The sequence below is a fragment of the Geotrypetes seraphini genome, chromosome 11, assembly GCF_902459505.1.
Source record: "Geotrypetes seraphini chromosome 11, aGeoSer1.1, whole genome shotgun sequence".
NCBI lineage: Eukaryota > Metazoa > Chordata > Amphibia > Gymnophiona > Dermophiidae > Geotrypetes > Geotrypetes seraphini.
The window spans coordinates 63,270,067-63,414,245 of NC_047094.1; the positions used below are offsets into that span (position 1 = coordinate 63,270,067).

The 144,179-nt window shown below is 43.8% G+C and overlaps 2 protein-coding genes across 2 annotated transcripts; both read right to left on the reverse strand.

The window, feature by feature from the left end:
• Window positions 1-24,659: 24,659 nt before the first annotated feature.
• Window positions 24,660-34,300, reverse strand: LOC117368836 (leucine-rich repeat-containing protein 23-like). The gene is given in 4 exon segments (XM_033962581.1): window positions 24,660-24,807; window positions 32,857-32,905; window positions 32,908-33,466; window positions 34,031-34,300. Coding segments are annotated over 4 exon segments (1,026 nt in total).
• A 659-nt stretch (window positions 34,301-34,959) lies between these two features.
• On the reverse strand, window positions 34,960-91,261 carry LOC117369440 (sialic acid-binding Ig-like lectin 13). Its single transcript, XM_033964031.1, has 4 exons — window positions 91,126-91,261; window positions 77,608-78,000; window positions 70,211-70,513; window positions 34,960-35,078 (listed from the first exon to the last, which is right to left on the reverse strand). Exons 2-4 carry the CDS (start codon window positions 77,918-77,920, stop codon window positions 35,035-35,037), a joined length of 660 nt encoding a protein of 219 aa, XP_033819922.1. The 5' UTR covers window positions 77,921-78,000; window positions 91,126-91,261; the 3' UTR covers window positions 34,960-35,034.
• Window positions 91,262-144,179: the final 52,918 nt, after the last annotated feature.

The following is a 144,179-nucleotide window of genomic DNA, read 5'->3' on the forward strand; positions in this document are numbered from 1 at the left end:
CAACAAAACCAGGAGCCAGAAATCTCCACCGATTCGTTCCTTCTCGAGGTGCAATCCGTTGTCTTTGACGAGAAACCGTTCCTGATCAACCATCAGGCTAATGCCGGCTATTACGGGTCTCGTAGGAGGCAAGGTTTGAAATCCTCCGAGGGAGACGATCGTGCCAAACAGGCTCAAGTCTGTAGATCAAGTCCCTGTTCTGCTGCGCCAAATGAAGGTGCCTTTTTGGATAAGGCCCTCCGTCAGTAGTGCAGAGACTTGAGCCAGAGACTGAAGAGATGTAAAAAGGCTTTTATTAAACAAGCATATATGCTGGACTTCTGGGCAGAACTGGCTGCATAAACAGAAGACCCTGAGAGTTTCGGACACAAAGGTTATATAGGGTCCTGGCCAGTCCAAACCGGTATAACCAGCTCTGGCCAAAAGGTAAGAGCAGAGAGAAAAACAAAACCATAAATCCATCCTATAGTCTATACATCAAAGCTAGCTAACAGCAGCATCCTGTTGCCCCCTGGCCGTGACTGGTACAAGACAGATACAAAGAACAGGCCTGCATACAGTACTGTGATATCTCAGAGCAATAATATGGAGTCTCAGGTTGCTGTTTTTAGTTTTACTACCCACTGATCTAAGATGGAGTTTCTTCATATACACCGTGACCCAGCTATAGTAGCTGGCTAGGGATCCTTCAGGAACAACTTACTTTTTTCTTTATCTCTGCTGCTGGCAATTCCTGAAAGGAGTGTGTTTTTCATGTTTTTTGAATGTGACTTTAAAAGACTTTTTTTTTTTCTGCTTGCTGAGAACTGGACCAGGAGCATTCTAATCACCTATTTGTTTGCTCAGCATTGATTAGCCCAAGAAGGGGAAACTCAAGGGCTGCTGGAAGCCAGGACTGAGATAAGCTCACCTCTGCTGGTAAAGGAGTGAGATCAGTAAAGCTTAAGTGCAGGAAAGTGAAGTTGTACAGGAGAGCACAAGTACTAACAATCCAGAAAGACTGTTTAAAGGGGGGGGGGGGGGAATTCTGTTCTGTGCCTGCTGAGGCACTCATATGTTGTGCAGCATTCTGACACTGTTTGCTTTGCTTGTTTTTTTTCTTGTTGCACAAACTGCTTTTGTTGTAACCAAGCTGAACATTTTGGTTTTTGTTTCTCATGAATAAACTTATTGAAAAATCACTTGTTGTACAGTGTTATTGAAAGGTCACTTTGGGCAGCCACAAAACTTAGAGACTTGAAGAAAGCACAGATGTTTTATTAGCATACGTATGCGACTCCTGAGCTCCAAGCTGCCTTCAGAAATGCCGAAACCAGGAAGTTACAGATACAGTGGTATCTTGGATTATGAGCATAATCCGTTCCAGGAGCATGCTCGTAATCCAAAATGCTCGTTTATCAAAGCGAGTTTCCCCATAGGAAATAATGGAAACTCGCTTTGATAGGTTCCCACCCTCCCCCCCCCCACCCCTGAGGCCAGCAGCGCTGCTCCCCCCCCCCCACGAGAACCAGCATTGCACCCCCCGAAGCCCCCCCCCCCGCGAACCGGCACCCTCCCCTCCACAATCTGGTACCCCCCACAGCTATCGGACACCCCCCCCCGCCGCCATTGGGCATCCCCCTGCCGCGACCTGAGGTCCCCCAACCCACCCAAGTCCTCTTCTTACTTCAGTGTAGCCTCCACACCGGCACCGGCATCATCATGTCCTGCCGGTGCCCGAAGATCTGCTTCCTGTGCTGGGCCTTGAGCATGTGCGCATGCTCAAGGCCTGAGAGTTCACGTTCTCTCAACGTGAACTCTCAGGTTGAGGGACCTCAGGTCGTGGCGGGGGGGTGCCTAATGGTGGCAGGGGGGTGCCGGATTGCGGGGGGGGGAGGGTGCCGGTTCGCGGGGGGGGGCGCTCGCAAATCGAGGCGTGCTCGGTTTCCGAGGCGCCGATTTTGCTAATGTTTTGCTCGTCTTGCAAAACACTCGCAAACTGGTGCACTCGTAAACCGAGGTACCACTGTATATTTATTAATTTTTCTGGCTATACAACTGAATTCTAGAAAAAACTTTTCACGTGTTACTTTTCTTAACAATCATTGGTCCTAAACTCACACTAGCAGGTCACTTATGTAAGCTCTGCAGTCTTTCTCTTACATGTCCAGGAAGTCGGAATACAATATTGTTTATGCTGAGATAGCTATAAGAAGCTAAAACGTCCTGCTACAACACCTAGTGCAGGCAGGCTAGAACATCAGATAAGTTGGGTCTGCAGCTAAACATAATTCAGTATTTTATTAAGGAGAAAACTTAGTTCAAGACTTAGGAAAACCAGTCCCAGACTCCTTCAGTCCCCCCTTTCAGGCTAGTCGAATGAAGGAGGAAGGAGACGAGCCTGATAAGTTCAAGAAGGAGGAAGGTCAGGATCAGTTGTAGGGACTGGTAGATACTGGGGAAGTGCAAGGGCCATAGCAGCAGTGGATCGATTGACAGTAGAATCAACATTTCGGTGGAGCAGCTTTATGGCTATGGGAACCACACAGGGCAGGCAGCAAAGGAGCAGAGAAGACAGGGTGGCAACCAGCAAGATGGTCTTCATTGCTGAACCAGAGGGCAACCAGGAGCTGAAGGTGCCAGAGAGCCAGTCTGCAGTGAGGCCATGCCAGCTCTGGACAGGAACATAAGCCAGTTTGGTAATACGATCCACAACTTCCTCAATCACTTTACCATAGTCATCAAGTTCAAGGCAGCAATTGGAGAGGTTGAATTTGCCACAGACGCCACTTTCTGCTGCTTGCAAGTAGTCTAGAGCTAGGCAGTTCTGATAGATAGCAGTGTACATTTTAGCATTGGCCTTGTCAATAGTAGCCAGTGCATGAGCTGTTTCTTTGGTAATGAGTTCAAGAACAGCCTGCAAGCGAATAATGCGGTTAAACATATAGATAGGGGTCCGATAACCATAGCAGCCATCTTTGGCCTAAGTAGCAGGTCCATAAGCAGCGATGATCCGTTCTGCAGGTCAGGCATCACCCCATTCACCTATTTTAAGGGAATTAGTGGAAGTAGACCGTTTTTGGCAACCCCTGGTGTTGAATACAGGGGCTCCCAGGTGTTCACCATTGGCCAGCGGTAATAGGAAGAAGCTGGGACGGATAATGCCAAGTACACATGTACCAGTCCAGTTAGCAGGCAACCAGGAGTAGGCAAACAGACCACAGAGCCAATATCGACCATCAGGAGCTGGCCATCATTCATAGGAAGTTCCATTAAGCAGTGTCTGAAGGGCGCTGAAGACAGTGGGAAGCCACAATGGAGATTTGCAAGGCTCATCGTGAAGGTCGTGGACCTGACGTGAAAGTGAGGTTCTGTGGTCAGGTTTAACATGTCCAGCTGCTTTGCCTCCCATGGCCACTGTTCTCCCATACCAGTCCCTCCTTATACAAAACAATTGCTAACGTTAAGAGTCTGGCCTATAGTTTCAGCAAACTTTATAAACAGATTTCTAGTGATTACAGGAATATCAGTATCTACTTTCATATTTCCATAAAACTGGGGAAACATTACAGAGTGATGGACAGGAGCACGTGGGTGGGATACAATACAAACTTATATAACAGTACCTGGGTCTAGTCCTTTACCATCCATGTAGAATCCTATTCGGTTTTTAGCATAATGGACCAGGGAATTGGCATTCCAGGTGTGAGGGTCAGTGATAGTGAAAACCATGGGATTACAGTGGCTTGCAGTACACATGGGACCGGGGTTAGGGCCTACTGCAAGAGTGGCAGACGGGGTATTGACTGGGTATTTATGAGGGTTCTTGTGAGGTGGCCCACGAGACACATTCCCATAAAGGACAGGCTCCACCATTAGTGAAGGTTTCTTCATAGGGGCATTTCTTAAAAGGCATTAGGTTATACAGACATATATACTTAGCACATTTGGTATAATAATGCTGTCAATCTAGGGAGCCACACAAAACTGTATTAGGGGTAGTACCATGACCCTGGGCAACATCAAATAACATGCATGCATCAAAATACAAAGACACCGGGCGAGTGGGGTCTACAATAAGAGTCTGGTTGATAAGTGGACCCTCAACATTATCAATGCGGATTTCTGCCCACTTTTCAACTTCATCACCAGTAGGTTGGAAACAGATAATACCCTCTGATGTTTGACACTTTCTGTACTTAACCATCATGCAAACAAACATCAGGCAAAGGGAATATCAGATATATAAGACAAAATGCGCCTGCAATGCTAACAAAGGAAGCTCATTTTTCTTTCAGGCACAACTTAGAAAACTTCAAACAGGCACTAGCTGGAGACAGCGATAAACCACAGGCTATCAGTTACACTCAAATACGCATAAGGAGTTATATTCAGAACACCTGCTAAGTACAGTGGTAAATATTCAGAACTTTTGAGGTCTTAGAAAGCTTCAGCTGGAGATCCGTGCTGTAGTGGAACCATGTTTCGTGTCCGGACACCTTGACAACTGTAAGAGAAGAAATTAGGACAGTAAAAGGACCTATCCACTTAGGTTTCAGGGGGTCTGACTTCCAAATTTTAGCCATACCGTATTTCCAGGGACATACCCATGGTCTTGGCTATCGGTAGTGGGGCCCTTTCCAGGACCCATTTGTGGAGCTCTTGAAGGGCTTTAGCTAAGGATTGGACCTGACTCTGGAGGATATCCGATCCCAGAGTAGCAAAGGAACCAGGATCTGGATTCACAATGGGTGGTGGCCAGCCAAACATGAGCTGAAATGAGGACTGTTTAGTGGATTTTGACAGGGTACACCTGATCTGAAAAAGAACAGCAGGCAACAGGACAGGCCAGGGCAGATTAGTTTCTTCAATTCGTTTGGTGAGAAGGGTCCTAAGGGTTCTGTTCATTCTTTCGACCTGACCAGAACTTTCAGGATGGTAAGCAGCATGTAACTTCCATTCAATTTGAAAGGCCTGAGCAGTTTGTTAGGCGTAATTATGTCGTTCAGGAGGTGTTTGGTTACTTCCCTGGCGCATTCAGTGCTAGTAGGGAAGGCTTCGACCCATCTAGTCAGGGTGTCTGTGAAGACTAGGAGGTGACTGAGGGAACGAGAAGTGGGCATATGGGTAAAATCTACAGACAGGACCTACATCAGATATGTTCCAATGGGTTGGTATCCAGGAGGTGGTAGTTGTCTGGTTGGGGATTTATTCTAGAACAGACAACACACTGTCGGACTGTATTCCGGACTAGCTGATCAAGGTGATTGATATAGAAATGTCTCTTGAGGGTCATTTTCATAGTGGGTTCTCCAGAGTTCACCAGATCATGGCATCTTTTGACAATCATGAGGGCCAGTTGTTGAGGAATGAATATGAAGGTACCCGCTGTGCTTGCATTTGAAGTATCAGTGTGTGGGTCTGGATTGGCACTTGAACTGACGCATATTTGTATCCACCCCCCTTTCAGGACAGAATGGCCCGAAAGAGTGCGGGCCCAAGTCTGTTCCTGAGAAGTGTAATGGGGTGTAAGGGTGTCCAGAAAAGGAATGATGGTGTACAGAGGAGCCGAAGGAGGGGGGGGGGCAGAGGCTGGCAGCTTGGGCTGTGCGGTTGGCAAGGGCTTTGCCGCGGGAGAAGAGATCAGTCGACAGTGCATAACCGCGAACGGGATGGCAATTTGATGGCCTCGAGGAGGTCAAGAATGAGGGGAGCATGATGGATCAGGCAGCCGGAGACTGTAATGAAACCTCAATGTTTCCAGATGGCCCTAGGGGCATACAAGGTAAGGAAAGCATATTTGGAGTCAGTGTAGATGTTGCACAACTAAAGAGGCAGAATATCGCAGGGCAGAAGTGAGGGCATACAGCTCAGCTGCTTGGGCGGAAGTGCCAGAGGGCAGGGGTCCCATGAATAAAGGGGAACTGAGACTACTGCGTAGCCAACAATAAGGACATCAGAAGGGGTGGCAGACGAACTGCCATCCGTAAAAAGAGTGAGATCAGGGTCCCGGAGTGGGATGTCAGTGAGATCGGGATGGGAAGAATACACTAAGTCAACAGTGTCAAGGCAGTTGTGCACGACCGGCTGGGAGGACACAGGGAGGAGAGTGGAGGGGTCAAGGAGTGAAGAGACAACATGAGAGACCTGAGGGTTTTCACAAAGAAGGGCTTGGTATTTAAAGATGCGCTCATTTGTATGCCACAGGGAGCCTTTATGTTCTAGAAGAGAAGTCACACAGTATGGGACAAAGAGGTCAATATGTTGGCCAAAAGTGAGTTTGTTAGCGTGCTGTAAGACATCTGAGATGGCGGCAATGGCCCGAAGGCAGGGATGCCACCCGGCAGCAACAGGATCCAGTTGTCGAGAGAGATAGGCAATGGGCCTACGCCAGGTCCGGCTGCGATACCGGACCCTTCATGAACATAGAGCTGGAAAGGTTTGGAGGGGTCAGGAAGGCCAAGGGCAGGAGCCTGAGTCAGAAGTTTTGCAGGTAGCAGATAGCCCGATCCTGGAGTTGGGTCCAGACAAAAGGGGCTGAATCCGCGCCCCTAGTAGAATCATACAGAGGGCGGACAATGGTAGAAAAATCAGGGATCCAGATGTGACAGTATCCTGTAATATCAAGGAAGGTGCGCAGGGCTTTGCGGTTATCAGGGACAGGGAGACTACAGATGGCCAGGACCTGGGTGTGAGGAAGGGACCTGGTACTCTGGGAAATATGAAACCCAATGTAGGTGATACGAGGAAGGCATACTTGGAATCAGTGTAAATTTGGCCACAGGAAAATGTAAAAGGCAGACCCACTATCTAAGACTCAAGTAAACTGTCTACTAGCACATAAGAATTATTCTCAATCCCTCTTCTGTATAAGGTTCCTACCCCAAAGAACTGACTTGTAAAATTAAGCTAAAATTCAGCTCCGGGTCCACCCACTAAGTAAGGTAGTCTGACACAGTCCCTTCACTATCATCTGACTGGCAAAATATTTGCTTCCATATAAGGCTTGCTTCTATCTTCATATGGGCTTGTCACAAAAGTATTCCTAAAAATTACATTCTTATACGTAAAAGTTACATTTGGTGGTTTTTTGTTTTTTACTAAACTTACATGATTTATAAAAAGAAATACAAAAACAAATACTGTATTGGAATGTACTCAAAAAGATAAGGCATATTGAAATCCTTTGGTACAGACATCTGCGTCTCTGCTGAAAAATTCATAGCCCTCTTAGAAAAACAGGAGAGACCTACTCCCCCTCCCTTCAGAATTTCACAGGGGAGAGAGAGTTGCTTAAAAATCAAAGAGGTCAAATTACAAATGTGGTACTTTTCAGAGTGTCCTTAGGTTTAAAATATATAAAATATGTTTTAACTAGCTGTATTCACAAATGTGAAACCCTATATCTTCCACAAACCAGACTGAGAGGTCTGGTATTAATTAGAACTATGAAATCAAGGCAGAAAACTGCAGTATGTTTACTCTAAGGAGAAGAAACATACAGACAGACAGAAAACAAGATCACCACTTATATAAAGCACTAACAAAATTGGCTATTACCCTGAACCAGGTCAGCAAACCCTGATTTACCATGTATTTCAATTTACAGAAAAGATGGGCACTTAACCGCCACCTTTGTTAGGTCAAGTGTAATTAAAAGTTGATTAATCACCTAACCAGACATTCAGGGCATAACACAATTCTAAAAATACTTTATAAAATAAACACGGAGAACAAAAATTCATACTGAACAGACAGAATTCATAAAGAACCCAGAATAGACATACAAAGGATGGGGATTTTGAATGTCATGCACAAAAGCTCACACATACTTTCTCTAAAATACTTTCAACATATGCGTACATTCTTGATTCCACTGCCTGCTCTGAGCAGCTAGAAACACATAACGGTCATTAACGAGCCTAGCAGACAAAAATCCAACAGATATTTATTACCCCTCCTCCATCTTCCTTTACAAATACAGCACAATAGAAATATAGCCGGTTCAACCTACACCTTTTTCCCTCTTTTTCAGGATGCATCTGAAGTACATCTTGATTCAGGGCTCATGCTGAGCCTGTAAATACAAACAGCTTATTTCTATTGTCTAAGTTCCAGATCTACAGATTAGTTCAGTTTCAGTTTCACAAACAAACAGACACAGGTCCTAAATCCCTCCCCGCTATTTTAATGATAGATCAAGTCATTAACTAAGGCAAGGGAAAAGAAACAGGAGAGGAATGATTAGTTCCTTACCAGTATGATGGCCAATCCTGTACGTTAAGCCAGGATTCGAGGAATCAGTTGAGCCAGTCCAAGATGCGAGCTCTACCATTCTCAAGAGGAGATTAGCCGGCTGGCAGACAGGTCGATTCTCAGACTGGACACAAGTGACCAATTGAATAGCCGGCAGTCAAAAGACCATCAAGTCCCTGTTGGGATGCACCAAATGAAAGGTCACTTTGGGCAGCCACAAAACTTAGAGACTTGAAGAAAGCACAGATGTTTTATTAGCATACATATGTGACTCCTGAGCTCCAAGCTGGCTTCAGAAATGCTGAAACCAGGAAGTTACAGATATATTTATTCATTTTTCTGGCTATACAACTGAATTCTAGAAAAAACTTTTCACATGTTACTTTTCTTAACAATCATTGGTCCTAAGCTCACACTAGCAGGTCACTAGCAGGTCACTTATCTAAGCTCTGCAGTCTTTCTCTTACATGTCCAGGAGGTCGGAATACAATATTGTTTATGCTGAGATAGCCATAAGAAGCTAAAACGCCCTGCTACAACACCTAGTGCAGGCAGGCTAGAACATCAGATAAGTTGGGTCTGCAGCTAAACATAATTCAGCATTTTATTAAGGAGAAAACTTAGTTCAAGACTTAGGAAAACCAGTCCCAGACTCCTTCATTATCTCTCTGGTCTCCCCAAAATCCACAGGCTCACAGTGACCCACAGGAGCCAAATTTCTGTCACAGGTAGCTCAGAGCCCAATGCTCTGAAGGTGCGTATGACCAAAGGGGTGTCAGAAGTGAGATATTATTTCTGCCTCCTAGAGAGAAGAAGAAAACACTGACCAGAAAGATTGAGGGTTTTTTTTAATAGCAGTATCATATACTATATTTTTGTTTGGACTTTCACATTCTGTATAAAAGTGGACTGTGAGCTGTTCGCTGGTGTGACGGCGTGGGACAGTTGTGACCGGAACCTTATAGAATACCTGGTGAGGACATTCAGGAATTTGCAGAGTGGGACCCGGAGATAGTACCGGAGCAAGCCCAGCAGTGTTCCAGGAAGCCCAGCCAATTATCGTTCCCAAAGGCTCAGACTCATCAGGCTGTCGGGTAAGAATACCCTGGGGACAGCTGTTGAAGGATATTGGGACTGTAGTGTGCTCAGGAGGTGGAATGTAGGGCTTACTTCAGGGGTGCGTAAAGGGAAAAAGGAAACAGCACTTGTTTTTTTTCCCCCTCTCTGTTTCTTCACAGGCCATCATGGATGTCCAGCAGCTACTGTCACTACTAGCCTTGGAGTGGCAAAAACAGTCAGAGGATCTGAAAGCCATTCTACAGAGCAATCAGGAACTCAGGTGAGTGAGCCTGGTGGAGACTGGTCATCATCATGAGGAGCTGGTGCAGGCAGTGGGTGACCAAACAAGGGCGTTAGCACAGTACCTTCAAGGAGTGACTACTAGTGTCCCGAGTACAGAGTTACCAGCAGCAATAGGAGCTCTGGTAGGACTAAATCCTCTTTTTGGTATGCAATTGTGCAAGATGGGGCCTACAGATGCCCCGAATGATTTCCTGCAGCAGGTTGGCTGGAACATCAATGGGCAACGAGGCTGATACCGTGCCTTGCTGAAGAAACGTTGGCAGCCTATCAGACCCTCAGCCCTGAGTTAGCCAGCAACTATAAGGTTATCAAAAATCATATACTTGATTACTTAGGCTATAGTAGGGAGTACTACCACCAGGAGTTCAGGAAAGCAAAGATGCAGGACAGGGAAAGACCTAAGGTACTCCTGCATAGGCTAAGGAACTTCTGCTGGAGCAGTTCTTAGAGTCTGTACCTAAGGGTCTGAAAGCCTGGATCCGGAGACAAGGGAGTCGCTCCCTAGCACAGGTCATTGAATTTGCTGAGGCCTACATAGATTCCAACACCCATACGGACCCTGAGAGGGGAGAACACTGGGGTACACCCTTACACAGGGGATACAGAACACAGGCTGTAGGCCATAACAACACCCAGGCTAGTACCCCTAAACTGGAGAAGAAAAGGCATGACCCGGTAGACCTGGGCAGGAGGATCATAGCCTGTGTCAAGTGTGGGAGGTTGGATCACCTTTCAAGTTAGTGTAAGAGCAAGATGAGTTTACTAGCGGATCTGAGATAAGCTCACCTCTGCTGGTAAAGGAGTGAGACCAGTAAAGCTTAAGTGCTATAAAGTGAAGTTGTACAGGAGAGCTCAAGTATTAACAATCCTGAAAGACTGTTTAAAGGTTTTTGTTTCTTTTCTGTGCCTGCTGAGGCACTCATATTTTGTGGAGCATTCCGACACTGAATCTTATTTTGCTTGTTGCACAACTGCTTTTGTTGTAACCAAGCTGAACATTTTGGTTTTTGTTTCTCATGAATACACTTTTGAAAAGTCTCTAGTTGTACAGTGTTATCTCTCTGGTCTCCTCAAAAATCCCTGTGTGGCTCACAGTGGCCCATAGGAGCCAAATTTCTGTCACAGGTAGCTCAGAGCCCATTGCTCTGAAGGAGCCTATGACAGTAAAGATAGACAATTTTCTTAAAAAGAAAAAATTAGGATGTATTTTTCAAGAATAGACTTTGAACGTGTCCAACTTTGGGTGACTAGAGACTTAGGCCCAAAATGGACTTAGATGTATATATATATATATTTTTATTATGCCCCTCCACATGCTTTACATTCAGGTACTTAATCATTTTTTTCCTTTCTGTCCTGGTGGGCTCAAACTATCTAATGTACCTGGGGCAATGGGGGATTAGGTGACTTGCCCAGAATCACAAGGAGCAGTGTGGCATTTGAATCCACAGCCTCAGGGTGCTGAGGTTGTAGCTCTAACCACTGCACCACACACTCCCCTATGTTTTCAGAAGGGATTTAAATTTTAAAAAGACTGTCCAGCTCAAATAAAGGATGGAAGGTTATTCCAAAGAAAAGGAGAAATAAAGAAGTATGCTGATGCTGTTGTAGATACATAATGAATAAATTTTGGAGATGGAAGTCTATTAGAAACAAGCGACTGCAATAAATGAGGAGTGTATAGTATCATAACAAATGCTAAATAAGCAGATTGATAAAGATGAAATGCCTTAAATGTTAGACATAGGATTTTAAGTTGACATCTAAATTGGACAGGTAGGTGTCGACTTCCTGTGACTTAGCAGAAGCGAATGGATGGTTAGCGTGTGAGCTGGAGCTAGCTCCATTGTTAGTGAGGTGTAATTAGCCTTCTACCCCTTTTAAATTCTACTAATTGCTGAGAACTACTGAGGCGAGAAAAGTACCTTGGCTGAATGGACTCTTTTCTTTTTGCCTTGAGCTGCTGAGTTTGAAGCTGTGGCGTTTTCCTGTAGCCTTTTGGCTGGCCCCCACCCGCAGAGGAGGAGAGATCTGAGGAGCGAGGAGTGTGGAGTTCGGTGTGCTTATAGGGAACTGATTATCTCTGACTCCAAGCTAAAATTTAGGTTTGGAGGAGATTTATTGGGCGGAGCTGAAGAGCTGAACCTGGTGTATTAGCTGGGAGAACACTCTTGGATTGAGCTTCGGATCAGGAGCCTGCATTTGCTGATTGTGCAAGAGGAGACGCTGGGGCATTCCCGTTCAGCATTGTGATTGATTCTGCCCTGATTGACTGTGCTTTCCGGGGAGAACGCCGACAGGACTGTGTTGGTGGTAAGGTGCTGAAGGACTGAACTTTCTGCTAGATGAGAACTGAACTCAGAAATGAGAATAGCCTGTGATAAAGGAGTCATTATCCCAGGGAATTAGTGTATGTGCCTGGAGCAGTTGATTATTATCATTAGTCAAGATTTAGTTATCACTTCTTTGTCAGTAGCGTACCAAGGGGGGGCGGAGGGGGGGCAGTCCGCCCTGGGTGAAAGCCCTGAGGGGGTGCTCCTGGCCTTGGCGTTCAGTCCCTCCCCAAAGGACCGCTCGCCCCCCTGGCCTCCCCGCACCACCTACGAAACAGCCTGCAGCGAGATCGCGATGCCAGCAATCCCTGCGCTGCTTCCTCCGCCGCGGTCCCGCCCCTCCTCTGACATCAGAGGAGGGGCGGGACTGTGGCGGAGGAAGCAGCGCCGAAGCAGCGCAGGGATCGCTGGCATCGCGATCCCGCTGCGGGCTGCTTCGTAGGTGGTGCGGGGAGGCCAGGGGGCAAGCGGTCCTTTGGGGTGGGTCAGGGCATCAGGCCTTCAGGGTGGGGCGGGCAGGCAGGCCTTCAAGGAGGGGGGGGTGACAGGCAGGCCAGCCTTCAAGGGGAGGACAGGCAGGCCTTCAAGGGGGGGCACAGGCAGGCAGGCCTTCAAGGGGGGGACAGGCCTTCAAAGGAGGGACAGGCAGGCAGGCCTTCAAAGGGGGACAGGCCTTCAAGGGGGGGACAGGCCTTCAAGGGGGGGAATAGGCCTTCAAGAGGATCAGGCAGGCAGGCCTTCAAGGGGGGGGACAGGCAGGCAGGCCTTCAAGGGGGGGGCAGGCCTTTGGGGGGATGCAGGCCTTCGGGGGGGGTGCAGGCCTTCAGGGGTGGGATGCAGACCTTTAAGGGGAGGACAGGCCTTCAGAGAGGGGGGCCTGGTGTAGAAATACATGGAGGGAATGGGGGGGGTTCAAAGAGACATGCATATGCCGGACTTTGGGTGGGAAGAAATAATGGGTCTGAAAATAGAGAAAAGGGAGAGAGATGATGGACCATGGTTTTTAGGGAGGGAAGGAACAGAAAGGGAGAGAAGTTGGACACAAGGGATGGTGTGGAGGGGGGATAGAGATACTGGATAGGAGGGTAGTTGGGAAAAGAAAGGGAGAGATGGTGGACCCTGGGGTGGTGGGGAAGGAGGGAGAGATGCTGGATGAAAGGGTAGTTAAGAAAAGATGGATCTGTGGAGGGAGACGAAAAAAGGAAAGATGCCAGACTTCCTGGGGAGGGAAGGGAAATGGGGAGGACAGAGATGGCAGATGGATGGTTAGCATGCAGAAAGAAGGAAGAAGGAGACCCTGGCAAGCAAGTTATCAGAAGACAACCAGAGCCTTGGACCAACAAGGTTTGAAAAATAACCAGACAACAAAAGGTAGAAAAACTAATTTTATTTTCTGTTTTGTGATTACAATATGTCAGATTTAAAATGTGTATCCTGCCAGAGCTGGTGTTAGACCGCAAACGTGAGCTAGGATTTAACAGAGAGAGGAAAAGTCCTTTTTGTTTCTTTATTTTATTTACACCACAGCGCCAGTGTGGTTAGGAGAAGCCAAAGGGGGGTGAAAAAGCTATAAAATAAACCCACCAGGATGTTTGGAAAAAAAAACAAACACCCAATTGGGCAGGAAAGTTGAATCGAAACACCAATTCAATAGGCTAAATCGAATCAAAATTTTTTTTTTTTTTTTCTTCAATCGGGCAGCACTAGTTTGCGCTACTGTCTTAGACTTTAGGACCTGGGATTGGGGAGAGATGGCATCCTCAGTACTTTATAATGCAAGTGAAACGAGGATTTGGTCAGACTTTTGAAGGGTCTGCAGAAGAAAAATATTGTATAAGCCGGGGACATGAGACAGCAGGAGAAGGAAACTTTTCTTCCTTCTATTTTTGTGAATGGCAAGGCTGAGGATGTCAGAGAGTTCAATTAAAATATGTGTTTTATAAGAAAATATAATAATGTGTTTTATAAAGTTTATAAGCATTGCTGACCTACCCGGTGAGGTGTTCCTAATGGTGGTGGTGGTGGCAGCATGTCAATGTGTTGAGAGGAAGAGGTGGTCTGAGAAATTCTGCTGAGCAAACTCCGGGCCCATTTCCACCCTCCAGTTAGTCCACTCCACTCAACTGGTTCACACACTGAGTGGGTCTTTGGGTGTTGTGCCTGGGTAGTTGTTTTGGGATCTCTTCCAGTGGTTTGTCAGTATCTCCTTGTATTCCAAGGAAGGAAACTTTGTTAACCTAGCATTGACCTTCAGAATATGTTTGTTACAGCGCTGCTTGTGTGGCATTAGGCTATGTAGTGATCGAAAGAAAAAAAACAGACCTTTGCACATTTTTGCACTATATGGTGGGTGTATGAGGAGATTCACATTTCCTGCACAGCTAAGTCCTTGTGAAGTTACCTTGTTCTTTCTGTATTTGACATCTAGCAAGGTCTCTGTTTAGAAGGAAAGATCTAAGCTTAAAAATGAAGTGGCCAGAAGTTATGGTAAAAGCAGATAGCGTTGCTGATTTTAAGAAAGGTTTGGACAAATTCCTGGAGGAAAAGTCCATAGTCTGTTATTAAGACATGGGGGAAGTGTCTGCTTGCCCTGGATCGGTAGCATGGAATGTTGCTACTCTTTGGGTTTTGACCAGGTACTAGTGACCTGGATTGGTTACCATGAGAATGGGCTACTGGACATGATGGACCATTGGTCTGACTCAGTTAGGCTATTCTTATGTTATGTTCTCATCTGTAGGGGCCTTTGTTTTCACTTCTTATTTTAATGTATTTTTTTTTCTGGGAACTTATCAGTGTTTTTTAGAATGGGAACAAAAATGGAAGAGGAATTAATGTGTGTGGAATGAGGCGGTAACTAATTTCTTCAGCTAAATAATTCAATCCACCTCAACCAGACATAGGAGAACTCACGCACCATTCACACACCCTCCAACCAAAATCGTCAAAAGAAAAAAAACTGTTCGACAACCTCATAGCACTCGACCCCCAACTCTACAACTCTACAAACTCTACAACTCTACAACCGCCGGACTCCTCCCCCCAATCAGCCTGCTTGTTCTCTTTACCTCAGCCGCCGCAAAGCGGCGGCCCGCCGGACTCCTCCCCCCAATCAGGTCAGCGCATGTCCTATTTAACAAGACCCTTTGCGGCGCACGCCTTGACTTTGCTCACTACTACCCACTTCACCTCCTGCCTGCACGAAGAACAACTTTAATTTTAATTGTATTTGGTTTACCTGTTTTATCTTTTTTAAGCTTTTACTTATTGTTTTGTTTTGTAGCCTGCTTGTTCTCTTTACCTCAGCCGCCGCGAAGCGGCGGCCCGCCGGACTCCTCCCCCCAATCAGGTCAGCGCATGTCCTATTTAACAAGACCCTTTGCGGCGCACGCCGCAAAGGCGCGCGCCGAAGGAGCGCACAAAAGGAGCAGGACCTGCTCCTTTGTTCGCTCCTTCGGTCGCCTCCCGAGGGCGCCGCCAAAAATTATCTTTCGAGTATCCCTTTCAGAAGGCCAACTTTCACTCTCACTCATATCACTCACATCGCTTTGATTTTTCTTTTCTTTTGTTTTTTATCTTCATTCGTTCTAAATTATCCCAGTTATACTAAAAAATTCTTAGATATGGATCCACAACAAATTCAAGTTCAACTAAATAATAGACCCATTCTCTATAAACCCCTCAGATCAATCCCTTCCTCACTCCTACCTATCTCTACTTTCTCTCCTCGCTCTACTGACTTAACACCACAATCTATTCAATCGGCCCAATCATTCGACCATACCAAGTCTCTTAACTTAAAATTAGGCTTAATTAATACAAGATCACTTAAAACTAAACATCACCTCATCAAAGATACCATTCTTCAACAAAATTTTCACATTCTTTGTATAACCGAAACATGGTTATCTGACGGAGATGAAGCCTATCTTTCCTTTTGCTGTCCCCCTAACTACGATTTTATTTGGAACCATCGCCATAAACGAAAAGGCGGTGGACTAGCCATTATCTTTCAAAAAAATCTAATTAAACTTCAGGACCAATCAATTATCAACTCCACTATCGAATACCTCCATTTCAAAATAAATACAGTAAATAAAACTGACTTTCTTCTGCTATATATTCCCCCTCCAATGGATTACTCTAAATTATCATTGCTTCATAATCTACTCTTTGAATTTTGCTCAGCAGCTAACTGTCCAATTATACTGGGTGACTTTAATATTCATTTCGATAATCACAATAACCCACAAACCTTGGATACCATCAATTTATTCAAAGATTTAGACCTACAAACACTGATACACGAACCTACCCATCAAGCCAAACATACATTAGATATGATTTTAATCCCGGCTTCTCATTCTTTACCCCATTCTACTCCCAATATTCTTTCTATTCCCTGGTCTGATCACTGTTTAATCTCTTTAAACCTCTATCTCCCTCATCAAAAGATATTAAACCATTTCTCCCAAGCCAAAACAATCTCATACAGAGATTTCTCTCAATTAGAAAGTTCAGATATCTCACCTATATTTAGCCCTTCTATTATTATTCCTTCATTTGAATCTATCGACGACCAACTCCATTACTGGAACTCTCATCTAGAATCCATACTAAACACTAAAACACCTTTAATTACAAAAACAGTAGTCAACAGCACAAAAAAAAACCCGTGGTACTCTAAAAAGCTCTCTTTAATAAAAACTCAACTTCGTGCTGCAGAAAGAAAATGGCGCTCTGCTAAAACACCCATTAATTTACAAAAATTTAAGGACATTTCTCTTTATTATAAAAGTGAAATTTCACAAGCAAAAAAATTTTACTATAACAACAAAATCCAAAAGACCAAAAATTCTTCTGTTCTCTTTAATATTCTAAAATCAGTTAACCCGGAAAAAAAAAATACAACCACATCAATGCAAAAATCGATACTAACATCACAAGAACTTGCAGACTATTTCTGCCAAAAGATATCAAAAATAAGACAAACTTTCTCGACCAACATATCCACCTCTTCTGTTTGTGAAAACTTAACCACAGATAACCTCATACCAACAGCCAAATGCTTAAATTTTAGAACTCCAACTATAAACGACATTGAAAGACATCTTAAATCAATTAACTTAAAAAGCACTCCTACTGAACTTATTCCGCCGTTCTATTTAAAGAAATATTTTTCTTATTTTGGTCCATTTATTCTATCACTTATACAAAAAAGCCTTTCTTCTTCTACTGTTCCCACCACTTGGAAATCCTCTATTATTACACCAATCCTAAAAAACTTCAAATCCAGTCCAGATGACTCATCTAACTATCGCCCCATTTCAAACTTACCATTCCTAATGAAATTGACAGAAAAATTGGTTTTTGAACAGCTTTCGGAATTCATCGAATCCACTAATGCATTACACCCCAACCAAACAGGTTTCCGAAAATATCACAACACAGAATACTCTATGATTGGTCTAGTTACAAACATTCATTACTTTCTTGACCATCATAAATCCGTAGCACTTTTTTCTTTAGATCTATCCGCAGCCTTCGATACCATAGATCATGAAATTCTCCTTAATCGTCTGCAATCACTAGGGATTGATGGCCAAGTCTTACTGTGGTTAACATCCTTTCTTTCAAACCGAATCTCGAGAGTTAAATTTAATGAGTCCTATTCTGAAAACTTTTCTTTATCTTCCGGAGTTCCACAAGGATCAATATTATCCCCTCTACTATTTAACATTTTCTTATCCCCACTTATCACCATGTCACAGTCACTAGGATTCACAACATTTTCATACGCTGATGATATTCAACTATTGCACCCTCTCAATCCAGAAAACACCGAAGAAATAAAAACTATCACTGATAAATTAGAAAAAATAAAAACCTGGTTAAATAATAACAAACTGGCTTTAAATACCCAAAAAAACAAAAACCATGCTTTTCAACTGGAAAGGAGACATATTTCAAAAAACACCATTCATTCTTGATAACATTCCACTAGAATCAGTATCCAAGTTGAAAATCCTCGGCGTAATAATTGATGTTGATCTATCTTTTCATGACCATATCAGCGCAATAGTTAAATCCTGTTTCTACAGATTACGTCTCTTACGCTCAATTTCTACTTTTCTGGAAGCTAAATCACTTAATATTTTAATTCACTCTCTTATTATTTCCAAACTGGACTATTGCAATGCTCTCTTTATTAACATAACTCAAAAAGAAAATAGACGTCTCCAAATCATCCAAAATACAGCAGTAAAATTAATATTCAATGCGAAGAAATTCGATCATGTCACCCCCTTACTCATTAAATCTCACTGGCTCCCTATAACCCACCGAATTACCTTTAAAATATTATTTTTGGTTTACAAAACATTATGCTTCAACGAACCCCAATTTATTGCAAAATTGATTATCCCATACAAATCTGCTCGTTCCTTAAGATCTTCTTCTTTAAATTTGCTTTCAGTCCCTTCATTAAGAATCATAGGCACCAGACGCAATGATATATTCTCTGTAAAAGCGCCCACACTGTGGAACTCCCTTCCAAATTTTATCAAAATCGAAAAAGACCTTGTTGCGTTTAAGAAAATTTTAAAAACATATTTATTTCAGGACGCATTTGATCTATAAAACATAGTCTTTTTAAGTTTTCCATTCTCTTCTATTCCATCTTAACCCATGTCTACCTAATGTGCTCTACCCTTGAATGTTTAAACCTTTATAAATAACAAAATTGTAACTTCTTCCCTTTCTTCCCACCCCTTCATGTTCGTCAATCTTTGTCGTTTTTTTTTTAAGTGATTTTTATAAACTAAATGTATGTCTGTCTATTAATTGATTATTAGAAACTAAATGTATTACCACACCCTGATGGTTTTTAATTGTACATCGCTTAGGTACTGTGATAAGCGATTCATCAAATAAAGGTAAACTTGAACTTGAAACTTGAAACTTATTGACCTTGACCACAAACTACAAAACCTTCAAGAAAGAAATAAAAACCCTTCTATTCAAAAAACACATAAAACCGAACTAACACAATCAGAACTGTCCCAAGCATCACCTGCAACTACTCCATATGTACTTCTGAACCAGCCCTCCCCAACGATCGCGGCAGGAGGGTGCCCAACCCCTCCTGCCGGACCCTCCCCCAACAAACCCCGCCATCCCGAAACACCACCCTTAGTCTTACTTTCCAAGTTGGACCGGACAGCTCCTCGCTCGTCTGGCCAGCAGGCCTGCCTCCGTCCAAATGAGGCGGGCCCGCCCCTCCCCTCCCCTGCCTAACCCACAGGATCCTAGGGCCTGATTGGCCCAAGCACCTAAGGCCCCTCCTATAGCGGGAGTGGCTTTAGGTGCCTAGACCAATCAGGCCCTAGGATCCTGTGGGTTGGGCAGGGTAGGGGCGGGCCCGCCTCATTTGGACGGAGGCAGGCCTGCTGGCCAGACGAGCGAGGAGCTGTCCGGTCCAACTTGGAAAGTAAGACTAAGGGTGGTGTTTCGGGATGGCGGGGTTTGTTGGGGGAGGGTCCGGCAGGAGGGGTTGGGTACCCTCCTGCCGGTGATCTTAGGGGAGGCCATTGGGAGGACCGGCAGGAGGGGTTGGGTACCCTTCTGCTGCGATTGTCGGGAGGGCCGTTGGGGGGGGTCTACAGGAGGGGTTGGGTGCCCTCCTGCCGTGATCGCTGGGGGGAGGGGAGACTTGCAGCCGTAGCCGCGGTCACTATGCTAATCACGGCAGGGAGATCTTTGCCGCGATTAGGTACAGCGGCCGCGTCTACTTACCATGTAGGCTAACATTGTAAGCATTTAAAGTACATGTCGTGTTTGTTTTTGCATTGCTAGCCCCAGGGGTGGTGGAAGATTAGTGATTGAAAAACTGTATGAAAAATAACTATTTTAAATTTAGTGATCAAAATGTGTCAGTTTTGAGAATTTATATTAATTAATTTTTTCTCTGCGTGTTTTGTTTTTGTATAGTTATTAACTAATATTTAACTAAGTTTTAAAGTTTTAAAGTTTTAAAGAATGTTTCCTTTATACGTAAATAAAGTAAAGTATATAAAATCGTACCCGTTTGAGGCTTTTATGTATGCAGCGGTGACGGTGATGGGGCGGTGAATGGGGTTGCAGTGGCGGTGACGGGGCGGTGAATGGGGTGGCAGTGGCGGTGACGGGGCGGTGAAGGGAATGGCGGTGACGGGGCGGTGCAGAGGATGGTGAGACGGGGACGGGGCGGTGACGGGGACCAATTTTTTCACCGTGTCATTCTCTAGGGCAGGGCTGAGGTGGGGCTGGGTCGGGATTGGGAGCGGGACTGAATATTAATAGATGTCCCATTTTGATGAAAAAAATAAATGGTCACATTATGCATAACCAACCATTTTCTCCCTCCCATTCCCCCACCCAATGATTATTCAATAAAACACAGAAACATAGACTATCCCAATAACCTTACCCTATTCAGATAAAATATATCATCCCACCCTCTTCCCACCCCAGGGTGGACATACTCAAAAGTCAAATTAGGACAGAAATAGCCCCCTCCCTTTCCTGGATGTGTACAAAAATGAACAAAAATTGACTCATAATCAAAGACCTATTATAGTGAGGTAATATATAATGTCAACGGCCCCCAAACCAGTTTAAATAAATTACTGAGGGGGGGGGGGGCGCTAGTGAGCACCTGAAGGAATGGCAGCTTGAATTTGAGCTCTGGCGAAACACTGCACTAAAATCTATTTTACACAGCTTTCTGCCTGCACATTGGTGGCTCCTATTATCTCTCGACTTTTGGTGAGTTCGGGTCCTTAATTATTTCCCATATTGGGTCATGTCTGCCACTAAGAGTGGCAAATCGACCCCCCTTCACCCTCTAAGCCGCAGGCCTCTAAATCGGAAGATTCCCCGATGTCACTTTTACTCGAGGAAGTGCGCGCAATGAAAGATATGCTTTCGGAAACAAATATCAATATCGAAGATATCAAGCAGGATGTTTCCGTTATGAAAACGGACCTGTTACACTTTAGAACTCGGGTGGAATCTCTTGAAATAAAACAGCGTGCTACTGACGAAAACGTTAAAGATCTCCAGCGCCATCTTAAGCGCGTGACACAGCTCGAGAGAGATCTGGACGAGGCGAATGATCTGGCTCGTAAACGAAACATTCGTATCCTTGGAATACCGGAAGGTCGTGAGGGACAGAATTTAATCAAATTTCTGCAAGATACCATCCCTGCTTTGCTAGAAATTACCTTCTCTCAGCCTTTTGAAATCGAAGCTGCTCACCGTATCAACTCCCAGCGTGTGCCACGTGAGAATTTTCCCAGGCCGATCATCCTAAGTCTCCTCCGCTTCAATCAAACTATTGAAATTATGCAAAAGGCCAAACTGAAAGCGCCGCTGAAATACGAGGGTAAAAGCCTGATGTTTCTCCCTGATTTGAGCAAGACCTCTGCTCGTTTAAGGAAACAGCTTCTTGAGTACCGTCCTCGTCTTAAAGCACTCAACGCCCGCTTTGGGATGTTTTATCCTGCTCACCCTTCAGAATCGCACTAAAGATTTCACCGATCCCAATCAACTCGGAGACTATTTAGAATCCATTTCACCTAGCACCATCGATGCTACTTGACTGTTTTATTACTACCTGTGGATCTGAATTACTATATACTGCCTGATTGTGTATAATGCTACTGGTTTTATCTCTTCTTACCTCTCCTTTTCCCACTCTCACCCTCTTTCTTTTCCTCCACAAATTCAAATGAGCTCAGGGCTGCTTTCCTTTTTGCTCTCCTGTTTTCTGCACTGTCCTGTTATCTTCTAAGCTTTCATTTTGACAACTTCTTCTTTTTCTCTCACCTTGCCTGCTATTCTGCTCATCTTTTTTGTATCATTATGATTGATTGCCTGATTTTCTCTTACTACTGCCCTGCTAAGCCCCTTCTCATCGGCATCACCTTCTTATTCAAGAGCTGTCTCCTGCTTCTTTCTTCTTCCCTTTGATAAGTAGCTTGCATTTTCTTCGTATCATATTTGCTTACCTACTTACTACTCTTTCTATTGCTCTTCTTTGACTCCTTCTTTTTTCTTCTACTCCTTCCTTTTTTCTACGCTAACAAATCTTTTTTCTCTGTGTAAACCCGAGAATGTTGCACTGTTTGCAGTTGTTTGCTGTTGCTCATTCATACCTGTTGTTTTTCATTGTTTACTGACCCAATGTTTTTCTCCTCTTGCAGAGAGGTTGTTTTTCTGCATGAGGAGTGGATGCAATATGGAAGTGTTGTTTGTATATTGAATTTTTGCACAGTATATATTCTTGTCATTTTTTTTATCTCTATGCCTATCAAATGCATATCACTTAATGTGAAAGGTTTACTTAATCCTTTGAAACAGATTAAAATACTGCAATATATAACCCGATTCCACCCAGATGTGGCCCTTCTACAGGAAACGCACCTAGGTGCTGCGGAAGCTTCTAAATTTTCATGTAATTGGTCCCTTCCCCCTATTTTCTGTCCTGCAGTAGATAGGAAGAATGGAGTCATCATTCTAGTTAGAAAACATCCTGACTTCATCGTAACAGACCAGTCCTGCGACTCAGAGGGTAGATGGGTGAGGATCACACTGTCTCATCATCATACATCCATGGCTATATTCAACATATACACCCCTAATAAGGACTGCCCTGAGTTTTTCCACAACTTGGCAAATTCCATCACCGCCCTGGGAAATATCCCATTTATCCTTGGAGGCGACTTTAACCTTGCCCTAGATCCCATAATGGACAGACAATCCTTGGCTCCGCACAGACCTTCTAAAGCCTGGCAGGCTTTGAAAGACGTCATTCAACATCTGAATATTTGCGACCCTTGGAGAATTTTACATCCAGATGCATGCACATTTTCTTTTTTTTCTTCGCCCCACTCTTATTTTTCAAGAATTGATTATTTTTTGACCTCTCCATCCCTCCTTTCCAGTGTCTCTAAAGCGGACATTTATTCTATTCTAGTATCTGACCACGCTATGATCAGCATAGACCTTCAAATAATGAATCCTTCCTCTGCAAAACCGTCCTGGAGGTTTGACACCACCTTGCTTGATGACCCCGACTTCATAACTTGTTTCACTTCGTCCATGCAAGAATTTCTTCAATTCAACACTGTGGAACATACCAACTGGTTTATCTTCTGGGATGCACTCAAAGCGTTCTTGCGTGGGGTCATCATCTCCTTCAAGTCCAAGAAAAATAAAGAGACAGCTAAGTGTCGTGCTGAGCTAGAAAACCGGATTGCATCCTTGGAGTCGCTTTTCTGTGTGGACCCATCTGATGCGGTCCTTTTTGAACAACTTCGTAAGCTTCGACTTCAATATAATTGTCTCCTGGCTTCTATCGCAGGAAAGTCCTTGTTCGTGAAAGAAGCAACGTATTATGCAGAACACGATACTGCTGGACACCTGTTAGCCAACTACTTAAAATCCCAATCAGAGCGGTCCTTCATAACTTCCATAAAATCAAAGGAAGGTGATGTTCTTACTTCTAGATCAGATATACTGCCTCGCTTTCATGACTACTATAGTGAATTATATACCTCACAAGCTCCATCGTCTGCAGATATCAAGTCTTTTCTAGATCAAATGGATTGTCCTACCCTCAACATGGACAATAACGAAATTTTCAGTTCTCCCATCACCGAAGCTGAAATTGCCTCAGCTCTGCAGGGTATGGCCAAGAGGAAAACACCCGGCCCTGATGGCATTCCAGTAGAACTGTATATTTCATTCCAATCTCTCTTTCTACCATTATTCCAGGGACTATTTGAGCACCTAATTCAATCTGGGGAAGCTAAGGGCTCTTTTTTTTCCGAAGCTGTGTTCGTGGTATTACCGAAAGATGGCAAGGACAAACAACTGGTGCAAAGCTACAGACCCCTGTCTATGATAAATGTGGACGCTAAATTATATGCTAAAATACTAGCGGGGCGTTTGTAAATGCTTCTCCCACGACTGATAGCTGCTGAACAGACAGGCTTTATGCAGGGACGTCTTTCTCATGACAACTCAAGACTCTTCTTCAACATCCTTAGGAGAGTGGAGGAACAGGACAGTCACCATCTTGCCATTGGCCTCGATGCTGAAAAAGCGTTCGACAGAGTTGAATGGTCCTTTCTATTTTCTGCACTCCAGCGCTTTGGCTTCACTGACTCCGCAATTAATATGATTGGCGTCCTCTACTCTTCACCCTCCACTCGGATTCAAATCAACAATCAGCTATCGAATCCTTTTCACCCCAGTCGTGGGACTCGTCAAGGCTGTCCCTTGTTCCCCCTGCTATTTAACATAGCCCTAGAACCACTTCTTTTGCACATCAAACTCAATAACAAAATCTGTGGCATATCAACTGGTAATACCCTTGTCAAGTACTCGGCATATGCGGATGACATCTTGCTGTATACCACCCCTGACTCTCTTCCACATGTCCTTACCACGATCACTGAATACTCTAAAGTCTCTGGCTACAAGCTCAACCGTTCTAAGTCCGAAATTATGCCTCTGAGCCATCCAGAGGTTAAACACTCTATGCAATTTCTTGATTTTGCCTGGTCTGACAACACCCTGAAATATTTGGGAATCTACTTTGCGCCCACTATTGAGGAAACACTATTGCTTAATACCGACAAGATAATGTCCATGGTCAAAGATCTCCTGTCTCGATGGTCGCCTTTACGACTTACCTGGTGGGGTCGTCTCAGTACTATCAAGATGATGATTGCACCCAAGATCCTTTACTTCTTGAACATGATTCTGATTTTGTTTCTGGATTCCTTTTACACTGCTGTTGAAAAATTGCTTGTCTCCTTCCTTTGGTGCTCTAAACCACCAAGAATAGCATTAGCTAAATTGAAAGCGAGCAAGGAAAGGGGTGGAGTTAACTTCCCGAATCTTCACTCATATCTTGCCGCTTTTATTATGCAGCAAACTTCCTACTGGTTTATGCCTTCGAACAATACATATTCACCTATCTGGCTCTCTTGGGAACAAACTTGCTTTGTGGGCCGACCACTCCACCTTCTGCCATTCCAGCTCTTGTCCAAATCTGCTAACCCTGTGTTCCATAGTGCTAAATCGGTTGTTGGTCTCATTGAGCACAATTTGTCCCATCCTTGGATTTCCACATTGAGTGCTCCGATTTGGGATAATGTCAACTTCAAGATTCTTAACCAACCCATCCATTGGTTGGTATGGCAAGATGCAGGAATTTGGACTGTTCGGGACCTACGAGATGACGCATCCTGGTTGTCATTCCTCCAACTACAACAACGATATCACCTAGCCAGCTCGCAGCACTTTAAATGGATCCAATTGGTTCACTGCTTGTCGTCTCAGATGCGCACCTCTTCTCTTGCTCCTGATACTCCTGGTATTTTGGCCGTTCTCAGTCAATTTCATGCTGTTAAAGGCTGTGCCTCAAAGTGGTACAAATGGCTACAGGAAAGAATTCATTGCCACCCGCTTGGTACTGAACATACTTGGGAATTTGACTTACAGACTTCTCCTCTAGAAGACGATTGGAAGTGTATATGGACCTCATTGCTGCGCCCCTCTTGTTCCTCCTCATTGAAACAAACAATGTATTTTGTCTTACATAGGGCTGTCTGGACTCAACATAAACTATCTCACTTCAAAGCCTCTGAGTCTGGATCTTGTTGGCCATGTAATAAGGATAAGGGTACTTTTCTCCACCAACTTTTTCACTGCCCTTTGATATCCCCTTTTTGGCAATCAATTTGGAAAACGATATGTGAGACGTTTTCCATTCACACTCCACTCACCCCTGCTATTGTCATACTGGGATCTCATGCTATTAATACTGCACTGTTGGAAAATGACTCGAAACTCTTTAACTTGTTATTGCAGTTGGGTATTAAACTGGTCCTAAAAAATTGGAAAAATGTCTCAGCTGTAACGTATAATATGTAGTGGAACATGGTCTGTGTCACTGCGAAATATAAGAGGGCTGCTGCCTTTAAATCTAGAACATTGCACTCGTTTGAACGTAATTGGCAGCTCCTATTGGACATTTCTCTCCCCTCTCCACTCTGATCCTATCAACTTCTTCATTGTATTGGGTTATTTCGGATTGATTGTTCGTCTATTATGTTATTCTTACTTCATGACTAGATACTGTGCTACTGTATTTGTCTGTGCTGCACATCTATGTTCATTTTTCCTATTGTTCTTTCTTATTGTTCTTTTTGTTTGTACTCATATTTGAAACTTAATAAAACTTATTGAACTTAAAAAAAAAATAAATTACTGTGCCCCAAACTATCGGCATTCATTTTTTCATATCTATAGGTGGAGCACAAATTTGCTCACCAGAAAGGAAAATTTAGGCAGTTGTAGTTCTTCCAATTTCGGGTTACCATCTGCATGGCTATCCCGGTCATGACAAGAAAAAGACGGCATTTATAACGATCCATAGGGGGGTTTAACATGTAACAACGTTCCACATATGACCGCCTCATACGTCGGTGGAATTGATGATTCCAGTATGTTGTTAATCGTACCCCATATTGACCTCCACAAGTTAAGTATCAAAGGACAATAGAACAACAGATGATCCAGTGTCCCTATGTCCAGATGACAATGCCAGCATCTATTAGATTTAGAACTGTCTAACTTGTGTAACCCATCAGGGGTCCAAAAAGATCTATGTAACAGAAAAAAAACATGTTTGTCTCATAGATGCTGACACTGTGTATTTCATCCTCAAAATCCAAATTTGTGGCCATCAAGATGCAGGAATATAATGCTTAATCTCAATGCTCCAAATGTCTCTAAAACCATTTTTTAGTTTTTTATTCAAGAAATCGGATATTAATTTATACCACCAGGCAGCCTGATGCTCTAACGAATCTATCTGGAAGCAAAGGTCCTGCAAGCTGTAATAATTTTTTAGATTTTGCCAATCAGGGAACCCCTTCTGAATGGCTTGCTTCAACTGCAACCACTTATAATTTTGAGACCAATATCAAGGGGTCCTTTTACAAAGCCGCGCTAGCAGTTTTATCGCATGCACCGGATTAGCGCGCGCTATAGCGTAAGCTAGCTGGAAATCTACCGCATGCTCAACGATAGCGGCTAGCGCATGCGGCAATCTAGCGTGTGCTATTCCGCGAATTAAGGCCCTAGCACTGCTTATGTTTGCAAATGTTTGTTGCAATTGTGAAAAATCAAGCATTTTCCCATTTGACGTAACATCATCTAATGTACGAATGCCTACATCCAATGCCTCCAGAAGATCCCAGACCCGCCTATTTGAATCTTGGAGTTTAACCATAGGGATTGATAAGTAATTTCTCTATTGGAACATCTGTTAATTTGTTAATAAATTTCAAAGTTTTCGCAGCGATAGTTTAAAATTTCTCACACTCTGGAATTTTGAGCTGACAGAAGGAAAGAATTTTCTGCTGGATGCAACCCAAATACTTCCTGCTCCTGATGAAGAGAACGAAACGGAGCTCTGTCTTCCCGCTCTTGACGAAGAGAATGAAACGGAGCTCTGTCTTTCATCATTTGGACTATCAAGTACTCCTTGAGCAGTAGTGGTTTGGTTATAATATAAGCATTTTGAATGTTTCAGAAGTGACTTTATGAACTGTTAACCTTTAGATGGATTGTGATTACCTACCTTATTGATTTGAGGAATTCACGAATCCATGAATTTATTTACTGTGTTAGTCAATTTTTTTATGTTTTTTCACTTTTGTGCTTTTTGCCTTTTTTACTTTCATGAATTCTGGTTATGCAGTGTATGTGTGGATTTTATAGTTCTTTGGATGATACCACTATTCTATATATTTACTGTTATTGCATGCTGAATTATATGACTCTATTAACTCATTGATTCATTGAGACACTAGTATTTGCTGGGGGGGGGCTTGATATGAGAGTATATATGAGATTGTATCTCCTATTCGTTTGTTAGGTTGTAGCATTTTAAGTACACAGCATTTATATAGCACTTGCACTTTATTATAGACACAAGGTAGATTCTTGGGAGTCTTTATATAGTTTTTAGTGAATGTTTTATTTTCTCAGGGACGACTGTTTAACTTGACTTTTCTAGCACTTTACTTTTCAGTGTGATTTGCACTTTACAGACCAAATGATGTATGAGGCAGTGCTTATTTAGACTTTGGTCTGATGCTGGTCATCCATGAGTTGCTGCCTGAGCTCAATTTCCCTCGTTTATATTCTAAGAGCTCATACTGAGGCCCATTAAATTTACTTACTTTATAAAGTGATTTATTGTTTTATCTTCTCAAGATTAAACAGTCCCCCTGGGAATTTATTCAGTGAAGCCAATTGTTGATTTATTTTGTTAAATTTAACATGTGAAACGCCAGCCTGGTGTTGTTTGAAGAATGCCTTTGAGCAACGAACCCCATTTGGTGTATACTTATAATATAAGGGAGAGCCTTGGCCAAGCGCAGTGTCAATAACTTAGCCAACAAATTCCCATCTACAATGATCAAAGAAATAGGCCTGTAATTTGCAACCAACATGGGATCTTTATTTGGCTTTGGCAAAACAATAGTTAGAGATTCTGCCATAGTACCTGAGATGCAACCTTTAGTTAGTTGAGCTTGATATAAATTTAAAAGATGAGGCAAAAGGGTAATTTGAAATGATTTATAAAACTCTACAGTGAAACCATCACCATCTGGAGCAGATCCAACTCTAAGGGCTCCTTTTTTGAAGGTGCGCTAGTGTTTTTAGTGCATGTTCAAAACTAGCACGCGCTATAGCGCGCGCTAGCCGAATAACTACCGCCTGCTTAAAAGGAGGCGGTAGTGGTTAGCGTGCATGGCATTTTAGTGCACGCTATTTTGCGTGTTAAGGCCCTAACGCACCTTTGTAAAAGGAGCCCTTAGGGACTTCAACGCTGCTTGTAATTCTTTTAATGATATAGGTGCCTCAAGACTTCCTTTTATATGCTCGAGAATTTTTATTCCCTTGATCAACTTTAAAAACTTTAAACCTTCAAGTTCTTAATTTGAATAAGGCTCAGAAGAATACAAAGCTTTATAAAAGATCATAAATTGTTTTAAAATATTTCCAATTTGAGAATGAGTTTCACCCTTCTCATCTTTAATCACAACAATTTTTACTTTTCTTTTTTTAGCTTTAAGATAATTAGCTAATAATCTTCCCGCCTTATTCGAGTTTCCATAATACAGAGCCTTTTGAGAAAACAAATCTTTCCTGGCCAATTATGAAGAGATCTTATTACAGTGAAACCTTGGTTTACGAGCATAATTTGTTCCAGAAGCATGCTCGTAAATCAAGTTACTCGTATATCAAAGCAAGTTTCCCCATAGGAATGAATGGAAACTCACTTTGATTTGTTCCACCAATCCCCCCTTCCCGAGGCTACTGGCGCTGCTCCATCACCCCCTCCCCCCGCTCTAACCGGCATCGCAACCCCCCCCCCGCGAGAACCGCATCGCACCCCCGTGCTGAAAGCGGCATCCGCTCGCCCTTCCTCTCAAACACGCTCCTTACCCCTTCTGCTGGTTGTGAGAGTGAAAGCAAGCTCCTGCCTCTTGCCTGGGCCGGGCCTTGAGCATCTGTGCCAGCAGGGCACCTGATCACAGTTACACTCCTCCCCCGATCCAGCAGGGGAGAACACTTTAAAAGAAGTGATGCTAACGGCTCACCGAGACCAGTAGCAGTATCAGAAGCCCCTCTCCAGCAGGGCACCTGATCACAGTTACACTCCTCCCCCGATCCAGCAGGGGAGAATACTTTAAAAAAAGCGGTGCTAACGGCTCACCGAGACCAGCAGCAATATTGGGAACCCCTTTCCAGCAGGGCACCTGATCACAGTTACACCCCTCCCCCGATCCAGCAGGGGAGAATACTTTAAAAAAAGTGGTGCTAACGGCTCACCGAGACCAGCAGCAGTATTGGGAGCCCCTCTCCAGTAGGGTACCTGATCACAGTTACACCCCTCCCCCGATCCAGCAGGGGAGAACACTTTGAAAGAAGCGGTGCTAACGGCTCACCGAGACCAGCAGCAATATTGGGAGCCCCTCTCCAGCAGGGCACCTGATCAGTTACACCCCTCCCCTGATCCAGCAGGGGAGAATACTTTAAAAAAAGCGGTGCTAATGGCTCACCGAGACCAGCAGCAGTATCGGGAGCCCCTCTCCAGCAGGGCACCTGGTCACAGTTCCACCGCATGTAGATCTTCATATTAATCAGCTCAGGAGTGGCATGTGAGCACCGCTCCGCCTCTCCCATGACCCAGCAGAGGAAAAAAAAAAAGAAAAGATTGCTTTCAAGCAGCGGGCTGACATCTTTTCGCCAGCCCGCTCAGGAAAGGAGTGCGATCACCGCTCCGCCTCTCCCATGACCTAACAGGGAGAAAAAGATTTAATCTCCTCTCCCTGCTGGTAACGGGGAGGAGGTCAAGCTGGCTCGACCGACCTGCATTCCGGTCCGATGTAGTCCCTCTGTGGCTGTGTGGGCTGTCTCCTGCCTTCATCTGCCCTCAGCACGCCGTTGTTGCAGCTTGAATTCAATGGAGCTGGTCCTATGCTGGTTCGGGAGGGGGCGAAGCTCCCACTCCTCTCCACTAGTGGCTGGACATGAGCACAAGGTGCCGAAAGCCAGAACTCTCCCATCCACCACGAAAAGAAACAGGACCCAATTCTTCAACTCTTAACCGCCACCATAGAACCATTCAGGCATCAGGCAACGGCTCCCTCAGCTGCCAGATCAGAGCAACTGTCAAACTGGAAATCGGTAGGTGAGCTCAAAAGAAGCAAACATCAACGAGACTGGAAGTCCCAAATGAAAACAGCAGAGACAGAACAAAAAACAACATAAAAGAAATTTAAAAGAAAAATCAACAAAGGCAAAATAAAACAAAAATAAAAGCAGGACAAGGGAGACAGCACAGAAGATGACCTAACTGGCCGCCATCTTGTTGGAATATTCATTTCTATCTCTATCTCTACCTCTGTCTTTATATTTTTATCTTTACTTTTCATAAATTGTTTCTTCAGGTACTTTAGTTATATTGTGAGCCTTTGGGACAGTTAGGGAATTTCCAAGTACCTATCTTATTTATTTTTATTTATTGTATCTTTTAATGCATCATTTTTGTAAACCGCTTAGAAACCTCACGGTTATTAGCGATATATAAGAATTAAATTAAATTAAAATTAAAACATGGGAGCAGAAATAAAATTCCTGAGCATCATAATGAAGGATTCGCCATATATATTTCAAACCACAGAATTGTATCAGATTATCTAATCCAAATGACTTTATAATTTTATTGGTTTTTTTGTCCATCATAGGGTCCCACTACAGCGTTAATGTCCCCCGCCACAACTATATTAGAAGTGACCAGTGGTAGTACCAACTTCTGAAGAGTTTTGAAAAAGTCATTTTGATTTGAAATAGGGGCATATATGTTGAAGAGCACCAGTGTATTATTCCCTGAGCTCATATCCACATGAATCCACCTGCCCGCAGGATCTGTGGAAATCTGATTGAATACAGCCAAACACTTCTTATGGACCAGGATAGCTACCCCAGCCTTCTTACCTACCACAGGGGTGAAAATGAATGCTTTACCCACCCCCTTCTAATTTGCTTGATTCTATGGCTAAATGTGTTTCTTGTATATAATAAATATCCGCATTCTGTTGTTTTAAAAAGTTAAGTGTGTTTTTCCTCTTGATTGGATGATTAAGGCCATTGACATTCAATGAGAATATTTTTAAATCCATCGCAAGTGATTATACCATTCAGCCCAATATTTTCTTGATTTTTCTTTAAACACATAAATAGATACAATTTCCCCCACATCCAAGAACCCAAATTAAATCCCTTCCCCCAACCCTTCCAAAACCCTCCCTTAAAATACCTCATAGACTTGGAAGTGTGCATCACGACTAGCAACTACCAACCCCCGTCAGGCACATTTAACTAACACAAATTTTTCTTATTCAGCATTACTTAGAAACATAAATAAAGAATATAAAACAACAAGAATTACAGAACAATTATTACTTCAAAATATAATTCATTAACTTTTCCTCCTATCTTATATATATCAATATATCTTCCTCTCAATCACATATATCATATCGTGTCTATATTTTGCAAACATGAAACCCCCTCTAACTACTGTATATTATAATCTACAACTATTACCCTCTTAGTTCTTTACACAGAAAAATAACATAACACATTCCCCCACCCTCCTTCTCCCTCATTTTTCCCCTATTATTATCCAATTACCCTTATGCCTCCAGAAGTCAACTTATTCACTCCATTCTAAGATAAAGCCAATACCCAAACTTTATATCAGTCAACCCCCCTTTCCTCATCTAAACTATATTCAGCTTTCAATTGTATAATTTTACAACATTAATCTCCTTCCCTTAATTAGGAAAATGCCAGTTCCCCTTTGAACAGCCAACGGGTAGGAATAATACAGCAGAGATTTGGCACCAAAACATTTTTACATCCCAGTTTCCAACATTAGCAGTCTGGGCATTGGCCGTTTGAGGAGGAGAGCCTGCAATTAGGCTTCTCTGAGATAGTCATCGGCCTCTGTACAGGGGATATCTTTGGAGGAGTGTGTGGCACAGTGGTTGGATCTACAGCCTCAGCACCCTGGGGTTGTGGGTTCAAATCCAGCGCTGCTCCTTGTGACCCAGGGCAAGTCACTTAATCCTCCATAGCCCCAGGTACATTAGATAGATTGTGAGCCCACCGGGACAGAGAGGGAAAATACTTGAGTACCTGATTGTAAAAAACCGCTTAGATAATCTTGATAGGCGGTATATAAAATCCTAATAAACTTGAAACTTGAAACTTTGCTAGAGCCCACAGTCCTCTCAAACAGCCCAGCTTCTGCAGCTCCCTCATTCTGCCTATCTGGATCCTCTGATGTTCAGATATTGTAAGGATTTTATACTCCCTGAGAAGCCATCCAGGGTTTCCAGTTGGTTGTCTCGTACATGAAGGGTCTGTAGCTGGACCAGTCCTTCCAAGCTTTCCAGGTGTCTGATCGCATTTTGAGCCAGGTAGAGGTTGCACAGGTTGGGCTGAAGGACTCCTGCTGTGCTGTCTAGCCTGTTGCCTCGGAGTTCTAGAGTCTGCAGATTTTCCAGCTTCGCACAATTCACTCTAGAGAATGTGGATATTTCATTCCCATTAAGATTAAGCAAATCCAGACTGTGGTGGCAGATGCCTCCAAGCTCCCTGATGTGGGTATGGCTAAAGTTGTCAACCTGCAGATAGGGCATTTCATTCAATTGTATGTGCATAAGCACGTTCTGGGCTGCTTTCAACCACAGCAGATAGGTGAGGGAGTTCAGAGCTGAAATGTCCTGCAAGTGGTTCTGAGAGACGTTGACATAATGCAAATGAATATATGACGAGAAGAGGTTGATGTCCGTCAAGTCATGATCCCTCAGCTTCACTTTGACGTAGGTTAGCTTTAAAGTTAACTTTTATTTTTACATCAATATGTAACATTCAAAGTCAAAACTATGGAAGCATATTTTCAACATATTTTCAGTTAAGTATCACTTGCTTAAATTAACTTGTGTAGTGAAGTGTTTGCATTCAAGTTTAAATAGATTGCTGTGGATCTGCAAAGCTGCTTCAAGCAAAGCTATCAGTCTTTAGCAGCTCAAATTGTAAGTCAGAAATTAATGCAGACATGTCTGCATACTGTACATCAACTCTGTGTAGCTATAGGATAACTTGTTATTGAGGGCACTCTGGACTTCGTCACCAAAGCGATGTCTTATAGTTGAACTTCAGCTTCAGCAGGTACTTCAGATTGACCTGAGCAACATCATATTCATTATAAAGCAGACTGGTATTGCTGATGCACGTATCAACTCCTTTTCCTAAAGGAACTTCCACACCATTGAGGGTAATGCAAGAAGCAGGGTCAAGAGCTGTTCTTCCCATACCTTTCACACTATGTTTCCCCTTAGGCAATTTAGTTATTTCGGAGGCTGATTTCAGTTTATCTATGTTCCAAGGGCCACCTTGCCAAGTAAGCCTATGGGATTTCCAGGGAATGCATGACAATAGTTGGCACTTTTGGAGACCAAGTCTGCAAAATAGATGCCTTTGTCAAACATATAGCCAGTCACAGGAGCTTCAGGTGGAGCAATACACATACCCTGGGACAGAATACCTGCAAAGTTGTTTGTGCGGGAACTGTGCCAGAGCAGCTTACCATTGTGCATTTCCTGAAATGGCTTGTAGCGCTGGCGTAGACCTCCCCAGACAGGGCCACATAGAAGGCCACGCATGATTCCTGACGCAATTCCCGCCTCCATCAACCAGATCCACAGTGAGCCAACCAAGTCTCACTCAGAAACCAGGTATTTTTAGCCAAAATTATTCCAGGGTGATGTCACTATATTCACATTATTGATTCTTTAAAGCTGCTCTGTACAGTTGGATATCACATTACCACACTAAAGTAAGGCATCAGCAATAAACCCATTATATTATCCACTCCCATTTTCCTGACTTCATAGGGTCTTCCAGAAATTGACAGCTTCCACATCTAATCACGTACCGATCCTTATATCCAATAGGGAGTGTTGAAAATTGGCATTAGGGCTAGGAATCTATGATAGAATATTAACATTGCATGCTTTTTTTTTCTTTTATAAAAAATAACCGTCTCCAACTGTGTCCCTCAATTGTAAATTATATAAACATTGAAACGGTTAAAATATAGATAAATCAAAGGGAACAAAAGTTATTTTCTTACTAGACCAACATTAAGCCCCCAAAAAACATGCTCCAAGAATTATGACATCTCTTCTTCTGCACATTTGTCAATGTACTCCTGCAACTTTCCTGGCTCCTCATAGTTGACAGTCTTATTTAAGTGAATTACTCTCATCACCGCTGGGTAGAAGAGCACATACTTTGCTCTTATCTGCCGAAGTTGTGGGTGGAGCATTAGAAATTGTTTTCTTACACTCACAGTCTTCAGGGCAAAATCAGGTAAGAGATCTTTGAATCCTGCCATTTAATATTTTGTTTTTCTTTGGCCATCTACAGTATTTCCATTACCTGGGAAAAACACAGCAATTTAAAAATTATCGGCCTGGGCTCTTTAAAGCCATTATTTTTCCTTAATGAGCTTCTGTGAGCCCTCTCAAATTCTAATGGCTGTGAAAACTTTAATGAGAGGGTTTTCAGTAATAAGTCTTTCAAAAACTTTATAAAATCTGAACTTTCAGTCCCCTCCGGAATATCAATCACTCTTACACTTTTCCATCTCCCCCTGTTGCTCAAATCTTCCAGCTCTTTTGACAAATATAAAACAGCCTTATGATCAGACTGGCACTGTAGCAATTTGGTCTCAAGTCTCTACTCCAGTGTTCTGCAACCTTTTTATACCTATGGACCGGCAGAAATAAAAGAATTATTTTGTAGACTGGCATCGGTCCGTGGACCGGCGATTGAAGAACACTGGGCTAAGTTGTGGGACAGACCCCACCCATCTCTACCCAATCTCCACCCCAGACCCCGCCCCTATAATAGTACTAATTGTAACACTATTTTTTCCATTCATTTTTCACAGATACACAATATAATCTTATTAACAACACATAATGGTTAACCACAAAATTAAACTACACAAAGCACACTGACAGCAGATGTAAATTCTCAAAATTGACATAATTCAATCACTAAATTCAAAAATAAAATCATTCCCCCCTAAACTTTGTTGTCTCCCTCCCTCCATGCTATGCCTTACCTTCTGGCCTGCTCCCGCCTGGCCATTTAATGCCGTCCCCGGTGTTATCTTCAGGCTAGATCCCTCTTCCTCACTGATGCAGTGCACAAAGCTGCGGGCAGTGGCTCCCTCTAACGTTGGAATGTCAGAGAGAAGGTTTCTGGTTCAGGCGCAGGACGCACGTAGGAGCCGTTGCCCGTGGCTTTTGCACTGAATCAGTGAGAAAGAGGGAGCTAGCTCGAAGATAACACAACTATAACCCTGAAAAAATCTGCCAATCAAATCAAAACTAAGTTTACTAGAAAAAACTGGACAGAATTCCGGTTCTCATGGAAAAGATGTTTGGAATATAAGAAAAAATACTCAATTAAAAACTAATGGCAACAAGTCTTATTCATAAATGACAAACAATCAAGAAAGACTTGAGAAATATCATGTAGCTTGCACAACAAGAAAACTTTCACTCAAATATTCTTGTCAAGATTATAGAGCTCTCAGACACCCGTACTGTCTAATCAATAATGATTGTTCCAACAGTCATAACAGGGTGGTAATATCTTTCATTGAGCTCTATGTAAATGTGCAAATCTTAGAATAAAGTGCAATAGTGTGTAAACTTTTCAAATTGAAAGTGCTTGTAATGACTTATCTTTTTAAAGTGCCTGTGCCCTACGGGACCCATTTCACCGTACAATCGGCTTCTTCAGGGGTCAAATGTCAGGCATGTAAACTATAAGACACAAGGACAGAAAACACAATTTAAGATTATAATCTTAAAACGCCAAAGATATAAAAATTAAAAAAGCGAGGTTACTTACTGAGCAGCTCTGTTTTCATTGGCATTAAGCAACAAAATGGCGCTGGCACTACTAGGACGCGATTTTAAACGGCCCTCATTAATTATTCATACAATTTTAAAGAGCCTCACTTGTACTAATAAACTTATATACTAGTTAAAAATATATGTTTGACAAAACACGCTAGAAGAAAGAACTCCATTCTACAGTCGTATTTATACCCCTTGGTTTAACAGTACCCAGTTTAAAGATCCAGCGTGTTTCTCTTTGCAGCAGTCGTCTTTGTCTATCCCCTCCCTGAGCATTAGGAATTTCTTTATCTATGCAAAAACACTTTAGATCTTCAAACTTGTGATTCGTCTCTGCACAATGATCTACTAAAGGAGCATTCAGCCTTTCACGTTTTAGATTGGATTTGTGTTCAGTCATCCTGATTTTAAATGGACGTATTGATTTTCCCACATACCACTTGTTACAGGGGCAAATGATGACATAAATGATGTGGTCTGAAGTACATGTTAAAAAGTGTCTAATCGAATATATTTTATTATCAATAGGATTTTTAAATTCTTTTATGTTCACTGTTATGGAACAGATAGTACACTTTCCACATTTAAAAAACCCCCAAGGAAGTAAGTTATTCTCTATTTTATAATCCAATCTGTTCAGAGCATGGGAACAGTACATCTCTCAGATTCTTGTCTCTAGAAAATGCTATACATAAATCAATGTCTTGAAAGATTGGATGAGTTTTCATAATCTTCCAATTGGTTTTTAAGATGTTAGCCACATCATTACCCTGTTTTGAGTACTTCAATATGCATGTCATCATTTTTTCTGTGTACTCGGTGCTGTTCTGACACTTTTTCTCTAATAACCATTCACGTTGATAATATTTGGCTCTTTTGAAAGCTCATTTCAGTACTTTTTTCGGATACCCCCGATCTTCCAGTTTTCTCATCAGAGATTTCACTCGGTGATTAAAAATCTTCAAATTTGAACAATTACGTTTTAATCTCAAAAATTGTGAGAATGGTAAGTTATTTTTTAAACTAACCGGATGGCAACTGCAATAATCTAAGAAGGTGTTCCTGTCAGTGGGTTTCGTGTACACGTCAAAATCAAAATGATCATTCTCTTGTGTTATAAGCACATCCAAGAAATTAATCTGTAAACAGGAATATTTTATTGTGAATTGTATGTTGTTGTCACAGCTGTTAAGCCAGTGTAAAAAGCTTTCTAAATCTCTGTCAGTACCAATCCATAACATCAATATATCGTCTATACTGTATATCTAAACCAGCTCTTTATGTTGGTACTGAACGGAGAATTGTCAATCCATGTTGTTTCAAAATCAGCCATGTACAAGTTGGCTACCGATGGGGCAAAAACTGCTCCCATGGCCACTCCTTTTTTCTGTTTGTAAAACTTTTTATTATACATGAAAAAATTTTCTTTCATAGCTAGACTGGCTAAACTGTATAAAAACTCAGTAGGGATAGTATGTGGTCTTGTTCTTCTTTCAAAAATCTTTTTCAATAACTGTAAAGCATCGTCTTGTGGAATCGATGTGTATAGAGAACACACATCTAAAGTCACTAGAGTGACTGGGAACACATCTTTAGGGATTTCTTGTAATTTAACTATCAAATCCCTTGAGTCTTGAATGAATGATTTTATTTTTGGGATTTCATATTTTAAGAATTCATCTAAGAATCTTGAAAGAGGTTCAAAGAGCGAACCCCTAGAGGACATTATAGGTCTGCCTGGAGGATCATCTAAGCCCTTATGTATTTTCGGCAATACATAAAAGATTGGAGTAATAGGAAATTGTTTGTTTAAATACTTGTGATCTCGTTTAGTCAAAAAACCTTCTTTCAGGCCTATGTCTGTTAATTTTGAGATTTGTTTTTGTAATCTCTTTGTTGGATTCAGAGTTAATTTTTCATATACTCCTTCTTCATTCAACTGTCTTTCTATTTCACCATTATATTTGCTAGTTTCTAATAGCACAATGGCACCACCTTTATCTGCTTTTTTAATAGTAATAGAACTATCTGCTTTAAGATTTTCTACAGCTAAACGTTCTTCTTTACTTAAATTATCAAAATAATGGGATTGCATTTGTGCCCAATCTTCAATGTCCTTAAGTACACAGTGTTTGAATGCATTCACCAAAGGAAAAAGGAGTGGCCATAGGAGCAGTTTTTGCCCCATCGGTAGCCAACTTGTACATGGCTGATTTTGAAACAACATGGATTGACAATTCTCCATTCAGTACCAACATAAAGAGCTGGTTTAAATATATAGACGATATATTGATGTTATGGATTGGTACTGACAGAGATTTAGAAAGCTTTTTACACTGGCTTAACAGCTGTGACAACAACATACAATTCACAATAAAATATTCCTGTTTACAGATTAATTTCTTGGATGTGCTTATAACACAAGAGAATGATCATTTTGATTTTGACGTGTACACGAAACCCACTGACAGGAACACCTTCTTAGATTATCTCAGTTGCCATCCGGTTAGTTTAAAAAATAACTTACCATTCTCACAATTTTTGAGATTAAAACGTAATTGTTCAAATTTGAAGATTTTTAATCATCGAGTGAAATCTCTGATGAAAAAACTGGAAGATCGGGGGTATCCGAAAAAAGTACTGAAACGAGCTTTCAAAAGAGCCAAATATTATCAACGTGAATGGTTATTAGAGAAAAAGTGTCAGAACAGCACCGAGTACACAGAAAAAATGATGACATGCGTATTGAAGTACTCAAAATAGGGTAATGATGTGGCTAACATCTTAAAAACCAATTGGAAGATTATGAAAACTCTTCCAATCTTTCAAGACATTGATTTACGTATAGCATTTTCTAGAGACAAGAATCTGAGAGATGTACTGTCCCCTGCACTGAACAGATTGGATTATAAAATAGAGAATGACATGTATATCCTGGACATCTGGATGATTCTACTGGACTCTACAGACCTAGATTTTTACTTGTGTATGCTGGAAACTACAGACATATTTTCCCATAGCCAGGCCCAGCCTGTGTACCTTGCTACAGCTGCAGTCTTTGCAATGCCAGCAATGATGTTCTTGTTTTCATTCCCTGCTGGGAGTCTATCTCTTCAAGGCCCTGCTGGACTATTATCACTGCTGTATGACTTCATATGCCAGACACCCTAAAAAGCCATAAACCATTTATAATGAGCAAGGAGCTCTGCTCATGTGGGTGTAACAAGATGAAAGATCTTGGTACCAAACCATGGACTCTCTGTCTCTGAACCAAGCTATGGGAACCAGACAGCTGGATTGTGGAAAGGCCATCTCGTTGCCAACTTTTCATCTTACAAGGACACCAACTCGAATATGCATAGAATTGTAAAACCTCTAATTAGTAGATGCAAGTCTCTGTGCTGAAAGATGAGAGTTCAGCAACAGTTCTCTGTTTCTGAAAGGCCCCCCTTTTACTGGGGGTGTGTGGAGGTGAGAGAGAGGCGTGGACGATAGGGAAGAGTTAGCTGTACATTATTTTTATGTACCAATAGGGAAGTACATAACTAGAATTCGGGGGATGGCCTTTTTTGGAACAAAGGAAGAATTTCTCTGTATAAAAAACACGTGCAGTCTAAGAAAAGCCAGAGAAAGATTCTCTTACTTATGCTACGGGGAACTGCTAGCCCCCTGCTAAGCATATGAGTGCAAATTCTTCTCTCCATTGTATATTCTGAACTGACAATATTTTATATATTTTTTTGTGCTATGCCTTGGCTGCTGTAATATTGTAACTTTTTATACTACCAATAAACTAATATTGTCTGTTTTGGAAGATACAATGCCGTCTTGTAGTTATTCCAATGAGGTCAGCAAAGCAGCCTTTTTATCTCATTGGTGACTGCCCGACGTGATTTGTGCACGCTAGCGTGGGTTTCATGCGCTTGCGTGATTGACAGACTTTGTATTTTCAGGTGTTTCGGTGAACTCCACAGATAAACCCGTTCAGGGAACGGATGGTTTTCCTGGGTGAGGCATCTAGTCACCCAGAGACCATACGGACTTAACACTGTACAAAATGTAAGTACAACTTTTTACTTTAATTTTTGTATATATTAGACGTCAGTTTTATAAATAGGGAAAGATAGAACAGTGTAGGGACGTGCGTGTTTTTTGTTTTCAAGAGATTGTATATTTTGTATATAATAGGGAATTGAGCAGTTTAGTCTGCATCAGGATGTTACCTCTAGAGGTCATGCAAACGGCCAATTCTAAATTAGCTACAAACATCTCCCACTTCCATGAAAAATGGATTAAAGTGACAGCTCCAGACTCTGGGTCAGACTCTGAGTTTTCTGATTCAGCATCTGACGAACATGCAGCACAAACACATGTGTATGCAGACCCTGTCCGAACCATGTTCCAGTCAGCACTCTCTCCTATGGAGATAGTGCTCCAGAATGAGAGATCTCCCAAGTATGTATATGTTTGGGTATCTAATTTGGCAGATTGGACAGAAGGACAGGCCCCGCAAATGATTCCCTACCCCCGAGAGGGGTCATTTGAAACTATCCATATGAATACTGCCTGACTGTGCATCAAGCAAGGCACAGGAGACCCCGGCTGGGATCTCAAATACATGAAAAAAGGCTTAAAGGTGTGGGAAAAATATGAGCACATGTACAATGGAGAAGCAGTTCAATTCCCAGGAACTGCTTTAGGACAAAGCGTGACTACACCCATGCCCATTATACAAGCCCCCCCTTCTCATGAGCACGAAAGAAGGAGGGGGAGTGCAGCGCTCCTACATTCCCTGGAGCTTCACTGATCTTGTGGCAAATAAACAGCAGCTCCCGCCTTTGATGCAGGGAGCTGGCCCATGGATTAAAAAATTTGAGAAGCTAACAGCTCAATGGACCTTAGGGATAGGTGACGTCCAACACCTATTAGTCCAATTGGTAGGCAATACAGCAACTGATATCTTTTCAGATGCTGGCATTCCAGATTATACACCCGATGTCACATACTTTGACGGGGCCCCATTTAATACCAGCCGCCCGATGGTCTGGAAAGCCCTGCGGGACAGATACCCTGACATTAAAGATTTTTCAAAGTTAACCACTAAAAGCTACCCTCTGACAAATGTCATTTATGCTCAGCCTTGTAGTCATGCGATCATGCGAGATCTGGCATACCAGATCTTAAAAAGCACGTTGCCAAAGAAAGTTCAGAGCAAGTTAGACAATGTTGCAGAAATAGAAGGAAAACATTTGAGTGAGATTGTTTCTCATGTCAATCAGTTTGTGAAACAATCAAAAGAAGAGGAAGCCAAAATAGAGAAAGAAGTGGCACAGATGCAAAAGAAGGTTTTTGCTTTACGGATTGAAAAGGAGGAATCAGCGAAGGCAGACAAACAAGTACAACAGATTATCCAGGCTATCCAAGATAACATTAACACAACAGTAGAAAAGGCATTACAACTTGCTCAAATTAAATGGACTAACAACACCCGGCAACCCCCCTTCCGAGGAGGCCGTAGGGGGAGGGGTACCCCGTCTCAAATACCCAGATCTCAGATACAATGCTTTACGTGCCATAGATTTGGCCATTATGCAAATGAATGTAGAAATCAAACCCTGCGAGGGAAAGGCAGGTGCAGGGGAGGCAGAGGCAATCCTCGGCCCCCTGGCAACCCTTACCATCAAGGAGGGCAAATGAATCGGGACCATGCTCCTGCTTTCCCTTATCCTGCTGGAACCCCGCACCAGTGGGAGGGCCCTGAGGATGGGGGTGCATATACCCAATGACGGTCTCAATCTGTTTGCAAAAAGAAAAGATTTCTTTTGGTATGTGTGTGTTCTTTTTCTCAATAGATAGAAGCTTTCCCTTGCTCCTTTGAGTCAGCGGCTGCTGCTGCAGAGATGCTTTGCCGTGAGCTCTTTAGTAGACATGGTGTGCCTGAAGTTCTGTACTCAGACAATGGCACCCATTTCCGTAATGACCTCATGGCTGAGGTCTGTGCCCGGCTGGGCTTTGCACAAAACTTTGTAACTATTTACCATCCGCATAGTAATGGGTACGCAGAGAAGGCCCATGATCTTCTAAAAGTGGCACTGTGTAAGCTTATGCCCTCTGCTTGCTCTAATTGGCTAGCATACCTGCCTGCTGCACTGTATGCTGTCCGGAACAGGACTTTTAAATTGGACATTTGTATATATATTGTGACAGGGAAGTGCCTGTCAGCAGTTTAAACCCGGTTTTAAACCCTGCCTTGCAAAGGGCTGTCCCTATTCCTAAGCCCAGGAAACTGTCTAGTATCCCTGTGCCTATCACTAAGAGCCAACAGGCAGGGCAAGGCAGAGGGGCAAGGACAGAAACCATAACGTCTAGTTTAGGGCACTATAATTCCTTTTATGATCCCTTGGACAAAGCTGTGACAAAACCTCTGAGAAAGAAAACCAGCACAGGCATGGTTAATGAGGGGAGTGTGGCTAGCAAGCAGGACGAACCCAGAGGGAGAGTGAGATTAGGCTTGCAGCATAAAATGAGCCCAGGTGGAAACAATAGGGGGAGGGCTGAGGAGATTAGGAACACTGTGGAGAATACGGGAGAGAAGACTGGAAGGAGGATTGCAGGGAAGAGCCAGGCTGCACTAGGCAGGATAGAGCCTGCCAAGAGGTCTCTGTCCCAGACCTTAGCAAAAGCACAGCTGGTCTTACAACCCTCCCGAGTGACCAGACTTCTAACTCCTCAACAGCAGTGCAGGGAAGTAGCGAGACTTCCAGGACAGGGCTGTTCGTTAGCTGGCCCTGAAGGGAGTTCTTACCCTGGCTCAGAGAATGGTGATTCCCTAATGGAATTAGAAAGGGCGTTATCTGAGAGCAGTGACATGGAATGCAATCTTGCAGCATGGGATCTCCAGGAGAGTCACAGATAACGAGGTATGAATGGGGGAGGGGAATGAAAGTGAATGTTTGGAAGTAGCGTTCTTTCTCCCTTAGTCTAACGGTGAACTAGTATGAATAAATTACTTAGAGCCCGAGAGGAAAGCCTGTGAAGATAGGGAAGGAGGTGAGAACCTGTAATTAACCTCCCCAGAAAGCTTGCACGGAACTTAGAGTCCCGATATAATTTAACTCTGAAGCAGGAACTTTGGGAGGGGACTAACAGCAGTCTGAAACGGTTGGGTGATAAAGTTCCCTAGCCCTACCCTGAGAGCTTGGGGTAGTGGGGGCATTGGGGCTTCAGGTGGGACAGTGCTAAAGCTTCCTAACGATTTTTCAAACAGAAAAAGCAAAATCAGGAGAAAACGTTTTTGGTTTTATTTTTGGCTTTTCTGCCTGGACATCAGGCTGGACTGTATGAAAGTATGTTTTGTTTAAGTCTCCTCGACACAGAGGGACTGCTGAAACCCTAGTGCTGTAAACTGAGGGAAATAAAAGAAAAGCTGAACTTTACCACTAACGCAGCCTCCATTAATTATTTCACTGTTTCCCAGCGGAAGTCCTCCTGGGAGCGCTTGGTCCTTACGCCTGGGGCGGGAGCTGGGTTGTCAGCGCTAGGCTTACCCCCGGCCCCGCCACAGAGCGGAATATGGTGGCAGTGGTGGGATCTAGCGCCACTCACAGGAATATGCTGGAACAGTGAATTTTTTTTTTTTTGGTTTTTCAAATTTTGTTTGAAGGATTGACTTTTGAACTGAGAAATTGCATACTGCTGGCGGGCAGGTTTGTAGTGCTGCTCAAGTACAAAGAGACTGAAACAATTTTGGGAATTGCCTGTGGATTACAGTTTTTTTTAAATTTTGGGACAGTGATTATTAACGTCTCATTTCTTTGGAGTTTTGGTGGAATCTCACGGAGGTAGCTGGAGAGCGAGGCTACGAGGCCGGAGATCCTGGTCGGAGGACGAGGACCGGAGTGAGCCCAGCCGCGTTCGAGTGGAAAGGCGACCGGAGAGCAGTGTATGCGGAAGGGAGATCGAATCCTGGGGAGGAAAAAAAACCCAAAGGCGCAGACTCATCAGTGCCTGAGGTAAGGGTACCTTAGGGTGCTGGTGAGGGATTCTGAGTAAAAAGGTTTCCTGTTGCCGGGAAGGGAGAGGGGAAAGGTGTTTAAGAGCCACACTTGGTTTGTGTTCTCGTTTCCCTTGCCTTCCAGATGGAGTCGGCCAAGCCTACAGCAGCGTGGGAGGTCGAGCGGCGACAGCTGGCAGAGGCGATGAGGGAGTCGGTACGGACCCAGATGGACTTGTGGAAAGCCGATCAGACCGCCCAACACACTCGTCATGCCGAGCTACTACATATGCTCGGGGAGCAAGTGCAGGCTATGCATAAGCTGGCACAGCGGCAAGTGATGGAACCAACCACCAGCGCCCCGGTAGGAGCTTCCTTTGCGGAGCCTATTAGACTGAATAAGCTAGTACCGGAGGACGATATTGAAGACTTTTTGTTAGCTTTTGAAAGGGTGGCTGGGGCATCTCACTGGCCTCAGGACCAGTGGGCAATAAAACTTATTCCCTGCTTAGCGGGACGAGCACTAGAGGCTTATAGAACTTTAAATGCTGAGCAAGCCTCGGACTATAAATGTTTAAAGGAAGTACTGCTAGAATATCTGGGACATACTCCAGAGCAATACCGAATGCAGTTTCGGGCCTTAAAAATGGAACCCGGAGAGCAACCTAAGGCCCTAGCGCAGAGGCTTAAGCGTCTCTGCGAGAGATGGTTAACCCCTTTTCTGCAAAGTCTCCCAGCTGTGATAGCAGAGCTGGTGAGAGAACAATTTATGGAGGCAGTTCCAGGCTCTTTACGAGACTGGTTAGCCAGGCAGGGAGCTCCAACCCTAGGTCAGACTGTGGCCATTGCGGAAGCCTTCTTGGAGGCTCAGATCCCCTCTAGAACCCAGGCGGCTAGACGAACACCCTGGGAGGAAACTTCATGAACACGGGGGTCTAGTCACACCACCCCGAGTAGGTATAATCAGAGCACCTCCAGGGATCGAGCCTTTCGCTGTTTCTCCTGTGGGAAAATGGGTCACCGGAGCACACAGTGTAAAGGGAAGCTGAACCTGGCCAGTAGGAAGGAATGCTCAAGTCCTAGGGAAGGGGGGGAATACTTTCTGCCCGTCAGGATAGGGGGAGTCCCAGCAACTGCTTTATTGGACTCTGGGGCGAATCAGTCAAGCGTCTCCAGGGCCTTATGGAGGGCCATACGTAATAAAAAGGGAGGTCAGGTGGATAAATCTAGAGGCATGTCTAAAATTCAATGCCTGCATGGCACGACCATTCCCTATGAACTCCGAAGAGTATGGTTAGAGTATGGTGGGGAAAGACAGCCCCTAGAGGTAGTAGTCATGCCAACACCTCCCTATGATCTCATATTAGGGAGGGAATGGGCAGGTTTCCAAAAATGCATGAGGGAGCGGGAAGAGATGTCCCGGTCCAGGCATAGGGAGGGGTGGACACTACAGGGGAAAAGGGAGCCCCGGGACGCAGAACTAGGGGAAATCTTTCCTTGGGAGGATGCGCTTATGGAATCCCCCTCCCGAAAAATTAAGAAAACCCGGACAGAAAGGAGGGCTGACAAAGTCACATACTCCCAAGAATTAAGGTCAGGGGGAGATCTAGCTTGGAGGCCCTGGCAACCATGGGAGGTGATGCAGAAGTTCCCGACCCTGAGACAAGAACAAAGAACTGATAGGTCCTTACGATACATATGGGCGCAAGTGAGACAGCCAGGGGGGAGGTACAGACAGTTCCAAATAGAAGGAGGCCTGGTATATTATTTGACCTGGGATAAGGAAACGGGGAGGCAACATAAACATCTGGTAGTGCCCCATTCCTTTAGAAGGAGGATGTTTTGAGTCGCCCATCTTGACCCCAAAACGAGTCACCTTTCGGAGGCCCAAACCCTGAGCCGGGCAAAGGCTCAGTTTTATTGGCCTTCCTTACCACAAGATATTGGGATCTGGTACCAAGAATGTAAACCCTGTCATCCCAGACCCGAGCCCAAAGACCAGGCAGGAGAGGTCCGGGACCAAGACAAGAGAGAAAGAGTGGTAGATTTGGGACTTGCTGAGAGGGAGAGCTGCGAAGTAAAGTTGAAGTTTGTGCGGCTGTCTAATAGAGCGAGATCTCCCTATAAGGCAACGAACCAAGCCGCAGGGTTTGACTTAAGCAGTGCCCAAGAGAGAATAGTACCCAGGGGAGGTCGGGAGGTCATAAGTACGGATTTACAGGTATCTTTACCCTCCGGTTGCTACGGGAGAATAGCACCTCGATCCGGATTAGCCCTTAGGCATGGGCTATGTGTGGGAGCAGGGGTAGTGGATCCCGACTATAGGGGGCCCCTGAAAATACTCCTCTTCAATTTAGGGGAGGAGGATTATAAAGTAAGAGAAGGAGACAGAATAGCCCAATTAATTTGTGAAAAGGTTTCTCTTCCAGAGCTGCAGGAAGAAGAGAGTTTAGAAGAAACAGGGCGAGGAAACCAGGGTTGGGGGTTCCACGGGGGTGGATGAAGCTCAAACCTGGGGAGAACAGAACATGGACATAGTGTCACGTATGGAAGAAGGGATAGAACCCCTGCCCAAGGATAAAAGGACTGATAGTGTTTTGAGGGAGGGGGTATGTGACAGGGAAGTGCCTGTCAGCAGTTTAAACCCGGTTTTAAACCCTGCCTTGCAAAGGGCTGTCCCTATTCCTAAGCCCAGGAAACTGTCTAGTATCCCTGTGCCTATCACTAAGAGCCAACAGGCAGGGCAAGGCAGAGGGACAAGGACAGAAACCATAACGTCTAGTTTAGGGCACTATAATTCCTTTTATGATCCCTTGGGCAAAGCTGTGACAAAACCTCTGAGAAAGAAAACCAGCACAGGCATGGTTAATGAGGGGAGTGTGGCTAGCAAGCAGGACGAACCCAGAGGGAGAGGGAGATTAGGCTTGCAGCATAAAATGAGCCCAGGTGGAAACAATAGGGGGAGGGCTGAAGAGATTAGGAACACTGTGGAGAATACGGGAGAGAAGACTGGAAGGAGGATTGCAGGGAAGAGCCAGGCTGCACTAGGCAGGATAGAGCCTGCCAAGAGGTCTCTGTCCCAGACCTTAGCAAAAGCACAGCTGGTCTTACAACCCTCCCGAGTGACCAGACTTCTAACTCCTCAACAGCAGTGCAGGGAAGTAGCGAGACTTCCAGGACAGGGCTGTTCGTTAGCTGGCCCTGAAGGGAGTTCTTACCCTGGCTCAGAGAATGGTGATTCCCTAATGGAATTAGAAAGGGCGTTATCTGAGAGCAGTGACATGGAATGCAATCTTGCAGCATGGGATCTCCAGGAGAGTCACAGATAACGAGGTATGAATGGGGGAGGGGAATGAAAGTGAATGTTTGGAAGTAGCGTTCTTTCTCCCTTAGTCTAACGGTGAATTAGTATGAATAAATTACTTAGAGCCCGAGAGGAAAGCCTGTGAAGATAGGGAAGGAGGTGAGAACCTGTAATTAACCTCCCCAGAAAGCTTGCACGGAACTTAGAGTCCCGATATAATTTAACTCTGAAGCAGGAACTTTGGGAGGGGACTAACAGCAGTCTGAAACGGTTGGGTGATAAAGTTCCCTAGCCCTACCCTGAGAGCTTGGGGTCATTGGGGGCATTGGGGCTTCAGGTGGGACAGTGCTAAAGCTTCCTAACGATTTTTCAAACAGAAAAAGCAAAATCAGGAGAAAACGTTTTTGGTTTTATTTTTGGCTTTTCTGCCTGGACATCAGGCTGGACTGTATGAAAGTATGTTTTGTTTAAGTCTCCTCGACACAGAGGGACTGCTGAAACCCTAGTGCTGTAAACTGAGGGAAATAAAAGAAAAGCTGAACTTTACCACTAACGCAGCCTCCATTAATTATTTCACTGTTTCCCAGCGGAAGTCCTCCTGGGAGCGCTTGGTCCTTACGCCTGGGGCGGGAGCTGGGTTGCCAGCACTAGGCTTACCCCCGGCCCCGCCACAATATTGTATGTATATATATATATATTAGGGGAATGAATAGGGTTGAGTCAAGATCTGGATTGGTTTTTTTCTTTTCTTTTTGTGCACCCTGCAATTGTGTGTGTCCGAGACGTGCCAGGGGCACGCGTTTCCCTTGTCCTGTGAAGGGCATGGCCAGAGACAGACAAAGCAAAAGATTTCTGTTGATTGCCGGCGGCTCAAGGGGATAGAATGGGGTCAGGGTAAAGCATAACTGAGAGACCTCCCTCGACGGCAATCCTCTGGAACAGCCCTTACAGAAGATCCTACAGTGATAAAGACAGTGTGTTCAGTATTAAGAGAAAAGTTTAGTGTGGAAAAAGAAAAACACAAAACAAAACAATTGGCTATGTAAAATTTTTGCAATTCGTAGGAGAATTGCATGCAGACCTAAGGAAGCTAGAAATGTTTTCCTGTTGCAAAACAAAGGGCTTTGCAAAGAGGTGCTGCCCATGAGACCCCTTAAAGTTTTTAAGTTAGGAAAAAGAATAATTTAAGGTGATGCCTTAAAACAGAGATGGGAGGCGGCATGGAGGCTAAAATTGTAGCTCAGGAGTGTCCTGTACATTAACGATTGTCCCGTACAGTGAAGGTACATTTTGTGGAGGGTGTGGCCAGCCGACTGCAACTGTACCTCCTCTAATCTGTTTTTGTTTGCTGCCTGTATATCTCTATATTTGCTTAGCCAGCATTATGAAGCTACAGCATTAGGTAAGGGTTAGAGCTTAGAAGGCTCACTCCCCCTGCACAGATCATTAGCGGCTTCCTGTACTGAAAAGCAAACGTATCCCTTGGAAACTTGTGGAGCAATAGGAGTTAGAAAAAAAAAATTAAAAAAAATTGTTAAGCTGCCCGTTACCCTTATATTGTACACTGCTTAGAAACCTGATTAAACGGTTTCAAATGTCTTTTACTTAACTTGCAACTTGATTTATGGGTTTTAGAGAGTTTGTCGGCCCATTTGAACTAAGGCCATGGAGATCTTTGTAATCCGACGCTTTCCTGATGTTTTTGTATGTGTGACCGTATGTGAAATGTCATAAATCCATCGGAATCTTCTCTTGCTTCCCGCTTTACGCTAGAGACTGCGAGCAAGAGTGGGGACAAGAGGAAAAATTTTCCTTATGCCCTAGTATTTAATTTATGCTTGAACCGAGGTGCCACGCTTAAATTCTGTTTTTTATGGATTTCCTGTTCCACTGTAAATTTACATTGTAAATCGGTGCCTTTATCTTGCTTTCATTTCGAGGGGAAAACCAAACAAGCTAACCCCTCACAGTGGACAATTGTTCTATTACATTGGAAATAGAATTGCAAACAGTGGTATACATGATTTTAAACAGAATGGGTCTAGAGATAATAAGGACAGGGTTTTCTTTCTTTCTTTCTTTCTTTTCTTTTCTTTTATTTTTTATTGTTGACTGTCCCTCTTTTTCTTCTTACATGAGGGGGGAATACATAGCATACATAGTCCTGCTTTTCATCCTGAGATGTAACATCTCAACCCTGCCAGTTATGGCAGGCTTGCAGAAGATATCATAAAATGCAATTTTTATTTGGGTACTTATGGATTCAATGTTCACTGCGTTTGAATGCTAATAAAACAAAACACTTAGGGAGCCAAGAACTAGTTTTCTGATCTATATAAACTATTTCTGCCTTCCTAGTTTTAGGATATCTTTTGACTTTAGGTGACATTATAATTAATTTACTTTTTCTAGCATCAGTTTCTGATGGCAGACCTTTCTGCGTTGGTTATATGAGATTAGTACCTCGTAATGTGTATTTTTCTTTAGATTATATTTTGATGTGACAGGAACAACAAACACTAGTGTTTGGATTTCAGCTTTGCAATGTATTTTGCCTACAATAAATAAACTATGCTCATTAGTTCTGAATTGGTTCAGGCTTTTACACAGCCATGCTTGGACTGGATTAACTCTCCTACTCTTATGATTTAGCACCATTTAGATAAATACACTGCGACAAAACAAACACCCGAACATTTTCCCATGCCCTATGCCTCTTCTTTCATCTATGTTCCCTTTTCCTTTCCTCCTTGAAGTTCTTCTTTCTCTCCTTGTTTCTTATTTGTTTAATTCTGGGTTTGTAGAGGTTGTTTTTTTTTTTTTGTAATTTTGTAATTCTTTATTGTTTTCTTCACCTTATTTTTATTGTTGTCTGAGGCTTAGTATTTGGAAGTTAATCAACTTTTTGTCATACTTGTCAAATTAATAAAACAAAAGCTCTGGGGACACCTGACAAGACACAGAGAACGAGAAATTGGTGATGTTGAGAAATTACCCAGGGAGATGGAAAAAGCATTTAGGTTGGAAACCTGGGAAAGGGTGATAAAGCAAGACAGCATGATTGTTGCCGTAAGTTGCAGACAGGATAGCGTAAGTTGCAGACAGGATAGCGTAAGTTGATAAACAGGGTACAATGTATGTGGATCAAGACAGAATTAAGAATGTGAGTTTCGCAATGATGAAGGACTGTGATTTTAGCCATATAATTTTGTCAAGCTTGAAGGAACTAGTGTTTGATACTGAGTGCAGTGGATTTGTTACAGGAAGTGAGTAATTTAAAGAGAATTGAGCCTGATAGGTTCTCGCGTAAAAGTGTGTCTGCTGGTAATAACAAAGTAAACCCAAACAAAAGAAAAAACGACCATTTGTCAGACATGTGGGGTTTGTGTTGGGCACATCCCAGCTTTTGTATCCCAGTGTTGGAAGATTTAAAGTACAAGACTAACAATGATAGAGGTTAAGTATCCATATTTTTCTGAAATTTGAAATCTTTGCTACACATGGGCTTGCTAACATTGCTACCGGATGGATTGTGATTCATTCTTGTTACAGTCTCCTTTGCTTTCCCGTATTATGTCTTTATCCTGGTGTTCTTTATGAATTCTTTCTTCCCATGCACGTTTGTATACAGTGTTATTATCAATCAGATTCTAAATACAATTGGACACAGCATTACCTTTAAAATAAACTTGGTAGTTCCAACTCCAGAGGAAGGGGATAGTTATTCTGTTAGGACAGTGCAGACTAAAGTAGCTACATCTAGTCTGCAGCAGTGCCCCCAAGGGTTCCAGGTCTGCCTGCAGGGAACTTGGCTCAGTGACCTCCGGGGTGGTGTCACGTTACAATGTCTCTTCTTTGTCTTCGCAGTCATACCTACAGAGCTGTTCTGGACCTGTTACCATGAGCCTTTTTCTAAACCAGAGAAGGAGGACAATGTTCTGCTTTCAGTAACCTTGAACTGACCTTGCACTTAACATTTAACATGTTTCTTTTTTTTCCCCTTTGAATTGACATTGCCCTACTTCAGCATACCTCTATATTTAACATTGTACTCTGTATCTTATTTTACCTAGTAAGTTTTGCTTATTTTTCCAGATTGAAGCACACCCTAGCAGTTGCGTCCCTGTCTGCCTTCTGACTGCAATAGGCAGGGCACCGAGTCAATATGATCAGATTCTTAAGTTTTCTCTTGCAGAAGTTCCAATAACCATTTAGATGCCTTTAATGATTATGTGCTTATTATGCCATGTGTTATATCACACTTTACTTTGCCACTGTGTGCACATAATTATGATTCGTGCTATGATGGATGTTTGTTTTTGTCTAACTGTGCATTTCTCTGCAGATCTAAGTTCAGCTCTGAATCTTTGACTGATGGAAGAATAGTTCCACACCTGTACCTCTGTGTTTTCTATGTTTGTGCCCTGTAATCTTTGTGTTGTCTATCTGTTTGGGAGACTGTAGGAGCTGTGCCTAGTCCTGAGCACATGGTGGAAGAGTCCTGAGCACATGGCAGAACAGTGAGCGGAGAGTGTGCTAGCAGGAAGAAGCAGAGAGAGGAGCAGAGAAGGCGGTGCTAGCAGGGGAAGAGGCGAGAGCTAACTCCGCCCACCCCTGACGTCACCAGCCAAACTCCCCCCATAAAAGGGGACGAGCCAACAGCAGAGAGTCCACAGTGCAAGGCCAGCCGAAGGGAGACTGTAGGAGCTGTGCCTAGTCCTGAGCACATGGTGGAAGAGTCCTGAGCACATGGCAGAACAGTGAGCGGAGAGTGTGCTAGCAGGAAGAAGCAGAGAGAGGAGCAGAGAAGGCGGTGCTAGCAGGGGAAGAGGCGAGAGCTAACTCCGCCCACCCCTGACGTCACCAGCCAAACTCCCCCATAAAAGGGGACGAGCCAATGGCGCAGCCGTTTGGCGCGCGGCGAAGGCGAGCGGCAAAGGCGCTCGCCTTAGCGAGAGCGCCTTTGCGAAGAGCCTTGAGAAGGGTCTTGTACAAGGCCTAATCTAAACTTTTCATTCTCATATACAACCAAACACACTCACAAACTCTCTAGTATCTCTATCTTCCTCTTTCTCCTTGCATACTCTCTGACATCTCAACCTTTCTCTATACAGAAATAAATCCCTCTAACTTGGAAATGGCAGGGAGGACACGGAGTACCAAAGCTACTATCAAGATCGACACTCCAGCATCCGGAGGGACCCAGGGGATGGTCAAGGTCTGTACACAAAAGGCAGAGGGCGACATGGATCAGAGGGCAGAGGTCTCAGTGCAGACCGAGACCTTCCCCCCTCCCAAAGTGCACTACAGTCTCTACGCAGACAGAGGAGCTAGGAAACTTAGGCGAGGATATCTTGCAGGAACTACTGAGCCTCAGGGAGGAGGTAAAGCGCCTGAGGAGCATCAGGGATGACGAGGCCTTCATCGACGACGCCATCCTGGAACTGTCACACATCACAGAGAGAACCCACGACAGGTCCACCCTCAACACGCCCAAACCTACAGCACTAAACACAACGATTGGAGTAAAGGAGATGATTGGAAATGCTGGCCCCTGGCAACTAGTAACATCCTCTACGGGCAAGCGAAGTAAACCCACCTCATTCTCACTCTCTTCTTCTTCTTCTTTTTCTCTTTCTCTTCAACAGGATAGCCGTTCATCAATACCACAGCTAACTCTCAGAAATAGATTTCAGATCTTACAGGATGGAACCACCGAGGAAATAGCAGAAGGGACTCATGAGGATACCCAGCTCACAACGTCAAATCCAGAGCACACAGACCGGCCCCCTCAGAAGGAACGAAGAGTGGTAGTCATTGGTGACTCCATGCTAAGGGGCACCGAGGGACCAATTTGCAGGCCTAATTTGCAGGAGAGAGAGGTCTGCTGTCTCCCTGGAGCCAGGATCCAGGATATTACCACTAGCCTAGACAAAATTCTAAAACCTAATGATCATTTTCCCATGTTTCTCATCCATGTAGGCGCAAACGACACTGCTAGGAATGCCACAGAGAACATCCCCAGAGATTTTGGAGCGCTGGGAAAGAAGTTGAAGCAGATAGGAGCACAGGTGGTCTTTTCATCAATTCTTCCAGTAAGAAACAAAGGCAGAGCTAGAGAAGAGCGTATTCAACGGACTAACGAATGGCTCCGAGAATGGTGCATAGAAATGAACTTTGGATTCCTGAACCACGGCGAGACGCTCCAGGGACTGCAGGGACCAGACGGACTCCACCTGACCAGAAGAGGTAGATACGTATTTGGACATCGATTGGCCCGCCTACTCCATAGGGCTTTAAACTAGGTAAGTTGGGGGAGGGTACATACTTATATCCTAGAGCAGTAAGAAACCACCCTGAGGAGGCAAGTCGCACTCACACTACCAAGTCTAAGGTAAGTACCAATGATATCCACAATAATTCAGGGAGAAATATCACTGATAATTTAGGAGCCACACTAGTTCGTAAAGGAATCTCTTCACAGATATGAGGGCTATGTATGTTAATGCACACAGCTTGGGCAATAAAATTCTAGCATTAGAGACTGAGATAACAAACGCCGGTCTTGACTTGATAGCGATATCCGAAACCTGGTTCACGGAATCGCATGGGTGGGATATGGTTATACCAGGGTACAACCTACTTCGTTGCGACCGAGAGGGTAAATTGGGAGGAGGAGTAGCGCTATACACTAAGGAAAGCATCAAAACCACCAGAATCACAGATGTTAGATACACCGGGGAATCCCTCTGGGTGAACCTGGCCAGAGGGAATGAAAAATGCCTATACCTTGGGGTGATATATAGACCTCCCAGGCAACAGGAGGACAAAGACGTGGAATTAATTGAGGATATAGAGAACATCACACTGCGCGGGGACACAGTAATGCTAGGAGACTTCAACATGCCAGATGCAGATTGGAACACACTCTCCGCGACTACGGGTAGCAGCAAAAGAATATTAACCTCCATAAAGGGTGCACGTCTCAAGCAATTGGTATTGGAGCCCACCAGGGACCAGGCGTTACTAGACCTAGTTCTCACCAACGGAGATAGCGTCACGGAAGTCTCAGTAGGAGACACACTGGCCTCCAGCGACCATAATATGGTATGGCTCAACCTCAAGAAAGGTTTCCCTAAGACAAACACAGCAACAAGGGTTCTCAACTTTAGAGGCACAGACTTCAACCGCATGGGAGATTTTGTCCATCAGGAGCTACATAAACAAGCAATATCTGACAATGTGGAGGATATGTGGTCGTCTCTGAAGTCCATCCTACACGAAGCAACAGACCGATACATAAAGACAGTAAGTAAACGCAGGAGAAACAAAAGACCCCAATGGTTCAGTAAAGAAATTTCAGACCTAGTTAAACAGAAAAAAGATGCATTTATCACCTACAAACATTTAGGCAGAGATGGGGCGAAAGAGGACTATCTAGACAGATCTAAAGCTGTCAAAACAGCAGTCAGAGAAGCCAAACTCCGAATGGAGGAAGAGCTAGCACGGAAAATTAAGAAAGGGGATAAATCTTTCTTCAGCTATATTAGTGACAGGAAAAGAAACAAAGATGGGATAGTACGCCTGAAGCAATCGGACGGTAACTTTGCGGAATCAGATTCTGAGAAGGCAGAACTACTAAACAAATACTTCTGTTCAGTGTTCACCCGCGAAGCGCCGGGAGCTGGTCCACAGCTGCAGACGGGAGATAACCAGAAAGACCCGTTTCAAGATTTTGAATTTACGCCCAGTAGCGTCTATGACGAACTATCAAGACTCAAGGTAAACAAAGCCATGGGACCGGATAACCTACACCCCAGAATGCTCAGGGAGTTAAGGGAAGTCCTGGCAGAACCATTATCTGTTCTTTTCAATCTTTCCCTAAGCACAGGAAGGGTCCCCTTGGACTGGAAAACCGCCAACGTAATCCCACTCCACAAAAAGGGCTGCAGGACAGAGACAGCAAACTACATACCAGTGAGTCTCACGTCTATAGTGTGTAAACTCATGGAAACACTGATCAAACAGAATCTTGACACAATCCTAGACGAAGAAAAACTGCATGATCCACACCAACACGGGTTCACCCAGGGCAGATCCTGCCAATCTAATCTGATTAGCTTTTTTGACTGGGTTACTAGACAACTGGACGCCGGAGAGTCACTGGACGTGGTATATTTGGACTTCAGTAAAGCATTTGATAGCGTCCCTCATCAAAGATTACTGAACAAGCTGAAATCGATAGGATTAGGAGACACTCTAACTACATGGGTTGGGGATTGGCTGAGCGGTAGACTTCAGAAGGTGGTGGTGAACGGTACCCCATCCGAAGCATCAGACGTGATCAGTGGAGTGCCGCAGGGCTCGGTCCTGGGCCCGATTCTATTTAACTTATTCATAAGAGATATGACGCAAGGACTTAGAGGAAGGGTATCACTGTTCGCCGATGACGCCAAACTTTGCAACATAGTAGGCAAAAGCTTATTACCTGATAATATGACACACGACCTACTGTTGCTGGAACAATGGTCAACTACTTGGCAGCTAGGCTTCAATGCTAAAAAATGCAAGATAATGCATCTGGGTAAGAGAAACCCGCGTAGAACTTATGTACTAAATGGTGAGACCTTGGTTAGGACCACGGCGGAACGCGACCTAGGGGTGATTATTAGTGAGGACATGAAGGTTGCCAATCAAGTGGAGAAGGCTTCCTCCAGGGCAAGACAAATGATGGGGTGTATCCGCAGAGGTTTCGTCAGCAGGAGACCTGAAGTTATGATGCCGTTGTACAGAGCCATGGTGAGGCCTCACTTGGAGTACTGTGTTCAGTTTTGGAGACCACACTACCGAAAGGACGTGCTGAGGATCGAGTCGGTTCAGCGAACGGCCACCAGGATGGTCTTGGGGCTCAAGGATCTCACGTATGAAGAAAGATTTAAAAAATTGCAGCTGTACTCACTTGAGGAAAGAAGAGAACGGGGAGATATGATTGAAACATATAAGTACATCACGGGACACATCGAGTCAGAAGATGATATCTTCTGGCTCATGGGACCCTCGACCACCAGAGGGCATCTGCTGAAAATCAGGGGAGGGAAGTTTCATGGCGACTCCAGGAAGTACTTCTTCACCGAAAGAGTAGTGGATCATTGGAACAGACTCCCACTCCAGGTGATAAAGGCCAGCAGCGTGACGGATTTTAAGAGAAAATGGGATACTCACGTGGGATCTTTAAGGGAGTAAATTCAGGGGAGGGGATACTTGGAATGGGCAGACTTGGTGGGCTATAGCCCTTTTCTGCTGCTTTTTTCTATGTTTCTATGTTTCTATCCATTGGCCATTTTTGGATATTATTCTTTGGCCATTTTTGGAGATTTTTTCTCCCTTCTTGCATTTTTCTATTTAAATTGCCTTTTTACAATACATTTTTATTTTTATTTTTTCTCTTTCATGGCCTGAGCGCTGCTCCGTTAGGGGTTCTCTTATTTAGAGCACGGTTCTATGGACTTATTGGTATTTTTCTGTGCACTCTATTGAGTTTACACCATGTAACATGTCCTCTTCTGCATATTGTGTACTTGAATCTTGTATCTTTCTTGCTGTATTTATGACCAGTAAATGTATTATTTTTGTCCCTTGTTGACGCCCCAGTACAGGCAACCTGTTCTCTCTCTTTCTTTTCTTTGACTCTCTTCACTGGATTTCGGCTGCTGGATGATGATACATGAACTTCTTTCAAGATGGTGTATGTGCAGACCCCTTTCATTCCGAGTGTGCCCCGCACCGGTTTAAAGTGACAGCGTGCCTTGAAATGCTGCATCCTGAACTTTTACTTTCTTGGACACTTTCTCTCCCTGTTTCTGCCCGTTTTGCCGGTTTGCTAGACTTTATCTTTTCTTCAGTATTGACTCAGGACTTATTTTTGTGGAGGACTGCTTGTTTTATTCTGTATACATTATAATTTTTATGCTGTGATGCCTAGGCTAGGTAATGGACCTATCAAGTTTGTCCATTTTTGTTTTTTGTTTTTATTGTTTACTACCATGTCATTCGTTTCTTTTAATGCTTTATTTATATTTTGTTAGCTTGCCTCTTATACTACCACCTGAACAGAAACACATATGTCCTGTATGTATTTCTTGCTTTCATATCTTCCTATGGTCTGGTTCTCATATTTTTGATGACTCTCACTGCTTTTCTTTACTTAGCAATGACTACTGTCTTAACTGCTGTGGAATCCTGCTTTTGCCCACTGTTGTTTTCATTGTTCCCCTATTAGCCTGTTGTTCCTCCATCCTCTGGTTCTGGCATGTACTGCTGTTCAGTTTAGCTAGATAGTTGGGAGGGCTGGCCCTCCTCCACGCCTCTGTTTCTTCCTCTCTATGCTACCTATTTTGTGTGGCGGGCTTCCGACGACGTCCTTCAGCCCGCCATGAGGGGACTGACATGTATATCCTGGACATCTGGATGATTCTACTGGACTCTACAGACCTAGATTTTCACTTGTGTATGCTGGAAACTACAGACATGTTTTCCCATAGCCAGGCCCAGCCTGTGTACCTTGCTACAGCTGCAGTCTTTGCAATGCCAGCAATGATGTTCTTGTTTTCATTCCCTGCTGGGAGTCTATCTCTTCAAGGCCCTGCTGGACTCTTATCACTGCTGTATGACTTCATATGCCAGACACCCTAAAAAGCCATAAACCATTTATAATGAGCAAGGAGCTCTGCTCATGTGGGTGTAACAAGATGAAAGATCTTGGTACCAAACCATGGACTCTCTGTCTCTGAACCAAGCTATGGGAACCAGACAGCTGGATTGTGGAAAGGCCATCTCGTTGCCAACTTTTCATCTTACAAGGACACCAACTCGAATATGCATAGAATTGTAAAACCTCTAATTAGTAGATGCAAGTCTCCGTGCTAAAAGATGAGAGTTCAGCAACAGTTCTCTGTTTCTGAAAGGCCCCCCTTTTACTGGGGGGGGGAGTGGAGGTGAGAGAGAGGCGTGGACGATAGGGAAGAGTTAGCTGTACATTATTTTTATGTACCAATAGGGAAGTACATAACTAGAATTCGGGGGATGGCCTTTTTTGGAACAAAGGAAGAATTTCTCTGTATAAAAAACACGTGCAGTCTAAGAAAAGCCAGAGAAAATTATCTTACTTATGCTACGGGGAAATGCTAGCCCCCTGTTAAGCATATGAGTGCAAATTCTTCTCTCCATTGTATATTCTGAACTGACAATACTTTATATATTTTTTTGTGCTATGCCTTGGCTGCTGTAATATTGTAACTTTTTATACTACCAATAAACTAATATTGTCTGTTTTGGAAGATACAATGCCATCTTGTAGTTATTCCAATGAGGTCAGCAAAGCAGCCTTTTTATCTCAAGAACAACTTACTTCCTTGGGGGTTTTTTAAATGTGGAAAGTGTACTATCTGTTCCATAACAGTGAACATAAAAGAATTTAAAAATCCTATTGATAATAAAATATATTCGATTAGACACTTTTTAACATGTACTTCAGACCACATCATTTATGTCATCATTTGCCCCTGTAACAAGTGGTATGTGGGAAAATCAATACGTCCATTTAAAATCAGGATGACTGAACACAAATCCAATCTAAAACGTGAAAGGCTGAATGCTCCTTTAGTAGATCATTGTGCAGAGACGAATCACAAGTTTGAAGATCTAAAGTGTTTTTGCATAGATAAAGAAATTCCTAATGCTCAGGGAGGGGATAGACAAAGACGACTGCTGCAAAGAGAAACACGCTGGATCTTTAAACTGGGTACTGTTAAACCAAGGGGTTTAAATACGACTGTAGAATGGAGTTCTTTCTTCTAGCGTGTTTTGTCAAACATATATTTTTAACTAGTATATAAGTTTATTAGTACAAGTGAGGCTCTTTAAAATTGTATGAATAATTAATGAGGGCCGTTTAAAAGCGCATCCTAGTAGTGCTAGGCATCCTAGTAGTGCCAGCGCCATTTTGTTGCTTAATGCCGATGAAAACAGAGCTGCTCAGTAAGTAACCTCGCTTTTTTAATTTTTATATCTTTGGCGTTTTAAGATTATAATCTTAAATTGTGTTTTCTGTCCTTGTGTGACCCCTGAAGAAGCCGATTGTACGGTGAAACGGGTCCCGTAGGGCACAGGCATTTTAAAAAGATAAGTCATTACAAGCACTTTCAATTTGAAAAGTTTACACACTATTGCACTTTATTCTAAGATTTGCACATTTACATTGAGCTCAATGAAAGATATTACCACCCTGTTATGACTGTTGGAACAATCATTATTGATTAGACAGTACGGGTGTCTGAGAGCTCTATAATCTTGACAAGAATATTTGAGTGAAAGTTTTCTTGTTGTGCAAGCCGCATGATATTTCTCAAGTCTTTCTTGATTGTTTGGAATATAAGAAAACAATAAACTTATTATTGAATAATGGACATCAGTATGAGCCTAGATGGTGCCACACGAGAGATTATTTGGCTCAGGCAGGTACTCATTAGAGACTAGCACTAGACTTAAAGTCTAAATAAGGACTGCCTCATACATCACATTGTCCATATATATATATATATATATGTAAATTTCAACAAACATTTTCTACAGTGACTCTCCCAAGACTAAAAATTATATAAAGTGCTAAAGTGCTGAAAATAAAGTGCTAAAAAATGTGCAAAAAAAAGGGCTTAAAGAGTTGTAAAGTGCAGGTGCAAACACTTGAGAAACTGTCGAATTAAACCTAATCCATGAGTCATATCTTATTCCCATAAAACCCTATAAACTTGAAAAATCTATATGAAATTTGATCGTGTAATAAAACATCAAAAATAGAAAAGATGAATAAAAATAGTTCTTTGACAATTCATGTAAAAATTCTATACAAATTATCCAAAGGCTGTTTACACATGCAGATCCTCAAACTCGAGATATTTAGCTTCAATTAGAACTATATAGTCTGTAAAAGTCTCCACTCGACAGAGCTCCGTTTCAACACCTTCCTCAGGAGCGGGATTAATACAGATGATTGATAAAGACAAGCCGCTGATGAAGCCGTCGGGCGACAGGCCACTATTTCAGGCCGGGTGGACGGTGCTGATGGCCTGAAATAGTGACCTGATGCCCGAAGGCTTTATCAGCGGCTTGTCGTCTTTATCAATTTGTTCATCTCAAGAAGTCTAAATTTGAGCATTGTGAATCCGGTTTTTGGCCTAAGGGTTTTTCTCCCTTATTTTTATGGAGGTTTTACTACCTTTGGTTAGTTTCCAGGAGCTGGCCAAGGATTAAAATATGTACCCCTTATAGGAGCTTTACTTGTACCTGGGGACATTGATCTATCCTTTGGATTTTGAGCCCGTTTAAGAGCTATTCTTGCTTAGTTAACTGCCTGACAAGGATAGCTGAAGATGTTTTCTGTGATAAGTCTTTCTATAGAAAACCAGGATTTAAAATCAAGTCTGACTAGTGATTTAAATTGATTTGATTTAAATCAAATCCACTCTGCCAAGAATGACCATACACAACTTGAACAAATTGATAAGATCTTATATTTCTATATACTACAGGAAACCAATGTAGTGTCTGCAATGGTTATACATGTTGTAAACTTAATGCCCCCAATCATCCTAGCAACTGCATTCTTTATCATCTGCAATGTTCATATCTTTGATTTCACCAGCCCCAACCATAGAACATTGCAGAAATCCAGTCTACAGATTACTAGACATTGTATCGCTGTCCTAAAATTACAAACAGGCATTGGCCTAACTCTAGACAACATCTGAAGGTGAAAAAAGATATGTTTATCACCTGTAATTCATGCGCTTTCCATTATTAATTTTGAATCCAAATGGATACCTAGCAGCCTCATTTGTGACAGTATGGGTATTCCCCAACTATACAGCCATGCCTGCATCAAACAACCTAGATACCCACTCTCTCCGCAAGTTAAGCAATTCAAATAAGGCCCCCTCCTTTATCCTTCTCACTGTTGCCCAATATCAAAACCATCAACCATCAACAAAAAACTGAGCATGAAGTGATCAGACAACAAAAGGAGAGCCCAAGGAGGCCTCAACGATGAGATAATCAAGGCACAACAAAGGAGTCATGAGGATGAGATGTCAATAATTCAGCCACAGGTATACATTTCAAATTTCACTTTATTGAAAGTAGCACTGCGAGGACTCAATGACTCAAAATGGACAGTGTTTTGGCATCTTTGCCTTTGTCAAGAGTCTCAAAGGCTGGTAGTTCTATCACATAAATAGAGCATTTAATACAAGTCAAATTTAGAAATGATCAGGAAAATATCTGGTGTCCAAAGCGAAGCTGACCCTCATCATTCTGATCAACGGTTTGAAAAAGTTTGACCATGTGAGCCCTACTAGCAAGAGTTACATTGGCTTCCTGTGGAGGCTCGAGTTAAATTTAAATCAGTGTATAGATAATAGAGTTATGCCAAAGTGCCTTCAGGAGGCCCGCATAATAGTCCTACTGAAACCGGGGAGAGATCCTTTGTGCCTGGGGTCTTATAGGCCTATCTCCCTTCTTAACTTCGAAACTAAACTCATAGTGAAAGTGTTAGCCAACAGATTGAAGCGGGTGCTGCCTGATCTGATACACGAATCACAGGTCAGTTTTGTAAATGGTTGCTATATTGTCCGTAATATTTGACAAATTATTTTGGCTATGAAGGTGGTGGCTTCTCTGGTGGTCAGTTTTGACACGGAGGCCTTTGATCATGTTCGCTGGAATTTTCTTTATGTAATAGTTCAAGCCTATGGGTTTCAGGGGTCTTTTGTGGGGGGGCATTCAAACTCTGAGTGCTTGTGCTCATCTTTGGGTAAACTGCCATCTCTCTGATCCCTTTCCTATCTGTAGGGGGACTAGACAAGGTTACCCCCCTCTCACCATTGCTCTCTATACTTATGCTTGACCCTCATATACGAGATATTTATGCTAATCTGGAGATTAAGGGAGTGCGGTTGGGAGACCACGAATTTAACGTAGCCACTTTCGCAGACGATTTGTTAGTGTATCTTTTGGAACCCCAGATTTCCCTGCCAATCCTATTGAAATTCATTCATGAGTATGGAGATTTCTCGGGCTTTATGTTAAACTTAGACAAATCAGAAGCAATGTCTCCCTCAAATGGTTTGTATAGGGAGTTGGGTCCCTCCTTAAATGGGTGCAGGACTCATTTAGATATCTGGGAATTATGCTCCTGAGCTGGATTGCCAAATTATATGCTCTTAATGTCCCTCGTCTTTTGGATATTCCAAGGAAGCAGTTGGAGGCTTGGACATCTCTCCCATTATCATTAGCTGAGCAAATTAGTCTCTGTAAAATGTCTTTTTCTTAAGTGGTTATTCCTTCTTCAGGTGCTTCCTTCTGAGGATGCGTGTGAGGGATATAGCTTTTTTGCACAAATTACTTCTAAAATTCTGTTGGGCAGACAGAAAATCCAAGATGTCTTTGTCTAGATTATTTAGAGGTTGGGAGAGGGTGGGCTGGGGTTGCTGGATTTCCGGACTTACAACGACGCAGCATCTTTGTGACTGGTTGAGGGAGAGTCAGGATTATGACCACTTACTTGATGAAAGGGAGTTTTTGGCACCGTATCATTTTGCCTCTTTATTACAAGCACAATTACATCTTCTTCCCCCTCACCTTAGATCCAGCTGGGAGGTACAGCCTTTGAGAGATGTGTAGAGGATGCTGGTCTGGTTGGTAATCCACAAGTTTCTGACCTTTTGCCTATTCGGGGAAATTTGGAATTTCCCTCAGGGATGAAAAATAAAGTTTTTCCATGTGGGTCTTGGGGATCCCTCTCAGAACATCTGGTAGATCCCGAGGGTGCTTTTTCCTCATATTGAGATCTCACAGAGATCTCACAGAGGGGCCTTTAAGGCTGGGGACATTGTTTTACCTTTCACCAACTTAAACATTTTTTTCTCTCTTTAGATCCAGTTGCACTGACCTTTCATTTAGGAACTAAACAGGGTTTGTTTGTTTTTTAAATAAGGTGGCTTCTGATCATCCTTTGATGCCGGCATTCAGAACGTCTTACTTTCTAGTAGACTGCCAAAGCATTTCTCTTCCCTGAAAGCTAGTTGGGAGCAAGACTTGGGAATCTCCCTCCTTAATTGGAACATAGAGACTAGTCTCTGAGTCATACCTAGTATTGCTTACAATGCCTCCCTCCAAGAATGTAGGTATCGCTTTCTTAATAGGGCGTTCATTACCCCATCACAGCTTCATCACATGGGTTTTCTAGTCAGGCGTGAATGTGCTAAATGTTTATTGGAAAGCGCTACTTATATTCATGTATTTTGGACATGTCCTGCTGTGCACATTTTCTGGAAGAGGGTTTGTGCATATATGTGGCAGGTAATAGGCCCTGCACTCCTACTCTGTTATTATTGGGCTTACCAGGAGCTTCTAGTCTTAGAGGGAGGGGCACCTTACCATTGATCTGGAAACTTAGTCTATTGGGTCACAAAACCATATTGCAGGACTGGTCTACCTCACAACCTCCCTCTTATTGGACCTGGAAAGCACTTTTTCTACATTGATTAATTGGGAAATGCAGGATGCTAGTGTAACCTATAAAAGGAGGAAGCTATTTTTATCTCTATAGGAACCATATTTGCAATTTCTGACACTGAGAGCCTGCAGTCAAATACTGAATAAGCTGGGAGATACATCTCTTGGGGGGCATTGAATATTGTCTTGTTTTCTATGGATCTCTTGAATTTTCAGTTTTTCTGGTCAACTTGTGATCCCCCTTTTGTTATCTTCTGACTCTGCGACAATTCTCCTTTTTTTTTTTTGTCTATGTCCTCACTGTGTCTTGTGACCAACCCAGCACCAGTGCTGGCTTACTCCCAAGAAAAGGCAGCATTAGGAATTTATGGTCCCTTACCAAAAGAGCTGACCAGGTCAGTAGCCATAGTCAGGTGTTAGCTGGCTACTCCCCAGGCAGTGAAGCTGAGCAAGTCAGGGACTGGTTACCTAGCCACACACAAAGGACACCTCAGGAAAGGTTTATTTCTGAGCCAAGAAGGTTTATTGCTTTTGAAGAGAAGCCTGTTATTTTGAGACAGTCCCTTAAAAAGTAGTATGGAGGAAGCCAGGCTCCTCAGCTTAGAGAATCAGTTTCCCTCCTCCGCTCCAGGTGCAGTGGGGTGTGGCTTTTCCAAGCATAAAATGCAGGGCTTTTAACAGCTAGAGGAAGAGCCGGGGGAGGAGCAAGACAAGCAGGTGAAACAGCTTCAGGAGCTGGTGCAAGGGAGCAAAGCAGTGCCTTGCTGAGCCATGGTGGGCCAAGAGGTGGACAGGCTTGAGGAGGGATTGGTTTCACCCCAAACCTCCAGGGAACCACCAGATTGGGAAGCCATGGATACCACTTGGGGGCCAGAGGAGGTCAGTTACCTTCCTGAAGTTATGGAGGTGGGCAGGGCCGCCATCAGAAATTTCTGGGCCCCTTACTGAGCAATCCTATTGGGCCCCCCACGCACCCTTTCCCCCCCCCCCGACCCCCCTTCTTCCATGGGCCGAATACACACATACTTTTCTCTGTCGCCGTACTCTTTGACCAAAAGATTTGTAAGCCTGCAACCACGTCAAGGTAGACTCTTTCAGCAGGGCCCTAACCTAACCTAAACTAAACTAATCTATACCTATCTATTCTAAACTAACATATGTCTAATACTGAACTAATAACAAACTAACAAACATCTGCATAATAAATAACTAATAAATAATAATGCTAGTAGCTATAATTCACTTTTGAATGTAAAATCTCAGTTAAGGATTTCTTTTGACCTTTGTAGACCAGAAGTAGATCACAATTGCACAATATTTTTTGTAACAAGTATTAAATGTGTTTTCATAAATACTGTAAGCTTAATAAATATATCAGAAAAAACTACACATCTGAGCGCATATCTGAACATACACATCTGTATGATCCCATCCTCCTCAGCTTCCCTATAGCTGCATCATGCATGTTAAAAATGTACGATATGTTGATATGTGCACCTTCCTTCCTTCCCATCCATCCTCCTCAGCCTGTCCTTATATATCCACAGCTGCATGTTAATCATGATGTATATGTTATGATGATAAATAAGTGCATATGAGCACATCATTATCATGCAGCTATGGATGAATATAAAAAAGAAACAATATTCTGTACAATTGTCAATTTATAAATCAGCGTCTTCTCCCCACTCTCTCTTCCCCATTTCCCTTCAGCGTCCTCAGCCCACTCTCTCGCCACTTTCCTTCAGCGCATGCACATAAAAACAAGCAAGTAATTTATATCATTTTCATTCTATTCATTCATAGAAATTAAAGTCTAAATAATGCCAGTCACATAACAAAACATGATTTTACAAAAATAATTCCCTGCACAGTCAAGCCTGCAAGGATTACTAGATGTCTTTCAGCAGCTCCCCTCCCTCCCCCTTACCTTTGTGGCCAAGTCAAAATGATCTACCAACAATAAAATTTTAAAAACACAAAGCACGCTGTACGCAGAGAAAATGTTAATTATCATTTATATTCCGCGGGTTTTCAAAGAGGTCAAGGCAGATGACTTTATGCAATGTCACCTCAGTAACAACTATACAAAAATAGACAAATTTTCCTCCTCCCTTTTTACTAAAATGCGATAGCGGTTTTTAGCGCAGGGAGCTGCGCAGAATGCCCCACGCTGCTCTCAACGCTCATAGGCTCCCTGCGCTAAAAAACGCTATTGCGGTTTAGTAAAAGGGGGCCATAGTGCAAAATATAGACAGCATATATAAATTCTCAAAGCAAACACATTTTGATCACTAAATTGAAAATAAAATCATTTTTCCTACCTTTGGTAATTTCATCATTCTCTGGTTGCACTTTATTCTTCTGACTGTGCATCCAATATTTCTTCCCTTCTTTCAGCCTCCTGTATGCTTCCTCTCCTCCAGACCTCATTCCCTCCCCCGAACTTTTTCTTTGTTTCACCCTTTCTCTCTCTCCATTCCCCCTTTCTTTCTGTATGTCTGTTTTTCTCTCTCTCTCACCCTGCCCCCTTCTTTCTTTCTCTCTCCACATCCTCTTTCGTTCTGTATGTCTGTCTTATTCTCTCTCTCCGTGCCCCATTTTTCTTTGTTTCACCCTGCCCCCTTTCTTTGTTTCTGGCTTCCTGTCCCCCCCTTTCTTTCTTTCTCCCTGCCCTCCCCTATGCCACCACCATTGGGAAAATGCTGCCACCGCCACTGGGGAATAGGCTGCCACTGCCGCCATCAGGAACAGGCCGGCGCCGAGTTCGTCCTGCTTCTCTTCCCCGCGGGGCCGAACTACTCTCACCACCCGACGTCAATTCTAACGTCGGAGAGGACGTTCTAGGCCAGCCAGGCAGCGATTGGCTGGCCCAGAACGTCCTCTCCGATGTCAGAATTGACACGAGTGGTGAGAGTTGGTCGGCCCCACAGGGAAAAGCAGGGAGAACTCGGCGCCGGCCTGTTCCCGATGGCGGCGGTGGCACTCAAGTGGCTAAAGAGTCGCAGTTTGCCAGCCTAGGGAGAACACTGGAGGGTGGCCAGTTGTGCACCCCCTTGGGACGTAAACCCGGGGTGGGGCGGGGCGGACCGCCCCCCCACCCTTCCCCACCTTGGTATGCCACTATCTGTACCTCACTCCCTCCCTATGACCAAATATTCTTTCTTCTATTCCCCGTGTACACAACCATCTCTTTCCCTCCCTTCCTCTCTCCCAAGTCCATGCCTTCTGTGTCCAAAAACCCATTCCCTCCCCCACCTCAGCATCTCTTTCCCTCCCTTCTTCTCTTCCAAGTCCATGCCTTCTGTGTCCAAAAATCCATTCCATCCCCCACCTCAGCATCTCTTTCCCTCCCTTCCTCTCTCCCAAGTTCATGCCTTGTGTCCAAAATGCACTCCCTCCCCCCTTTTGTGTTCCGCTTTTGCCTCCCAGCCCATCTTTGCAACTTTCTCAGCAAAACGGAGCTCGAGCCGAGAAGCTTGTCTCCTGCTGTTTCCTGCCTGCTCTGCTGCGCACAAATAGCCGACCGGAAGTATTCTTCGACGTCAGTGCTGATGTCGGAGTTCAGGCTTTGCTTAAGCCCTCCCTCCGACATCAGCGCTGACATCGGGGAACACTTCCGATCGGCTATATGTGAGCGGCAGGGCAGGTAGAAGCAGAAGACGAGCCTCGCGGCTCGAGATGTATTGAACTCCGCGGGTTCCCCGTCCAGCTCTCTCCTGTGCACCTGGGGCGGACCGCCCCCCCCCCCCTAGACTGTGGCCTAGGACCCTGGGGGAGCCCGGGCCCCCTGTCAGCTGCAGGCCCCTGAATGCAGGACTGGTAGTACTGCCCTGATGGCGGCCCTAGAGGTGGGTCCCTGAAAGGATAAACCTTTGAACTGTTTTGGATTGGGGGTTTTTTTTCCTTCCTCTGCTTGTTTTGTTTAAACAGGCTGGGAAGCCGGAGCTTCTATAGGAGGAAGCAGGAAGCTGACTTTGGTGAGTTTTGTTTTTCTTCTTTTCCCCTATCAGTGTTTGAAGTTTTTCTTCCACTGCATTTCTTTTTGGCTGTTAGGGGTTTTTTTCTCTACTGCTCAGTTTGGCAGTAATTATAGCCAGGTGTGGACTATTGGGAGTGTGTTCCTGGGGAGAAGGCTCAAGAGCCCTGAAAGTCAGACCAAGAGGATTGGCATTTATTTTGAGGGTTTTTTTAATAAATGCTAATTTGTGAATTTCTTCTCCTTTGTGCAAGCCAGACTACACTTACCACTCCAACCAGGAAGAAAATGAACAAACTTCCTTTCTTTGAAGTACTTACCAACATAAAGTCATTACAGGACCTGATTAAACCTGCGAGACCACCTGCAGCGCAAGCCATTGCAAACAGCTACAACTCAGTGGTGCAGTTTATAGTGTATCTTCTTTATGTTTGGCATTGCATGTTTCTCTGTAAAGTTTTCTTTTTGAGTTTCATGAAAACTGTGGTGTGGATTGCCTTTGTGATTTACAATTGCCAGCCTGACTATTTTGCTTTAAGCCCAGTGAAAGGGCTAAATAAAGACTTCTTTTTCTTTTCACTACTTGTTTTGTATGGTGGTGTTTTTGGCTACTACAGCCAGCATACCGGTTGGACCTGGGCAAGCTCCCGGGCCAGTGCTCACTCCTAAAGGTTACCCTAGTTCCAGGGAAACACGCCAGGGATCCGCATCTAGTCCCCACCAGCGCCCTCTGCTGTCCTGTCTAGAGGCCTGGTGGGCGATAGTCTCCAGACTTTGGGCTTGGTATTAATGGGAGGATTTTGGGGGTATGGAAGGTGGTGTTGCTGGTTAGGAAACCCTCGTTGCATTATATTTTGGTATAGGCATGTGTTGGTTTGTTGTTGGGTTTTTTTTTTTAACTTTTCATCTAATGCTTTTTGTAACATTCATTTTACTTGGGTAGGGAGTGGGGGTTTATATATTTGTTGTGCGTTGCAAATATAATTTCCCATGCTCTTGTATTGTTCTTTGGTGTTTTTTTTTTTTTTTTTAATAAAACGGATTTTCAATTTAAAACAAAAAAAAAAAACAACACCAAATCTGGCTTGCCAGTCTAATTGGCAGCCAGTATTTTGCAAATAAACAGACCGATGATAACCCATAAAAAGTCTAGCAGCAGATGAGTTCTTTTGAGCTTTGGCTTATTCCAGATAGAAAAGTGAGCCCATATGCAGTAACCAGTGTTCAAACCACCCGCCCCCACCCAAAAAAAAAATACAACCTCCTAATTTGCGTGTATGAACAATTGGCACAAGAAAAAAAAATATTGTTACAATTAGGACTGTAACAAATATTTGTATTCAATTTCGCCCTGATTAGTAATTTGTATTTAGCCGAATAGTGATTTAAATTCAAATATGAATAATCTGGGGCTCTACTGTGCCAAATCCTACTGAAACAAACACTTGGGGCTCCTTTTATCAAGCCGTGCTAGCAGTTTAACACACGTAATAGTGCATGCTAAGCCACGCTAGCCGCTACCGCCTCCCTTGAGCAGTGATGAAACGTCGCGTGCGCTAACCCCGCTAGCACGGCTTGATAAAAGGAGCCCCTGATTTCCAATTTCACATTGCTTTTTTTATTATTTGTTATATTAAAGCTCAATGCTCATTAGTCATATTTGATATTTGTATTCAGCTAAATAATATTTTTCATTATTCATGTTCAGCCAAATCGTAAAATACACTATTTGGTTTAGCTCAGTAAAATGCATGTTCCATAATATTTCCCCCACAGAACCAAGCTACTTACCAATAAAATTTAATCTGATCACAGCAGTCACTTCATTGACCCCATCATCAAGACTCACAAGACATTTCAGCAGTTTGCCATTGTCCCTGTAAGATCCTCGAATGATATAACTGGATGAATAAATGGCTGTCCGACCGTCAAATACAGATGTATTTTGTACGGTAGGTCTTTCAGTTAAACTACCAATCCAACGGATGATGGGGATAGGGTGTCCTTTACACCTCCCTGGTGCTGTGCAGATGTATTTCACTGGACGATTTGCAAATGGTGTACTGTGCATGATGGTGGGCTTTTCAGTGAGAGCTAAACAAGAAAGACAAAAGAAACTGCTACAATCCAGGCCTCCATAAGTTAAAACCCACATCAAACATAAGCCAGTACTAGATGAATGTGGATGGGCCTGAGCTCCTTGAACAGCCAGGCACACCACTGATGTAGCTGATGGGGGATCTCCAAGCCCTACCAGCTGAGGAACTCTGGAATTTGCTTTGGGACACCATTGCAAGACAGTGAAGAAGTTGGCAGTCAGCAGCAGCACTTTTAGCTGCTAATTCCAGCGTTGTGAACCTGCACAAACACAGAGCAGAGTAGTGATATCAAGAAAACTGTGATTTATTGGGTAAGCCAAACTCGATGTGGCCACGTTTCCCCCTCAGGCTGTGTCAGGGGAAACTTGCTAGAAGAGAATAAGCAAGTATTCTTCCTTTCAAGCAAAAAAAAAACCTTTCACATTCACAAATCAAGCAGAATTCCAAAAGCCAGGGTGTACCTCTTCTCTCGCTGTATGGACTAGTAATCCCCCCCCCCCCCCAATGCTGCCTGAGGACGAAACATGGCCACATTGGGCTTGGCTGATCCAGTAAAATTGCAGTATTCTCAATTCTGCTCTGTATTTCTGTCTGTGAGAGTATTCACAGATTATCTCCTCTTCATATTTTCCTGGGTATATGTGAGCACTGTGAACCTGTTCAGGTCTTACAGGAGCTAGAATTGCAAGATCAGCAAGAGACAGTGTTAAGCCACCAGTAAATGTGCTTGTGGTGCCAGCATCAAGTGCTGCTACTTCCTGCTAGCTTCTGTACTGTACTGCACATCTTACTGAATTGAGCTCTGGATTTCTGTGGCTGGCGGGACTTGAGAGATACCAGTCAGCTAAGTTATTTTTTACTTTAATTTTGGGGAGGAACAGGGGGAAGAGGCAAGTGAAAACAAGAGAAGACAGAAGATATGGGGTGCTCAGTGCCTCATGTGCACTCATGTTAACCATTGGCCCTCCAAATAATTAATTTCTGGCTACACCACTGGTGCAAATGCAAAGTATGTGAATGTGAGATTCCTGGCCGGGTTTTCCAGAAACCTTGCACATTCACCCAATCAGCACACATATGCCACTTTAGAAGGTGCAATAAAATGTTTTAGTGAGACATCTTCCTGAGTCTATTCCCTAATAGGCTCAGGAAAGGCAAAGATATGCTTTTAACTTTTATATCTCATGTCTAGTGCATCAGCCTGTACACTTTAGGCAGTTGGCCATATCACATTCATAAGAACATAAGAATTGCCGCTGCTGGGTCAGACCAGTAGTCTATCGTGCCCAGCAGTCCGCTCCTGCGGCGGCCCCTTAGGTCAAAAACCAGTGCCCTAACTGAGACTAGCCTTACCTGCATACATTCTGGTTCAGCAGGAACTTGTCTAACTTCGTCTTAAATGCCTGGAGGATGTTTTCCCCTACAACAGCCTCCAGAAGAGCGTTCCAGTTTTCCACCACTCTCTGGGTGAAGAAGTACTTCCTCACATTTGTACGGAATCTATCCCCTTTTAACTTTAACTTTAACCTCTTGTTTTCCGTACCTTGGAGAGGATGAACAACCTATCTTTATCTACTAAGTCTATTCCCTTAAGTATCTTGAATGTTTCTATCATGCTCCCTCTCAGTCTTTTCTTTTCAAGGGAGAAGTGGCTCAGTTTCTCTAATCTCTCGCTGTATGGCAGCTCCTCCAGCCCTCTAACCATTTTAGTTGCTCTTCTCTGGACCCTTTCGAGTAGTACAGTGTCCTTCTTCATGTATGGCGACCAGTACTGGACGCAGTATTCCAGGTGAGGGCATACCATGGCCCAGTACAGCAGCATGATAACCTTCTCCGATCTGTTCGTGATCCCCTTCTTAATCATTCCTAGCATTCTGTTCACCCTTTTCACTGCTGCCACACATTGCACAGATGGCTTCATCGATTTGTCAACCAGTACTCCCAAGTCTCTTTCCTGGGGGGTCTCTCCAAGTACCGCCACGGACATCCTGTATTTATGTATAAGATTTTTTGTTACCTTACACTTATCCATTTGCCATGTCGCAGCCCATTTCTCGAGTGTGTTTATGTCACGTTGCAGGTTTTCGCAATCCTCCTGCGTCTTCACTACTCTGAATAGCTTCGTATCATCTGCAAATTTAATCACCTCACTCATCGTACCAATTTCCAGGTCATTTATAAATATGTTGAAGAGCATGGGTCCAAGCACTCAACCCTGCGGCACTCCACTTGTGACGCTTTTCCAGTCTGAGTATTGTCCATTTACCCCCACTCTCTGGTTTCCTATCCGCCAGCCAGTTTTTAATCCACGTTGTGTGTATCCTCTTCAGTAAAGACAGATGCAAAAAATATGTTCAGTTTGTCGGCAATGACTTTGTCCTCCTTTAGCACTTCCTTTATTCCATGATCATCCAATGGCCCCACCGCTTCCTTCGCGGGTCGTTTCCCCTTAATATATCGAAAAAACGGCTTGAAGTTTTTTGCCTCCTTGGCTATTTTTTCCTCGTAGTCTCTTTTGGCCCCTCTTACCGCCTTATGGCACCTGCTTTGATGCTGTTTGTGCTTTTTCCAATTTTGTCTATTTCTGACCTTTTCCATTCCTTAAACGAGGTCTTCTTGTCTCTGATTGCTTCCTTCACCGCTACAGTGAGCCAGGCCAGTTCCTTGTTCTTTTTCCTCTTGGATCCCTTGCTGATATGTGGTATATTTAGATTTTGCGCCTCGGTGACTGTGTCCTTAAAAAGGGACCATGCTTGCTCTAGCGTCTTTACAGTGCTTATCCTCTTCTTAATCTTCTTCCCCACTATGAGTCTCATCCCTTCATAATTCCCTTTTCAGAAGTTCAGCTCCGTGGCAGTCATTCTGGATCAATGTTTCGCCCCTGTGTCCAGATCGAAGCGGATCATATTATGATCACTGGTTCCCAGCGTCCCCTCTACTTCTACACCTTGCTCCGGTCCTTGTAGTCCATTTAGAATTAAGTCCAGAATTGCGTTTCCTCTCATATTTTCCTTGACAAGTTGTTCCAGGAAGCAATCGCCTACAGCATCCAGGAACTTGCTCTCCCTGCCACATTCAGAGGTACCTAGGTTCCAGTCTATCCCCAGATAGTTGAAGTCACCCATGATAACTGTGTTGCCTCCCTTGCAGTTGTGTTTAATCTCATCCTTCATTTCTCCATCAATTTCTTCAGGCTGCCCTGGGGGTCGGTAGTAGATGCCGATTTTCATTTCCGTTCCATTCGTTCCCAGAATTTTGACCCATAGAAACTCTAACTTATTCGTCATGTTCTTTTCCATAGACTCAATTCCCTCTTTGATGTATAGGGCAATGCCTCCACCTTTTTGACACACTCTGTCTCTGTGGTATAGCGTGTATCCTGGTAGCACAGTGTCCCAGACGTTTTCCTCATTTCACCTTGTTTCTGTGATGCTGATGATGTCACGGTTGTGTTTTTGTGCCATAGCTTCTAATTCACCCACCTTATTCTTTAGACTCCTTGAGTTCGTGTACATACATTTGAGTTTGCGGCCTGTTACTTTCTTGCAGTTCCTTCCCTCTTGTGTCCCTTTCAATCTGTCAGGATTTCTGTCCTTTCCATGATCCGGTGAGTCTTCCCCGCTGGGTATAAGAACATAAGAATTGCTGCTGCTGGGTAAGACCAGAGGTCCATCGTGCCCAGCAGTCCGCTCACGTGGCAGGTCCCAGGTCAAAGACCAGTGTTCTAAATAAGTCCAGCCTCACCTGAGTACGTTCCGATTTAGCAGGAACTTGTCCAACATTGTCTTGAATCCCTGGAGGGTGTTTTCCCCTTTAACAGACTCTGGAAGAGCATTCCAGTTTTCTACCACTATCTGGGTGAAGAAGATCTTCTTTACGTTTGTACGGAATCTATCCCCTTTCAATTTTAGAGAGTGCCCTCTCGTTCTCCCTACCTTGGAGAGGGTGAATAATCTGTCTTCATCTGCTAAGTCTATTCCCTTCAGTATTTTGAATGTTTCGATCATGTCCCCTCTCAGTCTCCCCTTTTCAAGGGAGAAGAGGCCCAATTTCTCCAATCTCTCACTGTAAGGCAACTCCTCCAGCCTCTTAACCATTTTAATTGCTCTTCTCTGGACCCTTTCGAGTAGTACCGTGTCCTTCTTCATGTATGGCGACCAGTGCTGGACACTGTACTCCAGGTGAGGGTGCACCATGGCCCGGTACAGCGGCATGATAACCTTCTCCAATCTGTTTGTGATCCCCTTCTTAATCATTCCTAGCATTCTGTTCACCCTTTTCGCTGCCGCCGCACATTACACAAATGGCTTCATCGACTTGTCGATCAGAACTCCCAAGTCTCTTTCCTGGGAAATCTCTCCAAGTACCACCCTGGACATCCTGTATTCGTGCATGAGATTTTTGTTAGCGACATGCATTACTTTACACTTATCCACGTTGAACCTCATTTGCCATGTCGATGCACATTTCTCGAGCTTGATTATGTCATGTTGCAGATCTTCACAATCCCCCTGTGTCTTCACTACTCTGAATAACTTTGTTTCGTCTGCAAATTTAATCACCTCACTCATTGTACCAATGTCCAGATCGGTCGACTGTCGGCTTTCCCCTTCTTCCTAGTTTAAAAACTTCTCAATTTCTCTCTTCAAGTTGCCTGCAAGTAGAGTCCGTCCTTCCTGAATAGTTTGCTCTTCCCCTAGAACATCGTCCAATTGCGCACAAAGTGGAATCCTTCTTCCTCACACCAGCGCCACATTCACACGTTGAATGCTTGCAGCTCTGTTTGCCTCTTCTCGTTGGCCCTGGGTACCAGAAGGATCTCCAAGAACGCTACCCTCTGTGTTCTGGTCTTCAGCTTCCTTCCTAGCATTCAGAACTGGTCCTTCAGTACTTCCCTGTTGCTCACGTTGTTTGTCCCCACATGGATCACCACTGCCGCATCTTCCTTTTCCATACTGTTGATGATCCTGTCGATGCGGCTCACTATGTCTTCTACCTTGGCTCCAGGTAGGCAGGTCACCAGTCGATCCTGTCTTCCTCCTCCTATGCAGCTGTCGACTTGTCTGATGATGGAATCCCCCATGACGATCCCTGTCCTCTCTATCTTCTCTTGCCTCTCTAGCCGCAGGTCTGTGTCCCTGGTGTATGACCATCTCTCCAGCCGAAGGTTCGTGTCCTCTGTGCACTTCCATCTTCTATCATCCTGACGTTGGCTTGCACTAGACTCGTCTTCCTGTGGGTTCCCTCCGCTATTTCCAGGTCTCGCTGCTGTGTCACCCATTTCTTCCTTGTGGTTGTCCTCACTCTCTATAGGTGTATCTCAGCAGTTCCACTATTCGTGGTGATTTTCCATGGCCTCTCTGTATGCCTCCTCGATGAACTTCTCTAACTCCCGGATTTCGTCCTCAATGGTTTCCTCTGTCTTGACGTTCTCTGCATCTATGTCTTCCTCCTCCACTGATTGAAGTGCTTCCAGTTCCAGTATTCTGCCCTCCAGCAGTTTGACTTGTTTCTTCAGGCTCTCCAGTTCCCCGCACTGAGTGCATACATAAGACCGCCTCCCAAAGGGGAGGTAGTCATACATATGGCAGACGGTACAGAAAACTGGGTAGCTCAACTTCCTGTTTCTGTCTGCTGCTTCCATTGTTGCCTGCTTGCTGGTCTGCTGTGGCTGTCCTCTGCATCTGCTTTGGCTGTCCTTCTGCAGTTCGTGCAGTGACTTACCCCTTCTTAAGGCCCCTCTGCGTCTGCTGTGGCTGTCCTCTGTGACTGCTGTGGTTGTTCTCTGTGTCTGCTGTGATTGTCCTTCTGCAGTTCGTGCAGTGACTCGCCCCTTCTTAAGGCCCTTCGCAAAGGTGCTCTCGCTAAGGCAAGCGCCTTTAACGCTCTCGCTAAGGCAAACGCCTTTAACGCTTGTCTTCGATGTGCGCCAAATGGCTGAGCGCCGTTGGCTCCTCCTCTTTTAAGGGGGAGCTCCAGATTAGTGCCTGGCTGACGTTGGAGGGGTGGGCGGAGCTATCCCTCGCCGCTGCCCCTCACTCTCGCCTGCCCTGCTTCTCTGTTCTTTTCCCCTCCTACTCCTCTCTCTCAGCTCCCGAATCTGTCCTGTCTCCTGTTTGCCTGCCTCCCGACTTTCTCCTCAGCTTTTGTCAATTTCCCCAGTTCTCTCAGGTTTAAAGCATCATAAGTCTGGTTCCTACTTCACTTGTTAAATAGTCCAAATAGAAGAACATTTAGGAGAAAGAAACCCCTTTTCTCCAACAGTCTCAAATCGCTTCAGCTCAGCTGTCACACCCCAAATAAAGGGCAGTCACCTTTACACAAGCAGGTTCAATTTACAGAGGTCTTGGATTTGAAGCTCACCTCTCTAGTGTTTTCCTGGATGACTTTGTTTAAGCCCTCCCTCCCCTCCGACGTCAGCGCTGACGTCGGGAAGACTTCCGTTCGGCTCTGTGCTGCAAGCAGAGCAGGTAGAGAGAAAAAGAGCTGCGCGACTGAGTACATCCAGCCCCGCAGGAACCCCGCGACCCTCGGAGGCGTCCCAATGGGATCCCCGTGACCCTAGGGGGCGTCCCCACGGGATCCCCGTGACCCTAGGGGGCATCCCCACGGGATCCCCGTGACCCAAAGGGGGAACCCACGGGATGCCCGTGGGATTCCCGTCGTCCACGTTCCCGTGCAGCTCTCTACTCTGCACGACTAGAATGCAGCCATGGCTAGTGAAGGTTTCTCTCCTTTGAGATCCTCTCACTCTGGGACCTCTTTGAATGGTTCTCCTCTGTAGCAGATAAACACCTCCCTTCAGAGTCCCACCCCCTGACTCAGCAGAGTTACCTTGTTAAAGTGGATCAGCACTGAGCTGTAAAACCCAGTGCGGGCTGGGACATGTCTGTTCAGCCTTGGGCTAGCAGACCATGTTGTATGGAGGTGAAATGGTAGCATTAGTGGAAGATAAGTTCACTGTGGAAGATAAGGGGTTAACTGCCATTTGCTCCAATGCATTCCAACTTCAACAATATGAACATCTGTTTCAACTAACCAAAATGCTGTTAATCATTTTAAAAGTGACGAAAGCACAAAACTACTTACGAAGTATCTTCACTAGGAAGTATTGTTCCGTAAAGAGATAAGATATTAATTCTCCATTTAGTTTTCTTCCACGAATCCTCAAGTAAAGCTTAATTCCATCATCGACCTGTCGGGCCCGATCAAGCCTAAACCTGCAGTCACCAGTGTTTACGTCCCCGATCGTCTGGTAGCGACCTTCCATTTCTGTACGTCCTTCTGCAAGATCATTACTGAAATAGGGCGGTTTCTCATAGTTTGGCTTATCTGTAGTATACCAAATTGCAACCATAGTCATTAGATTGGCATCACCAGGGTAAGTTACAGAGCAATTCATATTGTCACAGAGGCCCAACTGTATGGGTAGTATATGGTTTATTATAGAATATTCGTCACACACTGCCTGGTAGAAGAAGCCTGCAGGGACAGAAATATACAGCATTTCAGAGTGAATTTCAATTTAAATACAGGTTAAACCTAACACATTCACAACATGTTACTACTAATTCAAGACTGAACAGAGACAAAGTAAACTAAACTAAACTAAACCTTAAGTTTATATACCGCGTCATCTCCACAGGAGTGGAGCTCGACACGGTTTACATGAATTAAAACAAGAAGGGAACTACAATGGAAAGAGGAAGAGAATTGGTAAACAGAAAGGAAATGGGGGATTTAAAATAATGGAGAGGGAGGGAGTTACATTTTGGAGAAAAGCCAAGTTTTCAGATGTTTTCTGAAGTGTTGGAGGGAGGACGAACTCCGAAGATGGACAGTAAAGCTGTTCCACAGCTCAGTGATCCTGAAGAGGAGGGATGTTCCAAGTTTTCCTGTTTGGGATACGCCTTTTAAAGAGGGGAAGGATAGTTTGAAATTTTGAGAGGATCTGGAGGAGTCAGGACTCGAGGAGAGCCAAGATAGTGGAAAGAGGGGAGGAAGGATGCCGTGGAGAGATTTGAAGGCTAGACAGGCGCATTTGTAGTCAGTAATCAGGTTCTACAGCTGCTACACTTAATTTGAAAAAAAAAAAGTTTATTATCTAATCTGATCCCCTTTTATCAGACAGAGATTCATAATCCTCTGGGGATGATTCCTGGAACAGGACACAAGACATGTTTTCTATCATTAACACAGAAGAATGTGGGAAAAAAACAAACCTATAGCAGACCCCTGATGAGTGCAGTAGCTCTTTCTATTTATTATGGAAACATAGAAACATGATGGCAAATAAAGGCCAAATGGTCCATCCAGTCTGCCCATAAAGCACAGTTACTTACCGTAACAGGTGTTATCCAGGGACAGCAGGCAGCTATTCTCACATGTAGGTGACATCATCCACAGAGCCCGGATGCAAACAGCCTCGCAAGCAGACTTGCTTGGAGAAACGTAGAAGTTTCGAGTCTGCCGCACCGCTCATGCGCGAGTGCCTTCCTGCCCAGCACAGGGCGAGTCACCTCAGTTCAGATAGCTAGTAGAGAAGCCAACCAGGGGAGGTGGGTGGGTTGTGAGAATAGCTGCCTGCTGTCCCTGGATAACAACTGTTACGGTAAGTAACTTTGCTTTATTCCAGGTCAAGCAGGCAGCCTATTCTCACATGTGAGTGACCTCCATGCTAACCAGAATGGGATGGTGGGAGTGTTGGCAACTTAGGAGAATAAATTTTATAATACTCTCTGGCCAAAATGGCTATCCCATCTGGAGAAAACATCCAGACAATAGTGAGAGGTGAAAGTATGAACCGAGGACCAAGTGGCAGCTTTGCAAATGTCCTCAATAGGAGTGGATCTGAGGAAAGCTACTGAAGCCGCCATGGCTCTGACTTTGTGGGCTGTGACTCGACTCTGTAGATGCAGTCCAGCCTGGGCATATCAGAAAGAGATACAAGCAGCCATCCAGTTGGAGATGGTACACTTAGAAATTGGATGTCCCAACTTGTTTGGATCGAAGGAGACAAAAAGTTGAGGAGCAGATCTGTGTGGTTTGGTACGTTCCAAGTAGAAGGCCAAAGCATGTTTACAGTCCAGAGTATGAAGAGCTGATTCTCCAGGATGAGAATGAGGTCTTGGAAAAAACACTGGAAGTAGATTGGTTGAGATGAAATTCTGAAACCACTTTAGGTAAGAATTTAGGATGAGTACGGAGGACCACCTTGGCATGATGGAAAACTGTGAAAGGTGGATCAGCAACTAATGCTTGCAGCTCACTAACTTTTCGAGCAGATGTGAGGGCCAAGTTTCCAAGTTTCCAAGTTTCCAAGTTTATTAGTTTTTAATATCCCGATCATAAAATGAATATCTGACCGGTTTACAATTATATAATAATAAAAAAAAAAGAATTTAATATAGAGTAGAGAGAAATAAAAAAGAGTGTAAAAGAGTAGAAAGAATGAACACGTATGACATTTACAGACAAACTAGAAAGTGAGGGAAGATGGGGAGGTGGGAAAAAGTTACATAATTATAGAAGAAGAAAGGATATAGAGGGAAAAGGGGATGACACATAAGGGGTGGGGGCATAATAAAGAAGAAGGTGGACTGCTCTAAAAAAAAAAAAAAAAAAAAGGATGATTTTAAGATTAGGATTTATCGTATGCATCTTGAAAAAGGAAAGTTTTGAGATTGACCTTAAATTTTGGTAGTTGTAGTTCATCACGAAGATATTGAGGGAGAGAGTTCCATAAGGTGGGTGCTGTTATTGCGAAATTAGTTTTTCTAGTGTAATAGGATTCTTTTAAGGATGGTATATAGAGAAGTTTTTGATCAGTAGATCTTAAAGAACGAGGTGAACTTTGGGGTATTAATAATTTATCAAGAAATGAAGGTAAGTGAGAGTTTTTAATTTTGAAAGAGAGGAGAATAATTTTATAAGTTATACGGTGAGTGATAGGAAGCCAGTGAGCCTCCTTAAGGAGAGGAGTGACATGTTCGAATTTGCCTTTTTTATTTATTAATTTGATTGCTGTATGTTGTATGAGTTGTAAACGTCGAATTTCTTTTTGAGGTAGACCATTAAGAAGAGAATTACAATAGTCTAAATGTGAAATGACTAAGGAGTGGATTAGAATATTAATTGAGTCTGTATTTAAAATAGAACTGAGAGAGCGGATGATACGTAATTTGAAGAAGCAGGTTTTGACAACAGAACTTATGTGGTCATGATAAGAAAGTGTACTGTCAAAAATGACACCTAATAATTTTATATGATTTTTCATAAGTAATGGGATAGATTTAATGTAGATAGTTCCTGGTAGTGATTCTGAAGTTTTAATCGGGAGAAGAAGACCACAGGATTTTTCAATATTGAGTGAAAGTTTGTTGGAAAGGAGCCAATCACTTAGAATATCTAATTTGATATTTAGATCTATAATATCTGAAGGGTTTGATGTATTGATTGGATAGAGCAGCTGTATATCGTCTGCGTAGGCGAAAATTGAAAATCCTATTGATTGGGCTAGAGAAAGAAGAGGGGATAAGAAGATATTAAAAAGTAAAGGAGACAGAATTGAACCTTGGGGTACTCCAAAAGTTTGAGTTACCGAAGAAGAAATTTGATTATTTGAAGAAACTATAAAGTTTCGGTCTTGAAAGTAGGATATAAACCATTGGAGAGCATGACCTGTGATGTTACAATCTGAAAGTCTAGACAAAAGTAGGGAATGATCTATGGTATCGAAGGCTGCAGATAAATCAAGAGAGATTAATATAACGGATTTTAAGTGATCATGAAAGTATTGTATGGTTGTAGTAAGACCAAGTAGTGATAGTTCAGTGGAATGAGAGGTGCGAAAACCGGTTTGATATGGATGCAGGGCATGAGTTTGATCAAAAAATTCTGACAATTGGGAATGAATAATTTTTTCAGTAAGTTTAGTAATTAATGGTAAGTTAGCGATAGGACGGTAGTTGTTAGGAAGGGAGGGATCAGTATTATATTGTTTGAGTTTTGGAAAAACTAAAGATGTTTTCCATGCGATAGGAATAAAGCATTCCGAGAAAGATTTAGAAATCATTTCTCGTAGAAAGGGACCAAAGAAAGAAAAATATTTTTTAAGCAATAGTGGGGGAATGCTTTCCGTAATGTTGTTGGGGGAGTTAATAGTTAGAAGAATAGTGTGAAGATGAGTTAATGAAGGGACTTTGAAATTGGAAAAAGTACTAAAAGATAGAGAAGTAAGATTATCATTAGTTGGGGATAAAAACGTAGGTAATGAAGGTCCTAGATTTGTTCTAATAGTTTTGACTTTGGAATCAAAAAAATTGGAGAGTTGATCGGCTGATGGTAAGGTTGATTCGGGAGGGGAGAGTTTTTTTTTTGAATATTTTGATAGAGACTGAGCTATGCGAAAGAGTGTGGATGTATTTCGGGTTGAAGAAATAAGTTTGGAATAATAATCTTTTTTTGTCTGCTGAATAGTTATTTTATAATGAAGGGCTTTTTCTCTGTAAGATAGAAAATGATTGTTATGATGAGTTTTGCGCCATTTGTTTTCGGCAGAACGGACCTGTCGACGAAGAAGGGTCAAATTATCATTAAACCAGGGTTGGCGTTTTTTTTTGAAGGGAGAATTGTGAGTTGATTTATTTTGTGTATCTAATTTGGGCGCAAGTAAGTCTAATAGGGATTTTGTAGACATTTCCCTATTAGAAAATTGGTCTGAAATGGAAAGAGAAGAAAAATCATTGATATTTAGATCGAATGAAGATTGAATAGCGGGGAGAGTTATGTTATTTAAATTGCGAGTGGAAGGGGAATTACTTAATTGTTGAGAGGGATTTGAGTGAGTAGGATAGTCAAATTGCCAAGTGATCAGGGAATGATCGGACCATGGTATAGAAATGTAATTGAAATTATGGAAAAGATGAACCGAAATAGTTGGACAGAAGATCATATCTAGAGTGTTTCCGGCAGAATGAGTGGGTGAGTGAATGAGAGGTGATAGTGATAAATCAGTTGTTGAAGTTAAAAGTTCTAAAGTATTGTAATGTTTAGGGAGATTAAAATGGATATTGAAATCTCCTAAGATTATAGAGTCAGGATAGGTAATGTTGAAGTCAGATATAGTGGAAATAAGGGATAAGAGAGAGGTTTTAGTTATAGGTGGAGGTAGATAGATAAGCAGAAAGTTAAGAGAATTGTTAAGGGCAGAGGAAGATTTAATAGAGAAATGAAGTGATTCGATAGGAGCCTGAGAAAAAGAATTAGAGGTACTTACCTGTAAAGGGATAGAAGAATGATATATAATAGCAAGTCCGCCCCCTTTTTTGTTTGGGCGGGGTAGAAAAGTGGTTTTATAGTTAGGTGGACAGGCTTGAGTAAGGTAAGCTTCCTCTCCTTGAGTTAACCATATTTCTGTAAGACATAAAATTTGTAGATTATGTTGGGTAATGGCATCATGAACTAAATGATGTTTATTTTTTATAGAGCGTACATTTATTAACCCAGATTTAAGTGAAAAAGAAGAATAGGCTTGATTGGGGTGAAGATTATGGGAGGAAAGTGTTGGGATTGAAATGTAATGTCTAGATTGATGAGTGGATTTAGTTTTGTAACCTAAAGATTCGGGAAGTCGGCGGTCCAGGATGACAGGAATAGAGGACATTATATTTGAGGTAGAAGATGAAGGAACAGAAGCAACAAATTCGAAGTCGTGTTGAATCAAGATGAAGAAAGTAGATAATGTAAAGATAAGTCGAAATGGATTAGGTGGAAAGGGTAAGTTAGAAAAGGGAGTAATGTGAAAAGTATTTAGAAGTAAAAAGAATGGGAAACAAAGAAGCTGCATGAAGGAGCGCATAAAGGAGCAGGACCTTTGGAAGAGCAAGAAGGCCTGTTAAAAACAAAGAGGACAGACATTAGCAAGCAAACAAACGTAAGGTATGGTGATTTAACTGGAAGTATAGAGTGAAAGCAAATTAAACTAGGAAAGCAGCTAGTATAAATCAGTGGACAAACAAACAAGAAAGAGATTAAAATAAACAATATAGATAGTACCTGGAATGGAGGAATTAAAATAATTTAAAATAAAATAACACAGTAAGCCAGATTAAAATTAATAAACATTAAAATAAAATATATAAATAAAACAGTCCTGAAAAAGGTTTAAAATTAGCGTAGTAGTTCAGCAGGCTTAGCAACAGACAAGCAATGGAGCGTGCGCCGCAAAGCAGAAGAATTTGTAGGGGACGCTACCAAAGAAGTAAAGTGGGCGGGGTCGTCGGTGCCGCCGCTTTGCGGCGGCAGTCCTTTGGAAGAGCAAGAAGGCCTGGAATGGAGGAATTAAAATAATTTAAAATAAAATAACACAGTAAGCCAGATTAAAATTAATAAACATTAAAATAAAATATATAAATAAAACAGTCCTGAAAAAGGTTTAAAATTAGCGTAGTAGTTCAGCAGGCTTAGCAACAGACAAGCAATGAGAAACACCACTTTCCAAGTGAGATACTTCAGATGAGCCGTAGACATTGGTTCATATTGCCACAAGCCCGATCCCAGTTCCGGCCTTGTGCCTGTGAAGAGCCCCAGGAATCGCCCAGTGAAAATAGTCAGGGCTGATCAGTATGTCCCTGCAGGGCAGGAAGACCAGGAAGCACAGGCTGTGTTCAGGCAGGGCTTAGTACATAGCCCTGTGAAAACAGGTTTGGCCCCTTTAAATCTTCCATCTTTGAAAGGGCTGGCCAAACAGGTTAGAAGGCAGCCTCAGCTGAAAAAAGACTTTCCCCTGCGTAGGGCTAGGTGTGCCACAGCAGCTCTTGAGCACTTGGAGAGCTGGCTGACTAGGAGGAAGGGGGAGTCAAAGGAAGCTCTCATGTGGAAAAAGGCTCCACTTCCTCCAGAGCCTACGGATGTGGAAACGCTGAACACAGAGCCAGAAGAAGCAGCCTTGATAAACCAGGAACATGTGGAAATGGACTGGAGTGCTTTATCAGAATTGGGGCTTGCTGAAGAAATGGATGTAAGCTGATTGGATTGTGGGCTTTTGTTTTGAAAAAGATTTCTTTTTGGTGAACTTTCCTTTTTGGGTTTTTGATATTTGACTTCTGGGACAATATGTTAACTACTGTTATGTTTGAAGGAGCTCACTGCAGTATAAATGAATTCTCTGAGCATCCTAGCAGAGGGATGTATGCTAGTAAATTGTTTTGTTTGGAAGTTTTTTTTCTTGAAGTCAAGATGGCTGCTGCAAGCTGTGGCTTGACTGCAGTGAAGTAACACCAGCAGTATCCCTCATAGAGTTGGAAAACCCTGAAGGCTGGGGCAGGATCTGCCCAACATCTTAGTGGAGGGATCTGAGGGTTATTTTGCTCTTTGTACGTACAAGGAGCCGATTTGGCAAATCCGCCAACCTTCTGCTATTGAACTCGGAGGAGAAGAGACAATCTATAATATTGCAATGTGTTGTGTTTTTTTTTTGTGATTGCACTGAAGACTATGGGAGACTGAATTGTGTATTTGTTCCCTCGCTCCCATAATGAAGTAAGACTTTCCTGGGACATAAGGTATATGCTTTTGAATCTTTAACCAGACCAGGCCTGTAAGTGCAGCATTATTTTGTTTCCATTATTATTGTCATTACTTTGGACTTTTGCTTTTCATGCATTTTTAGTTTTGCCCTAAATGAATGATAAATAAATTTGATTTCTTTATGATATTTACCTGAGTTGTGTCATCCTGACTATTACACACAGGGTAAGCTCTCCACAACAGGGTCTTCCTCCCTTTTGGGGAAGTACGCCGGGGCTATAAGGTGGTTGTGTGCCGGTCCCTGCTATGCCCTAAGGGACGGCCACGCTACAATATGTAGGCTTCATCAATTGAGCAACATTGAGATCCCAAACCACTGGAGGCGGTTTGAGAGGTGGTTTGACACTGAAAAGTCCTTTCATAAATTTGGAAACTACTGGATGAGTAAAGAGGGGTTTCCCTTCAATAGGCTGCTGAAAAGCAGCAATTGCACTGAGATGGACTCGAATGGATGTAGACTTGAGGCCAGAAGTAGACAAGTGCAAAAGTTAATCCAAGACAGAAGCCATGGAGGTATCTCGAGGCTCCATGTCATGAGAGATGCACCACATAGAAAATCTAGTCCATTTTTGGTGGTAGCATTGTCTAGTGGCAGGCTTTCTAGAAGCCTCTAAAATGTATCTTACAGGCTGAGAAAACTGAAGAGGAGTTATGTTGAGAGTTACCAAGCTATCAGGTGCAGAGACTGCAGATTGGGATGAAGTAGAGATCCTTTACTCTGTGTAAGCAGAGATGGAAAAACTGCTAGATGGTATGGCTCCCTGCTGCTGAGTTGAAGTAGAAGGAAGTACCAAGGTTGTCTCAGCCACCGAGGAGCTATCAGAATCATGGTGGCATGATAGTTCTTCAACTTGACAAGAGTTTTGATAATGAGAGGAAATGGAGGGAATGCATACAGGAAGAGATTTGTCCATTCCAGTAGAAAAGCATCTGCCTTGAAACGATGAGGAGAATATATCCTGGAGCAGAACTGAGGCAGTTTGTGGTTGTGGGGAGATGCAAAGAGATCTATCTGAGGAGTCCCCCACTGAGAAAAAATGTGATGAAGAGGCGAGGAATTGAGTGTCCATTCATAAGGTTGCAGAAGATGACTCAATATGTCTGCCAAACAGTTTTTCGCCCCTTGGATGTAAACAGCTTTCAGGAAGGTGTTGTGGATTGCCCACTCCCAAACCTTCAGAGCTTCTTGACAAAGGGAGAGAGATCCCGTTCCTCCCTGCTTGTTGACATGGCGACTTGGTTGTCTGTTTGGATGAGGACTACCTGGTCATGAAGAAGATGTTGAAAAGCTTTGAGAGCATTGAAGATCACTCTGAGTTCCAACAGATTGATATGACACTGACGATTCGTGCTGGACCAGTGGCCTTGAGTACGGAGACCATCAAGGTGAGCCCCCCAAGCGTAGGTCAAATAATCTGTCATGAGGACCTTCTGATGAGGTGGCATCTGAAACAGTAATCCTCTGGAGAGTTTGGAAGAGAGCATCCACTAGCGGAGAGACTGTCTCAATGAAGGAGTGACTGTAATGTGTCGAGATAGTGGATCGCAAGCCTGCGTCCACTGAGATGCCAGGGTCCACTGAGGAATTCAGAGGTGAAGTCTGGCTAAAGGAGTCATGTGTACTGTGGAGGCCATGTGACCTAGTAGTACCATCATGTGTCTTGCTGAGAGTGAAGAGCAGGAAGACACTTTGTGACAGAGCTGAAGAAGAGCATCCAGATGTTAAGGAAGGAATGCTCTGAGTTGGAAAGTGTCCAGAACAGCTCTGATGAACTGTAGATTCTGAGAGGGCTGAAGTTGGGATTTGGGAAAGTTGATTTCAAATCCCAAGCTTTGTAGAAGCCATATAGTCCATTGGGTCTCTACAATAACCCCCTGAGATGTTGAATCTTTAATGAGACAGTAGTATAGGTAGGGAAACACCTGAAGACCATGGTTCCTTAGAGCTGCTGCTACCATTAAGAGGCACTTGGTGAACACTCTGGGAGATGATGCCAGGCCAACGGGTAGCACTCTGTATTGAAAATGCAGATTCCCCACCCGAAATTTGAGGTACAATCGGAGGCCTCCTTGAAATCTAGAGTACATAACCAATCATTCTGATCTAGAAGGGGATAAAGGGATGCCAGAGACAACATACAAAATTTTTCTTTGACTACAAATTTTTTGAGAGTCCTGAGATCCAGAATGGGTCACAGATCACCTGTCTTCTTCGGAACTAGGAGGTAATGGGAACAAAACATCATACTCTGCTGTTCCAATGGAACTTCCTCGATGGCACGGAGATGAAGCAGAGCTCAAGCTTCCTGAAGAAGAAGAGCAGTTTAGGATGGATTGAAAGGATACTCTCTTGGAGGAAGCTCTGGTAGAATCTGAGAGAAATGAAGAGAGTATCCTTCCCTGATTATTGTCAACACCCAGAGGTCAGATGTAATGGTCTCCCATCGATGGTAAAAATGATAGAGATGACCTCCTATGGGGGGAAGGGAGGACAGAGGCAGAACGATGGAGGATATGCTCTGTGTGAGACAGTCAAAAAGGCTGAGCAGCCTTAGGTGCAGCAGAGGGCTGAGGTTTCTGTTGCTTCTGTTGCTGTTTTTTCTTGGTGGGTGCTCGAGTAAAAGGAGCTGCCCTTGGAGGATAATGCCTCTGGAAAGTTGGAAGAGGTCAAGAAGGCTTTGAAGGAGCTGGCTTAAGCTTTGGTATGACAATTGAAACAAAACATTTTTCATGCTCAGACAACTTCTTGGTGGCGGCCTCTATGGATTCATCAAAGAGGTCATTGCCCTCAAAAGGAATATTAGCCAGACAATCCTGAAGATTAGGGTCCATATCAATGGGGCGAAGCCAGGCGGCGCATCGCTACTGAGAAAGCAGTGACCCTGGAAGAAAGTTCAAAAGCTGACTGGAGAAGATGTAGTCGGAGTTGCGCCAAGGTAACACCGAGCTCCAGAAACTCCACATGTCTATGGTCATCCAAGTTCTTCATAAAACTTGGAAGATGGTCAATCAAAAACTTCAAATAAATTGTGAAGATGAAATTGTAATTTAGGACTCTAGGCCATCATGGAATTCTGGTAAAGGTGACGGCCAAATTTGTCCATGGTCTTTCCCTCTCTTCCAGGAGGTACTGTGGCATAGACTCTGGAAAGATGGGTCTTCTTTAATGAGATTCCACAAGAAGGGATTGGTGAGATAACTGTGAATTCTCAAATCCCATGCAATGTAGTATTCTATACCTTGATTCCAATTTACCTGGAACAGCAGGTATAGCATGAGTCTCTAGATTGTAAGTTTGAGACAAAAGTCTATTAAGAGGAAGCTTGAGTGACTCCGCAGGAGGCTAAGGCAGATGCATTTCCTCTAAATACTCCTTAGAATATTTAGAACCAGCATCCAATTTAATTTCCAGGTCGTCAGCCATTTGACGAAGAAAGGAGGAAAAAGATAACTGATCTGCCAGAGCCTAGCCTCAAGAAGGACTTGATGATCTTGAGGCACCTTGAGTGGAGAAGGAAGGTGAAGCCACTGTAGAGTACTGGTAACCCAAAGAATACACAGACTTGGAGGAGGCATTGGAATCAGCTGAGTCCTCGGGGTCTGGAAGTGGAGACCTCGATCGAGGGGTTGGAGGCCTCGAAGAGCTGGAAGGTCTGGATTGAGGCCTGGACGAGGAAGGCTTTTCTGTGGAAGAAGACCTGCGCCTTAATGATCTTCCAATATATATAAGAGAAGAAAAGAATCTAGACAAATTTAAGAGTAAGCTCAAAAGTTTCCTTTTTAATGATGCTTTTAGCGATTAACGATCTTTTACTATCATATTTTTAGTAATTTTCCCTCCCCTATGTTATTACCTTTTTTTTTTTTTTTTTTAATATGCATTGTAACCATTAATGAACTTCCCTTTTGTTTCTTAACAATGTCCAATAATCTATGTTTATTTTAACATTGTGATTTGTGTTTGTAACAGTATTTATTTATATAATATTTTACCTATGTTTTATAACTACGTGTTTTATTTTGTACATCGCCTTGAATTTTGATATGGCGATTAATCAAACTATTTAATAAACTTGGAAACTTGGATAAACTTGGATTAATTGATGCCTTGATGAGGGCCTCGATCTATGATGAGAGTACTGCCTGGAAGTAGGTCTCGGTTGAGATCAAGGAGTTTGCCCTATGCCTGGAAACGGGCAGTGCCACTGGTGAATGAATAGGGCTAGAAGCTGTAAATTGAAACCCCATAGACTCAGTGGTTTGGATCGAGAAATCTCGAAGCACTCCAAAAGATTTGGCTCCTTGTATGGAGTGTGAGGATTCCTGTGGAGACACTCACAAAGACTCGACTCCTTGCATAGAGTGTGAAGATTCCAATCAAGACACTTGTAAAGACTCGACTCCTTGCATAGAGTGTGTAGATTCCAGACCAGACACTCGCAAAGACTCAACTCCTTGCATAGAGTCTGTAGACTCAGCTTGAGGCACAGGCAGAGACTCGACATCGCGGGAGACTGCTGATTGCCCAGGTTGGACTGCAGGAAACAGAGTCGAGGGAGGAATGTATTTGGTCAGTAACTGAACAAATTTCTGCTCTAACATGGTCTGAAGAGAAGCCTGCAATTGTGGATCCGAATCTGAAACTGGACCACTTGCTGAGGCTATAGACTCCGAGGTGGAAGTAGAAGCATGCTTTGGCTTGGACTGATGCTTGGATAACTTGAGGACCACCGTAGGAACCTTCTACCTAGGTATCTGACCTGAGGGAAGCTCAAGGGAAGATAAAGCAGATGTACACGAGGCCAAAGATGATCCAAACGAAGAAGGTCTTATGAGACTCAAGGTCAGAGTCGTGGAATCAGGAGGACCCCGGCTGAAGTCTGGACCGAGTCAGGACTCGAGGTCGAAGGTGTAGCTGAAGAGTCCATCCTGAACAGCTTTTCCACTTGAACTTAACGGCGTTTAAGGGCTCGAGGTAGAAGAGTAGCACAACGCAGGCACGACTTCAAACTATGGTCAGGTCCAAGACACCAGTAGTGTGGGTCCATGATGAAAATTGCACGCTGGCACTGGCTATACTTCTTGAAGCCCGTTACTGGCTGGGACATAGAAGGGAAGATAGCCGCTGTGAAGTCGAAGCCTGCAGGCTGTGGGCGAGCGACCTGTCCCGCCAGTCAGTCGATGAAGAAAAAATAAAAGTCTTTTTTAAAAAAAAACAGAAAATAAAGAAATGAACACAGTGATTCACAAAATAACTAACATAAACCGCGGAGAAGAGAAGGCACGAAGCAACAAAGTTTCACGAAGAGCGTCAAAGACAGACTTCTCGGCACCGCAGAAAACTGAGAACTGAGGAGACTCGCCCTGTGCTGGGCGGGAAGGCACTCACGCATGCGCGGTGCGGCAGATTCGAAACTTCTACGTTTCTCCAAGCAAGTCTGCTTGCGAGGCTGTCCGCATCCGGGCTCCGTGGTTGATGTCACGCACATGTGAAAATAGGCTGCCTGCTTGTCCTGGGATAATAAGCATTATCTCTTCCTCTCTAAGAGATCCCACATGCCTATCCCAGGCTTTCTTGAATTCAGACACAGTCTCTGTCTCTACCACCTCTTCCAGGAGACTGGTCCACACATCTATCACCTTTCAGTAAAAAAGTATTTTCATAGATTACTCCTGAGTCTATCACCTCTTAACTTCATCCTATGCCCTCTCATTGCAGAGCTTCCTTTCAAATGAAAGATTTGATTCATGCGCATTTACATCACATAGGTATTTAAACGTCTCTCTCATATCTCCCCTCTCCCGCCTTTCCTCCAAAGTATATAGATTGAGATCTTTAGTCTGTCCCCACATGCCTTATGATAAGACCACACACCATTTTAGTAGCCTTCCTCTGGACAGACTCCATCCGTTTTATATCTTTTTGAAGGTACAGCCTCCAGAATTGTACACAATATTCTAAATGAGGTCTCACCAAAGTCTTATACAGGGGTATCAATCAAAAGATCAGGTTCTTACCTTTGCTAATCTTCTTTCTTATAATCTTCTCTTTATTCCTGGACAAGTGGGTTTATGCATCCTTTGCGGCCAGGCAATGTAGGAAGCCTCAAATGACTGAAGTCTTAACTCCTCCCTCTGCTAGCATATCTTGGAGCATGTCCCTTGGACACCAGTCAGTCAGTCTTAAAGCAGCCAGGAACATCTACAGAAGAAAACAAAATGAGAGAGAGAGAGGGAAATGGTGAACTCCCCGCCAAACAAATCAATTCTGCTCATGTTAACAAATGCAAAACAGCAACAATGAAAACTAGAAGACAGGTTATGAAACATTAGGAACCTGAATGACAAAACAGTGCTATAAGAAGACACAGCCTGAACTGTTAGAAGGGAGTGCTAAACCAGGGATCCCCTCAAATTTATTGCTGAATCCAGTCAGATGGCACTCATATAAAGGCTTGTCTGAAACTTAAATACAGCTTACCAGTACTTCAAGGCAGGCGATCAGTGAATCAGGCATACATAGGGCAGGTTCCCAGAATAAAGGGAGAATTTGCAAGAAAGAAGATTAGCAAAGGTAAGAACCTAATCTTTCGTTCTTGTACAATCCCCCTTTATTCCGTGGCAAGTGGGACATATCAGAGCAGTCCCAAAAATATCAGGGTGGGAATGATGAGCTCACTGCCAACACCGATGCATCAAAAGCAGAATCCTGCTTGGCCACCACATCAAGCCTATAAAACGTAGCAGCCCTGCAAATCTCATCTGTAGATACCGCTGAAGACGTGGCCCATGAGGAAGAAACCCCTCTAGTAGAAAGCCTGCACACCAAGGGGGGACTTCTTTCCTACTGCTATATAAGCTATAGAAATGATCTGGTAGCCTTAAAGGCAGGCTTACCCATGTGGTCAGAACCCACCATGATAAACAGGTGGTCCGAGACAAACTCTCCAAATACCACAGCAAAGCTTGTGCACATCCAGGGACTATAGCACTCGGTCCTGGGCCTTTGAATCAGATGGAACAAATGCCGGAAGTCAAACTTCCTGATGCACAGGGAACACAGAAACCACTTTCAGAAGGAAGGAAAGGACAGTACACAAGGCCACCATTGTGTCCATAATACGTAAGAAAGAACACCGACAAGAAGGAGCTTGAAGCTCCGAAACTCTCCGAGCTGATATGATATTTATTTATTTATTCAATTTTCTATACAATTCTCCTAAGGGAGCGCAGAACAGTTTACATGAATTTATTCAGGTACACAAGCATTTTTCCCACAAGGAATACTGTCTTGATAGTGAGGTCCATCAAGGACGCCTGCTCCAGAGGCTCATAAGGCAGGCAAGCCAGGGAGCAGAGAACCAGATTCAGATTCCATGCCAGACAAGGGGCACAAGAAGGCCTCAGACGAACATCGTCGCGTAGAAAACGGACCACATCCAAAACAACTGCTAAAGTTCCCTTCAGGGCAATAGGGCCCAGGCGGGATAGACTTGCAATATTGTAGGAATGTCCCACAATAAACACACACATGCAATCTTAGAGTCAGGAGGAGACGCTCCAAATGAATGGTCTCTCCCTCTTTTTATTGAGAATCATATCTCCATTAATTACTTAGTTAATGCTCTACAAGGTTATGATGTCATAATGCATTTACAGTGAGGATTAAACCATTGTTTATCTATATCATGTGTCTTAAGGCTACTATCTCACGTGACATATGAATACATAATAACAGTTACAATAAAGTGAATCCCAATGTGTACATTTCTGATATGTCTCAAATCTTACTATGGCATGTAACAGTCCAAAGGTTATAATGCATGTTTCTTAAGCTCTCTTGATTAGCCTTGCTCAGGCAAAGTCTGATTGTTGCCCATATAAGGGATGCTTAAACAAGATAAGAGAAAAAGGGTAAATGTATGGTCAGGTTAATATATGACCTAAAACTAATCACCCAGCAGTATATAAAAATATAATGAAAAACAGACCTAAATACTGCAAATACCTAGCAGTGCACGGTAGTGTTAATAGCCCAGAAGATTGAAAGGACTATGGCCTCAGAATCGGAGCCTACGCATTGCCATAACAGTCACAGACTGGGAGTAATCTGCGCAGTGTAATCGCTCCTGCTCCAATCATCGGCCCACACACCTGCAATTTTTTTAAAGATTTTTTTCAAAAGCATTTAAATGAAATTACCACCACTATGGGGTTATATAAAGATAAGTGCAAGCCAGGATATAAAAAAGACCAAAAAAAGCAACTTAGCTTTATAATTGATTGTACAGAGAACAGTCACTAGTGTTCATATGCCGACGCGGCCAGCGTTTCGCGGAACTTTACTGATTTAAGTCGTCCGCTGCGTCAGGGCCACCAGGACATTCAAAGAATCAAGGCTTCACTGTAAAAATGAAAACAAAATCAAAACAGCCAAAATCAAAAAAACATACTAAACAAAAGATTGAAAAAAGTAATAACAGTACTCACATTACTGCACTTGGTCACGAGATTTCAAAGCAAGTTAAGATGGCAGTCAGCTACGTTATATAGCCATTACATAACCAAACGTCATGACGTAACAGCCAACTAGACACACTGTAACCCTTAGTAGAAATGTTGCCACTCCATTGATCTATTCAATCCACCAGGGTACAGCGTGTCCAGCCTGTTTATCCATCTTTGCTCCCTTTGTGCCAGATACCTCCTAAAGTCCCCCCCTCTACTATTTGGCTGAACCACTTCCAGAATTAAGGCTTTCAAAGATCCAAACTCATGAGATTTTTCAAGACAGTGTTTAGCTAATGGAGCCCCAGTTATTTTATTCTTAATATTGCTCTTGTGTTCAGTGAGTCTTATAGCGAATTTGCGAGAGGTCTGGCCCACATATATTAAATCACAAGGGCATTGCAAGATATAGACCACACCGCAAGATTTACAGTCAGAGTTATGCCTTAGAGAGTACATTTTTTTGTCTCTCGGATTACAGAAACAATTGGTACAAACCATAAGACTGCACATCTGACATGCACCACATGCTTTATGGCCTATCCAAACTTGATCAACTCCAGGGCTATTACTGGGAAGTACAGAGGGGCATAGAATCTCTTTTAAATTCCTGGTTCTACGGAAGGCTATCCTTAAATTATAAGCCTTAAAAATACCTGAGGTCTGCATGATCGCCCAGTGTTTTTTGAGCGAACGGACCAACCGATGACAATGGCTGGAATATGTTACAACACAAGTCATGCAGCGATCACCCGATCGCAATCCGGGATTGCCATGGGGATTATGATGGCCCCTGCTGTTGCAAATTTGTTAATGGACAAGTTTGAATGTGACTGGGTGTATGCTTGTGAATATTTTCAGTATGTGGCTTTCTGGACTAGATATATAGATGATATCTTTTTAATCTGGAATGGCAGTCCGGAAGATTTGGAAAAGTTTTTTCTGTATCTGGACGCCTGTCACCCTACTGTGCGTTTTACCCATACATGCAGTATTAACCAGATTTCTTTTCTTGATGTACTCATTGAAATGAGGGAGGGAGCTTTCTATACGTCTGTATTTACAAAACCCACTGACTGTAATTCCACCTTGCACTATTCAAGTGCTCATTCTAGCTCATTGAAAAAAAGTCTCCCATATTCCCAGTTTCTACGGATTCGAAGGATATGTTCCTCTAAAGGAGTCTTTAAAAAACAAGCTGAGACTCTTAAACAGCGGTTTCTAGCCAGGGGGTATCCTGCAAGAGTTGTCTCTGCAGCTTATAAAAGAGCTTTATACTGCAATAGAGAGAGCCTTTTTGCCTTTAAAAATTCCGATTCTCAGGGATCGGGTGATCGCTGCATGACTTGTGTTGTAACATATTCCAGCCATTGTCATCGGTTGGTCCGTTCGCTCAAAAAACACTGGGCGATCATGCAGACCTCAGGTATTTTTAAGGCTTATAATTTAAGGATAGCCTTCCGTAGAACCAGGAATTTAAAAGAGATTCTATGCCCCTCTGTACTTCCCAGTAATAGCCCTGGAGTTGATCAAGTTTGGATAGGCCATAAAGCATGTGGTGCATGTCAGATGTGCAGTCTTATGGTTTGTACCAATTGTTTCTGTAATCCGAGAGACAAAAAAATGTACTCTCTAAGGCACATGTGTCAAAGTCAGTCCTCGAGGGCCGCAATCCAGTCGGGTTTTCAGGATTTCTCCAATGAATCTGCATGAGATCTATTTGCATGCACTGCTTTCAATGCATATTCATTGGGGAAATCCAGAAAACCCGACTGGATTCCGGCCCTCGAGGAGGGACTTTGACACCCCTGCTCTAAGGCATAACTCTGACTGTAAATCTTGCGGTGTGGTCTATATCTTGCAATGCCCTTGTGATTTAATATATGTGGGCCAGACCTCTCGCAAATTCGCTATAAGACTCACTGAACACAAGAGCAATATTAAGAATAAAATAACTGGGGCTCCATTAGCTAAACACTGTCTTGAAAAATCTCATGAGTTTGGATCTTTGAAAGCCTTAATTCTGGAAGTGGTTCAGCCAAATAGTAGAGGGGGGGACTTTAGGAGGTATCTGGCACAAAGGGAGCAAAGATGGATAAACAGGCTGGACACGCTGTACCCTGGTGGATTGAATAGATCAATGGAGTGGCAACATTTCTACTAAGGGTTACAGTGTGTCTAGTTGGCTGTTACGTCATGACGTTTGGTTACGTAATGGCTATAAAACGTAGCTGACTGCCATCTTAACTTGCTTTGAAATCTCGTGACCAAGTGCAGTAATGTGAGTACTGTTATTACTTTTTTCAATCTTTTGTTTAGTATGTTTTTTTGATTTTGGCTGTTTTGATTTTGTTTTCATTTTTACAGTGAAGCCTTGATTCTTTGAATGTCCTGGTGGCCCTGACGCAGCGGACGACTTAAATCAGTAAAGTTCCGCGAAACACTGGCCGCGTCGGCATATGAACACTAGTGACTGTTCTTCTCTGTACAATCAATTATAAAGCTAAGTTGCTTTTTTTGGTCTTTTTTATATCCTGGCTTGCACTTATCTTTATATAACCCCATAGTGGTGGTAATTTCATTTAAATGCTTTTGAAAAAAATCTTTAAAAAAATTGCAGGTGTGTGGGCCGATGATTGGAGCAGGAGCGATTACACTGCGCAGATTACTCCCAGTCTGTGACTGTTATGGCAATGCGTAGGCTCCGATTCTGAGGCCATAGTCCTTTCAATCTTCTGGGCTATTAACACTACCGTGCACTGCTAGGTATTTGCAGTATTTAGGTCTGTTTTTCATTTTATCAGGTTAATATATGGCCAGAGTCAGGAATGCCTCAGCCTTCTGCTCAAGGTGAAACCCTTGAATGTATACGTGGCAGGAGGGAGAGGGAGAGGAAATGAGAAACAGGGCCTCAGAACTAAACCCAGGCCTAGATCCACACACAGGCCCAGATCCGCACACAGGGCCTAGGTCGGTGTGCCGACCTGGCCTGCGCTCAGAACCACCTGCGTGCGGACCCCGCCAGTGTTCTTATGCCCTGGATCAGAACTTATCAGATCTCCATCCCTACACAATATGAACCCATAGGGAAGCCACTGAAAGGCCCTCTCGTAGGCTATCCTGCAGAACTCCAGCACCCGAGGAACCAAAGGAGAAAAAGGGATCCTCCTGATGGCTGGTGCACAATGCCTGGTAGCATCATAAAGCTTTCACATATGCCACCACTGCAGACTTCCATTTGCTGTGAAACAATGCAGCTGTCACTGCAGTAGAATAGCCCCAGACCAACAAGGCCGCATGCTCAAGAGCCATGTCGTAAGACCAAAGCAGAGTAGGTCCTGCAGATCGATTGGCCCCTGTGTGAGTAGACAAGGGAGACAGGGCAACCTTAGCCCCCCCGGCTCTGCCAGAGTCACAGCAGGTCAGCATTTCACAGCCACCTCTGCCAATCGGGAGCCACCAAGATAACGGCCCCCCACCCCCCATGCTCTTCTATGTGATGCAACAGAGGCCCTAACATGGGCCATGGAGGGAAGGCATAAAGAAGACCCTCCTGTGGCCAGGATTGCACCAGAGCACCAGGCCACTGCTGCCAGCCTCTCAATGACCATAGGACCGATTGGCCTTCTTGTTTGCTGCGATCACCATGCGGGCAAACACTGTTGCCCCCATCGGTGCACTATGCACTCAAACACCCCGGGAGAGAGCCACTCTGCAGGTTCCAGTGTCTGGTGACTGTGAAAGTCTGCCTGAACAGGAAACTGAAGCTGAGGACAAGGAAGATAGCCTTTTCAGAGATCCTGCCAGTACCGAGGGCAGATGCGAGGAGGCAGATCGAGCTGCAAGCAACAAACGGATGGCTGAGGCGATGGTGTAATGAGGAGGGTTTCCTCTTTGTACGGAACTGGTCAACCTTCCTGGGGAAAAACAAGCTCTACAGGAGAGACGGACTGCACTTGAGCATGGCTGGGACGAGGATGCTGGCACGCAACATCCAGACCTGCATAGACATGACTTTAGTGTCAAAACAATTTTTATTTGCATTGAAAAAGCGCCATACACAATGATAAAGCTGAAACCAAAACAATCCTCCCAAACCCCCAACCCCCCCCCCCAACAGCCCCCCCCCCTCAACAACAATCCACAAAGAACAAAAAGAAAGAAGAAGGGCCCGTAGGACAATCACAACCAACAACTAGAAAAGTGCCCGGGAATTTGGACTCTGATAATCCCCGGGCCACATGCACTGCAAGGCCCCCCCCCATAGGCTCCTAGAGCCTAAAATAACCCCGTCCCAACCCCCCGGTTCCTCCCCCCCACTAACATCCACTTCCAGTAGAGGAGACATAAAATAAAAAATAAAATAAAATAATAAATATACCACCCAACCTCAACAACAAACCCAAAGAGCTAAGAACAGCGCAACTCATTCAAGAGCAGACTGCGCCCCCTGGGATGGAGGAGCTGAAGATAGGAATCCCAGAGCCTCAAATATCTCTGCCCCCCCCTTCCTAGAACCCTTTGCATCTCTGGCTTCCCAACAGGCCAATTGATGCACATCACCCCTCCAAAACCAAAACCCTGGATGCTCAGGAGAAATCCAAAATTTCAAAATACCCTTCCGAGCCACCAAGGCTAGCTTCCGGCATAACAATTTACGCAATCCACCCATCGACCCATACGCCCCAGCCAAATCCAACACCAGCTGATCCGGCGTGCCCTCCAATGCTAACCCCAGCCCGGTACGCATAAACTGTAAAATCTCCCGCCAATAGGATTGTATGACCGTGCACCCCCAGAACATATGGCCAAAGGTCCCGTCTCCCAACCCACATTTAATACACAACGGAGACCCAGCACCCCCACAATAATAATACTGCTGAGGCGTAAGATAAGCCCTAAAAACCACCCTGATAGTGGCATTCCTGCAGGGGCGCACTACGGGTCAGGGCGGGAACCCCCCCGGGTCAGGGCGGGAACCCCCCCTATTTGCGCAACAATATCCCACTCCTGTAAAGGCAGTTGCAAGTCCTTTTCCCAGCCTCTACGATAAACACTCACATCCTTACATACTTCCACCTTCCCCAAACCCTTATAAAGCATCGACACCGACAAATCCTCCTCATTATCAAATTAGACATGACTTTAAACTGATAACAAGGGGAAAGCCGATAGTCGATCTGACCTCGACACATCGGACCACAGTATCGAGCAAGGATACTGAACCAGGAAATGGCGATAGTGGACTAGAGACTGAATGGACACTTTTTGGTCATAAATCCAAAGATGCATTACAGGGACCCTAGAGGAAATTAGAGCTAAAGAGCAAGAATAGGAGGAAACAGCCGGAACCAGAGGGCTACCCAAGAACAAAGAAGCGGGCAGAGGACGGGATATCCACACCACAGGAGGAGGGTGAACAAAATGAGGCTCGGGGACTGGCAGCCCGTGAGGAGATCGGCAGGAGCATCAATTCACGAGGAGATCCAAAAGAAAAGGTAACAAACTGGGACTTAAATTGCCTATACACAAATGCTAGGAGCCTAAGGACTAAAATGGGGGAGCTAGAAGTTACAGCCAGAAATAAGGACCTAGACATAATAGGAATCACAGAGACATGGTGGTCCGAGGACAACAAATGGGATGTGGCCCTGCCAGGGTACAAACTCTACAGGAGGGACAGGGCACACAAGAAGGGGGGAGGAATAGCACTGTATATAAAGGACTCCATTCCTTCATCCAGAACAGAAACAACAGTAAGGGTGGACAGTCTGGAGTCACTATGGGTTAAGCTGACAGGAGGGGAAGGAGCTGACATCAAATTGTGACTGTACTATCGCCCACCAGGACAGCCAGAAGCAAACGACCTGGACCTGGAGGCCGAACTGAGGCAGGTGTGCAAAAGTGGAAGGGTGGTGGTTATGGGGGATTTCAACTACCTGGGAATGGACTGGAACATTGGACACTCAAATTGCATGAGAGAAACTAAATTCCTAGAGGCGATAAGGGACTGTTTCATGGAGCAGCTGGTCATGGAACTAACGTGAGGGGATGCCACTCTGGACCTAATCCTCAATGGGCTAGAGGGACCCGCAAAGGAAGTGGTGGTACTAGCACCATTAGGGAACAGCGATCACAACATGATCCAGTACAAATTAAACATAGGAACATCAAAGGTGAAAAGAACCACAACGACAGTACTCAACTTCAGAAAAGGAAACTACGAGGACATGAGGAAAATGGTGAGAAAAAAGCTCAGCAACAGTCAGGGAAGATGAAGACCGTAGAGGAAGCCTGGACACTGCTTAAAGGCACAGTGCTCGAGGCACAAGACCTGTACGTCCCAAGGTTTAGGAAAGGGTGCAAAAAAATCGAGCTAGAAACCCAGCGTGGATAACAAATGCAGTTAAAAAGGTGATAAGCGACAAGAAATCATCCTTCAGAAATGGAAAAAGGAACCAACAAAGGAAAACCAGAAAGAGCACAAAAGACACCAGAAAGAATGCCATCGAGAGGTCAGGAAAGCGAAGAGAGAATATGAGGAAAGACTGGCAGGAGAGGCAAGAAACTTCAAACCCTTCTTCAGGTATGTGAAAGGGAAACAACCAGCCAGAGAGGAAGTGGGACCACTGGACGACGAAGACAGGAAAGGAGTGATAAAGGAGGAAAAAGAGATAGCTGACAGGTTAAACAAATTCTTCTCGTCAGTCTTCACCAGATAGGACACATCCAATATCCCAGAACCCGAGGAGAATATAAATGGAGACCACGATGAAAGGCTAGTACAACTAGAGGTAAGAAAAGAGGATGTCCTCAGACAGATAGACAGACTGAAGAGCGACAAATCACCGGGTCTGGACGGCATCCACCCAAGGGTACTAAAAGAACTGAGAAACGCAATAGCAGAAACACTTCGCCAAATATGTAACCTCTCCTTAAAAACTGGGGAGATCTCAGAGGACTGGAAAATAGCAAATGTCACGCCCATCTTTAAGAAGGGATCAAGGGGTGACCCGAGAAACTACAGGCCTGTGAGCTTGACCTCGGTTCTAGGAAAGATGATGGAAGCACTGGTTAAGGACACAATCTGCGATCACATAGAAAACAATGGACAACTGAAGGCGAGCCAGCATGGCTTCTGCAAGGGAAGGTCGTGCCTCACAAACTTGCTGTACTTCTTTGAGGGAATAAACAGTCAGATGGATAAGGAGGAATCCATAGACATCATTTACCTTGACTTCCAAAAAGCCTTCGACAAGGTACCTCACGAACGGCTACTTAAAAAGCTGTGGAACCACGGGGTGCAAGGGGATATCTACCGATGGATCAAACACTGGTTGTCAGGCAGGAAACAGAGGGTTGGAGTAAAGGGCCAATACTCAGACTGGCAATGGGTCACGAGCGGAGTTCCACAGGGGTCGGTGCTGGGACCTCTCCTGTTCAATATATTTATTAACGATCTGGAGACGGGGACAAATTGTGAGATTATCAAATTTGCTGATGACACCAAACTCTGCAGCAGGGTTAGAAGCACGGTGAAGACCTGTAAAGGGACCTGACAAGACTGGAAGAATGGGCAAAAAAGTGGCAAACGAGTTTTAACGTAGAGAAATGCAAGGTCATGCATGTAGGGAAAAAGAACCCGATGTTCAGCTACAAAATGGGGGGAATATTGCTAGGGGTGAGCAACCTTGAAAGGGACCTGGGGGTGATGGTGGACACAACATTGAAACCATCGGCACAGTGTGCGACAGCCTCAAAGAAAGCAAACAGAATGCTGGGCATCATCAAAAAGGGTATCACAACCAGGATGAAGGAAGTCATCATGCCGCTGTATCGCGCAATGGTGCACCCGCACCTGGAGTACTGTGTCCAATACTGGTCGCCGTACCTCAAGAAGGACATGGCGGTACTCGAGGGAGTTCAGAGAAGAGCGACTATACTGATAAGAGGTATGGAAAATTTTTCATACACTGACAGATTAAGAATGCTGGGGCTGTTCTCCCTGGAGAAGAGGAGACTTAGAGGGGACATGATAGGAACCTTCAAAATCCTAAAGGGCATAGAGAAAGTTAATAAGGACAGATTCTTCAAACTGTGGGAACCACAAGCACTAGGGGTCACTCGGAGAAATTGAAAGGGGACAGGTTTAGAACAAATGCTAGGAAGTTCTTTTTTACCCAGAGAGTGGTGGACACATGGAACGCGCTTCCGGAGGATGTGTTAGGCCAAAGCACTGTTACAGGGGTTCAAGGAAGGTTTGGATAGATTCCTGGAGGATAAGGGGATTGAGGGGTACAGATAGAATTAGAGATAGGTTATAGAAGTGGTCAGAAACCACTTCACAGGTCACAGACCTGATGGGCCGCCGCGGGAGCGGACCGCTGGGCGAGATGGACTTCTGGTCTGACCCAGTGGAGGCAACTTCTTATGTTCAATAGGGGAGCTATACAATGCTTGAACCATTTGTATAAAACCTGAGCCAATACCAAACCATTCCATCGCTTGATACATAAAGGTCCATTCAACACGATCAAAAGCCTTTTCTGCATCAAGTGATACAGAAAAAACTGGATCTTTTAAGGCTTTAGAGAAGTTCAACATATGCAATGCAAGCCTAGTGTTATTAGAAGAATGTCTTTGAGCAACGAATCCTGTTTGATGCATACCAATAATAAAAGGGAGAGCTTTAGCCAAACGTATAACCAAAATCTTAGCTAAAATTTTCCCATCAACATTAATTAAAGAAATAGGCCTGTAATTTGATACCAGTGTGGGATCTTTATTTGACTTTGGCAAAACTATAGTTAATGATTCAGCCATGGTACCCATAATACAACCTTTAGTAAGTTGAGTCTGATATAAATTTAATAAATATGGTAACAGGGTAATTTGTAATGATTTATAAAACTCTACAGTAAAACCATCTCCACCTGGAGCGGATCCAACTCTAAGGGACTTCAATGCTGCTTGCAATTCATTTATTAATATTGGCTTTTCTAAACTTTCTTTTATATGCTCAGGAATTTTCGATCCCGTAATTGATTAAAAAAATTTCAAACCATCCCTCTCTTTATCTAAATAAGGCTCAGAAGAATATAGGTTTTTGTAAAAATTTAAAAATTGTTTTAAAATCAATCCACTTTGAGAATAAATATTCCCTTTCTCATCTTTAATCATCACTATTTTTTTGCTTTTAAATAATTTGCCAATAATCTTCCCGCCTTATTTGAATTTCCATAATACAATGCCTGTTGAGAAAATAAATCTTTTCTAATCAACTTAGAAGAAATCTCATTATATTTCCCTTTCGCTTTCATGAGGTCTTGTAATGTAGAATATTCCCACTTCTCAACTAATTTTGACTCTAATATCTTTATATCTTGTTCCAAACTATAAAATTGGTTTTTAATTTGTTTTTTAAGATATGCCGAAAAAGAAATAATTTGACCTCTCATGGTTGCCTTAAAAGTATCCCATAATGTTTCTATAGAGATATCCTTCGTATTATTAATTTGAAAATAATCATCCATTTTCACTTGCATTTCCTCAATAAAATTTGGTTCCACCAGCAATGTATTATCAAATCTCCATATAGGTCTACTATCCTCTTTATCAATTATCTTAATTTTAATCCACACTCCACCATGATCAGATAATATAATTGGATCTATGGAGGCTTGTGTTACTTGTTGAACTAATGAATTTGAAACCAATATATAATCAATTATCGAAAAAGATTTATGAACATGGGAACAAAATGAAAATTCCTGATCATTAAAATGAAATATTCGCCATATATCTTTCAAATCACAATTTAGTACCAAATTATCTAATCCTAAAGATTTCATACTCCTACTAGGATTTTTGTCCATAAAAGGATCTATGACAGCATTAAAATCCCAGCCACAACTAAATTGGAAACAGCCAGTGGTAACAATAATTTTTGTAGAGTTTTAAAAAATTCAATTTGGTTCGTATTAGGTGCGTATACATTGAACAATGCTATTGTAGTATTTCCCAGATTCATGTCTACATGTAACCACCTTCCCATGGAATCAGCTGAAATAAATTTGAAAGTAGCATTACATCTTTTATTTACCAATATTGCAACTCCTGCTTTCTTCCTTATAGCTGGGGCTTAAAAACAATGTTGTTTTTTTTTATAATGGCCTGCCTCTACATTCAGCTGTTTAAACGCCCAGACCACCACACTACATCTAAATTTATATCCTATAATCAACCTAAAAAAAGCCTAAGCCCCAATCGTCCAAAACAAGGGCTTTTAGGCAAAAGAGGAGCCAGTCCTTCGCCTAAAAGCTGGAGGGCAGAATCCACCCCCCCCCCACCCACACACACACAATGATTGGGGCAGGAGGAAGCCCAAGGCCTTTTGCCCCAGAGACCCCTGACCCCAGCCGACAGAGCCCAAGCCCTCCTATCTCCGTCGATTAAGATCGGGCCAGGAGAGAGCCCAAGCCCTCCTGGCCCTGGCAATCCTCGTTCTCCCCCCCCCCCCGCAGATTACTTTTGGGGCATGAAGGAACCCAAACCCTCCTGCCCCGCCGCCTTCCGATTATGTTTGGGCCAGGAGAGAGCCCAAGCTCTCCTGGCCTCTTGCCCACCACCCCCTACAAGATTGGGCAGGAGGGATCCCAACCCCTCCTGCCCAGGCGGACCCCTACCCCCCACCCCCCACTACAATACGGGCAGGAGGGATCCCAGGCCCTCCTGCTCTTGACACAAACCTCCCCCCCATTGACCGGCCTCCCCGAACCACTGATCAGCCCCCTCCGCCCATGTGCTTAAGGCCCCATCCACAGGAGGAGCCTAAGGCTCCCAGGCCTATTCTGGTTGGCCCAGGCACCTCAGGCCCCCCCTGTGGGTGGGGTTTCAGCCGCCTGGGCCAATCCGGCCCCATTCTGGAAATGGCTGGCCTGCCGGATGGGCGGGCTTGGCAACCGACCGTCCAGCCAATGTTAGAAAGGTACGGGGAAGGGGGTTGGGGGTTGTGGGGTCAGCGATGGGGGGTTGCGGGTTGACGGGGGGGCGATCGGGGGTTCAGGGGGGCTGGTCATTGGGGGGAGGTTTGTGTCGAGGGCAGGAGGGCCTGGGATCCCTCCTGCTGGTATTGTAGTGGGGGGTTGGGGGTAGGGGATCCGCCTGGGTAGGAGGGGTTGGGCTCCCTCCTGCCCGATCTTGTAGGGGGTGGGGGGAGAGAGGCCAGGAGGGCTTGGGCTCCCTCCTGGCCCAAACGTAATCGGCGGGGGGGACGAGTATCGCTAGGGCCAGGAGGGCCTGATCTTAATCGGCGGGGCAGGAGGGCTTGGGCTCCCTCCTGCCCCAATGTCATCGCGGGGGGGTGAAGGGTTGATCGCGGCAGGAGAGATGGCTCATCTCTCCTGCCAGCGATGGTGATGGCCCACCCCCCTCCAAACCAAGGCACTTCAGAGTGAGGATCGCCGGCAGGGGAGATGCCCTGCTGCGATGCTCACCCCAAAGTGCCACGGTTCGGAGGGGTGTAGGTGATCATCATTGCGACAGGAGAGATGAGCCGCTGAGCTGGGGCCGCTGAGCTGCAGTGATCAGCTCAGCGGCCCCTGTTCGGCACTTATACCTATTTTGACTTGGTCTAAGTCAAAACATATAAGTGCCGACTAGGCAACCTGTCAAATGTTTTGGTTATACCTGCTGCACGCCTAGGTGTAGGTCGGCTCACCTCCCACCCGCCTTTTCCCCTCCTCTAAAAATGCCTCTTTTCTCTCTGTCCGTTTAGAGGCAAGGGAAAGGCCTAAGCTGGTTTTAGATACGTCTAAAACCAGCTTTGATTATGGCTACTTAGACGATCAGGCTTTTTGAAACATATAAATGATTGACCATGGATATAAGGGATCACTGTATCATTACCAATATCATATTTGAGAGAGATCTAATCCTTATTTCATTATAAGTTCAAAAGTATATGTGTTCTACAGATATTCATCTTAGCAGATTGCAAGCATCAGTAATGTTTGATATTTGTTCTTTCTTCTTGGTGTAGATTCAGGTCATCATAAAATATTCCCAGCATATCTCAATAAAAAAGATTCAAGTTTAACTTCATCCCATATTTGATCTTTGCATTGTTGGACCTCCTAACAATCATAACAATAAATTATTCGGGACTGCAGTCTTCTCGAAACAGGATTTTAAGAAATATACATTTTATATTCACGAGGAATCAGCATAGTATGAGTATCACCATTCACTATATAATTTTCTCACTTGTTCATCGCCTTAATGTATCACACTGGTTGAACTGCTATTGTCTCTGCACCCAGAGTCTGCTTTGGATGTAAGTTTTAAACACTAGTGTCACAAAAAGGCAGTATACAAGTCCCTATTTCCTTCCCCTCTTGTAGGGGATTCTTATTATCATTGAATATTGAACTCAAAAAGACCTTAGTGGCAGGGGAGAAAGACAGAAGAGCACAAATCCAGGAAGACCTAAGACAACTGAACAGGAAGATGCAAAAGAGCAGACTGAATAGATGGATGGCATGGTTAACTAAGTGAACAGCATGAATTTTGCCAATCTGCACAAGTTTATGAAAAAATGTGTTATGCCGCCAAATCAAAACTTCTTAGCGGTTTTCAAAACATTAAAAGGGAATTGAAAACTCTGCAGCGCTTTATATTTTGTTGGATTTGCATCTATTGTCCACATTTGCTAGGTGCAGGACCTTACTGCTTAGTGCAGACTGTTAAGATGTTTTGCAGCATTGCAATGGACTTATGAAGCAAATCAGTAGTTGCTTTAATCATGTGTTACATTTCAAGAACACCGCAGCAACCACAACTGGACGCCAGGGGGCACTGTTGCCTGTAGCAGTCACTATACATCAGCTGCTTACTCTTTATTTTTAGTTTTAATGCTCAGATATTTTAAGCATCCTGTTTCCGTTCTGTTTCTTCCTACATGATCAAGCATGCGAGTGCATAGCCTTTCAGAGAGCACTAAGACAAGGAGATCAGATCATCGCATTGGTGGAGAAAAAGCACTGTTCCCCCACACCTCATATGCCTCTCCTCATCGTATATAAACCCTTCCGGTACTCACTGCTTCCTGCCTGCCTTCACAGCATCACTGGACTCCACCATTCTAGATCTGAACGGTTCCTCTATGCTACTACTGTTTCTCCTCCCCCACTCATCATCCACTTCTTATGACATCATGTAAATATTTCAATATTTTACTGTATTAGCTATATTACCTGCTCAAGTGTAGAATCTTTTCTGTTTTGAATAAGTATTCTCATAGTTCCATGACAATTTAAAATCAGTTTCAGCAACCATTTTAATATCATATAAAGCCAGTAATAAAAATATTAAAATAATTCTGTAATTATCAAAATTTGTCCAGATTATGACAAATCTAGCTCTCCTCCTAGCTTTGTCACAGGTCAAACAAGGAAGAGCAGTAAACCCCTATGCAGGAGAGCTGACCAGGTTAGCCCTGCCGACTATGAAAGCGCTGATTTCCCTTGTACTAACAGTGATGAGTCAGACACTGACTGCCAGGGAGAGTTTAGTCCAGTTGCAGATTACTCTCCCAAGCCTGCTATTAGATCTCAGAGAAACTCAAAAGCCAGGGAACTACATCTCCCAGAAGGCCAGAGAACTGGCAGGAAGTTGTCACATAAGCAGACACAGCTGCAGAGGGAGTTTTCTCCCTTCCCCCCTCTTCAGAGCAGGGAGGGGCGAATTGGAGCCTGTTAAAACAGGGCAGCTGAGACCCAGAGGGGGAGGAGCAAAGGGGGCTGCAAGGAGAGCCTCAGAGGCAGCAAGGCTTGCCTCTCCAGCTGAATGCTGAAGAGCTGGGAAGAGACTGTGAGATGGTGGACATTTCGGAGGTGTCTGATCCCACCATTGAGAGGCAGCTGGAAAGCTGGGAATCGATGGCCAAGTATTCCTAGTGAGAGATTGGAAGCAATGGACACAAGCTAAAAGGTTGGAAGTGTTTTGCTAATTTTTGATTCTTACCTATTTCATGAAAGTTTTGGGACTAAGTTTGCTGTGTGTTCAGAGATGCTTAAACTTCCCAGAGCTAGGCTCTGAAGAATGCTTTCACATAGTTTGTTGCCTTGTGTTATGCCCTTATGCCCAGGGGGTAAATGGACTCAGTATAATACGTGACCTCAGCATATTACTGACATGTTCAGCATATTACTTACTGACATGTTCAGAATATTAATGATATGTATCCTAAAGTCTGCTTACCTGAACTCCTGACCTCCAAAGAACAGTAAGACCAAATGGTCTCTGCAATAAACTTGCTTATTTGAGATCCTGACTTCCTTTGTCTAAGTGTCAACTGGATAGCATCAAAGAGACAATAAACTGCAACACCTCCTTGCGTCCTGACCTCTTTGATCTCCACAGGACAGTAAGACCAGATGGTCTCTGCAATAACCTTGCTTATTTGAGATCCTGACCTCTTTGATCTCCACAGGAGCTAACATCCTGACCTCATTGATCTTCAAAGGACTGTAAAACCAGATGATCATCAGTAAAGACAGATGGGAAACTACATCAAAAAGAAAAAGACAGTGACAAGTATCTGCTATCTTGACCTCTTTTGACCTGGGTGTTGTCAAAACAGATAACAAAAGAACAGAACCGGCTGTCTTACTAAGAGGGCAGCAGTTTTTCTCTATAAAAGAGAAGAACTCAGCCCATAGAATTTGAACCCAGTTTCGTTGCAACAAATGGACAGCCCGGTTCGGTTCTCCTCTCCTATCAATCGCTTTGGGTTCCAGATTGTGAGGGATAGTGATGTCCGGAAATACGGTGATGTTATTCTATTTTAATATTTATCTATGCATGTAATAAAGTGTTATTGTTTAAGCTTTATATTGTCTGGGTGCCTTTCTGAGGGTTACTGATCATCCCATTGGGCAGAAATAAGTGGCGGAACAAATTGGTACCAGAAGTGGGGTAATCATGTGGTCAGAAAAGATACCTAGAAAACAAAGGGTGGAGGAGCAGGCTCCCAATCCCTCCATTCCAAATGGGAATGAAATTATGGGAAAATTAATGGCCACTGAGTGGTCTGTAGAAGCAGGATTGTGTGAATCCTGTACTTTTGGAAGTGGGGATCCACATGAATTATGTGCCTCCTTACAAAAGGTGAAAATCTCAAAAGGAGAAGAGCAAGAAGTAATTTCTAGACAAGGAAGGATGATTTTGTCAGACTGGAGGAATTTGCATGAAGCTAAACAGGAATTACAATTGAAATTAGAAGAGCTGGAAAAGAAAAGGAATAAACAACAGCATGCCATTACAATGCTACAATGTCAGAATGAGTTGTTAATGGATAAGGTAGAAACCTATCAAAATGTAATAGAACAGTCAGCTATGCAATATGCACGATATAAATACAAGAAACGCAGGTGGAAAGTGAGTTACAGAAAAGTTAAAATCTTAATTTATCATCTGCCGAATGATTGGAATCCAAACAAACGGGATGGGAATATGTGGGATTCAAATTCTAATAACAGTGAGGAGGATATATGTGTTAAAGGAGAACAGGCAGAAAGTTTAGAAGCAGAGCCTGTGAGGAGACAAAGATTACAGGGAAATCTGCAAACAGGAGAAAATCTAGTTAGGGAGGATGTTACTCCACATGAAATCATGGATATGATGGCACGCTTTACACAGCAGCCTGGGGAACCACTAATACAGTGGGTCGTTCGGGTGCAGGAGTTGGGTGCAGCAGGGATTATGTTAGATGCCACAGATGCCCCTAATTTGTCAAGAAATAGCAGTGCAACATGCGTTGCGGAAGGATTCTTATCCTGCAAAAAATGCCCAATGGTCTTTATTAGAGATAATTAGTAGGGGTGTCACGAGGCGATATCCACTTGAATCTGATTGGCCCTCAAATGATAAGATTTGGTATACATTAAAAGATGCTCAAATGAGAATTAAGGAGGAGTCTATGAAGGCAGCCTTAGTAATAGGTCACGCTGACACATATATGTCATTACCTTTTACTGAGTCCATGAGAAATAAAATTATTAAGCATGCTGCACCGGCATACAAACAGGTAATGATAACTTTGTTGATCAATCAAATAGACAGGACTATTTTGGAAGCCTTAGAAGCGGTCCGACAGTTAGGAGATCGGGGGGACTGGGGACCTCAAAATACTTTTGATAAAAAGAGAACAGGACAATCCAATTCAAACAGGACTAAGCGGGTGTCTCGGAGGAATATGTTTTTGGCATTAATAAAAGATGGTGTAAAGAGGGAAGAAATAGATGGAAAAGATACAAGGACATTATGGGGAATGTACAAAAGTAGAGGACTGGGAAAGAAATCTATGCCTCAAGCACAAGTGAACAAAGGAGAGAGGGTGCCAACGGCTTCCCCTGAGGAAACTGCTTCCATTCTTTATCCTGATTTAAAAGGGTGGAAGTGTTGGGAGGATCAATAATGTGAATGCCGAGCCTCAGTGTGTGCCTGGACCAAATTAGAACAGTATCCGTAGGTAGAGATAAATATTTAGTAGAAACCTGGGGAGCAACAGGTACAAGCTGTAGTGGACGCTGGGGTGTAGGAATATAAATATCAGGATTGGGGGGAAAATTATACAAGCAGGAAGAAAAAAATTTACAAATTTTAAAATTGGACAATTACCAATATGGGATTAATCTATGGGATTCCTTGCCAGATATCCAAAAAGGGTTAACATGACAGCTTGCATTTTTACTATCCCTATAGTGGAGCAATGTCCAGAACAATTTGCATTCACTTGGCAAGGGAGGCAATATACATATACCAGACTACCACAAAAATCATTACATAGTCCCACTTTCTATCACAAGATTAAAGCAGAAAGTGGGCAAAAGGATGCCGAGAGGTGATAGAGAAAGCTAAACTTCTCTTCTCCCCAAAATAAAAAACAGACTTGGGCCTTTTTGGACAATAAAAAAGTAGAAATAATGTATAAAGTTTTGTTAGATAGTATAAGGAAGTTGCACTCCAAGTAATTTTGCAAATGTGTCTTTTACCTAAAACACTAATATTGTTAACCACTATACCTGCACGTAAACCTCTCTTGTATATTTTATAGATTAAAAATTCCCTGCGTGCATTCTCTTACGATTGTGTGACAGAGCTTTGAAATGGAAGAAAATAGAAAAGAAGACCAGTAAAACTATATAGAGCAATTAACTTAAGTTTCTATCTCTCTCTATCTTTTAGAAGCTTATTATCTAAGACATGGTCCGGAGAACCAATTTCACTGTGCCACATTTAAAATACTTCCAGCAATGTGACCTGATAGTGGGAATCTAATGGATACCACATTTGTTTGTGACTCTTTTGATTAATAGTGTGCTTATTTACAGATTAAATTCAACCCTGAATCATTACTGATGGAAGAAAGCATGCCGGAGCTCTGTGTTTGTCTGTTTCTGTTATGTGTTGTCTGTTCTAGCTTATGGGGTACCCCAACATTGCACATTGGCCATTTCCAGAGTTTATTCCACCCCTTCAATTAGTCCAAATGGTACCATATCCCTTTCCAAAAAAAAAAAAAAGATTCCCCCACATACCAGAAAGTATCTTATGAAAACCATGCTCACAATGATTTTATGCTATGGCTCACAGGTAATAGAGACCATCAGCGTGCCAGATTTTGGGAATAAAGGGGACGCCCATGTGGGATCCCTACGTGGGTCAGGGCAAAGGGTCTATAGAGTGGGCAGACTTGATGGGCCTTGGCCCTTTTCTGCCGTCATCTTACTATGTTTCTATGTTTCTATACAGCCCAATGATAATTTAGTTAGGGGTTATATTATAAAAGGATATCTGAAGAGAAATAATTAGAAAGCTTTATACCTGGTAAAATGGTGTTCATTGGTATTTGATATTTGCTAAACAAAATAAAAAAAAATGGTCTATCTTTATTTAACTTACCAGGTATAAACAGTGCAGTGCACATCTCTGACATAAGTTATTTTAGTATCACATTCTGTACGTGTGTATGGTCTCTCTTAAATGACATAATAATTATGTCTAGAACATAAAAAGGTATATTTTCTGAATGTCCTACAGAATACCTTTAAGTGCATTAGTGTTGTTTCTCTCATCTCACACAAATACTACCTTACACACAAGTATTGTGTCAAATGTTATCACATTCTGTACGTGTGTATGGTCTCTCTTAAATGACATAATAATTATGTCCAGAACATAAAAAGGAGTATTTTCTGAATGTCCTACAGAATACCTTTAAGTGCATTAGTGTTGTTTCTCTTACCTTACACACAAGTATTGTGTCACATGTTATCACCTTCTGTACATAAAGTGGTTTTTCTCCTTTTTCTCTTATACTCTCTTTTACCACTAGGGGGGTTTAATGTAACTAAAGCATTGAAGATAAACAATCACGAGGAAATATTTTCCTTGAAAAATCACGTACTGGGAAATGTTATTCCATATAGACTTTCATCCTTTTGTGATAAAATTGGTCAGCTCTACTCTCTCATTCTGATGATTTGGCTAACATGCTGGGTTAAGAGAAAATTTCACCAGACCGAGAAGATGAAGACGCAACCAGACATACAGTGCCGTGCCATGAGGCTATTATGTGGCACCGACTTGGGAATAGAACTGAGCCTATATCCTGCCACTTCACAGTAGGGCTGGTCTCTGGAGGTGGTGCCTGAAATTTACATGAGTGAAGGCATGTGAGTGGCATAGCAAGCCTATTGAAACCGGAGCATAGCCAGACCCTAACCAAAGATGCTAAGAAAAACGGGATACCAGATAACTGCGGTGATCGATGGTGAATATGAAGCTACCCTAAATGTATGCCATGAGTAAGAGCACAAATATAATATTAATAAGGTTATTAATTTTCATGATTCCCAATACGTGATACTTTCAAGTGAAAGGCCTAATTAGCAAGAAATATTAGGGAATGCAAGGACACCAGGTTTAGCACATAAGGAAATAAATTATGAAGGGAAAATTAATTTTCCCATTTTACCTTTGCTTAAAAGTAGAATAGATACTATTGTTTCTGAATACTGGCTGGCAAAGAAGCATATTTTGGCTCCAGAGTAGCAGATGTATTTAGAAGGGAAGGTGAATGGGTGACAAATACTGTACATAATTATGAACTAACGCTACGATATGATCAGTTAATGTTACATGTCGTTAATGATATCACAAAGAATTAACTTTATCGCATTGATTTAAAAACCACATCACATTCTGTACCCTTAGATAGAAAATGGTGTAAATTTTGAAATGAAACAATGTGTCTTTAGTACTGTTGAACTTGTGATTCCTGCTAGTCAAGCTCCCTTTTCAGTATGTTTACCGAATGTTAATGTGTTGCAGTGAGCAACTGAATTTTGAAATAAGAACTTGCATTCTGTGGCAGATCATATTGAAGCTACCACTGCACTCCATGAGTGGGAGGCTATTACTAGAGGCAGTGATATGGCATAAAAGGTGTTTACTCTATAATTTTGTTTAGATATCCTTATGTTATACAAACGATTGTGTATACAAACAGACACCCTCTCCCTTTATTAGGAGAACTTTTTATGAGAGCAGACTTAAGGATCCAAGGGTGGAATGTTATGCCCTTATGCCCAGGGGGTAAATGGACTCAGTATAATACGTGACCTCAGCATATTACTGACATGTTCAGCATATTACTTACTGACATGTTCAGAATATTAATGATATGTATCCTAAAGTCTGCTTACCTGAACTCCTGACCTCCAAAGAACAGTAAGACCAAATGGTCTCTGCAATAAACTTGCTTATTTGAGATCCTGACTTCCTTTGTCTAAGTGTCAACTGGATAGCATCAAAGAGACAATAAACTGCAACACCTCCTTGCGTCCTGACCTCTTTGATCTCCACAGGACAGTAAGACCAGATGGTCTCTGCAATAACCTTGCTTATTTGAGATCCTGACCTCTTTGATCTCCACAGGAGCTAACATCCTGACCTCATTGATCTTCAAAGGACTGTAAAACCAGATGATCATCAGTAAAGACAGATGGGAAACTACATCAAAAAGAAAAAGACAGTGACAAGTATCTGCTATCTTGACCTCTTTTGACCTGGGTGTTGTCAAAACAGATAACAAAAGAACAGAACCGGCTGTCTTACTAAGAGGGCAGCAGTTTTTCTCTATAAAAGAGAAGAACTCAGCCCATAGAATTTGAACCCAGTTTCGTTGCAACAAAGGGACAGCCCGGTTCGGTTCTCCTCTCCTATCAATCGCTTTGGGTTCCAGATTGTGAGGGATAGTGATGTCCGGAAATACGGTGATGTTATTCTATTTTAATATTTATCTATGCATGTAATAAAGTGTTATTGTTTAAGCTTTATATTGTCTGGGTGCCGGACAGCCCGGTTCAGTTCTCCTCTCCTATCAATCGCTTTGGGTTCCAGATTGTGAGGGATAGTGATGTCCGGAAATACGGTGATGTTATTCTATTTTAATATTTATCTATGCATGTAATAAAGTGTTATTGTTTAAGCTTTATATTGTCTGGGTGCCTTTCTGAGGGTTACTGATCATCCCATTGGGCAGAAATAAGTGGCGGAACACCTTGAACTGCCTAAACATTTGCAAGCTACACAGCATTTTGTTTTTCTCCTCTTCACACAGCTGGAGGCTAATTAGCAGTGATAAGTTTCTGCAGAGAACGTCAGTCATGGAGCAGCTCCTGGTGTGAGTTCCCTAGCTGCAGGCAGCCTGTGGAAAGATTCCAAGTTTAGCAGTTTACTTTTTTTGGGGTTTGGAAGTTTTATTTTTCATGCAGCAAGTATTTTGTGTGCTTCTCCCTCCTGCTCCTTCATAGGAACAGAGCATTGCTAAAACTATCTTTACCATTTAAGGCTGGTGAAGAGGTCTTAGTTGCAAAGACTAAAGTCCAGCCACAATTCTGGTTTATGTTTTGGTTTTTTTCTTTCTATTTTGGGAAATAAGAAACTGACTATTGTTTGTGTGGCCCAGCATTTTATGTTTTGGTTCCTGAACAAAGGAGTTGGAAAATATTGCAGCTTGCGGATAACATCTGAGCAGCCTGACTCAGGGTCAGGAATAAAAGTATATCTTTATTTTTGAATCTCTTTGAGTGTGTGTGTGGATTCCTTGCTTGCACTGTGGACATTTTACTTGCTGTTTTACCCTAGGTTGTTGCCTAGGGTGCCTGAAGAATTCCCTAGTTGGAGGGAACGCGCTGGAAATAGAATTGGTCGCTGTGGCCCAGGCTCGCTGCGCGTTTCAGGAGCCCGCGGGTTGCGACAATTTTGTGTCAGAAGTGGGATTAGTGCCTCCTTCAGGCAAAGGGAGAAGTGGCAAGTGAAAAATTTTTATTGTTTGGTCTTGCACACCCCTGAAATTTTTTTTTTGTATTCTTCCAAGAGGGCAATGTTGACTCAAGTGGACTGTGGATTAACGTTTTCCTGTGAGTACTGCACTTCCAGAGCCAGCGGAAACCTACAGCAAGGCAACACAGAGGATACCACCGTGACAAATCGGAGGACAGCGGCCCAGGAAAAGACCAGCACACAGCCGATACCGGAGGGACCAGAGGAGTCAAGCAGGGAGGACCGGTGGTCCAGGAAGAAAGGCGGTGCTCCTTGAAAGAGCACGACGGCTCAGACTCACCAGTGCCTGGGTAAGCACGCCAGGCAGAGGGGCTGGTGAGGGAGGAATTAGGGAGAATAGACCTGTGAGGTATCGCACTTGGGTCTTGTTTTCTCTCTTTTTTCTTTTTCAGACTGGAGATGGATCCACAAGTGTTGGCGATACTGGCGGGCGAGCGGCAACGCCAGAATGAGGAGCTGATGAAAATTCTGGAAACTAGCCAGGAAAAATGGAACGCTAGTCAGGAGGCTACATGGCGCCAGCATGGAGAACTATTGTCAGCTATGGGAGAGCAAACCAAGGTTTTGACACAACTGGTACAATCTACAGCCAGGAGTCCTGATGTGGCTGCAGTACCTGGGGTGATGCCAGCTCTACCTATGGTAGGACAAAATATCTTAAATATGTTGAACTTGAGTAAAATCACTGCTGAGGATGCCCCAGATGACTTTTTAAGCTCTTTCGAGAGGATCGCTACTGCGGCAGGTTGGCCATCAGAACAGTGGGCTGTATGCCTGCTGCCTTGTTTAGCTGGGAAAAGCCTTGCAGCCTTCCAAACTATTGCTCCAGACTAGGCCAACAATTATCCAGCTATTAAAGCTCACATACTGGATTTTTTAGGGTAGAGCATTACAGGCAGTCATTTATGTCAGCCCAGTTACAGGATAGGGAAAGGCCTAAGGCTCTTTTGCAACGCCTCACCAAATTATCAGAGAGGTGGCTGCAACCATTCCTAGGAGACCCCAGAGCTTTGTTTACGGAAGTTCTTAGGGAACAATTCCTAGAAGCCATGCCCCAGAACTTAAAAAATTGGATCCGTAGGCAAGGTGGCCAGGAACTGAATCAATCTTTGATTACAGCTGAGGCCTATCTTGATTCTCAGGGTCCTGCAGAGAAAGGAGGACCAGGACCAACAACTAGACCTCAGGCTCATACATATCAGGGCCCAGCACTTAACCCTAACCCCACCCCAAGTACATTAGCTACACACACCAAAAAACCCTTTACCTCTACTCCCATCTATTGTTTTAGATGTGGGGGAAGAGGTCACCAACAGAGGTATTGCAGGGGAAAAAGACACATTAGGTTGGCCTGCAGTATTGGTAGAGAAGGGGGGTCTCAAGAAGGGAGATACCTCCTGTGGGTATCCGTAGGGGGAAAAGAGACCGAGGCCTTACTTGACATTGGAGCAGACCAATCGATGATAGCTTGCCAATTTTGGGGGAGGGTTTTCCCTAAAGAAAGGGGTGTTAGTTACCCAGGGAAGGTTAAAATTAAGTGTGTGCACAGAGATAGTAGACAGTACCTTCTGCGGTCTACCACTATTAGATATAAAGATAAGGTATACTGGTCCACACTAGCAGTGGTGCCAGAGGCACCCTATGATATAATACTGGGCCAGGATTGGCAGGGGTTTCCTGAGGCGATGAGGGAAAAACAATGCCTAGTGAGTACACGATCACAGGGACCCTCAAATCCTGAACCAGAAATCCAAGTGGGGAACATATTTCCTTTTACAGGGGAAGCCTTCCAGAGGTACAGAGACAGGAACATAAGACTCAGGCTCAGAAGAGGAGGCAGCAACAAGGAAGGGGAAAGGCCATGAAACAGGCAGGTAGGACTAAGGAAGTTCCTTGGCTCCCTAAAGAAGTACTGGAGACCTTTCCTACATTCCGAGCTGAGCAAAGGACAGACCCTAGTTTGAGGGAAGAATGTCAGAAGGCAGGGAGTAAGCAAGAGGGTGAGAAGCATTGGGTGATAAAGCAGGGGCTGTTGTATAGAGAAGGGCCTGGAGATTCCCCAGGGGAAAAGGAACAGCAGTTGGTGATTCCCCAAGGATTTAGGGGAATGGTATTAAGAATAGCTCATGATCACCCTTTGTCAGGGCATAAGGGGGCCAAGGCTACCTTTAAACAGGTAACATGCCGATTTTTTTGGCCGGGAGTCAGGCAGGCTGTGGTGGACTTTTGCCAGTCATGTCCTAAGTGCCAAAAGCTATCGTTAGCAAGACCAGCCAGGGCACCCCTTATCCCCATCCCTGTGGTGGAGGAGCCATTAAAATGATTAGCTATGGACATAATAGGCCCATTAGAAAAGACTCCCAGGGGTAATAGTTCCCCTGGGCTTTTCCTTTGAGGAAAACTACGTCCGCCACCATTATAAAAGAATTACTGGGGCTGTTCTGCATGGTGTGTTTTCCCAGGGAGGTTCTCACGGATCAAGGAAGTAATTTTTTGTCTGCGGAAATGAGAATGTTCTGGGAAGGTTTTGACATCCGCCATATTAGAACTTCTGCCTACCACCTCCAAGCAAATGGCATGGTGGAACGTTTTAATCAGACCCCATAGCAGATGCTCAAAAAGGGGCTAGAAGGCGAGCCCAAGAACTGGGATTTGTTTATCCCCTTTGTCGTTTTTGCTGCAAGGGAAAAGGGGCAGGACTCTCTAGGTATAAGCCCATATGAGATGTTGTTTGGGCGTCCGCCCAGATGAGTTCTGGATATGATAAGGGACAAATGGGTTTTTCCTGAAGAGACAGGAAGTAATATTATTACTTATTTAGCATAATTAAAGGACAGGTTGAAGAAGGTCCTTAGGATGGGAAAGGAAAACTTGGAATGGAGTCAAAGGCAATAGAAAACTTATTAGAAACATAGAAAGATAATGGCAGAAAAGGGCTATAGCCCATCAAGTCTGCCCACTCTACTGTCCCACCCCATTATGACAGAAAAGCGAAAGACTGGCAGTTGCAGGTTGGTGATCAAGTCCTGGTGTTGGTGCCCACTGACCCGCACAAATTCCTTGCTCAGTGGAAAGGAATAATAGAAAATATAGGGAAGGTAGACTATCGGGTCAAACACAGAAAAGGCAGGGTACAAACCTATCATATCAATTTGTTAAAACCATGGAGGGATCGGGAGGTGATGGCACTAATGGCCCAACAAGGACTGGAGGATGATCTGGGCCCACAGGTGGCAGATTTTGAAACTAGAGGGGAAGTTAATATAGGGACCAGCCTCACCCAGAAACAAGCTCACCAAGTACAGGCAGTGATTCAGCAATTTGGGGATGTCTTTTTGGCTGTAACTGGGAAGACAGGGGTGGTGTCCCACGATATTATTACTGCACCAGGTAGAGTAGTACGGGTAAGGCCCTACAAGTTATCTGAAGACAAAAAGGCACTGGTTGAGGAACTAGTGCAGGAAATGTTGACTTTAGGAGTCATAGAAACCTCACAGAGCCCATGATGCAGCCCTATCGTTATAGTGCCTAAGGCTGATGGGACACCGCGCTTCTGTATCGATTTTTGCCAGGTGAACGAGGTGTCCCAATTTGATGCCTTCCCTATGCCAAGGGTGGATGAGCTATTAGACAGGTTAGGGCTGGCTCAATTCTTGACAACCCTCGATTTGACTAAAGGGTATTGGCAAATTCCCCTCACTGAGGCTGTACGACCCAAAACTGCATTTAGTACACCCTGGGGCCTGTTTCAATTCAAGCGCATGCCATTTGGATTGCATGGGGCAGTGGCTACCTTGCAACGCTTAGTCAGCGAAGTTTTGTGGGACCAACAGGAATATGCAGACACATACATTTATGGTATTGTAATTCATTCGGCCACATGGGAGCAACATTTAGCTCATTTGTCAGCAGTATTGGGATCCCTGAGGGAAGCCGGGCTCGCGATAAATCCCAAAAAGTGTGTTGTGGGTCAATGGGAGGTAAAGTACCTGGGCTACATTGTAGAGAGCGGGCAGATAAGACCGACTGTAGATAAAGTCCAGTGTATCAGGACTTACCTTCGTCCCAACAATAAAAAGCATCTCAGGGCCTTTTTGGGGTTGATAGGGTATTACAGGAGATTTATTCCCTATTTTTCTTCCAAGGCAGGACCTCTTACAGATATACTAAGGAAGGGTAGCCCCGAGACACTGGGCTGGCAACCTACCAGTATACAGGCCTTTGGTTGAGAGGCAGCCTGTGCTCAAGGCCATCGACTTTACGCAACCCTTGATTCTGCAAACAGATGCCTCAGGTACAGGATTGAGGGAGGTCCTGAGTCAGGAGAGCCAAGGGGTGGAACACCCCAGACTGTATCTGAGCTGCAAGCTCCACCCAAATGAGTGGAATTATGCTACACTAGAGCAGGAGTGTTTGGCAGTGAAGTGGGCAGTTCAAACTTTGGAGCATTACTTGCAGGACAGAGAATTTACTCTGGTCAAGGACCACGCGGCTTTGAAGTGGTTGAATACCATGCAAAATAACAATACCAGGCTTATTCGCTAATATTTGACCCCTCAAACGTTCCGCTTTCACATAGTCCATCGGCCAGGGAAGCCGAATACCAATGTGGATATTTTATCTCGTATCTCAGAGAACACGGGGAGTCCCCAAGGTACAAGAGAGAGTTAGCATTTAAGGGTGGGGGATTGTGACAAATCTAGCTCTCCTCCTAGCTTTGTCACAGGTCCAACAAGGAAGAGCAGTAAACCCCTATGCAGGAGAGCTGACCAGGTTAGCCCTGCCGACTATGAAAGTGCTGATTTCCCTTGTACTAACAGTGACGAGCCAGACACTGACTGCCAGGGAGCGTTTAGTCCAGTTGCAGGTTACTCTCCCAAGCCTGCTATTAGATCTCAGAGAAACTCAAGAGCCAGGGAACTACATCTCCCAGAAGGTCAGAGAACTGGCAGGAAGTTGTCACATAAGCAGACAAAGCTGCAGAGGGAGTTTTCTCCCTTCCCCCTCTTCAGAGCAGGGAGGGGCGAATTGGATCCTGTTAAAACAGGGCAGCTGAGACCCAGAGGGGGGAGGAGCAAAGGGGGCTGCAAGGAGAGCCTCAGAGACAGCAAGGCTTGCCCCTCCAGTTAAATGCTGATGAGCTGGGAAGAGACTGTGAGATGGTGGACATTTCGGAGGTGTCTGATCCCACCATTAAGAGGCAGCTGGAAAGCTGGGAACCGATGGACATTGGTGTGCCAAGTATTCCTAGTGAGAGATTGGAAGCAATGGACACAAGCTAAAAGGCTGGAAGTGTTTTGCTAATTTTTGATTCTTACCTATTTCATGAAAGTTTTGGGACTGGAGACCACACTACCGGAAGGATGTGCAGAGAATCGAGTCGGTTCAGCGAATGGCCACAAAGATGGTCTGGGGGCTCAAGGATCTCAAGTATGAAGAAAGACTGAATAAACTGAGGCTGTACTCACTTGAGGAACGAAGAGAGAGGGGTGATATGATTGAAACATTTAAGTACATCACGGGCCGTATCGAGTCGGAAGAAGATATCTTCTACCTCATGGGACCCTCGACCACCAGGGGGCATCCGCTAAAAATCAGGGGAGGGAAGTTCCATAGCGACTCCAGAAAATACTTCTTCACTGAAAAAGTGGTGGATCATTGGAACAAACTCCCACTGCAGGTGATTGAGGCCAACAGCGTATCGGACTTTAAGAGAAGATGGGATATTCACAGGGGATCCCTAGGGGAGTGAAACCAGAGGGCGGGTATTTGGAATGGGCAGACTTGGTGGGCTATAGCCCTTTTCTGCCGTCTTTTTCTATGTTTCTATGTTTCTAAGTTTGCTGTGTGTTCAGAAATGCTTAAACTTCCCAGAGCTAGGCTCTGAAGAATGCTTTCACATAGTTTGTTGCCTTGAACTGCCTAAACATTTGCAAGCTACACAGCATTTTGTTTTCTTCCTCTTCACACAGCTGGAGGCTAATTAGCAGTGATAAGTTTCTGCAGGGAACATCAGTCATGGAGCAGCTCCTGGTGTGAGTTCCCTAGCTGCAGGCAGCCTGTGGAAAGATTCCAAGTTTAGCAGTTTACTTTTTATTTGGTTTGGAAAAGTTTTATTTTTCATGCAGCAAGTATTTTGTGTGCTTCTCCCTACTGCTCCTTCATAGGAAGAGAGCATTGCTAAAACTATCTTTACCATTTAAGGCTGGTGAAGAGGTCTGAGTTGCAAAGACTAAAGTCCAGCCACAATTCTGGTTTGTTTGGGTTTTTTTCTTTCTGTTTTGGGAAATAAGAAACTGATTATTGTTTGTGTGGCCAGGTTGGCCCAGCATTTTATATTTGGGTTCCTGAACAAAGGTGTTGGAAAATATTGCAGCTTGCGGATAACATCTGAGCAGCCTGACTCAGGGTCAGGAATAAAAGTATATCTTTATTTTTGAACCTCTTTGAGTGTGTGTGTGGATTCCTTGCTTGCACTGTGGACATTTTACTTGCTGTTTTACCATAGATTGTTGCTTAGGGTGCCTGAAGGATTCCCTAGTTGGAGGGAACACGCTGGAAATAGTATTGGTCGCTGTGGCCCAGGCTCGCTGCGTGTTTCAGGAGCCCGTGGGTTGCGACAAGATCAATGTAAATAAAGAGTAGTAAAAATGAAATATCTTTTCCATCAATATAATAATCTTTAGTTCATAGGTGTTTCCTGAGATGATATAAATTCCTTAAGTTTATCTGGATCTTCAAACTGATGAAACTTTTCTTTGTATGTGACTCTCATTAGCGCTGGGTAGTATAATCCATACTTAGCTCTGATGTCTTTCAGAGGTTGTCTGAGTTGTAAAAATTTCTTTCTGATTTGGACGTCTCTTTAGCAAAATCTGGGAGAAAGAGCAGCTTAGAATCTTTGTATGTCAGATTTTTTGTTTCTTTTGCAGCTTTTGAAATATCCAATACTTGTTGGAATCTTAATAATCTCAATATTCCAGTGGGAGGGAACAATCCCATTCTAACCTGGCTTTTGCTAAGAGTGAAGCTCAGATCAATTTCTGACCAATCACATGGCTGATTCAAAGGTAATTCTGCTGTCCTCAGGATCTTCTATTCCATGGCAGTTGGAATCCCAAGGATCTCCGTTAGCTCTGTCTCTACACACACCCCTGGACAGCAATTCCAGTAGTATTCAATTTCCACTTATCAGGCTGTGCAGCTGCACATTCTCACCCCTGAGACTAGCAACAGACCTCCCATGAATTAACAAGCCGTGTCACTGAATACTGAGGGAGACTGCATGTCAGTAGAAATGTTAGAGCAACAAAAAAGGAAGGAGAGGTCCAACCTTATCTGCAGAAAAAACCAACCAGGAACAAACAAAAACCAACTGCAGATGTGTACAAGATGCAGGCAGAATTTATTGTGACAAATATAAATTTATAAAAACCTTTTTCCCAAACAAGGGACCCGACACGGTCCGTGTTTCGGACAAACCTTCGTCAGGGGTCCTATTGAGTACAAATGCAATACAAAAGTTTGACAATATTTCATATATTTGTCATTGTTTATTTTGTTTCATACAACATTGTGCCTTTATTTTAGGTTTATGATTTTTTATTCCATATTTTTTGTGGCATATTTTTCAATCCTTTTTACATATTGGTACGTATCTTATCTCCTTTCTTTCTTAGCTCTTTGGATAATTTTTTTGTTCCATCTGTACATGTCTTTCCTATGCCATCTATGTGTTTTGTTTGTTTTTGTGAAGATATCTGTGTTTTCTATCACAAATGTTTGTTTTTCACTTATCTTCATGCATGCAGTTTTGAGATTGCATGCTTTGCGCACACTTGTTTCTCTAGCATGACACAACAACATCCTTCTGTCCATATATATGATATTTTATATTGTTTTTATAATTTAATTAATAAACTTTTGTATTGCATTTGTACTCAATAGGACCCCTGACGAAGGTTTGTCCGAAACACGGACCGTGTCGGGTCCCTTGTTTGGGAAAAAGGTTTTTATAAATTTATATTTGTCACAATAAATTCTGCCTGCATCTTGTACATATCTGCAGTAGAAATGTTAGCACACTTGAGGCTTAAAAGATCTGCTGCCGAATGGTGATCAAATTAAAACAGTTGCATTCAACTGGGCATGCCAATTCTCACACCTTAGCATAGTAGAAAGGCTATGAACAGAGCCATTGTATTTGTCCCAGTCCGTTGAAAAATCAGGCACCAGCAATGATAGTAGAGTCCAGGTTTCCTCTAACAATATAGTAAATTGAAGCTGACAGCTTTGCTGGAAATAAACTCTCTCACTGAGTACTGAGAGATACATGTCAGGAGAATGCTGGAGTGATCTTGTTACAGCCATTTGAACAATTAGAACAGTGGCAGTCAGCTAATATGGCTGGGCTGAATGGAGGACATTCCAGTGGGAGGGAACAGACCCATTCTAGCCTGGCATTCTCTAAGAATGGAGCTCAGAACAATTTCTGACCAATCACATGGCTGAATCAGGTAATTCTGCTGACCTCAGGATCTTCTATACCATGGCAGTTGAAAACCCACAGTAACCATTAGTTGTTGTCATTATTAAAACCAAAAACAAAATATATTGCCATAAGATCAAAGTTTTATTTGCTTATAAATTCACATAAAAAATCCGTTTTTGCTTAGACAGTCACAGGACCTTTAATTCAGTTCATTGGTTTTTCTTGCTGCTCCAAAAATTATTTTAGTTTCTCTGGATCGTCAAATTGAACAGTTTTCCCTTTGCAAGTGACCCGCATTAAACCAGGATAAAAAAGGCCATACCTTGCTCCAATCTCTTGTAATTTTGCTCTCATTGCCAAAAATTATCTGCGTTTATTAGCTGTTTCCCTTGCAAAGCCTGGAACAATAAGGATCTTTGAACCTTTGTAAGTAAGGTTTCTATTTTCTTTTGCCACTTTAAGTATTTCCAGCACATTTTGAAAACATAATACCCTAAAAATCAGTGGTATAGGACCTGCCTGTCCATTGGCCCTTCTCCCTGGTCTGTGTGCACTTTCAATATCCAGTGGCACCTTTAGATTAAAGGGGAGTATCTTTGGTATCATATCTTCTAAAAAGACAACCACATTTTTTCCTTTAATATTTTCAGGCACATCCAAAATTCTTAAATTATTCCTTCTAGATCTATTTTCCATATCCACCATCTTTTTCTCTAGATCCTAAATAGCTTTGTGATCATTTTTAAATTGTGCCTGCTCCATTTCAATTTTTCCAACTCTTATTTCTAATTGCCCAACACTGCTACTTACCACATCCATCTTCTGTTCCAGGTTTGCCAGCTGTTCAGTATTTGCAGCAATCATTGATTTAATGCTTCTTAATTCTTCCAGCACCTCAATCATGTCAAGGGCATCTATGGGTAAATTAACTTTAGGAGTAGGTGGATCTGCCTTTTGCCTTTTTGCTTTTCCTCCTGGGTTTGAAGTCAACTCAACTTTGGTTTCCTTGATAGAAGACATCCTTTAATATAATTTTATGTATCAGCTTTGAGGGGGAAAAAAATTTAAAAATGCTCTGTAGATGCCTAGAAGCAAGAGCTCCACTATTACACCTCCATACAGATGCACCTCCAAATTCCGGAATGACAATAGAGAAATCTACTTTTCAATCCTTATGGCTAAACTCCAAGATTCAAATAGGCGGATATGGGATCTTCTGGAAGCATTGGATGCAGGCAGGCATTTGCACATTAGATGGTGTTATATTTAATGGGAAACTGCTTGATTTTTCACAACTGCAACAATCATTCGGTATTTTAAAGTCTCTAAATTATAGGGGGTTGCAGTTGAAGCAGGCCATTCAGAGTGGGTTCCCTGATTGGCAAAACTTAAAAACTCATTATAGCTTGCAGATCCTATGCTTCCAGACAGATTTTTTAGGATATCAGGCCGCCCGTTGGTATAAATTAATTTCTGAATTCTTGAATAAAAAACCAAAATCTAGTCTTGGAGACATTTGGAGCATTGAAATAAAGCAGTATATTTCTGCATCTCCATGGCCATGAATTTGGACTTGGAGGATGAGGTATACAGCATCAGCATCTATGCCAATCCAGGCTTATGACTACTATAGTGATTGAGAGACAGGCTCAGTCCAGTTCTCTTAATGGCACCACGTTTCATTGAACCCTGTTGAATGCACCTTGTCCAGGAGCATCTATTGTGCTAACACAACAGCCAAATCATGCTAAATAAAGTAATGAACGCCAATATTTATGGATTCTTGATAGCATAGATCAGGGGTGCCAAGCATGTCGATTGTGATCTACCAGTCGATCGCAAAGGCAACGAAGGTTGATCTCGGAGTCCTGCAGTGTTCTCCCTGGCATCTTTTAGTCGGGCGCTACGCCCAGCTAATTTAGGTGAGTGCCTGGCTGTCTTCCTCCAAATGACATGCTTCCTCCTCACGGTCTCTCCCAGTGTAACATTTCTCCCTTCCTCGCCTCACACCTATGTCCAACAATTCTCTGTTCCTTTTCCCTTCCCCACTGGCAGCATTTCTTTCTCTCCCTTCCCACTATTCCACCTGTGCAGCATCTCGCTTTTCCTCCTTTCCTAGAAGATATGCTAAACCACGTTGTATGCTATAGGCCACCAGGAAAATGGTCAGAAGCCAAAGAAAACTGTACAGTCCTGAAAAATAGTAGGAGACTTAAATATACACCTAAACAGAAGAGAAAGCACAGTTACTTACCGTAACAGGTGTTATCCAGGGACAGCAGGCAGATATTCTCAACATATAGGTGACGTCAACCACAGAGCCCCAATGTGGACAGCTTGACAAGCAGATTTGCTTGACAAGAAGACTTGCTTGAAGAACTTTTCAAAAATTTGCAACTGCCGCACCACACATGCGCGAGTGCTTCCCGCCTGATGTAAGGCGCGCATCTCCTCAGCATCTCCTCAGTTCAGATAGCTAGCCAAGAAGCCAAGCAGGGGAGGTGGATGGGTTGTGAGAATATCTGCCTGCTGTCCCTGGATAACACCTGTTACGGTAAGTAACTGTGCTTTATCCCTGGACAAGCAGGCAGCATATTCTCGACATATGGGTGACCTCCAAGCTAACCAGAATGGGATGGTGGGAGAGTTGGTGATTCAGGAGAATAAATTTTGTAAAAATGCCTGGCCAAAGTGGTCATTCCGTCTGGAAAAAGAATCCAGACAATAATGAGAGGTGAATGTATGAACCGAGGACCAAGTGGCAGCCTTGCAGATTTCCTCAATAGGAGTAGATCTAAGGAAAGCTACAGATGCCACCATGGCTCTAACTTTATGGGCTGTGACTCAACCCTCTAGATGCAATCCAGCCTGAGCATAGCAGAATGAGATGGAAGCAGCCAACCAGTTGGAGATGGTTCGTTTAGACACTGGATGTCCCAACTTGTTTGGATCAAAAGAGACAAAAAGTTGAGGAGAAGATCTATGAGGCTTGGTCCTTTGTAAGTAGAAAGCCAAAGCATGCTTGTAGTCCAGAGTATGAAGAGCTGTTTCTCCCAGGTGAGAATAAGGCTTTGGGAAAAAATACTGGAAGTACAATGGATTGATTTAGACGAAATTTTGAAATATCTTTTGGTAAGAATTTAGGATAAGTACGGCGGACCACTTTGTCATGATGGAATACTGTGAAGGGAGAGCCCGCTACTAAAACTTGTAGCTCACTGACTCTGTGAGCAGACATGAGAGCAATGAGAAAAAACACTTTCCAAATGAGAAATTTTAGATGAGCAGTAGACATTGGTTCAAATGGAGGCTTCATCAATCTAGCAAGAACCACATTGAGATTCCCAAACTACTGGAGGTAGTATGAGAGATGGTTTGACATTAAAAAGTCCATTCAAAAATCAGAAACCACAGGATAAGCAGAGAGGGGTTTCCCTTCTAATGGATGATGGAAAGCAGCAATTGCACTGAGATGGACTCTAATGGATGTTGATTTGAGGCCTGATTGAGATAAATAAAACAATCCAAAACTGAAGATAAGGAGGTAGACTGAGGCTCCTTGTGATGAAGAGCTCACCAAGCAGAAAACTTAGTCCATTTCTGGTTGTAACATTGTCTAGTGGTAGGTTTTCTGGAAGCTTCTAAAATGTCTGCTACAGATTGAGAAAACTGTAGGTTGTCAATTATATTGAGAGGTACCAAACTGTCAGGTGCAGAGACTGCAGGTTGGGATGAAGCAGAGAACCCTGACTCTGTGTAAGCAGAGATGGAAAAACTGGTAGAAGTAGTAGCATCCTGCTGCTGAGTTGAAGGGAGAACCAAGGTTGTCTGAGCCACCGAGGATCTATCAGAATCAAGGTAGCATGGTCGTGTTTGAGTTTGACAAGTATCTTGAGAATTAGAGGGAATGGAGGAAAAGCATACAGAAATTTGTTCATCCATTCCAGAAGGAAGGCATCTGCCTCCAGGCAGTGAGGAAAGTAAATCTTGGAGCAAAACTGAGGCAGCTTGTTGTGGGGAGACCACAAAGAGATTATTTGAGGAGTTCCCCACAGAGAAAAAATGTGATGAAATGCCAATTCGTGAGGTTGTAGAAGACGATTCAATTTGTCTGCCAGAAAGTTTTTCTCTCCTTGAATGTAGACTGCTTTCAGAAAGATGTTGTGAAAAATTGCCCAATTCCAAACCTTCTGAGCTTCCTTGCAAAGGGATCCTGTTCCTCCCTGCTTGTTGACATAGTACATGGCTACTTGTCTGTACGAATGAGGACTACTTGATCGTGAAGAAGATGCTGAAAAGCTTTGAGAGCATTGAAAATCGCTCTAAGTTTCAACAGATTTATGTGACTTTGACGATCTGTAATGGACCAATGTCCTTGAGTACGGAGACCATCGAGAGGAGCCCCCCAAGCGTAGGTCGAGGAATCTGTCTTGAAGACCTTCTGATGAAGGGGCATTTGAAACAGTAAACCTCTGGAGAGATTGGAAGAAAGTATCCACCAGTGGAGAGACTGTTTGAATGAAGGAGTCACTGTAATGTGCTGAGAGAGAGGATCAGAAACCTATGCCTATTGAGAAGCCAGGGTCCACTGAGGAATTCTGAGGTGAAGTCTGGCAAAAGGAGTCACGTGTAGAGGCCATGTGACCTAGGCGATCTATCATGTGTCTCACTGAGAGTGAAGTGAAGGGCAACACTTTGTGGCAAAGTTGTATGAGAGTATCCTGAAGTTGAGGAAGGAATGCTCTGAGTTGCACTGTGTCCAGTACAGCTCCAATGAACTGAAGAGTTTGAGAGAGCTGTAGCTGGGATTTTGGAGAGTTGACTTCAAATCCCAAACTTTGGAGGAACCAAATAGTCCGTTGGGTCGCTACAATAACCCCCTGAGATGTTGAATCTTTGATGAGCCAGTCATCCTGAAGACCATGGCTGCACAGAGCTGCTGCTACTATTACTAGGCACGTGGTGAAAACTCTGGGAGATGATGCCAGGCCAAAAGGTAGCACTCAGTATTGAAAATGATTTCCCATTCGGAATCTAAGAAACATGCGGAACGCTGGATGAATGGGAATGTGAGTGTAAGTCTCTTTGAGATCTAGAGAGCATAACCAATCGTTGTGATCCAGATGGGGATATAAGGATGCTAGAGACAGCTTATGAAATTTTTCTTTGACAAGAAATTTGTTGAGAGCTCTGAGGTCCAGTATAGGTCTTAGATCTCCCGTCTTCATCGGGATAAGGAAGTAACGGGAGTAAAATCCTGTGTTCTGCTGTTCCAGAGGAATTCCTTTAATGGCACAGAGATGAAGCAGAGCTTGAGCTTCCTGAAGAAGGCTGAGCTGTGATGAATTGGAAGGACACTCTCTTGGGAGGAGATCTGGTAGAACCTGAAGAAATTGAAGAGAGTAACCCTTCCTGATTATTGTGAGAACCCAGAGGTCGGATGTAATTAGTTCCATCATTGATAAAAATGATGGAGGCGACTGCCAATGGAAAGAGGGGAAGACAGAGGCAGAAAGATTGATGTTATGCTCTGTGTTAGATGGTCAAAAATGCTGAGTGGACTTGGGCACAGCAGGAGTCTAAGGTTTACGCTGCTGTTGTTTTTGTTGCTGTTGTTTCTTAGGCGGCGGCCTTGAATAAGGTGCTGACTTCTGAGGATAACACCTCTGATAAGATGGAGGAGGCCTATAACTCTTAGCAGTGGAAGGCTTCAGCCTAACTAAAGAGGCAAACGATTTCTAGCGCTTTGTGGCTGTCTTAATGGAGTCATCAGACAGCTCATTTCCCTGACATAGAATGTTGACCAGTTGATCTTGCAGGTTTGGATCCATGTCTACAGTGCATAACCAGGCTAGACGAAGCATGGTCCCCAAGAACACAGTGACCATGGAGGACATTTCAAAAGCATCATATGCAGCCTGAACCATATGCATGCAAAGTTGACCTAGAGTAGAATGCATATGCTGGAATTCTGGTAGCCGATGTTTTGAGAGATACTTGAAGAAAGTAGGCATAGCATTGACCCAATGCTTAAGATAGGATCTGAAGCCATACAGCAGCTTGCAAAGATCGCTAGCACCAGCGATCTTATTGCAGGCCGCTGAAATTAGGAAAATTCATTCCGGGAGGCCAGGGGGAACACGCAGGACTTCCGGGGGGGTGCGGACTTCCGGGGGGGTGCAGCCTTCCGGGGTAGGGGGGGTACAGGCCTTCAGAGGAGATAGACAGGCCGGCCTTTGGGGGAGATGCAGGCCTTCAAAGGGGGGGACAGGCAGGCAGGCCTTCGGGGGAAGATGCAGGCCTTCAAAGGGGGAAACGGGCAAGCAGGCCTTCGGGGGGATACAGGCCTTCAAAGGGGGGTGGACAGGCAGGTAGGCCTTCGGGGGGGATGCAGGCCTTCAAAGGGGACAGGCCTTCAGGGGGTACAGGAAGGCAGGCCTTCAGGGGGATGCAGGCCTTCAAAGGGGGGGACAGGCCTTCAGGGGGGACAGGCAGGCAGGTCTTCAGGGAGATTTAGGCCTTCAAGGAGTGAAAGGCCTTCAGGGAGAGCTGCAGGCCTTCAAGGGGGGTCAGACCAGGGGATGGGGGCGCTGGTGTAGAAGTACACAGAGGGAGGGAGGGAAAGGGGGTTCAAAGATACGTGCATAAGCCGGACTTTGGGGGGAAAGAAATAATGGGTCTGAAAATAGAGGAGAGGAAGAGAGATGATGGACAATGGGATTTAGGGAGGGAAGGAACAGAAAGGGAGAGAAGTTGGACACAAGGATGGTGTGGAGGGGGGATAGAGATACTGGATAGGAGGGTAGTTGGAAAAAGAAAGGGAGAGATGGTGGACCCTGGGGTGGTGGGGAAGGAGAGAGAGAGATGCTGGATGAAAGGGTAGTTAAGAAAAGGTGGATCTGTGGATGGAGACAAAAAAAAAAAAAAAGATGCCAGACCTCCGGGGGAGGGAAGGGAAACGGAAGGGGAGGACAGAGATGGCAGATGGATGGTTAGAACAGAGAAAGAAGAAAGAAGGAGATCCTGGCAAGCAAGTTATCAGAAGACAACCAGAGCCTGGGACCAACAAGATTTGAATAATGACCAGACAACAAAAGGTAGAAAAACTAATTTTATTTTCCATTTTGTGATTACAATATGTCAGATTTGAAACTGTATCCTGCCAAAGCTGGTGTTAGACCGCAAACGTGAGCTAGGATTTAAGAGAGAGAGGAAAAGTCTTTTTTGTTTGTTTATTTTGTTTACACTACAGCGCCAGTGTGGTTAGGAGAAGGCAAAGGTGGTGAAGAGGCTATAAAATAAAACCACCAGGATGTTTGAAAAAAAAAAAAAAAACCCCACCCAATTGGGCAGGAAAATCAAATCGAAAAACCAATTCAATTGGCTGAATCAAATCTAAATTTTTTTTCCTGAATCGAGCAGCACTACTCCTTAGCGTATTTTGAATCAGACTACAAGGCAATGTTGAGATCTTTACTCATTTGACATAGGAACTTAGTAAAGGACACCGGATCAGAAGAGGGATGACCCTGTTGAGGTGAAGGTGAACGAGAGCCCCTCGAAATTCTCCTCACTGCAGAGAAAGAAGGTGAAGCCTCTCTGTAATATTGGTAGCGAAGACCTGAATCCATAGGCAAAGATGTGGAAGAAAGTCCGCTCCTGGAATGAGGGGAAGCAGAACACTTTCTTTGTGAGGAACAAGCTGGTGAAGAAAATCTCACAGGAGATGAACTTGACTGGCGAGAAACCTGTGGCTGCCGAATATAATGTTCCACAATAGATTTTCTCAACAAGTGAGTTGGTGGCCTTGAAGGGTCTTGATGCCCTGATGAACGAGGTCTGCATCGAGAAGACCTGGGTATAGACAAATGTCTCAACAGATGGTGTGAAGATGAACTATGCCTCAAAGAACGAGGCATTGATCAAGTCAAATCCAGCCTTGATGAGGAATGTCGAGGTGTCTTTGCCCTGTGCCTCTAAGAAGGCAATGCCTTATGTTGTGAGGTAGGACTGGAAGTTGTAACATTTCCATCCCTAGAGATGAACCTGTCATGGTTACGTCCTATGCTAAACTAGTTCCCAGAGGCAAGAAACCAGTTGAATGTAGAGCCTCAGAGGCTGCAGAAGTCAGGGCTGCCTATCCTGAAGGGAATGAGCTTGACTCTGACCCAGAACCCATCCTTGAGCCAGAGCCTTTCAGAAGAGCAAGCTCCCTTAGAAAGTTCAGTCAGTTCCTAAACTGTAATTTACCCAGTGAACTGAGAGGGATCCAGAGAGCATACAAACTTGTGCCCCAGCCAAGTAAGCTAGGGAGTGGCTTTAACAGTTTAAAACAGCTCTCAAAGAGTGTGAGGCAGGCAGCTCAGGAAGACCTGGCAGATAGGACTCTTCTGGCTAGGCAAGGGCAAAGCACCAAGCAGAAGCCCATGGAATGGGAAGGCCCTGCACCCCACGATACTCCAGATGTGGAAACCCCAGAAGAAAATATGGACATAACAGCCTTTGAAATGCCTGGAGACACAGCATAGCAAATGGATGTGTTTGGCAGTTTCTTGCCAGTAATTTATTTTTGCCTGGTTTTTTTTTTCTGGGATATTTTGCTGGGACAATGTGCTGAATGAACTGGTTAACAATGAACTGCATTTAAGAAGTTTGTTTTTCACAGCAGTGGGGGCTGGGCTGAAACTGGGCTTAGATTGTGCAGAGCCCTAATTGAGTTGCTGTACACCAGCTGGGACTGAGCACTAAGGAAGCTGGTATGTTTTTTGTTTGCTGCATTGCAACAGAGTGACATCCAGAATTGTGGGGTGGGTTCACAGAATACCTCAGTTAGGGAATTTTGTGGGTTCTTGTTAAAAGCTGCTATTAGAGTGACCCCAGCAATTCTGTCCCAGTTCCCAGGAATTGGAGAGTTGCTATGGCCTAGAGAGGCAACAGTATGGAACTGTGATTCTATAAGGGTTTTTTTTTCTTTTGGAAACTGCAAGAGCCTGGTGAAGAGCAGGACTGTGTTACTTGAAGCCCAGGTCTCTAGGAAGAGCAGTAAAAGTGTTTTTTTCCTGATTTGGGGCTGTATGAGGCTGCCCAAGGCATTATTATGAACCTGAGGTTACTTACCTGGGAGGATTACTGGAGTTTGTTTTGAGAATGCAAACTGGCTATCGTGAACTGTTTGCTTGTGGGATAAAAGCCAGTAGAAAAGTTTTGTTTTTTGTTTTTTACTGTGGATTATACCTATTGCATTTGTCTGAAGCATTTTGGGGTTTGTTTTTTTTAGTATTAAACCTGAGAACTGTTTGCTTTGTAGGGTCTCCCCCTTTGGGATCCGTGCCAGGGTTTGTGCTGCCACCTGTTGGCGGTCCCCCACAGTTGCCTTGTGAGCCCCGACTGATGACAAAGTTGAAGATTGAGGTTGAGACACTTGCAAGGGCTCAGCTCCTTGTCTAGAGTGTTCAGATTGACCTCGAGGAACTCTCAAGGACTCGACTCCTTGTAAGACTGCTGAGTGCTCAGGCTGGACTGCAGGAAGCAGGGTTGAGGCAGGAGTCAATTTGGCAAGCATGTTACCAAATTCCTTATGCAGAATAGTTTCCAACATATTCTGCAAAACCAGCACTGAGACCACTAGAGCTGGTACAATTGGTGTGGCTATAGACTCCGAGGAAGACAACCTCGAAGAAGAGTGCTTCCTCGATTTGGAGACCCGCTTCTTTGGAAGCCTCGAAGCAACCGGTGAAATGGGCTGTGACTCCTGAAGGAGTGGCTTAGCTAACTGACCTGATGGAGACACTGAGGATAACGGCCCCTCCGGAGACAATTTTGAAGATTTCCTCAAGGATGAGGACTTCCCCATCGAAGAAGGCTTTTGCGAGGTTGAGGTCGAGGTCGAAGCTTTAAGCCCCGCAGAAGGCTTCGACGCAATTGAGGTCGAGGTTACAACCGGGGTCGAGGATGTGACTGGAGGAAGATCCATGGCCCCAAAAATTTTTTCAAGTTGAACACGTTGTTTAAAGGCCCAGTTTTGAAGTGTAGCACAGCGGGTGCACGATTCTGGACTTATGTGGGTCAGTGATAGAGATTGTGTGTTGACACCGGCTATACTTGTTGAACCCCATGACCAGCCAGAACATAGAATGAAAAACAGCTGCGACCAAATCAAAGCCCGGAGGCTGAGGCCGCGAAGTTGGCCCCGCCATGACCTGATGAAAAAACAATAAATTCCTTTTTTTTTAACCCGCGTAAACAAATGACCCTGTAAAAGAAAAGAAATACACAAGCCGCGGTGTAGAGAAGACACGAGTTAAGAACTAACTCACGCAAAGCCTTGAAACGAGGGCTTCTCAGCTCCACGGAAAACTTATAACTGAGGAAACGCGTGCCCTAAGTCGGGCGGGAAGGCACTTGCGCATGCGCGGTGTGGCAGTCGCAAACTTTTTAAAAGTTCTTTAAGCAAGTCTGCTTGTCAATCTGTCCGCATTGGTGCTCCGTGGTTGACGTTACTCATATGTTGAGAATATGCTGCCTGCTTGTCCTGGGATAAGACAATATACTGCTGAAATTCTCTCCTTCTTAGAAGACATAGATCTAGAAATCCTGTCCTTCCAAAAACTCACAACAAAAGTTATCAATTTGATTTCCTAATAAGCAATTAAAAAAAGACCTGAAATTATTAAACAAAAAATGGTCCCAAGTAATATGGTCATGTAGGGATATTTCTGTATTCACACCTGTGGGTTAGGCCTCTCTGATGTCATCAAAGCCTGAACCATTCTTAAGATATCTTTCTGCTGAGCACAAGAAACTTTCCAGCATGAATTTTGCAAGAAGAAAGAAGTACACAGCTTTGCTGTTTCTGCCTGATGCATTATGGGTATGTAACAGAATGTTGCTATGCAAGGACATCTATCTGTGCTTTCATAATGGGATAGTGTGAATCTTGAAGAAATTATCCTGTTCTTATCTGTCTAACGGCCCTGGGTCTGTCAGCCTATATGATACTTTATACAGAAAGGCTATTCATCCAAGTCTGTTTCTGGATTGGTCCGAGGAGGTCATCTGATGAGATACAAGAAAGACGGCTAATTAATTAATTAGTTAGTCTGTGATAAGGTGCGAGGAAGCTCAGATCTTCTCACAGATGTTCTATATGTAAACTTTCTCTTTTAATAATTAGACCTGTAAGATACCTCATATGACTCTGCCTAAGAGAGAGAAATTCAGACTTTTAAAACGGCTCTGAACTCAGCACGGAACGGGACTTGTTTGCGGATGATTTATAGCCTCATCAAGGATTGTCAACACGTGTACCTTTAACAACAGGATTCCTGACGTCATCCAAAGCTACCAAGAAGTTTTCCCTTCCACCTAATTTCGCCTGAGCGGCTGATCCTAAGGTGAGAATACGGAATTTACACTCTTATCAGCTGGGTTAGTTGAGGATTCAATTGTGATAAAGGACAAGGGTTGAAAAGCTCCATTGGTGATAATATAATCATTTGCTAATCAGGGATTATTATTATAAGGAATTGTTTAGTGTGTGTTTAACAAGTAGAATTACTTAATTGTCTAACAATTAGATTGTGATAATTATGTATTGAGTTTCATTTGTGTAATCAGATATTTTGTGAACAATATTTAGATTTTGCAGCTGGCTTGTGAATTATATTTTCTATTTTCATAATAAAGATATTTCTCATTAGCCTGGGTTTTGTGTCGTATAAATAGACCATGATATTTGGACCTGGATAAGAGGTTATGGTTTTCCCTAGACAACTTAACAGAGACGTAACATGTTTATAAAACTGCTGAGTGAACCATAAATCCTACTACAGATTTGGGGGGCGTCGTCTTCTGGGATATCTAGGTATCTATTTTATGACCGTAGCCATGTCTGTTGACACTGAGACTCAAATTTCATGGCATGCTCTTGAAAAGGATGTTTTTCAGAAATTAGCTGTGCAAGTGTTAAAACAGCCAGACTCTGATGTGTATTTTTCCGACCTGGTTCGTTTATTACATGCAGATATAGAGGACTCTAATCAGGTGTATTTTTCTGTATTGCAGCGTCTTCTACATGCTCGTACTAAACCTACGGGAGAAAACTATTCAGAGCTCATCTGTGCGTTGTTTGCTTTTAAAACTTCTGTCTCTGCTAGTTTATCTCAACAACGTCAGCTTCAGAGTGATTTATATGAGCAATTAGAGGATTGTAAAAATTCTTTGCAGGCAGAACGGACTCGTAATGATTCTCTTGAATTGTTAGCTTCTAATTGTGAAGATCAACATTCCGATTTTGATCAGGTGATGTCTGAGTTATGACTTCAATGTTCTGAGTTGAATGCTGAACTTGAAAGTCATAAAAAAAGACCAGTGAATATTTCTTGTGTGAAGTGTTCCTCTTTAGTGACTCAACTTAATAAGGTCCGAGCTCAGAATGCTGAGTTACAGCTTTCTTTATCTACTTGTCAGAAAGATCATGATAAGAGTGAAAAAAAATCACGCAGAGGTTTTGTCTAGGTTGCAAGCTGAATTAGCGGACGTAACTACTGCTTATGTCTGTCTGGGTGAAAAGTTAGACTCTACCGAACGTCTGTCTAATGAAAAGGCTGCCCGTGCTGATAGGCAATTGAGTGCCTTACAAGCTGACTTTATTGAATCTCAGAACAGACTTTCCGAGTGTGAGTCACATGTTTCACAACTTACTGACTCTCTATATCAAGCAGATGCAGATAATCTGGCTTTGCGCCAGGATGTGCAGGCTATATCCTCCCAAAGGACTGCGTTAGCTACTGATGTGAAAGTTTTGCAAGACAAGGTTGCTGCTTTTTGTAGTGAGAGGGATATTCAGGCTACCATGTCCCCTCCCTCTCCACCTGTGTCGCCTCCACCTTCCCCTACGCCAGCTCCTAGAACTGTCTTTCGTTCTTTTCACAGTTCTAGGGAAGGTGAGTACAGGAATTCACAGGAGTGTTCTGATTCTACTGCAGAGGACTTGTTACCTAGTAACAAACCCTGCCCTGAGAAATTGGTGTCACTAGCTGACCGCCCAATGCAGCAACCACGCCCTGTAAGGTCTATCTCAAATTCCTGTGGCGTCACTGAACCTGCTGATTCTAAACCATATCCGGTAAGGTCAGTTTACAGTGAGCCTAAACAACCACCAGATGGCACCAAAGCACCAAACATTTCACAACATGCTCCACAGAGGTCCCATCATAACACTGAAACAGGGAAAGATACCATACCACCCTATCACGTCCAGTTAATGAAGATGTTTAAACAGATGATAGAACCCTTTAGAGAGGGAACTAAGCTAACTATTGAAGCACATCTGGCTTCAATACATGAGTTCTATGAGACTTATGCAGTAACAGAGGACAGTGATAAACTCCGTTTACTCCATTGGTCCTTTGCTTCCGAGTGTTCTGAGACGTTGCGATCCATCATCACTGGTACTTCGGATGTGTTAGAGGTGGAACAACAACTCAAAAGACGTTATGGTACATACGCTGATTCCATTGAATCTCGCAAAGCTGCATTCCATTTGCATTGTGGGCTCCAGGAAAATCCCCGTGAATTTGCTTTCCATCTGAAACGACATTTCTTTCCAGACAGGACTCCTTCTGAGGACGAACTGGAGTATGGAGAATTCCGATCTCTCTTTGCAAAAGCCTTGCCTGAATATATGAGTGTGGTTGTGGCTGGTATGAAAAAGGCCTCTTACTCATCGATCCTAGCCGTAGCCGAGGATTTCTATGATCATAAAGTCAGGGTTCCTGCATGCCATGAGAATCCGGTGCCTAAAGCACGATCTAAGGAACAGAAGCTGATTGTATGCGCTGTTCAGACTTCACTTGCTTTGGAACCCAGTAGCCCTGTAGTTTCCACTCCAGGACCTATATCACCCCGTCCAGCAGACCTGCCTTCCTCTTCTGCTGCACCATCCAAAAGGGATGGACCCAAGACACAGAAGAAGAGACGGCCCAATAAGCAACAGAAGCAGAGTGATCTTAGCGTGCGAATGGAACAATTTACTCAAGTGCTAGATCGTATTTCTGCCCTGGAACAGACTTCCAAACAACTGGCAGTACCTGTCCCAGCGAGAAGGGAACAGACCCCGAGGAGAAAGGATAACAATGTCGGTTACAAGCCTTCCGGCACTTGAATGGTTAAGTCTGTAGCAACTGACACCCAGGCTCCCTCAGTAGACGACCTGGATGACACACCCGAATTGTTGGAGGACGATAACGCATGACTAGTCCGAGAACCAATGTCTCCACCCACTATTGTATCTTCTGTCCAAACAACATTTCCTGATGCTACACAAGACATTGATCCGGTACAATCCAGTGAATTATCTGAGGACACAGAGTGGCTTCCTTCGTTGGATTCCATTAAGTCACACAAGTATTTCTGGGGTAGGCTAACGCCTATGGGTCAATGGTACACTATACCTTTGCTTCTCCAACAGGTCTTGTCCTGTCCCGGTTTACTTGATACGGCTTCCGAAGTGACTTTGATCACTCAGGGACTATTCCAACGTTTGCAGACTACCCTGGGTACCCAGAATCCTCTGTCAATTATTCCCTGTGATTTGTCTTTGGTTGCATATGGACATCAGAACATTGATACAGTTGGTCAAACTTGGATTACCTTGCAGTTAGGCAAAATGACTGTCAAACACCCAGTGATTATTACCACTAGTCCAGGAGAGGAGTTTTTGATTGGAAACGATCTTTTGAAGAGATTGCGGCCTATTTTGGATTACGTCCAAGAAGTGGTCTGGGCCCAGGTGACTCGTCCCCTTCCTTTTGGAAAGGTACCAACTACATGCCTGCCCCAGGTTGCCAGTACTGTGGAGCGAAACGATACTTCAATTTGAATCAATTTTCTGCGTTCAGCGGATCCACACATTTTGGAGCTACGGTACGCCAATGTTCCAGAGAAAGGTCCCACAGACCGCGAGATTGTCAGCGTTCCCAAGGAACAAATATCTGACATTCTGAAGTCTACGTTCCCTGTGCCGGACCCACCTCAAGAGACTGTCCAAGACCCTACCTCATCTGTTTCCAGTTCTCTGACCTCTCATCCTCGTCTACTGGCTGTACTTCACCAGGATGATACTGACTTGTCTGTTGATGTTCACCTGCATGGTTCTGTCCCAGTTCAAGCTCAACTGCTACTCCAGAGTGACATCTCCATGATCAGTGAATCTTTTTACTGTCAACTTCAGCGAACCACACCCGTTCCGTTTGTTCGGCGCCACTCTACTCACCTACCTATACCAGGTCAGGGGGTCAAGCTTCTTGTTGGGGTTTGTAGCCTTCCGCTGACCCTGGGTTCTAAGACTTTAACTCATCACTTTTCTGTGGTGAAAGGCCTACACACATCCTTGTGTTTGGGATCAGATTGTCTTGTTCGTCTAGGAGTCTACGTTGATTTGGTGAACGGTGTGCTTTGGAGCAGATTGCAAAGCACCCCGGTAGAAGATGTGGACCTGATGGATGGTCTGCAGGCTGGACAACCTCTTCCTCAAGTTTGTGAAATGGTCTGTGCTGAAAACGTCACGATTCCTGGCCTTGTGCAGGATTTTGCTCTGCCTCTTCGTTTGGCCCATGGTCAACGCATGCTCGATGATATTGGTTTTTTTAACTCGAATTCCTCTTTTTTCGAGCATGGTCTTTCTCTAGGTGCTTTACCCTGTCTTGAAGTACCTACCTCTTCTTTCCATGTATTGATTGTCAATACTCAACCTATGGAAGTCTTTCTCTCCGCTGGAGAACCTTTGGGTTTTCTGGTAGGGGAATCTTTTCCTGATGTTGAGGTAACCTTGCCTATCATTGGCAGTTTGTCTTCCATTGTCGATCCCTGCCAGGGGGGTATTTTTAACTCACCTAAAGGACTCATTTCACTGGACTTCCTCTGGCCATATGATGCATCGACTTCCCATGTAACAGTGGAGAATGATTGTTTGCTTTTATCCAGGAAGTTAGTTCTGTCTGACCAATCTAAAGCGGTGAATGCCATTGAATCTTCATCTTTGCAAGAACAGATTAAAGACCAAGTGGAAATCTCCTCCAAGTGGAAATCTCCTCCAACCAACCTTTTTCTAAGTTTGATGCCATGGTAAAGGAACAAGTGGATCTAGCTGATGCGTGTTCTTCTGAGGAAGAAAAGGCTCAGTTAGCACAGTTGTTGTACAAGTATCGAGACCTGTTTGCATTGGATTCTTGACACTGGTCTGACCGATCTACATGTGACCAAGATTCCTACGGATTCCCACAGTAAGCCCGTCTTCGTGCGTCAGTATAAGATTCCTTTGGCCTCGTATGAGTCCGTGCAAGAGATACTTGATACCCTGGAAGCTAGGGGTATCATTAGACCTTGTAACAGTACATACAACTCACCCTTGTGGCCAATCCTGAAGAAGAATAACAGTTGGAGAATTGCCTTGGATTAACGACAGCTAAACAAGCGGGTACCCTTGTCTAGGTGGCCTATGGCCCATCTTGACCAGAGCTTGACTACCATCAAAGGAGCTAAGTATTTTACCAGCTTGGATTTAGCGTCTGGATTTTGGACAGTTCCTGTACATCCACCGGATCAATACAAACTAGCATTTACCTTTGGGAAGAAACAGTACACGTTGTCACAATCCTATCCCCGATGCTCTGTCTGTACCAGGTTTGGCTCTCACTAAAGCTAGCCCAATCATACAGAGAGCTAATCATGGGGATAGGGTTGTGACCAGGAGAAGGGAAATAGCTGCATTCCCCTTTAAACCTGAAAATACTGATTGTGAGGGAGGAGAGAAAAGTGAGGAGAATAGCCTTGAACAGCCTCCAAGGGATCTCCCTCCCCCCTCAAACTCTCAGCTGAGGGAGATAATGAGGAAGCCGAGAAAACCTAGGCAAACTTTACAGGCAGCTCCTCCCCCTCAGAGAGCAGTGTGTGGTCGGCTGAACACTTTAGAGGCTGCTCTTAGGAGGAAGAGGGCAGTTCACTCTGGGCCAGCCCAGGAAGAGGTCTATCCAGGCTGTTCTCCTGTAAACCAGGATATTGAAATGCAGGAAACAGACATTGACCCTGTGGCCAGCTAGCCAGCCGAGCCAGAACCTATGGACTATATGGAAACTCCCAGTCTGCCTGAAGACATCCAGATGCAGGAAAGCTAAGTGGCAGGGCTGGGTAGTTTGGGGGAGTTAAAGCATACTCTGCCCGTTTGTCTGTTGTTCAAGATAGGTTCTTTAGGCTGAAAGTTTAGGGTGACTTGTGCTGCCCTGCTTAGGAAAGCAGGAAGAAAAAAAACACCGTTTTTTTTTGTATTGTTTGAACTGCTAGGTTCCAGCCTAGTTAAGCTGGCCTGATTTTTCCTACTGTGTTATTGTGAGCATGGGGAAGTAATGATTGGGGAGAATCCACTGTCCATACTGGTTGGGATTGTGGGGCCATTAGTGGCATTCTGTGTTACAGAAAAGTAAATTAGTGGATTCGCTTAATCCCCTTCCCCCACCAACTCCCATTGAGCTGGCTAGGGGCTCAAGCCTCAATAACTAAAAGGCTTGTGCACAAAAACCATCTGTAGTGCTAACAGTAGTGTGGGTTGTTGGTCTGAATGTAAAGACAGCAACTCTTTTTGGTTTATTTTTACTTACCTGAACCGTCAGGATGTAGATGACGGCTGAAAACCTAGACCTGTTGGTCGGTTATATAATTTTTGTTGGTGTGATTTTTGCTACTTGGGAATTTGGACTAACTACAAGTTTACTCCCAGCAATATACCACATAATAAAGTGGTCATCACAGGAACAACTAAATTGACTCTGATTTTCTTTTTTTGCCTATTTATTTTGGTTTCATGAGTGAATGTCGTTCAGCAGGACTTCCTTCCTTTATGGGAAGCACGCAGAAGGAGCTCTAAGGTGAGCGTGGACCGGCCCCGCTGAAGTACAGGTACCGGCCTCGCCACAATTTGGTATCAGGAGTGGGATAGAGCGCCTCCTGCTGGACATTCTTGGAACTGGGAAAAAAAAAAAAAGTTGTGACTTTTGAATATTTTTTGCTTTAGCTTGTTGTTTTAGTTTGTTGTATTGGTTCCTGTTCGGAGGTGTCCAGACGCCAGAGTCTTTTGCCGGAGTGTACAGAGGGGACACGCGACCGGAGGGATTCGGCTTGGATGGTGGTGAATCGGAGGCGGAGGAAAACCTCAGACCGGATAAGAGGACAAAAACGCAGATAAGCGACTGGGGGCCAAGGAGGCCTACAAACCAAAGGCACAGACTCACCCAGCACTTTGGTAAGGTACCTGACCAGGGAGGGGTGAGGGAGATAGGCTAACCTATTGTTTTTGTGCCACACTTGGGTTGGTCTCTCTGTTTGTTTCCTTTCAGACGGTGGGTCAAGATGGATCAACAGCAGCTGTTGGCGTTTCTCACGGCCGAAAGGCAAAAACAGACTGAGGACTTACAAGCAGTACTGAAAACCAACCAAGAACTGTGGTACAGGTCCCAGGAACTGTCTCGAAGGCAGCATGACGAGATGGTGCTAGCCATGGGGGAGCAAACGAAGGTACTCTCACAAATTCTACAGAGACCCCTGCCTGTGGGAGGCAGCGAGCCAGGACTCAATGGTGTACCGCAACCCTCAGGAGCAGCTAACCCTCTCACCATGCTGAACCTGTGCAAAATTACGCCGGCGGATGCTCCGGACGAGTTCTTGTCCGCGTTTGAGAGGGTGGCTACTGCTGCTGGTTGGCCTCAGGGTCAGTGGGCTGTAAGGCTTCTCCCATGCCTTGCAGGAGAGACATTGTCTGCCTTCCAAACCCTAGCCCCAGAGGTAGCCAACAATTATCAGGCAGTCAAAACCCATATCCTAGAATACCTAGGCTATACTCCTGAGTATTACCGCCAGCAGTTTAGGACGACGGTTATGCAGGAGAAGGAACGGCCTAAGGCACTGGCTCAGAAGCTATCAAAGCTGGCTGAGCGGTGGCTTAATCCTTGGTTGGGGGACGCCAGGGCCTTAGTCATGGAGGTAATAAGGGAACAGTTTCTGCACTCCGCGCCGAGAGGTCTGCGAGGTTGGGTGCAGAAACAGGGCTGCAAAACCTTGGCCCAGACTGTGGAGGTTGCCGAGGCCTATTTGGACGCTCAGGGTGCCTACGAGGAAGGAAGGGCAACCTCCATACAGAGTCCGGGAAAGGGTAAGGCAGGCCAGGGACAGGACCCACCGGGCAAGGCCTCAGGGTACCCCAAGGCTAGGGAGCCTCTCCAGAAAGAAGCCCTTAAGTGTTTTCGGTGTGGGAAAACGGGGCATACTAAGAAGCTTTGCAGGGGAAAAAGGGACTTGATGGTGACCCTAGGCCCGCACACATCAGTACCGGAGGCATATCAGGCCTTAGTTTCGGTTGCAGGCAAAAAGGTGGCTGCCCTGATTGACACAGGGGCCGACCAGTCCATGATGTCCACTCAGTGTTTTACACGATTGTTCCCTGCAGAGGTGGTAGATAGACGGGGGGATTCGGTCACTATCAAGTGTGTACATGGGGACACAGTAAGATATCCTCTGCGTTCCACCACGATTCTAAGCAGAGACAGGGTCTATAAGGTAAGGGTAGCGATAGTACCTGGGGCTCCTTATGACCTCATACTGGGTAGGGACTGGAAAGGCCTAGAGGATTGTCTCCCGACTAAGCAGACACTGGTAGGCACTCGGTCCCAGGGACCTCCCAGCTCACTTGAGGAGGGAGAACTAGGGAGGATATTTCCCTTTGAAGGGGAGGTGATAGGGGAATGTTCCCGAGGGTCAAGGCTGCGGTCCCGGGCACAAAACCATAAACAAAAGCAGCAGAGAAGCCAAGCTCTCAAGCAGGCTAGTGTGACCAAGGAAATTCCCTGGCTGCCTAGAGAGGTGACGAAGGTATTTCCTACCTTCCCGGCAGAACAGAAGGCCGACGCCTCCCTACTGGAACTTTGGAGGCAAGCTTCACTCCCCCCTAGGAGCCCTGTTCCTTTAGAGAAAAGCAGGGATTGTTGTTTAGATGCACTGCAGGAAGGAACCCTAGGGATAGCAAGGAGCAGCTGGTAATTCCTCGGGGGTTTAGGAGGATAATCATGCAAACAGCTCATGACCACCCACTTTCGGGACATAAAGGGTCTGAGGCTACAGAGTTGCAAATATCCCGGAGATTCTTCTGGCCTGGGGCGGCTCGGGATGTTGCTGATTATTGCAAATCCTGCCCTTCCTGCCAGAAGCTTTCGTTGAATAGACCAGCCAGAGCCCCCCTTATTCCCATCCCTAAGGTGGGGGAACCATTGGCGCGGTTGGCCATGGACACAATAGGACCTTTAGAAAGGACTCCAAGAGGGCATAATTTTATTTTTGTAGTCATGGACGTGGCCACCCGATATCCTTGGGCCTTTCCGTTAAGAAAGACCACTTCAGCGGCCCTGATGAAAGAATTGATGGGGTTGTTTTGTTTGGTGGGGTTCCCCCGGGAAGTACTAACGGATCAGGGGAGTAACTTTTTATCAAAAGAGATGGAAAGGTTCTGGCAGGGATTTGGAATTCGCCACTTAAGGACGTCAGCCTACCATCCCCAGGCTAATGGGATGGTAGAACGTTTTAATCAAACATTAAAACAAATGCTTAAAAAAGTGGGAAT

Coding starts and splice junctions, on each gene's coding strand:
- LOC117369440 (XM_033964031.1), bottom strand. CDS start 77,920: ATGAATTGCTCTGTAACTTACCCTGGTGATGCCAATCTAATGACTATG. Junction 70,514..77,607: donor CTTCCTAGTGAAGATACTTC/GTAAGTAGTTTT, acceptor TTTCTTGTTTAG/CTCTCACTGAAAAGCCCACC. Junction 35,079..70,210: donor GATCAGATTAAATTTTATTG/GTAAGTAGCTTG, acceptor TGTTTTTCCCAG/GTAATGGAAATACTGTAGAT.